This window comes from Mercurialis annua, linkage group LG6 (genome assembly GCF_937616625.2).
Source record: "Mercurialis annua linkage group LG6, ddMerAnnu1.2, whole genome shotgun sequence".
NCBI lineage: Eukaryota > Viridiplantae > Streptophyta > Magnoliopsida > Malpighiales > Euphorbiaceae > Mercurialis > Mercurialis annua.
Window position 1 is genome coordinate 40362871 of NC_065575.1, and position 140431 is coordinate 40503301.

General features: G+C 33.5%; 19 protein-coding genes, 1 long non-coding RNA gene and 1 other non-coding gene across 29 annotated transcripts in view; 9 read left to right on the plus strand and 12 right to left on the minus strand.

The window, feature by feature from the left end:
• Positions 1-5744: 5744 nt before the first annotated feature.
• LOC126685958 (uncharacterized) lies at positions 5745-7240 on the plus strand. The gene is made up of 2 exons (XR_007643758.2): positions 5745-6012; positions 6885-7240. It is a non-coding gene; the product is annotated as an uncharacterized LOC126685958 (long non-coding RNA).
• A 1605-nt stretch (positions 7241-8845) lies between these two features.
• LOC126653877 (translocase of chloroplast 159, chloroplastic) lies at positions 8846-13503 on the plus strand. The gene is made up of 2 exons (XM_050347867.2): positions 8846-9976; positions 10055-13503. The coding sequence occupies exons 1-2, from the start codon at positions 8995-8997 to the stop codon at positions 13276-13278; spliced, it is 4206 nt and encodes a 1401-aa protein (XP_050203824.1). The 5' UTR covers positions 8846-8994; the 3' UTR covers positions 13279-13503.
• Positions 13504-15990: 2487 nt separating this feature from the next.
• On the minus strand, positions 15991-17094 carry LOC126686074 (stress-related protein). The gene is made up of 3 exons (XM_050380097.2): positions 16960-17094; positions 16660-16884; positions 15991-16569 (listed from the first exon to the last, which is right to left on the minus strand). The coding sequence occupies exons 1-3, from the start codon at positions 16993-16995 to the stop codon at positions 16132-16134; spliced, it is 699 nt and encodes a 232-aa protein (XP_050236054.1). The 5' UTR covers positions 16996-17094; the 3' UTR covers positions 15991-16131.
• Positions 17095-18519: 1425 nt separating this feature from the next.
• On the plus strand, positions 18520-21147 carry LOC126653827 (uncharacterized protein P8A3.02c). Of its 2 annotated transcripts, none has more exons than XM_050347776.2 (4): positions 18520-18814; positions 18898-19112; positions 19359-19682; positions 20872-21147. In XM_050347776.2, the coding sequence occupies exons 1-3, from the start codon at positions 18571-18573 to the stop codon at positions 19665-19667; spliced, it is 768 nt and encodes a 255-aa protein (XP_050203733.1). In that variant the 5' UTR covers positions 18520-18570; the 3' UTR covers positions 19668-19682; positions 20872-21147. The 2 variants fall into 2 exon arrangements, with proteins under 2 accessions (XP_050203733.1, XP_050203734.1); XM_050347777.2 differs by having other exon boundaries at positions 19359-19677.
• Positions 20144-20878, minus strand: LOC126653828 (translocator protein homolog). Its single transcript, XM_050347779.1, has one exon. It carries the CDS (start codon positions 20876-20878, stop codon positions 20306-20308), a length of 573 nt encoding a protein of 190 aa, XP_050203736.1. The 3' UTR covers positions 20144-20305.
• A 9840-nt stretch (positions 21148-30987) lies between the features above and the next one.
• LOC126654113 (dol-P-Man:Man(5)GlcNAc(2)-PP-Dol alpha-1,3-mannosyltransferase) lies at positions 30988-35215 on the plus strand. The gene is made up of 13 exons (XM_050348180.2): positions 30988-31328; positions 31420-31454; positions 31531-31668; positions 31807-31875; positions 32385-32542; positions 32621-32687; positions 32791-32844; positions 33133-33221; positions 33733-33849; positions 34371-34480; positions 34619-34697; positions 34789-34845; positions 34923-35215. The coding sequence occupies exons 1-13, from the start codon at positions 31184-31186 to the stop codon at positions 35092-35094; spliced, it is 1290 nt and encodes a 429-aa protein (XP_050204137.1). The 5' UTR covers positions 30988-31183; the 3' UTR covers positions 35095-35215.
• Positions 35216-36484: 1269 nt separating this feature from the next.
• LOC126685853 (heat shock factor-binding protein-like) lies at positions 36485-38153 on the plus strand. The gene is made up of 5 exons (XM_050379830.1): positions 36485-36660; positions 36998-37051; positions 37163-37186; positions 37266-37308; positions 37792-38153. Exons 1-5 carry the CDS (start codon positions 36658-36660, stop codon positions 37935-37937), a joined length of 270 nt encoding a protein of 89 aa, XP_050235787.1. The 5' UTR covers positions 36485-36657; the 3' UTR covers positions 37938-38153.
• Positions 38154-39126: 973 nt separating this feature from the next.
• LOC126688095 (protein RALF-like 33) lies at positions 39127-39587 on the minus strand. Its single transcript, XM_050382676.2, has one exon. It carries the CDS (start codon positions 39570-39572, stop codon positions 39234-39236), a length of 339 nt encoding a protein of 112 aa, XP_050238633.1. The 5' UTR covers positions 39573-39587; the 3' UTR covers positions 39127-39233.
• A 1795-nt stretch (positions 39588-41382) lies between these two features.
• On the minus strand, positions 41383-44820 carry LOC126688074 (protein LOW PSII ACCUMULATION 1, chloroplastic). The gene is made up of 9 exons (XM_050382647.2): positions 44531-44820; positions 44257-44360; positions 43592-43727; positions 43141-43372; positions 42794-42951; positions 42270-42458; positions 42053-42153; positions 41729-41825; positions 41383-41640 (listed from the first exon to the last, which is right to left on the minus strand). The coding sequence occupies exons 1-9, from the start codon at positions 44783-44785 to the stop codon at positions 41566-41568; spliced, it is 1347 nt and encodes a 448-aa protein (XP_050238604.1). The 5' UTR covers positions 44786-44820; the 3' UTR covers positions 41383-41565.
• A 478-nt stretch (positions 44821-45298) lies between these two features.
• LOC126687245 (putative indole-3-acetic acid-amido synthetase GH3.9) lies at positions 45299-51997 on the plus strand. Of its 4 annotated transcripts, none has more exons than XM_050381726.1 (6): positions 45299-45419; positions 47612-47810; positions 49212-49489; positions 49596-49697; positions 50230-51050; positions 51237-51997. In XM_050381726.1, exons 3-6 carry the CDS (start codon positions 49374-49376, stop codon positions 51812-51814), a joined length of 1617 nt encoding a protein of 538 aa, XP_050237683.1. In that variant the 5' UTR covers positions 45299-45419; positions 47612-47810; positions 49212-49373; the 3' UTR covers positions 51815-51997. The 4 variants fall into 4 exon arrangements, with proteins under 4 accessions (XP_050237683.1, XP_050237685.1, XP_050237684.1 ...); XM_050381728.1 differs by having other exon boundaries at positions 49215-49489; XM_050381727.2 differs by lacking the exon at positions 45299-45419 and adding an exon at positions 45946-46022.
• Positions 51998-57612: 5615 nt separating this feature from the next.
• Positions 57613-60351, minus strand: LOC126653480 (ferritin-like catalase Nec2). The gene is made up of 3 exons (XM_050347381.1): positions 60017-60351; positions 59046-59271; positions 57613-58134 (listed from the first exon to the last, which is right to left on the minus strand). The coding sequence occupies exons 1-3, from the start codon at positions 60331-60333 to the stop codon at positions 57751-57753; spliced, it is 927 nt and encodes a 308-aa protein (XP_050203338.1). The 5' UTR covers positions 60334-60351; the 3' UTR covers positions 57613-57750.
• A 2365-nt stretch (positions 60352-62716) lies between these two features.
• LOC126653457 (bifunctional protein FolD 2) lies at positions 62717-64828 on the minus strand. Its single transcript, XM_050347355.2, has 5 exons — positions 64587-64828; positions 64253-64436; positions 63717-63874; positions 63366-63578; positions 62717-63178 (listed from the first exon to the last, which is right to left on the minus strand). Exons 1-5 carry the CDS (start codon positions 64698-64700, stop codon positions 62948-62950), a joined length of 900 nt encoding a protein of 299 aa, XP_050203312.1. The 5' UTR covers positions 64701-64828; the 3' UTR covers positions 62717-62947.
• Positions 64829-74096: 9268 nt separating this feature from the next.
• Positions 74097-77357, minus strand: LOC126686901 (heavy metal-associated isoprenylated plant protein 36-like). 2 transcript variants are annotated; one of them, XM_056106175.1, is made up of 4 exons: positions 77268-77357; positions 76492-76543; positions 75170-75245; positions 74097-75077 (listed from the first exon to the last, which is right to left on the minus strand). In XM_056106175.1, exons 2-4 carry the CDS (start codon positions 76513-76515, stop codon positions 74260-74262), a joined length of 918 nt encoding a protein of 305 aa, XP_055962150.1. In that variant the 5' UTR covers positions 76516-76543; positions 77268-77357; the 3' UTR covers positions 74097-74259. The 2 variants fall into 2 exon arrangements, with proteins under 2 accessions (XP_055962150.1, XP_050237146.1); XM_050381189.2 differs by lacking the exon at positions 77268-77357 and having other exon boundaries at positions 75323-77176.
• Positions 77268-79853, minus strand: LOC126686903 (dephospho-CoA kinase). 4 transcript variants are annotated; one of them, XR_007644009.2, is made up of 5 exons: positions 79639-79853; positions 79383-79528; positions 78402-78896; positions 77876-77925; positions 77268-77323 (listed from the first exon to the last, which is right to left on the minus strand). XR_007644009.2 is itself a non-coding variant. In XM_050381191.2 (4 exons), the coding sequence occupies exons 1-3, from the start codon at positions 79846-79848 to the stop codon at positions 78446-78448; spliced, it is 807 nt and encodes a 268-aa protein (XP_050237148.2). In that variant the 5' UTR covers positions 79849-79853; the 3' UTR covers positions 77268-77323; positions 78402-78445. The 4 variants fall into 4 exon arrangements, 2 of the variants coding, with proteins under 2 accessions (XP_050237148.2, XP_050237149.2); XR_007644010.2 differs by having other exon boundaries at positions 77876-77963; XM_050381191.2 differs by lacking the exon at positions 77876-77925.
• Positions 79843-79913, plus strand: TRNAG-CCC (transfer RNA glycine (anticodon CCC)). Its single transcript has one exon. It is a non-coding gene; the product is annotated as a tRNA-Gly (tRNA).
• A 1331-nt stretch (positions 79914-81244) lies between these two features.
• LOC126687272 (pentatricopeptide repeat-containing protein At5g56310-like) lies at positions 81245-83977 on the plus strand. The gene has a single exon (XM_050381769.2). The coding sequence runs from the start codon at positions 81370-81372 to the stop codon at positions 82783-82785; it is 1416 nt and encodes a 471-aa protein (XP_050237726.1). The 5' UTR covers positions 81245-81369; the 3' UTR covers positions 82786-83977.
• LOC126687273 (glutathione S-transferase PARB-like) lies at positions 83382-84336 on the minus strand. Its single transcript, XM_050381770.1, has 3 exons — positions 84187-84336; positions 84059-84107; positions 83382-83976 (listed from the first exon to the last, which is right to left on the minus strand). The coding sequence occupies exons 1-3, from the start codon at positions 84334-84336 to the stop codon at positions 83537-83539; spliced, it is 639 nt and encodes a 212-aa protein (XP_050237727.1). The 3' UTR covers positions 83382-83536.
• Positions 84337-94577: 10241 nt separating this feature from the next.
• LOC126687990 (glutathione S-transferase F13) lies at positions 94578-95863 on the minus strand. The gene is made up of 3 exons (XM_050382545.2): positions 95661-95863; positions 95503-95551; positions 94578-95138 (listed from the first exon to the last, which is right to left on the minus strand). Exons 1-3 carry the CDS (start codon positions 95805-95807, stop codon positions 94678-94680), a joined length of 657 nt encoding a protein of 218 aa, XP_050238502.1. The 5' UTR covers positions 95808-95863; the 3' UTR covers positions 94578-94677.
• Positions 95864-97145: 1282 nt separating this feature from the next.
• LOC126688043 (autophagy-related protein 18a) lies at positions 97146-101149 on the minus strand. Its single transcript, XM_050382608.2, has 4 exons — positions 100107-101149; positions 98357-98564; positions 97656-97782; positions 97146-97492 (listed from the first exon to the last, which is right to left on the minus strand). The coding sequence occupies exons 1-4, from the start codon at positions 101007-101009 to the stop codon at positions 97396-97398; spliced, it is 1335 nt and encodes a 444-aa protein (XP_050238565.1). The 5' UTR covers positions 101010-101149; the 3' UTR covers positions 97146-97395.
• A 29429-nt stretch (positions 101150-130578) lies between these two features.
• Positions 130579-132916, plus strand: LOC126686162 (cytochrome P450 71A1-like). The gene is made up of 2 exons (XM_050380197.2): positions 130579-131659; positions 132222-132916. Exons 1-2 carry the CDS (start codon positions 130727-130729, stop codon positions 132819-132821), a joined length of 1533 nt encoding a protein of 510 aa, XP_050236154.1. The 5' UTR covers positions 130579-130726; the 3' UTR covers positions 132822-132916.
• Positions 132917-139456: 6540 nt separating this feature from the next.
• The window catches only part of LOC126688294 (uncharacterized), a 3703-nt gene continuing 2728 nt past the window's right edge, over positions 139457-140431 (minus strand). The window contains exons 3-4 of the mRNA XM_050382940.2: positions 140182-140324; positions 139457-139958 (exon numbers count right to left, since the gene is read on the minus strand). Of these exons, the coding sequence (XP_050238897.1) occupies positions 139725-139958; positions 140182-140301 (354 nt within the window). The 5' untranslated portion in view covers positions 140302-140324 and the 3' untranslated portion in view covers positions 139457-139724. The remainder of the gene's footprint in view (positions 139959-140181; positions 140325-140431) is intronic.

The following is a 140431-nucleotide window of genomic DNA, read 5'->3' on the forward strand; positions in this document are numbered from 1 at the left end:
ATTCCAGTCGTCGGTTCTTTGACATCGCCGCCGTTTGAGACCCAATTGTTCGTTCCGACGAACAATTTGAGAGTAACATACACAACAAACATACGATAGTGTTCATAATTCAAATATACACATATAAACAAAAAAATAATCACTGATTAGACTGCTTATTTAAAGGACGAGTGTAATTATTTTTTCATTTTTTTTCTTTAAAAAGTGAAGATCATTGTGGTGTAATCAATATATATCATGATGTTTATAAGCATAAATGTATATGTCATTTTACTCGGCATAGCCAAAAACTTACCTTAATTTACACATAACTATTTTATTTAAACCCAGTTATAACAATATCTCAACAACATTAAAAATACTAAATCAAGTTCAAAATCATCATGAACATTAAACCCTTTCACCAAATTTAATTCAATATTAATTCCTAAGTAATATATTAATTCATTTTTTTAATTACATATTGATTAAAATATATTATAATATAAATTTATTAGATTTAATTAGGTTTAATAAAAAATTAAAATTAATTTTAATTAGTATTAAATCAGAAATATTAATTATTTTTAAATATATATATAAATTTTATAAATGATATAATTAATTTATTAATTATCAAATTTAAAAATTGGCTTGAATTTAAAATTAGGTTTATTCACCGAAAAAATACCAAACCTATTCTTTTTGTGTCAGTTATAGCCAAACCTTATTTAAATATTTCAGCTGACATGTTAGCCAATTGCTTAGTTGGCGGTGACGTAGACGACACGGTGTCAGAAAAACCGGTTCGATTTAAAAATGGCTAAAAAAGAAACAGAACATATAAGGTTTTATAGAGAAAGGACAATAAACTTTCATAAAAAAAGGACAATCACCATAATAAAGTATCAAAACAAAACTAGTTTAACCTTTAAGCGATTTCATCTTCAATTTTGAACGGAATTTATCTATTTCCGATTTTTGATTCGTACATATGTGTTATTGATGTGCCTCGTCGTTAAATTTTTCAACAAAAATAAAAAAAGTAAATTAGTTGGCTATTTATTTTATTATATATAAATAAAATAATAAAAAAAATCCAGAAAATAATCGTATATAATAATTTATCAATATTATTTTGGACTTTAAAAATTACTGGTCAAAGTTACACCAATTAAGTGAATTATCTAAAAAATATTTACATACTGGAAATAATCTACTATTTTTGTTATTTTTATAGTATCTTTCAAAATACTTTAATTTCCATAGAAAATTAAATGAAAAATGAACCACATTTTCTAAATTTACTCAACTAGTATAAAAATTTAATTTTATAAGAAAGCTTCAAATGAAAGAAATTGTAGTAATCTTGATTGTATATTTTAAAAATAATGTAAGTAGGTTTATTTATTACTATATTACTTAACATTTTGTGGCACTTTCTCCGACACCAAATATGAATTTTAATTGCTTAAATAGAATTGACCATAGCTTTAGTATGGTTTGTCAGAGGTACTCTCCAAATTATGTAAAGACTAAAGTAATTATAAAATTAAATACTAAGTCAGCTTTTTATTTGTTGAAAGCCATGTCAGCTGGATAAAAGAGTAGTTAAGTGATGACTGTAGTGCGCACGTGGATTGTATGGTTTGAAATGAGTCGGCAGTTGCAGATAGCGGCGGAAGTGGCTAATTGGCTGCATGTTGTCTGTCGACGTGCATTATTTTTCTTAGGGAAAAGGTACAAATATGACCCTCAAGTATGTACCGCGGCTCTTGTTGGCACCTCATATATTTCGGATCTCAATTATAACCCTGACGTTTTTAAAAAGTATCAAAAAAACACACCAATTTCACGGTGTTACCCAGTTGACGTTAACTTGTTGTTGTGGCTAAAATTTAAGACACTTCAGCAATAATAGATTTGCCACATCACAACCTATCCATTTTTATTCTGGTTTCTTGGTTTTCTTTCAAAAATCCTTAAATATTCATCTTCCTCAAAATGACATCACCGTCTCCACCTCACCGCCTCCGCTGCCCTACAATTGCCCCACCGTTACTTCATCTTTTTCCTCAAATCTATAAACATAAATTCCAAAAAAATCACCATTAGCAACAATAATTTGAATTTCATAAACAAAACAACAAAATGATTTTTCAAATCTATAATCTAAAACTCCTAATACCTGTGGTCGGAGACGAACTGTAGAACGCGGCTGCTCCACCAATGGACGACCGGCAACACCCATCTCCTGTCCTCTCTCTTATCGCTAGTAACAAACAGAAAGAGATCTCTCATTTCCTTTCTCCACAGCTGCAACAAGCAGCAGCAAAAGAGGAGCAACGGGGGACGGAGAAAGCTCTGAACGGCAGCTGCTGGCGGAGATAGCTTTCATTTAACAATTCAAGCATTGAATTTATTGGCTACTGATGCTAAGCATAAAGTTTGGCTAAAACTCACATCAGAACCGTCTTTTTTGTATGGGAATCATGTTTTGAAAGGTGAGTTAGGGAGGATACTGATAATATTTCTAAAGATGATGGGGTTGTTATGCTGTTATGTTTCGAAATGTGGTGGCGTTGGTCTGTTGTGACATGATCTAATTCTTGAATTTGATGAGGTCTTGTGCTGTTAGTTTTTAATGGGAATTATAATGAATTGAGTTTTACGTGTGTAGTGGTGTTGCTGTTTTGAATTCTTAATTTACCTTAATGGCAATGGATAGGTGGTGATGTGGCAGATATATTAATTGCTTAAGTGTCACAAAATTTGGCCACAACAATAAGTTAACGGCAATTTAGTAACACCGTGAAATTGGTGTCTCTTTTTGATACTTTCTAAAAACGTCAGGGTCATAATTGAGATCCGAAAAACATGAGGTGCCAACAAGAGACACAGTGTATACTTAAGGGTCATATTTGCACCTTTTCCCTTTTTCTTATTTATGTTTGTATTTTGTTGGTCTCTAAAGCTAAAAAGTGCGGCGGTGGGCCAGTTGGGAGATGGAGGTTCAAAGATCCTCCGGGAAACACAATTGGTTGATGTCAGCTCTTACCCATGCATTTTCTCCACTTCCACCACTTGCCTAACTCATTCTTAAACATTCACAATCAACTTGACATTTTCTTATTTTGGTTTGAGAAGTGGGAAATGTTAGAACTTGGAACTATTTTATTAGTATATGGTTTTGAGTATTGTTCTTAGACCGGATTTGAGTCTGATTTCTAAAATTGGTTCAAAATTATAAAAGACTAAATTTAGGGATGTAAATCAATTGACCTATTTACGAGCGCTTTAACGGTCCACTTGATAAAAGTTCAGTTCGTGTTCGTTCGTATCGTAAATGGACCAAAATCAAATTTGATTTTATATACACTAGTTTTTTTAGCCACGTGCTACGCACGTTAACGATATCTATATGACCCGTTATTTAATATTATAATTGTATATTTCTTTAATAATATATTATTATTTAAATTTTATTAGACTTGTATTTATTTATTTGTTTTGTTTAATTATTTTATAAAATTTTACTTCTTTTATTGGAAATGTTAAAAAGTTAGAATTAAGCAATCGATTTAATTTTTGATATTGTCGTTATTAAAAAATAATAATATAATTGAAACAAATTTATATTATTTTTCATTGTAAATAAATAATAAATATCAAAGTTTTAATTAAAAAATGATAATATGATTGAAACAAATTTATATTATTTTTCATTGTAAATAACTAATAAATATTAAAAATATCAAAGTTTTAACACAAATATTGTAATATGATTATTTAATATTAATGAAACTCGTCATATTCTTTTATATATAGTGATATATCTGCGCAATTTCTATTAGAATTAGGAATTTAACACATAATGATAGTTATTGCACAATTCCTTTTAGGATTAGGAATTTAATACATAATGGTAGCTACTGCGATAATTATTTTTAATATGTTTCCTTTATGGATTAGGAATGTCTTTTTTTTTATTTGTTACAAATATGTAAAGGGTATTTTTGTCCGTGAATGGAAGTGTTCCCCCCTCGAATACACTTTTATATTTGTTATAAATTTATTCACAAACAACTTGTATATTAGTTGGTTTAATTGTTCGTGATCGGACTCATACATAAATTCGATTAAAATTCCATAAACCAATTGAATTAAAGTTTTATTAGGATTCAATTTTACCTTAATTTTTGTTTTGGCGATCCAAATCATATTAGGATTAAGATTCAGTATCCATCATGAATTATTCATATAATTATAGAATTTATTTGAACATAGAAAGACCAGAGTGGTACGGTCGAAGAGTGTGATTTTTGTGATACGTGTATTCCTTATTATTTAGAAATAACTACAAAACTAATCTAAAAAATCATTTAATTTACAAAAATACATATGTAGTCAAAAAAATTCAATTTTACCTAGAAATTAAAAAACTTTATATAATTTACGTACTTTTTTCCACTATAAAAAACATTCTTAATACATGCTTGATACATATTTGATATATTATCAATACATTTTTGATACATTACGTAAAAAGCGAAAGCCCATTTCGTATTTTTATAATTTTCTCCCTTTTTTTAGTTTTCCCTATTATTTACATAGCCAGTGGGCCTACAAAAGTGCTAAAAGTTTCTTAATGGGCCAATCCAAGCCCAAGCTGAAGCCCTGTCCATAAATTTCTGATATTCCATAACCCGAATCAAGTTAATTGGGGTTGGGTTTAACATATTTTAATGATGGAGTCAATGTCTATGAAACGATCGAACAAGTTGGAGAAAAAGTTAAGAATTGGCCATCACTAACGGATACTATTTTGAAATGTTTGGAGTTGTGAAGATAATTTGGGATAGATATGGGTTGGGTTAAGTTGAGATGAGATAAATTTTGGCCAACCATTTTAGATGACGAGGTAGAGGGAGTAAATGGTAACACGTAGTTCCCCATAACAAAACAAAAACAAACAAGCCCCAAATAAGGTAGTTTAAGCAAAGCAACTACTCCAAATAAGTTAGTAGTATATATATAAAAAAATAAAAAATAAAAAATTTTAAAATACAATTTAAAATAAATGACCAAATTAAAAACTAAAAATAGACTCGCGGAAGTAAAACACAAATGATAATAAATTAAATCTAAAAATGTGATTGATCGGTTAGAATGGTTGCTCATTATTATACCTTTCTTAATTTATTTTTTGTTTAAAATAATTACTTTATATATTTTTTACATTTTTCATGTAACTTTGATCTTGTTTAATTAACTGTGGAACACAGATTTTTTGAACACCGATCTGTGTTGATTTGTGTTCAACCAGAATTGTGGCGATACCAGACCGTCAGATTTTTTTGAGCGTTGCGTAGGTGGTGGAGATATTTGAGGTGGTTTTCCGACGGATGTGTGGCAGTGGTAAGTGGGTGTTAATATTAAATTTGGTTGGATGCTTTTAGGTTTAATCAGGTGAATTTTAGATTTGTTCTTTTTGGGTTGGACCGATTTTTTTTTTTTGGTTTTACACGTGTTTAATTCTATTTTAATAATTCTTCAGGTAAAAGGACATTCATAATTATGAAATCGAAATTCAGGAGGTTTTATGATCGAAAATTGAATTTTGGGACTTTTATGATTAGAGGCCCTAACATTAGGGATGGTGGCTGATTTTAAGCCCATACAAGAGGTATTTTAAAGAGAAAATTAGGAAATTACCTAAATAATAAAAAAAATAGCAATTACCTACCACAAATTGTGGACTTAACTTTCCTACCTACCCGTGTCAGCTAATTACTTTTATACCTTATCTTATTTGTTTTTATACCTAAAAATTACTCCATGTGTTTTCATTGTAACAACCTTCTTCTTCCTCATCAAAACTTTCAGCCCATCCTCTCTTTTTGTTAGATTCAAATTCTTTCAAATTTCACGAATTCTTTCTTCAATATTCTGTCAGATCCTCTCGAGTTACTACCTCATTATTCGAATTCATACATTACGATTAACAAAAACTGCGGATTCAGCAAAAAAACGGTAAACAATTGTTCAATTGAATATTTTACTGTTTTAGTATGTTTAATTAGGTTTCAAAGATTTTCGAGCTGTGTAAATAGTTTAAAACATAATAAAAATCATATATAAGAGTTGCAAACTGTTTTAATCGTTTATTTTTTATAGTTTTCATATTATCAGATTCAAATGTATTCTGTTGTATTTTATATGTGTTTATAATAGTTGATAACAGTTGCAATGATATGTTTCATGAAAATTGAATTAATGTGTGATTAAAAACGTATATATCTGTTGCAAACAGTAACAAACTAAATAAAACGGTTTATGAGTATATAAAATAAAGTATAGTACAGATTCTAACAGTGTCAAATTAATTAAAACAGTTTCAATGTGTATCAACATAAATTCTGAATAAAATTTAATTTTATATCTTCTATTTTGCAATATTTTAATGTTTAAAATAGTGGTATATGTGTTTACAAGAATTTACATTAGTTTAAATGTTATTTTACTTAAAAACATATATATTGTAAATTGCAAATATAGTATAGGTTATAGAAAGGTATAGTGTAGTTGCAAACAGTATCATAATAAAGAAAACAGTTTCAAAGTGTATCAAGAAAATGCTCAATAAATTTAGAGTTTATTTCTTATGATTTTTTATATGTTCATGTTTAAAACAGTTTTGTAGAAAGTTTATAACCATTGAATACATTTTCAAATTCAGTTTCATAGTTTTTTGAAAATTGTTATTTTACAGTTTTTTAAAGTTCAAAACAGTCACTAATAGTTTCAAATTTTATATACTTTTATAAACTGTTTTAAACCGTTTACAACACATGAATACAATTTCAAATGTTGTTTCATATACAGTTTCCAATGGTTTACAACAGGTAATGAAATCATGCACAATGCAATACAAGTTAAAATGCGTTGATGAAGAATGTCAACTGAATATATATGCTTCAAAGATAGGTCTCACAAAATCATTTGTGATCCGCAATTGCTTGAAATCCATACTTGCCGTTTGGAAAATAGGATGGGCAGTCAATGTCAAGTTAGTTCAACCGTCATTGCAAATATTATAAAACATAAGTTCATGGATGTGAAGACGAATTATACACCAAATGACATTAGGCAGGACATGAAAAATGATTACAGTGTTGGTATTGACTATTGGAAAGTTTGGATATGTAGAGGAAAAACTATAGATCTAGTAAGAGGAACATCACAAAAATCATATGCACAACTTCAGCTCATAATAATTAAATAGATTGATTTTTCTAATTTTATCATTACTTTCTGATAATTTATTGTGAGTTTCAAATTTAGTTTCCGATCCGCTCGGATTTTTTATTCGTAATCAAATTGCTTCAAATTTTACTTGGAATTCAAATCCAACAATCATAACTTTCTCCAAAAATAAAAAAAAATTGTAAATTTTTAATTTATTCGTTCTCATTAAAAATCTATTAAAACCCGTTTTAAACACAGTTTCAAATACAGTTTCAAACAATTTCTAAAACACATAGTTATTATCATTTTAAAACATTATACAATGGTTTCAAACAGTTTACAAGCGTTTCAATCAGTTTCAAAAAAAAAATCTTCAAACAATTTACAAAGGTTTCAAATTGTTTGTAAAGATTTCAAACAGTTTTATAAAACACAATTTGAAACCTTTATCTAAAATCAGTTTCAAACAATTTAAAAATATTTCAAACAGTTTACAAAAGTTTCAAACAGTTAAAAAAAAATTTCAAACAACTAATAAAAATTTCAAAAAACAGTTTATAAAAGTTTCAATCAGTTTACAAAGGTTTCAATCAGTTTCAAACGGATTCTAAAAGCAGTTTCAAACATTTCATAAAAAAATTAAATTAGTTATAAAAATAGTTTACAAAGTTTTTAACGGTTTATAAAGGTTTCAAACAAACAATTTAAAACTATTTTTAAAAACAGTTTCAAACGGTTTACAATAGTTTCAAACGTATGAATAAAAATTATTAATAAAAATTAATACATAAAAAAATAGAAAGAGGAAGAAGAAGATGCAGAATAAGAGGACATGGCGTTGGCAGTGGCAAATATAACCATTTTTCAAAGACAATTTATAAAAGAGTTTAAAACGATTTGAAAACATACTTTTCAGCCATATTTAAAGACATAAAGGTTTCAAACAACTTCAAATACATAATTTGCAATATTTATCTAAAACAGTTGAAAAACACAGTTTCATACAGTTTACAACAGTTTCAAACATATGAACAATATTGTCAATAAAAATTAACAGATAAAAAAATAGAAAGAATAAGAAGAAGATCCAGAATAAGACGATACAACAATGGCGATTGCAGAACGGTCAATTTTTTTGAGACGAATACGGATAATTTTTTCATCGGTGATTTCTTATTTGCTTCGTTATAGTTTGTGTTATATATCAGAGTTATTAGATGAAAAATAAAAAATTAGATTGAATTTGTTAAGAAATGCCATTAAAAGGAATAAAAGAAGAAGAACAAAATCACAGTGAAAGAAAGAAAGAAGAAGAAGAAGAAGAGGAAGAAGACGAAGAGAGAAGAAAAGGAAAGAGAAAAAGAAGAAAATATATATAGCTGTCACAATGAGGTATTTTTACAAATAAAAAAAAGTCTTAATTGAGGTAGGCATAAAAACAATACAGAATAAGAGTAAAAACATAAAAATTCAAAATTGAGGTATTTAAAACAAATAAATATATAAAAGGAGTATTTTGTGCAAATTCCTCTATTTTAAACAAGAAAAATGGAAAAACATTCAGATCCACCAAAGGCCCATATATCAAAAAAAACCAAAAAAACCCGGCTGCTAAAAAAAAGAGTTTGAAATTACATAAACTACCTTATCTTCCTACTTCATCTCTGTTGCTCTCTCCTCACACACACTCTCACAAAAACCCCATCCAAATTACCACCACTTCTCCTTCCCAAAACCCTAATAAACATCAACCCCATCTCGCTTCCCATGGACTCCAAGCCCTCCTCACCGGAAACCACCTCGCCTACCGTCAACACACCAGGTTCTCCGTCATCTTCTTCTTATTCCTCATCTTCTTTCACTTCTTCAACATCCTCTTCAAACGGTTTAATTAATGATAATTCAGCTAAGAATCATAGTATTGAAGCTAATGATATCGCTACTAATCAATTAAATAATACTGATGGTGGAGGGAGTAGTGACGGAGGGTTTGTTAGTGGAGAGGAGGAGTTTGAAATTGAGACGGGCAAGGCGTTTGTTGCTGCTGGTAGCGGCGGCGGTGTTGGCGGTGGTGGGGGTTCGACTTATGTTGACCCGGCGGAGTTTCCAGCATTGAAAGTATCGGCTGCTGCGAATTATGATGACGATGATGATACTGATGTTGATGATGATGAAAATGTTGTAGGAGAGGGTGAATTGAGTAGTAATACTCGTAATAAGGGTTTTAGAATGAGCTGGGCGGATATTGTGGGCAATACTAAAGGGAAAGATGTTCCTGTCGAAGTGGCTGATGTAGTAGACAGTGAGAAGGAGAAGCCTGAGGTTTCTGGTGGCAAGGAGATTGAAAAGGGTGAGACTGTTTTAGAACCCGAGATGGAAACTGATGCCCAGAAATTTAATAGTGGAGAGGACATAGTTGTTGAGGCTGTACAAGTTGATTTGCCGGGGTCGGAGATAGGGTCTGGAGTGGCTTATGTTGGAGGTGTGGAGGAAAGTAAGAGTTCTGTTGATATTATAGGAGATGATGAGGTTTTAGTTGATGATAGTGTGCCTCTTGATAATGGTTTTGATAAGATTAGTGGGGATGTAGAGGGAGCCATTGTTGATGATAGCGTGCGTCGTGATAATTGTTTTGATAAGATTAATGGGGATGTAGAAGGACCAGTTGATGCTGAGATTGAATCCGTTAAGAACATTCAAGCTGTAACTAGAGATGTAGAAGTACCAGTTGCTGTTGATGCTGAATCTGGTAAGAATGTTCCAGCTTTCCCTAATCATCCTATTAAATTTGCATCTATTGGTATTGATGATAATGTTTCTGGTGCAGGAGAGGGTGAAAACTCTGTTGCAGTTGTTAATGATAGTCCAGACGTTCATGAAAATAGTGCCGTAAAAATCGAAACTGCTGATGATACAGGTAATAATGAGAAAGAAGAGAAGGAATTTGTGCCAGAAACTGATGACGGGATTAAGCAGATTGAGTCTGCAGTTGAGACAGCTGCTAGTGCATCAGATATTGCAGCTGTTAATGGTGTAGATGGAGAGGATAATGATGAAGTTTTGGCAACAGAGCCTAGTGCAGAAATTTCTCATACACATGCTGGCGATACAAGTAGTAATGAGAAAGAATTGGGGCCCGAGACTGGTGACGGAACTAAGCCGGTTGAGTCAGCTGTTGAGACAGCTACCAATGCATCAGATATTGCGGCTAATGGTCCTGTAGATGGAGGAGATAGAGATGTAATTCTGGCAACAGATCCTAATGCAGAAATTTCACATGCAGATGTTGCTCATGATTTGAGTGATGTGATAAAAGAATTGGAAGATGAGATCTTGAGCGGACATGATGCACCTGAATCTGCTGAACTAGATGCTGCTTTTGGAAATGAGGAATTTGAAAATGAAAATGAAGACGAGAACTATGTGGGTGGAAACGGCGAGGATGAAGGGTCAGTTACAGATGGAGATGATGAGGGCATGATTTTTGGAAGCTCTGAAGCTGCTAAGCAGTTCTTGGAGGAGCTGGAGCGAGGATCAGCTGTTGGTGCTCCTTCTGGTGCAGAAAGTTCTCGTGATATTTCACAGATGATTGATGGTCAAGTCATGACGGACTCAGATGAAGAAGTGGACACTGATGAAGAAGGTGAGGGAAAGGAACTGTTTGATTCTGCTGCCTTGGCAGCTCTTCTGAAAGCAGCCACTAGCGCAGGCTCGGAGGGTGGCTCTGTGACTGTGACTGCTCAAGATGGTTCAAGACTCTTCTCTGTAGAGCGACCTGCAGGTTTGGGATCCTCTCTCAGACCTGTGAAACCTGCTGCAAGGTCAAATCGCCCTAATCTTTTTAGTTCTTCCATTCTCACATCCGGAGGCGACTCAGATAACAATTTGAGTGAAGAAGAGAAAAAGAAACTGGAAAAGTTGCAGCAATTAAGGGTGAAATTTTTGAGGCTGGTTTACAAGCTTGGCCATTCCCCAGAAGAATCGATTGCAGCGCAGGTACTGTACCGCTTGGCGCTTGTTGCTGGGAGGCAAACCAATCAACTCTTTAGTCTTGATGCTGCAAAAAAGACAGCTTTGCAGCTTGAAGAGGAGGGGAAAGAAGAGTTGGACTTTTCTCTGAACATACTGGTTCTGGGGAAAACAGGGGTGGGCAAAAGTGCGACAATTAATTCTATTTTTGGTGAACAGAAGTCCCCAATCAATGCATTTGAACCTGCTACAAATTCCGTTAGAGAAATAACTGGTGTGGTTGATGGGATTAAGATCCGGGTGATTGATAGTCCAGGTCTCAAGTCATCTGGTTCAGCACAAGGGGTAAACCGCAAGCTTCTGTCTTCCGTAAATAAACTCATGAAGAAATGTCCTCCAGATATTGTTCTATATGTTGATCGACTTGATTCTCAGACTAGGGATCTTAATGATCTGCCATTGTTGAGATCTATCACTAGTTCTCTCGGTTCATCAGTTTGGCGAAATGCTGTTGTTACCTTGACCCATGCTGCTTCAGCACCTCCTGATGGACCATCTGGTTCTCCTTTGAGCTATGAAGTGTTTGTTGCTCAACGTTCTCATGTTGTTCAACAGTCTATTGGTCAAGCCGTCGGTGATTTACGCTTGATGAATCCAAGTTTGATGAATCCTGTTTCTCTTGTAGAGAACCATCCCTCTTGTCGTAAAAACAGGGATGGCCAGAAGGTGCTTCCTAATGGTCAAACTTGGAGACCTCAGTTACTGATGCTGTGTTACTCTATGAAGATTTTATCCGAAGCAAGCTCTCTCTCAAAGCCTCAAGATCCATTTGATCATCGGAAATTATTTGGTTTCCGCTCCCGTGCACCTCCTCTTCCATATCTCTTGTCTTGGTTGCTGCAGTCCCGTACCCATCCTAAGCTCTCCACTGATCAGGGGGGTGATAGTGTTGATTCAGACGTTGACTTGGCTGACTTGTCGGATTCTGACGATGAAGAAGAAGAGGATGAGTATGATCAGCTCCCACCATTTAAACCTCTCAGGAAAAATCAGCTTGCCAAGCTTAGCAAGGAGCAGAAGAAAGCATATCTTGAGGAGTATGACTATCGTGTGAAGCTCCTCCAGAAAAAGCAATGGAGAGAAGAGTTGAGGAGAATGAAAGAGATGAAGAAGAAAGGAAAGACACCTACCGATGAATATGGCTATATTGGTGAAGATGGCGATCAAGAAAATGGAGCTCCAGCTGCTGTGCCTGTTCCATTACCTGATATGGCTTTGCCACCTTCATTTGATGGTGATAATCCTGCTTTCAGGTACCGGTTTTTGGAGCCAAATTCTCAGTTTCTCGCAAGGCCAGTTCTCGACACACATGGTTGGGATCATGACTGTGGCTATGATGGTGTCAACATTGAAAATAGTCTCGCTATTGCTAATCGATTTCCGGCTACCGTGGCTGTTCAAGTAACAAAAGACAAGAAAGAGTTCAGCATCCATTTGGATTCTTCAGTTGCTGCTAAGCATGGCGAGAGTGGATCAAGTATGGCAGGATTTGACATTCAAAACGTTGGGAAACAACTTGCCTACATCCTCAGAGGTGAGACCAAGTTCAAAAACTTCAAAATGAACAAGACAGCAGCTGGGGTGTCAGTTACATTCTTGGGCCAAAACGTAGCTGGCGGTTTCAAAGTCGAGGATCAGATTGCACTTGGGAAGCGCCTTGTGTTGGTTGGCAGCACCGGGACAGTCCGCTCTCAGGGTGATGCAGCATATGGAGCCAATTTGGAAGTGCGGTTGAGAGAAGCGGATTTTCCTATTGGCCAGGATCAGTCCACTCTGGGCTTGTCTTTAGTGAAGTGGAGAGGTGACTTGGCACTGGGGGCTAACCTTCAGTCCCAATTTTCTGTTGGACGAGGATCAAAAATAGCTGTTCGTGCAGGACTGAACAACAAGATGAGCGGACAAATTTCTGTTCGAACAAGCAGCTCTGATCAGCTTCAAATTGCACTTGTGGGTCTTCTTCCAATTGCAATGTCCATCTATAAAAGCCTTCGGCCAGGGGTTAGTGAGAACTATATGTACTAGTTCCTGCTCCATTTTTTCCCTTAATGCCATATTGTATTACTTTGTGCTGCGTAATAGATTAGATAATCTGTTGAGCTTTGTTTAGTTTTAAATAAAACTGAGTTTTCTTTCATGTATAACTTATTGCTCTTATGAGATTCATGTTCAATTGCGTGACTAAATGTATCAAAATATGAGATGGATTCATTAGGAGACTAAATAATAAGTCTGTCGTTGTTCAGCGCATCTATATTTGCAATTTTTTGCTTTTGCAATTATGGCTTGAGAGATCGAAATTTAATATTTATCTGTCTCTTTTTCCCTGATGCCACTCGTCACTTGAAAATCCTGTATGGTTAGGTTCCGCTGGTGTTGTAGAGGCGGTTAATTGAGATGATATATGGTCAATGAGCTTTGTTGTTCAGTCTTTCAATGTGATTGCGCGTAAGAAAATGATTAAGATGTTTGCTTCTTGATATGGTCTCATGACTGATAATATTGATACTTATAGACATAGTTTGTAACTGGTTAGTTTCTAGTTGAGAGAATATTCATTCTGGTCTATAAATATACATTGCGGAATCATATTGACTATACGAGTTTGTGGATTGAACTTGACCTTTCGTTTGTTTCTATTTTCAACCTGATGCAACTAATTTTCTTTTCCTGGCTAAGCTTCATTTAGTTTGTTTACTGCAAATTCATCCAATAGCCATTACAGAATATGCAGTAGATGAAAACCGCAGACCTTTGATGTTGTGGTAACTCATGATGCTGGTCCTTTTTGTTTTCAGTTGTTTTTCAGTGTTCCCAAGGATACAAATTTCTGACTGTAATTATGATAGATCTATCTTTTGCAAGCCTCAGTTTCCAGAAAGTCATGTTAGACTAGTTTGAATATTTTGTTCCGTGTTTAATAGACAATGCAGGAATTGCTCACTCAGGTTGATTAGATCTCTCCTGTCGTAGCCATAAACTCTAATATCTTCTACCCCTTTTTTTTTATTATTATTACAACAGGACTGATAATTGAATAGTGATTATTTATGCTGTACAGAAACTTATCGAGTCTTGTTCAGTTTTTCGTTTTCATTTTCAGCAACAGTTTGTAAATGTTATTTTGCCGTTTTCAATTTCAACGTTTTCCATTAAGTGTTTCAGTTTCCTTACGAATTTAACCAAATCAAGAGGAAGAAGGGATAAATAGAATTAGCAGCAGCAGAGAATAAAAAGAAAATGAATATGTAATATAATTAGAGAAGCAAATTCCAGAATCCTCATATTATAAGTAAAATACTTGCTCATATTACAAAGAACTATCAATCTTCGCACACCTTTCAAGCAAAAAGCTTCAACACAGAGGATATACACATAGGTGAATATGAGGATAACTTGTAGATTCAGCAATTTATTATAGTTAAGTTCTGAGAATTTTGAGGACATCACATGACCTAAATTTAACCAAAACTCTGAGCTTATACCAAACAACTGCATATATCCAGAAAATCTTCTCTCTAAGGTACAATTTTACAAAATGATACAAAGAAAAGTAAATGTATTATAACAAAATAGGTAGAACCATGATCTGCGTCCTCAACTGTCGAGGACACAGTACAATGTAGACATCTTCACAAGGAGTAACTCCTTCAGATATTTGCTGATTTCTTAAGTTCAATAATTTAGAAGTGAGGCTTAATATGTTGACATGTCTCCAGAACTTTACAAGTCAAAAGGAGAAACACATCATAGGGAACTCTGCGATCCTATAATTATTTGCGCATTCTGTCGATTAGAGTTTCTAAATTTTGAAAGCGTTTACAAGAATAGAAGTAAAATGCTGAAATGTTGGACTAGGTTGATATATATCAGTGTAACGTAACTGAAGATGCGAGATTTAGAGCCGCAGGCTGTTTGGAGCAAAAGTTGCAATGGAAAATGAAATATGTACATCTTTGAAGGGAAACTCATTAGCTTCAAGCATATGTACAACATGTCCCATGTTTGGTAGTTTCTGCGCATTTGGGTCTACACAACATAATCCTGTGAAGCCATTCAACTAAATTCACCTGAAAACTATTTTTTTCACAAATTATAATCTATATTGCACGAAAACTTGTAGAGCTAATAAAATTTTAGACAAACCTCTTGAGGTTTGCTGTAATCAAGTGAACCCCGGCAAGTATATTTATGTAAAAAAATATTTACATGTTCTGGTTTTGAATTTGAGAAACAGAGTAGATTCTGGTTTAGCGCCACAGCAGCTACAGCCTTTAGCCTCTTTGACCCGTTGTTCTCATTCAGTTCAGTGCTTTAGTTATGACCAACTTTTTCCCTCTTAAATTTCAATGTGCTTGCTACCTAACTTGTGGAAAATGATCTTGCCTCCGAATAAAGTTTTTTTTTTTTCTTGATAACTCTATATATGTTTCTTTCAACTATATATAGCAGCTAAATTTTGTTTTTGAGCAAAAAAAGTTTCAAATTTAAATATTTAGATTCTTTTATCAATTGCAACCAGATATTATTTTTTATAAGTATATTTTAATTTACAAGATCTGTGCAATTATAGTCGAGTTTTTAAATTTGAATTTTGTCTTTTATCAAGAGATCAAATTCTTATTTTAAAAATTAAATATTCTTTTGTCAAAGATGATAATCATCAGTCTGAATCTCAATTGTTTTGGTTTTGGTTAATCTCTGTACGGTGGAATCATTTTTCACAAAAAAACTTGGTTTGTTTATAAAAGGCTAGATTCGGGGTTACGTTCTTTGGAATTGCCTTAGGCTACAATTTGAACTATCAATCAAACATGAAGGCTGAAACTGAACTACAATTTTACTTAGCGTAAAAAAAAAGACAAAATATTGCAACATTCATTCCGTCCTCACAGCTTCTCCGTCACCGTTAGATACACCTTCATCAAACACCTTAGCAATTCTCTCAACAGGAATCAAAGGCAAATACGACGCCGCACAATATCCTCTATCAGCAGAATAGCAAACCACCTGATTATACTTCTCAGACCAATAAGCAGCAGTCGGCACAGCAATCTGAGCCGCCTGTGGAAACAACGGAACTCGATTCAATATCCGCCACATCGCCACCGCGTGATGCTCCGCCACCGGCTCATACTTATTATACAACTCCAAAGCCGTCGGCTCATACTTCTCATACACCGTCTTCGCTATATTCTTCGCCGCATCCACCACGCCAGCTCGCTGAACTTCACAGGCCACCGCTCTAGCTTGGCATGATGCCTGCTTCACTAACGACGGCACGTGCCTCTCAATCTCTTCCAAAGAGTTGTCAACCTGCATTAATCACGTGACCACCATATAATAATATTCTACTAGTGTAACATACAGAGAGCGTGTAAGCGCGTGGTGGAAGTGAAAACGAACCTTGCGATCTACGTATTTGAGAAGCTCAAAAGGAACGTCGCGAAACTTCTCGTAGACGGGACTGATAACGGTTTTGACGGTTCCTTCGACGGTCTGAACGCCGGTTTTCAGCGGACCGGAGTTTTCTTTAGCATATTCGTAAATGCTTGAGAAACATACGAAAACGTAGATAACCGCTACTTGAACGAAATCCAAATATTTCAATTTTTTATCGTTATCTTGCACCTTCAAAACAATCACATAATTAAAAATACTATTAAGAAAATTAAGCAAATGAAGCTATTTAGTTCATAATCATACCATTTGAGTTTGTTCTTTCACTTCAGATTCCGCCATGACTGGACCTGGATGCAAATTTCAGAATAAATTGCAGAATTTGGAAATAGAATTTAAAATGAAGGAGTGGACTGAGGTTGAGAAACTGTTGAACCACTTACTATTTTATAGAAGTAATTTGAATTTTAACCTAATTCCATATCTACCGTAACGACAGCAAATCTTTTTGACAGATGGCAATTTTTGAATCGTGGATAAGGTCAAAATGGTCAGCTTAATTGATCCAATGGCAATTCTGGTTTCACCAGCGTTGAGGTAACGGGATGTTTTATCATGCAATATGTTTGACACGTGGAGGAATAATCTGATGTGGCGAGGAATGTAGAAAACACATGGCGTAAGATGGTGAAGATAGGGTGATGGAGAAAAGTGAAAAGCAATGTAACAGTAGAGATATGGGATGGCACGGATCTCTATGCAGTGCTGCTCGATCTGTTGGCACAGGGAACGAGGGGGTTGGTTGGCTGACTGCACATGGTGGGCTGGGCAAGATGAGCCAGCAGAGTAAAATAACTTGGATTTGTGTTAGCATTTTTCTCTTTAGCTTGCGCAATGCATTGATTTCTATGCCCTAGTTTTGGCCCAATTACGGGAGCATGAAATGATTTAATTTAGCAAACCGTCAACTACCATTTTCTCAACCATTCTGTTCGTCGTTGTACTACTTGAAACTTTGATGTTACGTTGAGTCTGAAATGCTATAAACCAATATGTTGATTATAGCATTTACCACTTGCGGCAACACGACCAATTTCATGCCAATTAGAATTGAGGTAAACGAATCAAACTAAATTGGGTCGAAATTTGAAATGTTTTGTTCAGTTTGCTATATGAATAACGTGTTTATACTGGGTTCGAATTTCGGACCACTAAATATTGAACTCAAATTTCTTTTTAAAATAATAAACTCATAAATTCAGCTAATATTTATTCGATTGGATGCTTTATAAGTCGAATTCGAGCTTCTTTAACATCTAAATGAATGAATATAGTCCAGACTCATTTAATTAACTAAATTTTATGTAATTTTAATTAAAATTATATTCGTTTTACTTTTATACGAGTAGGTTTACAGATCTTAATCAAATTCATATATAAATCAACTCATAAACTCGTGACTGAACCCATTTACTAGCTCATATGAACTGTTTGTGGACATTAATGAAGTATAAAACACCAAATACAGACTCAACTCGTTTATATATGAACATAAATGAGAATATAAATTTATTCATTTGAAAAGAAAAAAAAAACTAATGAAGAAGCTCGAGTTGAACTCTTATGAACCCTGAGTGGCTGCTTTCGTTTACAATTACAGCCCTATCGTTGCACTGACTAACTATAGAGAATTGCCCTGACAAACTAAGATCTCACAATAATTTTAGGATATCTTGTTGCATTATTATTGGCTATTTGGCTGTGTGTTTGGGCCAAGTAGATTGAGATTCTTGTTAGAGCCTTATTATAACTAACAGAAATGATCCATTTCATAGGCCCCAGCTCTAAGGCTATCTCATATATGGCCCAAGAGCTGTACAACAGTTTGAACTTGCATCTGCGGTGGCTCTTCTGAAAATGGAAGACCAAGAAAGGCTTCTGAAACAAGTGTTCGGCGACTCATCAGAAAGCGACGCCGACGAAGAACATCAACCACCATCACCCTACAACTCAGAAGTAAACGACGACGAATGCCATTCAACCGTCGATCAAGCTACAAACCCTACTTGGGAACCAATTAAGCAAATCAACGGTCTATGGCTTTGCAGAGACTTCCTATCATCCGAACAACAATTTACACTGCTTTCCCAAATTCAAAACGGTTGAGTTTTACTCCACTCCGTCATTCTTCTTTATTTTTTGTTCTCTAATTGTCGATTTTGAGTTAATTTTTGATACACACAGAAGGATGGTTCACCGAGTCTACAAACAATCAGGCTATGAGATTCGGAGATCTTCCCTCCTGGGCCATTCAGCTCTCCAATTCAATTCGTGAAATAATTCAGATCGGCGATCATATCTCCGGCGAAGGAAAAAACACTTGTCTCCTGCCGTCCAATTTATTTCGGAGAGAGCCTCCATTTGATCAACTAATTGTCAATCTATACCAACCAGGTGAGGTGCGACAGCTTTTAAATTGGATTCTTCACTCCGCCGGTGACAAATTAGGTAGCACGAACACGAAAAAAAGAGGTACTTGCTATTGCAAGATTTCTTATGTAAAAATTGAAATTTCACGTGTAAAATGCTAAGTGTCCGACACATTTTCGAAACAGAAAATGAAAATGTCGATTGCGTGAAGTGTCCGTGCTACCTATAACCCTTGCTCGAGGTCTTAGTTTTTATTTCTTGCATTGTGTTTACAGGGAATATGTGCACATGTTGATTTAATGCGATTTGAAGACGGAATTACCATCGTCTCCCTGGAATCATCATGTGTAATGCATTTTTCAAAAGTTGAAAATGCAACAATTGGGGAAGAAGATCACCAGCTCGTGGACAGAATTCCTGTTTACCTAACCCCTGGATCTCTGGTTCTATTATCGGGGGATGCTCGTTATCAATGGAAGCATGAAATTAATCGCAAGCCAGGATTCCAAATTTGGGAAGGCCAGGAATTAAATCAAAAGAGAAGAACCTCCATAACCCTAAGAAAACTTTGCCGTTCCATCTGAATTTCAAGGTGTAAGGTGCTGTATATCTTCGTCTTCAGCATTTTTTCATTTTGAAAAAAATCTCATCTCATATTCCAATCTCTTAAATTTTTTATCCTACAGTATGCTTTGCGTTTTATGCATTATTTTCCATAAAAATGATAGCCGTTTTAGCCGTTATAGAACACTTAGGCCATATATGATAGAAAATGAAAGATTGGAATGTACGGATTGCTTAGATCGAAAAGAAATACGAAAGAATGTACGGATTGCTTAGATCGAAAAGAAATACGAAAGAATGTACGGATTGCTTAGATCGAAAAGAAATACGAAAAGTGAGATATTTTATATCAGTAACTCTTTGATCGCAATGCAGTTTCTTTTGTCTAGTTTTAGCATTAAAACCATGAATTCTGCAAAAATTTAAAAGATTATAGTTTTTATTTTAAGGGTAATGTGAAAGATTATAAATTTGTTATGCATACAAAACAATACTATGAACATACAACTGTAAATCTTTCTGAAAATATATCTAAAAACTATGCTTTACAATAAGATGGCAAACAATGCCTTATCCACCATTTACATGGTCAAAATAAGAAGAAAAAACAAACAAACCAACCATAAGCTATATTAACATGATCACCTGTATATTATCTTCAAAGGAAGACGAGCTTAAGATTTACAATAGCTAAGAATGCAGCCCAAGCCAAAGAAGGCTTAACTAAATCCCCAGCAATAGGACTCATCATTTTAAACTGACGAAAACACCCCACCAGAGCTCCAAACATAGCCAAGCACACCACTAAACCAACCCAAGTGGCACCTATACGTAACACAATTGGCTCCCAAATTAAACCCAAACCAAACTGAGCCAAGTAAAGAGAAAGAGCCGACGGTTTCTTATGAAACCCTCCTTCAGCCCAAACGAGCCATGCAGAGAGACTCATCATAAAACATGAAGCCAAACATGTCAAATGTAGAGCCCACATGTGGGGGAACCAGAACGGTTTGCTCGAAACGACGGCGCCGTAGCCGTTACTGGAGCTGAAGAAATAGATGGTGAGAAGGGTAATAGAGAGAGGAAAAGCTAAAGCTATAGCTAATGATTTGACTCCTTGTTTGGCCATGGCCATTCTCTTGTCCCGTCTAGAATAAGTTGTTCTCATGTCTGCGTTCTTGCGAGTGTCTGAGTCTTTGACTCGGTGTTTTATGTTTTCTTCAGAATTCATGTTGAAAGTTTGGTGATGATGTTTATGAATTGTGGAGATTGGAAGTGTGCGTTGCTGAGGATTTTTAGGGGAGAAGGGTGGGTTTAAATTAAGAGGATGTGATCGGTGGATGGGGTTGACAGATGGCCGGAGAAGATGGAGAGCAAATGTAGAGTAAGATAACACGTGGATGGCTTACAGTGATAAGAAAAAAATGAACTTAAATTATTTGTAGGTGTTTAATGAAGTTGTAATTATCATCCAATATACTTATTTATTATGCTCTTCTATTTCGATTGAGTTTTGGTTTTTAAGGGAAGTGTCCAGCGGCGACACTTGGATTTGTTTTCATGATATCTGACACCTGGTTCAGTAATGTCAACTTGATAAGCTCTTCCATCTTCAACTTCATAGTATCTTTTTTAATCGTAAGTTTAAGTTTTTATGTTTTTAGGAGATTCGTATGTTAAGCACAGTTTGTTTCATTATCGAATGTGAGGATCATGGTGTTTAAATAAACAGTTTAAGTTATTCGTGATTTATTCAAAGATCGATGGATTAAGGTAAAAAATAACACTAATGTTTACTCTGTGGCTCACATAACCCCCTAATATTTTTCGAGTCTTAAAAATGACTTTAACATTACCAAAATGGAATAAATACTCTCTGTCTAACAGTAGCGTGTTTGGACGTTAACTCGGCTGACAGTGACGGAGCCACGTTGTGGATAAAAAGGGCATTTGCCCCTCTTATTTTTCCAAAATTACAAATTTCTCAAGTAACTCTTTTAAAATTTAACGTGTTATAATTAATACATATTGACCCCCTTTAATTATATATAAAAAAATTAGATTATATATATCATATGAAATTCTTTTCTATTTTGCCCCTCTTAGTTTCGATTTCTGGCTAGGCCACTGTCGGCTGATGTGGTATACAATTAGATGTCGCCCTAAAGTTTTTCGAGTTTTAAAAATGACCCTAACGTTACCAAAGTGGAACAAATATAACCCTAATATTACCAAAGTTAAACAAATATACCCCGTCTAACAGTGGAGGGTATATTTGTTCCATTTTGATAAAACTGGGATCATTTTTGAGACTCGAAATAAACATTAGGGGGTCAGATTAGCCACAGAGTAAACATTAGGGTCATTTTTGTACCTTATTTAAAGATTGATTTGAAAAAAAATCAAAATTAACTTGAAATTTTCAGCCGAGTTTGAACTCTAACTATTTAAGTTCCGTTTCATCTATTAATTATTGAGGCTCGTGAGATCTGCTAGTAAAAAAATATCTTACTCTTTTTTATATATTTTAGTTTTTGGCATGTGTGATATTAATTGGTAATGTTATACATTTTATAATAAAAAATTATAGAGAATATCACAAAAATGGTTCAACATTTCATACATTATCACTTAACTCTATTATTTATCATTCCTATCAAAAAAGCACAAAAGTTTATAACAAACACCATTCCATTAAATAGGTGACACATGGCAAAAATGACACTATCTTAATAAAAAAGAATAAAAATAGCTAGCACATGTGATTTGTAACACGTCAGAGCGCGTCAGCCTATAACACGCAAGCATCAACATATTATAGACACAGTTTTGTAATATCATCTGATACATCGTTGAGATATCATTGATACATTCTAAAAAAAATGATATTTATTTTTAAAAAAATATATAATGATTATATATCTTATTTTATTATTTATGTATATTTACAAATGTATAAAACATCCACAAAATTATTCAAAGTAATACTTACAAAAATTAGAAAGCTAGTTTAATTAACTATAATTAATAATGATGTATCAAACAAATATATGTAAAATATTTCAAACACGTATCAAAAAAAATAAAATGTTTGATATATAATTTAGATGTGTTGATTATAATATATATCTAAAATGTATTTCTAACGCATTTGGAAAACTAAAATTAATATTAATATTAATCTTAATTTTAAAAATATTAATACATTAAATTTTAAAAATATAAAAATACACAAATAATACAATTTAAAAAAAATTAATTTTATGAATTATGGATATATTATAAATATACGCCGAACACGGTTCTGATGCATAAGTAATATATATTATGTATAAATTAGTGTATCATAAATTTATTTATTAAAAATATTAAAAATATATACATATATATTATATATAAATACGTATTAACGATGTATATATTTAAATACATTTTAAAAAATGTATCTAACATGTATAAATTATGTATCACCTATTGTTAGCAAAAAGCCAACTCGTAGTAATCCGGAAGTCTGATATCGATCCTACGGGGTTTTTAGGCACCCAAATTTCCATTGTTGTGCCTCTTTCGGAAATAATTCCGAAAGAGTGGCTGGACCCACATGTTCCGCATTCTAGAAATGCGAAATATGTGGGGTTCCGCATTCCTAGAATGCGGAACACCGCTAATTTGGGTCAAAATTAGTGGTGTTCCGCATTCTAGGAATGCGGAACCCCACATGTTCCGCATTTCTATAATGCGGAACATGTGGGTCCAGATACTCTTTTGGAATTAATTCCAAAAGAGGCACTGATCCGGAAATTTGGGTGCCTTTGAGGCATCCAAATATCAAAAACCCGATCCTACGAGGAGTGAATCTAGAGCGATTGACGAGAATGAACTTTAGTTGCTATTCAATTCGTTTAGTAAATCGAACAAATGGATTTAGCCATTATCACTACAACGAACTAGATTAAACTACCAACAATCAACACAAATTGCAATTAACAAACTAGATTAACAATTATAAATGACTAAATGATTAATAACTTAACGGGAATTCAAATGATAAACGAGGTTTGGAGGTCAACAATCCACCTAGGTCATGCATTCACGAGTTTCGGGTTTAGAGTTATTAAACAAGGGCCGAGCGTTTCTAAATCGTAACTCCCGCTCTCTCGAGTCTTAAAGAGCTACAATATCACAATTAATCAAGCTTAACCTACTCTCGTAGCACTAAACATAATTAGGGTAATTACAATAAATCACAACCCAAAGGCAACTTAATTATTAACCCACTCTCATGGTGTCACTAATTAAGCATCTAATCAATTCTTTCCAATTAACAAACCCTCTCTCAAGGTGAGTCTTAATCTAACAACAATACTTAGATAGCTAATTTAAGCAAGCCTTAAGAATATTAATTAGAACATCAACACAAACCCTAACCCTAATCATGCCTTAACTAGGATTCATATCAACCCCCAAACAAAGGGGGTTTAGTCACTCATGCTTAAAGCAACACAAGAAAATAATGAATAAGAACAATAAAGCATTAGAAAGTAAAGAGGGGTTACCTTAATTAAATGAGTAGAGCAATAAACTATAAGAGATAATGAAGATCCAATAATAATTAAGCTTGCAATAATAATGAAGACCTTATTCTTACAAAGCAATAAAAGCTTTCAAAGCACCAACAATGGTGGAAGCTATGAAACACTAATCTCTAAAAAGATTCAATCTATTCTAAGAAAAGCAACTTTTTAAAAGGAATAAAAATCTGAGTATTAATTGCTTTATCTAAAATAGAGATAAAGTTATATTTATAGTCTTTACAAATGAGGAAATAAAATCATCCTAGTACAAGTTGTGTCTAGCCAAATGGGAAAGTGGGCCTTGAGCCTTTGATCTATTGAAAAAAAGCTGAGATCCTTCATCTAGTACATGTCTCGGATCGAGACACCTAAGTTGAGAGAGTGTCTAGGTCCGAGACAATAGTTTATGGGCATTCTGCCCATCATTTCCTTGTGTCTCGGACCGAGACACATATGTAAAGCGGGTGTCTCGATCCGAGACAAGGCAAAATGCCTTGTTTCCTTGATCGTTTCGCTTCTCGGCTTCCCTCTGCTTTCGTCGATTCTTCCCATATTTGATGCCAAAATGCTCTGCAATGCTCTCAAACACCTACACATGCAATAAAATATACAAAATACTAGAAAAAGCACGGTGAAACATAGCAAAAGCATGCGGAAAACAACTCAATACATAGGAGTATTTTACTCCTATCACCTATGTATCTATTAAGTACATTTAAAAAAATGTATCTATCATGTATAAATTATGTATCTGCGATGTATCTATTAAGTAAACCTAAAAATATATCTATTGTGTATAATTATATAATAAAAATGTATTTATCATATATAAATTACGTATCAAAGACATATCAAATATGTATTGAATTTTTTGTAATAAAACTAAAAAGAAATGTAAAAAATGTGTCTATTATGTATTATTGATCAATGATGTATCTATTAGATACATTTAAATAATGTATTTATCATATTTAATATTTTTTTGATAAATATCACGTATAAATCATGTATTGGAGATAAAAGTTGGTTGGCTTAGTTCTAATTCTCTTATAGATATCTTTTATAAGCAGCACTATCTCTTTCATTTCTATTCATTTATTTATTTTATCAGCTCAGTTTATAAGCACACTTTGTTCTTCTTTAGTATCTCTGTTTTCATTTAAAAGAAATATCAAAATTAATTTCGAAATTTGTGAACCTTAAAAAAAATGGACGATATATTAAATATATATCGGGGATGTATCAAATATATATCGAAAATGTATTTTGAAAATATAATTTTTAATAAATTTTACACAGTTATTTTAATTTGAAAATAATTTTATTATACATAATGGAAAGCAAAAGTATTGAGTTATTATTATTCATTAAAACATGTGCAATGTGAAGCAAACTCTCTTTTTTACATCGATGTTTTTTTCATAAATCAAACTTCTCTGTTGACAAAAATGGAAAGCAAAAACTGTAAAAAATTAATAAATTAGCAAAAATACAAAATAACAAATTAGCAAAAAATGGAGAAGCAGGACAGATAGAAAAAATAGTTAATGTCGTAAAAATTCACCAACTTTACACGTTTTCTCATTTTAATCACGTAATTTAATTGTTTTCATTTTCATGCACGAACTATCACTTTTTTTCAAATTCATGCACTTGCTGAGGTGTCACGGCTTCCATTGGTGTAATTCGCTGAGGTGGATGTCATTTTACACCAATGAATGAGTGTCAGCTCAGCACCGTGTATAAATTTGAAAAAAAGTGGTAGTTCGTGCATAAAGATGAGAAAAATTAAATTACATGATTAAAATGAGAAAACGTGTAAAGTTCGTGAATTTTTATGACATTAACCCTAAAAAAATTGCATAGATAAATTATGAAGAGAATAATAAAATAGCAAAAGCACAAAATAGCACGACAATATCATATTAAATCCTTTTAAAAGGAATATATAATTTGAAAAAGTGTAGCTAAGCTAGTGTGGTTGCTCGCACCGAATTTTGCTCCTTTGTCCCTCAATCTGTCACATGTAGCCTTAGATAGGACATGATTCTGATGAAAAGTATTAAGAAAAATTGGTAAGATTGTAATAAGCATGGTAACAAATGTAAACAAAATAGTTTAATTTGTGTTTAACGAAAAAAGCAATAAAATAGTTGGTTTTTTTTATTATTTTCTAAAAATTATAATATATCGAGTATGTTTATTTTTTATAATTTTTTTTATTGAATTTGAGTTGTTCGGATATTATTCGAATTCGAATTTGAGTTTAAGAATTTAATCTCATTTGAGTTTGAACTCAAATTTGGTATATTTCAGACTTGGCTTAGTATGTTTATACTCCCGGTTAGGATCGTACTTTTTTAGTTTCATGTAACATTATATTATATTTTGATAGAAAATACTTTTTAAAATTTTTTATTCTCATTTTCTTTTAACTGTTCAAATCTTAATATTTATAGAAAATTATACGCATCCAAATAATATTTTTTTCGAAAATACTAGCATGAACAGAAATTTAAATTACATTTAAATTTCATATGTTCAAATAATAGTGCTGAAACTTTTAATTTGTGACAGAATAACTTTGTTTTTATGCGTAATATAATTACTTTATTTTTTGTGCGTGTAATATCTAATTTTAGGCTTCTGTGCATATAAAATATTAATTTTTTTATTAAGCTTCAAAATAAGAGAATATTTTGGTAAATTTTAACTTTAGTCCTAAAGTTTGATTTATCACTCTTTTCAAGCATAATGCAAACGTATTATCATAGTTGATCGAGTAAAATTATGGTACACAAAATTTTATTTATGCCTTGACTGTTGATATTGATACGATTTATGTTATAATTGAACTAAAAAATATCAAATTAGAATAACAATTGGAAAGGATTCCTCTCAAATTTAAACTTCCTCCATTTATTTCAAATCCACATAAATAAATGACATCTAAATAATTTTAATATAATATTATAATTTTTTTATTAATTTGTTTAGATGTCATCCATCTAAGTAAATTTGAGAAAAACAAAAAAAAATTGAATTTGAGGAGAACCACTTCCGCAAAAATTAGATTGTAAAATTACTTGGGTATCAAATGGAACGATGCACGAAAACTTGATGGGCAAATTGAACTTTTGTTCAGAATATAAATAGAAGAAAAATTTAGATCCACTGCTCTAATTCACATATGATGCAAATCGCAAAATAATTTTTTTTCAGAAACGCTAACGAATGAAGGATGGTTTCACTCTTTTAATTTGGATGAAATTATTGTTTTCTATAACTTTTTAGAAAACCATATAATGTAAGAAGGCTTACTGATTTTTCATTCATATAGCTTGTGAATTTATACATGAAAGAAGCTATTCTATTTAAGGTAAGTGGTAATCAATTATAACACAACATTCTAAATAAGGTAAACTATAAACTAATTATTATACAATTTTCTAAGTAAGGCATACAAATATTTGATTAGCTTGATTGAAGATGATCAGCTGTTGAAACTATGAAATGCAAGAAAACGATAAAAGTGTCAATATTGTAATTTTATACAATTTTTTAGCCCGACTAATAATGTCAAAACAAGATGGACAAGCTATATTTTTACTCCTTATATATATATATATATTACTACTTAATTTATGAAATTATGACATTGTGAGCTGAGCGGGGGTTTGGGGGCCGCCCCCCAAGACTTATGGCTAACTTTTCGATATGAAAATGACTTGAAAAATGGAGTCGGCACATAGTATAATACTAATATATTTATATTTGGTCAACAAAAATCAACTGTTTTTCTAACAGGTAATATATTAAATATGACAATCATTAATTATGTCATTGAGTTTAATTATGTTATAATTCAAATAGAACAATAAACCTTAATTTATCCACCCATAAACCCCTAAAACCCCATTTTTAATCTAAGTATCTCTCTCGGAAAACAAATCCCTAAATCCAGAATGGAAAATGCTATGCAACAAGATAAACATAAAATAGGCGAGTTCACTTATGAAAAAGAAGGCATTCATGGCGACAGTGAATTGATGAAGCAGCTTCAGAGTTCCCATAACAATTTTTACATAGGGCAGATTGCTATAAGCGGAAGGAACTACAAGATTCTTCAACTACAATATCCTCAATCGCGTTTGAGTAAAGATGTGTTGAGTTTTAATGAACAAATTGATGACAGCGGTAGGAGGGGGTCGATGCCATTCTTGCGAGACGCTCCTAGCTACTCTGTCATTACTCTTAAAAACTCCATAAAAAGAAAGATAGTATGGTTGGAATCAAAATTATGGCAGATAGTTTATATATAATTGCATTTATAGTTTTTTATGAAGGAAAATGGACTGATTGGATTGAAATTAGGGGTTGGAATGAGGGTTATAAACACTGTAAATTTTAGGATGTGGATGGTATAATAGTATTTGCATCTTGTGACTACAAATCATTAAACGATGTCGATTTTGTTGTGTCTTTAAATGTTTTGGAAGAAGACTTTTTTAACCTAATTGATTATAGTTTGGATAGGATAGCAGCTAAAGAGAGATCCATTGTTGTGATGACCATGCTTTTCAGGGAAGTGTTGGATTAATTCATTAATTCAATATATGGCCCATGTAACTTATAGTTAATTCTAACAGTACGAGCCCAATGTGATGATTGTTGGACTTAAGGGTTAGAATTAGAGTTTCATCCCTTCACTCCTCCCTTCTATAAATGTTACCTTAAAGTGAAAAGAAAAGAACGACATAAAAATTACAGCGCTTTTTAATCATCAAGGAAGCAAGAACAGTTGAAGGAAGAGAGACGAGAACTCATCTATTAATTGAACAAGAAAGGTTTCCGCATAAAGATTGTATTGGTCATATTTATTAAGGTTTGAATGCATGGATCAAGGTACGTATTTATGGCTGAATTTATTTGCGTTATATATCTAGCAAATCATTATGTTTGTATCAAAGTATTATTTTTCTTACAGTTGGTATCAGAGCGATTATAACACTTTTGATTCGTCATGAAAAGTTTCAAACATATCTACCATTAATGGGTGTTTAGGGTTTTTGATTTTCTAAACACATTAAAGTTTTGATTATACAGATTACATAGATTTGATTTTGTAATTTATAGTAATTGTTTTGGTGGTGATTGTTAGAATTGGAATTGATTAAACGAAGAACGGAGTGCAAAAATCATTTATCGAAGGCTAAAACCTAAGGGAATAGATGGAAAACGAGTAAATTAGATGGTATGGCCGTTCTAGAATTTTTAGAAAATTGTAAAATCAATTAGGTCGAGTTAAGGGGTCTATTTAAAAACCCCACGCAAAAACTTCCAGTAGGGCGCGATGGCAGGCGCGTCGTAAGGCGCGACGAGCCATCGCGCCCCCTTAACAAACAGACAGGCTCGCGACGCGCCAGCCTTATCGCGCCCTACAGGCACAAGCTCAACTTGGGTCAGAAACTTGACCCGAGCCCAGCGATGATAGGGGACCGAAACTCGACTTCAAAGATGGACCTAAACGAGCCCAAACACGCCAAAAACGAAATAACAAAACAATTGAATGATCAACAGGAAACAACGGAAAACACGGGGTATTATAAATTTTTAATCGGATTTTTTTTCGGTGGTGGATGGGTGGCGATGGCAGAAAATTATTGGCGGTGATGGGTGGCGTTTTCCGGTTGAGTGGTATTATTTAATTAGGTTTATTGATGATTTTGTTTTGATTTGGTTGAATGAAAGGGTCATATTTGATTTGGTTGGATGAGTGATTTTAAGCTAAATTAGATTGGGTTGATCTGATTTGTTTGTTGAATGGATGAGTTATCTTTGATTGGATGAGTAACTTTAAATTTGATTAGATTGGATTGGTCTGATTTGTTTGTATTTTTTTATAGATTTTGAGGGTATTTTGGTCATTTTGGGGCAAAAGAGCTTTAGTTGATTATTAAGTAAAGTTTAGGGGTTTAGCAGACCAAAATTTAAGAGAAATTTACACCTTACACCATAAACAAGTAAAATATTTATGAAATACTACCTTATATATTTATGTTTACAAACAATACAAACTTTAACTTATTAATGTACAAAAACGCTACTTTTCTCTAGTCTTTATCTTCTTCATCTCATATCTTAAAACCCTATTTTTTTCTTATTTTCTTCCATTAATACCAACACTAACATCAATCTTCATCTTCCAAAATCAGTAAATCACCACCATCCTCCACTCGCACCCTTTCTATGCCGCTGCTATGCTTGTCGCCGCCGATCCTGTTACACTCGCCGCCCTCGCCGCTCATCAACTTCTCCATGCCGCCGCCGATCATGGGGCTGTCGCCACTCACCATTTCTTCCCGCTTGTCAGATATGAGAATATTAAATCTATTTTTTTAAAAAAAAGTTTATAAGACGTATATAATACAAACATACAGATTATATAAAATAACATTGTCTTCACTAAAAAGAATTGTATACATATGTTATATGTTTATATACGAAATTTGTACTAAGTGTATATAAAATCGTATTTTTATATATAAAAAGATAGTATTTTTATAAATATTTTTTAAAAAATTATATTGTTTGTAAAGAAACTTTTGAGGTAGTATTTTTATAAATATTTTTTATTTTTCCCGGTATTATGTAAAAATCCCAAAATTTAATTCAGAGAATTTGGTGATAGAGAGATCTAAGTTGGAGTACCATAGGTGATTATTAGCCCAAAACGAAGCACAAGTGGTGAGAAAAAAGAGTAATTTTCATAAGAGAGGACGGAAGAGGTATAATTTTGTCTATAGGATTGGAAAGATATGTACAATTCCAATTTGTTTGCTCTTAAATTGAATACAAAAATGGATGCAACTCAAAATGTAACTCGACGCCCATCATAGCGCTTACCGTCGCAATCGCTATCATCTATAATTCTTTCGACAGAGACAAAATCAAAATATAAAATGGCAGTTAAATCTGGGAGGAAGATGAAACCAGCACCAGCACCAGCACCCGCCAATTTTTTGAAAAATCCAAAAATAGCCTTTGCTTCAGCTTTAATTTTCATGGATGCCATCCTCGTCGCCCTTATCATCGCCTTTGTTCCTTGTAAGATCAACAATTATTCCCTTTTACACTAACCCCTTTTCTTATCATTAAAATTCAGCCATTCTAATACATTTGTTTTGTTAATTTTCAGATACAAAGATTGATTGGGACGCTTATATGTCACAGGTGAAACTAATTTGAATTCTGGTGTTAGTTTAAAAGAATGGGATAAACAGAATTGACCTAGTGAATTGATGGACAGGTGACAGGGTTTCTTGAAGGAGAAAGAGACTACAGTAACTTGAAAGGGGATACAGGTCCGTTAGTATACCCGGCTGGCTTTCTCTACGTCTATTCCGCTATTCAATATGTTACTGGAGGAGAGGTCTATCCTGCTCAGGTAGCTTTAATTTGCTCTAATTTCAGTTGTTTCTTTGACAATTTGGTGTTTTTTAAGAGTTTATTTCGAATTATGGTTCTTTGGTAAGGTTGCATTGAGTTATTATCTAATAAATTCTACTTGCTTTGTGGTTTGCAGATCTTATTTGGCATGTTATACATTATCAATCTTGCAATCATCTTGTTTATCTATGTGAAGACTGATGCGGTATGTTCGTTTTTCCCCTGTTTTGTGAAAATGGTGCCTAATCTACCCATGAATAGTACCGAACTTTTACTCTATAGTCAAATTTCTCTAATTCTACATGAAGGATAACTTCTCTTGCCTTTATGTGATAGGCGTAAGTTTTTAACTGGATTCGAAAGGTGGACTTGGTATAGTGGGGGAAGGGTAGCTAGGAAAGTCAAATTGTCAGTAACACCAAGTTAGAACGCGCATATTTTGTTGCTCAAATCTTCCACAATTTCGATACTTTATTGTGAATGTCTACCAGCAGAGTGAGCCTAGAGAACTAAGACCTGTGGATTGATGGGACTTTAAAATCTTAGCAATGTAGTTGAGATAAGAACCTTGATACGGTGAAAACTAGGAACTTAGAGTCAGAAGGTGACAAATTTAGATGAAGAAGTGACTACTTATTCTTTTGAGCCTCTGTGTTCACTGATCATTCTGTATGAATATTGATAGGATCTTGTTTTCTATGGAATAATTTGCAGCTTCCATGGTGGGCTCTTGTCTTGCTTTGTCTCTCAAAAAGAGTGCATTCAATTTTTGTACTGCGTCTTTTTAATGACTGTTTCGCAATGACTCTTCTCCATGCTGCCTTGGCCTTACTTCTTTACCATAAGTGGCATCTTGGGCTGATTCTTTTCAGGTAATTTTACATTCTTAATCTTTGTGGTGAGCTTTTGGTATACTGAAGTTAGTATAATTTTCGTCTCTATTTGTATAGTGGGGCTGTTTCCATAAAGATGAATGTGCTTCTTTATGCTCCCTCTTTATTGCTCCTTTTGTTGAAGGTGCGTAAACATCATTTTATTTGAATTTCTATAACATTTGCCATCAGTTGTTTATTATATCCTCAAGCTGAAATTTATTGTCTTGCAAACATTTGTTTTACAGGCTATGGATATTACTGGGGTGATTTTGGCCTTAGCTGGTGCAGCACTAGTGCAGGTGTTTGTCACTTTTTCTTCCCATGACTTCTTATATAGGCATAAAATGTATGTTGAAGTAACATGCAAAATTCTGTGTATTTATCTGTTTGTGTTTTTTTCTTTCTGTCGTAGGTTTCTTTCTTAGCACTTTTAATGCCAAAAACAAAGTAGACACTAGTCACGTCTCTTTAATTTCTTCCTCATTTTGTTAGGTGAGTTGAACTGGTACGGATATTGATGCCATGAAGAGGGCGTTGTCTTATCAGTAGTTCATTTAAATCCACATGCTTGGTGAATGGTTCTGCAGATTTTGTTGGGGCTACCCTTTTTACTCTCCTATCCCATTGCATATATATCAGGAGCATTCAACCTTGGGCGCGTCTTCATCCACTTTTGGTACTTCTTATTTAACTTGGTCGTGCATGATATTCTTGATACATTTTCTCTAAATTTACTAATGATAATTTAGTTATGTATATAAAAGCACAATAATATATTTCTAAGTAAACAGCAAAATAGTAGAATCTCTTTCTGAAATATAGTGGTATAATGATAACCAGATTGGAATTTAGATTTTGCTGAAGCTTAGGGGTATTATCTTTCGTATTTTTTCTTTTTCTTTCATTTTTCTTCTTCCGACCTTCCAGCACCAGGCAGGTGTCAGGGTTTACTAATCCTTTTCATTGAAATCGAAAATCGTTTTTAATGTTAATAAATTCGAAATATCTGAATATATTGTTGAGCATAAAATCCAGTTAATGTATTTTTTTTATCATCTCATGATGTGTTGCCAGGATGCATTGTAACTCAATATTGCAGTTAGAGCAATTGTTTGAAGATGTACCAGTGACTATTCATTTTGGTTACCGGATTTTTTGAAACATTTTCTTTTTCTGTTTTCCATCAGGTCTGTTAACTTTAAGTTCGTTCCAGAACCTGTTTTTGTATCAAAGCAATTTGCTATTTCCTTGTTGCTTGCTCACCTTGGATTGCTTGCAGCTTTTGCCCATTTTAAATGGTGCAAGTAAGTTTATCATTTCTCATTCTCAGCTGTGTTTATGACTAGAATTGTGGTAACATGTTCTCAATTGAATGATTTGTTGTATTTCATGATGACTATTCTTTGCGAATGTAAAGAAAAAGGTGCTAACTTTCTAAACTTTATTTATCTACGGAATGCTTACTCATATTCTAAAATGGTGCATGCTGTGTTTCGACCACCTTTCCCATTATAGCTTCTTGTCTTATAAGTTATAACTGCTTGCTGAATATGTATTCCTACAGATATTGGTAGTAGAATCTTGTCAGTAGATTATGTCTCTGCCTGATCTATAAGGCTAAAATACTTATCATCCATAGTCTTTTGTTACTTGATATACTCAAATATCTGTAGAAGTATCTATCCCTATATGGAGAATGAATTCTTGTGTTTGCGATAGTTTTTACTTTTTAGGCTTACAGCTGCAGCTCTGCTTCTAGAACCCTCATGCCCATAAATATCCAATTCTGCATGAAACTTCCTACATATTATATTCTTCTTTGCAGGCATGAAGGAGGACTTTTGAACTTTTTGCACTCGAGAGTTGGATTGATATACCGGTCATCTGCTTTAACACGTAGCAGCAGTTCAGTCTCTAAGATTCTCAAGGAACAACGTGAGTTTGATCTTTTTGGTTTAGTAGGGTGAACCATAAACCATTCTTCATTCCTCGGTTTATCTTTGACCTACTTTCTTCCTTCTCTCGTTCTTCTTTATCTGCTCGTATGCTGAATCTTAGTCAGATTTTTTTCAGACATTTTGACAATTATGTTTACCGGGAACTTCATTGGAATTTTATGCGCTCGCTCACTCCATTATCAGTTCTACTCATGGTAAGACATTTTGACAATTGTTGCATTTCCATGTCCATTTCTGTATTCATCTGAATTTCCATTTAAGCCTCACGGAAATCTGGTAATGCAGGTACTTCTATAGCTTGCCCTATCTATTGTGGAGAACCTCGTTCCCTACATTGCTACGGTAACATTTGTACCTTCTGAAATACTCATCGCTTAACGTGAACAGATGTGATTAATATTTGTGTTTGTGCCGTGTAGTTTGGTTGTGTTTGTAGGAGTGGAGTTTTGCTGGAATGTTTATCCATCCAACATTTATTCATCTGCAGTGCTTCTGTGTCTCCATTTAGTTATTCTCTGGGGTTTATGGTCAGCTCCATCTGAATATCCGTATGCCGAGCATGAACTTTCGACCACGCGGAAAGAGCGGTGAAGAGCCTTTTTTTTATGGTTTTCCTTTTGAAAAATTCCTTGCTCTTTCAATTGTTGAATTTTGTTTAAGTGTATTTACACAAATGATAGAAATGTAATTTTATTTCTATTCTGATTTTTTTTTATGACTTGCAAAGTTTCTAGTTTCTCACATTATGAAAACTTAGGCTTGATTACTGTACTCCTCTATAGTGCTGAGAATCAGTCGGTTCGGTTCCGAATCGACTATAACCAAGAGTGCGAAGTTTTCTAAATGGTCAACCGAACAACAATTTTTTTTAACCAAACACCGGCATTTTTTTGACTGAATTTTTCGGCCGATTCAGTTTGGTTTCGGTTTTTAAATTCGGTTTGGACTTATATATCTAAAATTAAATAAAAGCCTTAACAATTTAAGCAAAATTAAAAAAGCTCTGAAATTTAGATACATAGTCAAAAAAACTCATTTATTTTGAAAAGTTCGGGTTCTTATGATTTTTCGGTTTTTTTGGTTTTACAAAATTAAGAAGAATTTTTTTCTTTTGATTTTGGTGGGCGCATTTGAAATTTGAATAAACATCGGTGCTCTTTTATTCATGAATCATAATTGTGGTGGGCGCATTTGATTTTTTAAAGAAAAGTTTATTATTAATTTTTGGCAAAAGGTAAAGAAACCCTCAAAGTTTTTCAAAAGGTATAAATTAGTCCTTAAACTTCTTTTGGAATAAAAAAAATTCGTTGTTTTAAAATTGAACAAAAATAATCTTCCGTCCATGACTTTGTGACTGCTGTTAACTTGCCGACATGACAATAGAAAAAAAGTTTAAAAATATTATTTACCAATTTTATATTTATAAGTCTTTTAGCATTATTTTACCCTCTTCTTCCTAGTTGATTCTGATTTTTTAAATTAAAATTAATTAAAATATAATTAAACCAACCAACAAATTAAATTTAATCATCAAAACCTATTTGATAATATCAAAACTTAAATTAACCTCTCAAAACTCAATTAAATCTAATTAAACTATTAATCTAATTAAAACCTAATTATATTTTAATTTAAAAATTAAACTACTGTCACCCGACCTTTCCGGAACAAACGACCACCGACACACCTAACTTTTTTCTTTTCAATTAAAAAAAATTAAAAATTAAATAAAAAGAAAACAATTTCCGAAGGTTGTGGGCTGTTCTCACCTGAGGGTCTTTCTTATATTATAGGGAAACTTCGAGAGTCTTTTTATACCTTTTGCCTTAATTTTTATATTAATAAAATAATAATTAAAAATATAATAAAAATCATTTTAAAACAATAAAAATATATATTAACTTTTCAAGTTAACTATTCAAATTAAAATAATAAATATATATTAATATTTTATTAGAAAAAAAAGACGTCCCCACAAATTTTGAATTTTGTCCTAACGATGGTATATTGGTAAATACCGGAGACATAAATTCGCCTGTATTTGAGATCCTCTCTAATATTTTTGAACTGATAATTGAGATCCTTTCATTTCCACTCCACCACCACCAAATCGCCGATAAGAGCACCACCAAATCGACCATCAGCTACCCAACAATGGTGCGACTATTTTTCTGCTCATCCTCTTACTACTACTACTACTGAAACGTCCCGTTTCGTTGCGAGATAATTTTTTATTATTTTACTTTAATTTTTTTATATTATTTTGTTTTCAAATGGGCTAGGGTAGTTTCTTCAATTCGAGTGAGCTTAGAAATTTTAATTTGAAAATGCGCATGCTCAAGCTTATCTCATAAGCTTTTCCTCAATAACGGATTATTTTTATGTGGCGCCAGAATTTTATCCTACATTTTAATGTTTTTGATTTTTTCAGTTTGATACCTAATTTTGCTGATGTTTTTAAAAATAGTTAAGTTTTGTGATGGTTTTGTTTTAGGATGGACATGATTCAGAAGATCCCAAGCAGAGCACTGCGGACATGACTGTTTTTGTGAGTTTCCTTACTAATTACTCATTGTTAATTATAACTTTTAATTCTGCATCGTGTCGAGATTGCTCGTAAAAATCTGGTTGTGATGGCTTATCTGTATCAATTTTTCAGGTGCAAAATCTTCTTCAGCAGATGGTTAGTTATTTTCATTCAGATTAGACCCATTGTTTGTTGTTTGTGTTACTATTTTTGACTAACAAATGTTCATTTGCAGCAATCAAGGTTTCAAACAATGTCCGACTCCATTGTTACAAAGAATATCCTTTCCAGTTTCCATACTTGTGTTGTGTGTTGTTGAAACTTATTTAAAGCAGCTATTCATTTTGCATATCTTAGACATGTTGATTTGTTAGTAAAGTTTTACGGAAGCGTCTAATTCTTTTCGTCTTAGTTCTTTAGGTCGATAAGGAGGTTTCTTACTTGTCCATAACCAACAAGTAAATATTCAACAGATTTTAGTTGATTAATTTAGTAAATAGGACTCAATTAATTTGCATTTGGTTGGTTACTAGCTATGTAACATGGGAATGAAAACTGTAAAATGGAAATCACCAAGTCAGAAAACAACGGAACAATATTTTATATAAGAATAGATCTTTGATATTGAGTTCCAGAGTTTAAATTTATCTGGAAACAAAACGAAACACCGGAACATAGGATTTGAAAAGTTTTCGTGCAATATAGTTTAGCAGTATTATTCATTCAAATGTACATTCCTTGTTTCCTTAACTTCTGTTCACTTGATGAGATGGGAAATCGCATAAATGATTTGGAGCAAAGCATAAATGACCTCAGATCAGAGATGGGAGTGGAGGGCTCTCCATCCCCTTTGGCCCAATCTAAGCAACAGTCGGGTGAAGAGAAGCAAGATGAAGGTTCAGCATAGATTAGTCTGTGACTGACTAGTTAAATTTCATGCAAACTTTTGTTTTTGCAATTATGGCTTGAGATATGAGAAGTTAATGTTTGCCTGTGTGTCCTTTTCCCTATTGGTACTTGTCACTTTAGAATCCTGTATGGTGGCAGCTTCTGCTGCTATTGTAGAAAATACTTGGTAAATTGAAATGATATATGGTGATTGACCTTTGTTCAGTCTTTTCAATTTGATTGTTTCTAAGGAAATGAGTAAGATGTTTGCTTTTGATATCATGTTATGATTGATATATTGGTACCTGGTATAGTTTCAACTGGTTGATATAGTTTCTATTTCAACCCAACGCAAAGGAATTTCATCTTTTTCTGGCTAAGCTGCAATGCAGTATGCTGAAAAATCAAAGATATGAATGCATTCGCGGTGGTAGACATAAAGTCTATGCTGTTATTTTAAATCCAGTTCTAGTAAATGCTTCATGTTGATTGCTCGCTCTTTTTCAAAAAGTGTTTGTATCTTCAAAAGGATTCAAGTTGAGAGCTTCGAGTATACTATCATATTTTTGGCAGTGTATTAACTGTAGTGTTTAGGGCTGACATCCTTTGAATGCAGAGAACATCACAGGGCATGACAATTTATATTTACGTATTTTCGTTTACTGCATATTCAACCAATAGCCATTACAGGATTTGTAGTTGTTGAGAAACCAACAAACTTTTGATATTGTGGTCTGCCAATGAACATGTCCTAATTCATGATTCCCGTCCTTTTTGTTTCTCACAATTCCTAAGGATAGCAATTCTTGACTATGTTATGAGACCTATCTTTTGCAAACTTTAATTTTCTGGGAATCGTGCCGGAATTTTACAACAGAGAGTTGATCATTGAATGGCGATTATCTATGTCGTTCGGAAATTTATTGAGTTTTCAGTTTTGCTTTTACGTTTTCATTTTCAGAAACAGTTTATAAATGCTGTTTTGCCGTTTTCTATTTCAACACTTCTTATAAAAGATATCTGCTTCTGTAGAAATGCTTCTGGACAACTTATAATCATACAAAGTCAAAATTTTCCAAGGCGGAAAACAAATTGCGAATTTAATCAAACAAAGACGAAGATGGGATAGATAAAGATAGCAGCAGCAGAGAAGAAAAAGAAAATGATTATCTAATACTATAATTTAGAGAAGCAAATTCCTTAAATCGTAAATAGAATAATCATCAATGTTTTATTTCAAAAACTCGTATGTTTATCTTACAAAACACAATCAATCTTCACACCTTTCAAACCAAAAGCCTTTAACATCAACCTCTTAGCTCCGGCAGCGAGTTATGGCACTGCAACCGCGATTATAGGGGTTAGCCTCAGCACCTGGTTGACAGTTATAGTACGAAGCACCTCTCTGTGAACAAGGTATTGTGTTTCTCTGCAATGCTCCATAGCTTATGTACTGAGTAGTCGCCAATATCCGCCTGTTGATCTCAGAATCCATCTCAAATTCATCTCCGGACATGCACTCTGCTAACGAGCCTTGACAACGGGTCGTCGGGACCCAGTTGAGGCTGTGATCGGAGAATGCAGTGACTGTAGAAAAGAAGATGAAAGTTGATAACATGAATAGTAAGCAGAATGTTGATGAGGAATTTGCCATTGTTTTTTTTTTTGGTTTGATTTGTTGTCTTGACTAATGTTTAATTTGTTCTCTATATAGTTATAGATTATAGTATTTAATTTATTAATTAAAGAGCGGACCAGCAATTTGATTATAGATTATTAATTTAGTAGTAGTAGTTAATTGAAAATGACAATGAAAGGGGCTCTCAATTTTTGTTAGTGTTTTACTTATAAGGTGACATTCACACTTGACAATATTGACACTTTCAAAAAAAGTTGCAAATTAAAAATACTCAAAATCCTATCAATAACAGTCAGCATATTTTCGGGAAATTCATCTGTGGACATATTCAATAAAATTAAATGAATTCTCGAATTAATAATTCGGTGAATAGAGTTTATATAACAATTTTTTCACACAATAGGTTAATATGAGGATAACTTGTGAATTTATCAAACAGATAATAGTGTGAAAACTCAATGAGTTTTTAGAATGTTGGTTCAAGTGACATATATTGAAATATGTAAACTTTTAAGATGCATTTGAACTTTTGATTATTAATTTTTACTGATTAGAATTAGTGTTGGGGTAATTTTAGAAACTATATAGAAATAGTATATAGCATTAATAATATATCTCTTAATTCATGCACAATTCAAAAAATGTCAACAAATTTTATATTTATGGGATGGAAGAAATATCTTTACCGTGTTAGAATTCAATTTTTAAAAATTCATTAGTATTAGATAAGAAAACTAAGGTTTTGTCCAACAACCTTCAAATTGCAGCTTAGTTGTCTTATTCAACGGAACATTGTGATAATACAGGTTTTGGTAATCAGAAAATAAATTATTTCAATGCAATTATGGAAGTAAAAGGATTAATTTAATAATATGATGAATTTATTTTATTTTTTATTCAAACTTCAACTCATGCCAATTGCTTTCAAGAAAGGTTTGGATTTTTAATGACCTGTTCAAAACCTACCACAAGACAAAATAAATATGCGATAATCAGAAGATGAAAATGCAACCAAACAAAGAAAAATGGTATTTTAAATAAAATAAAAGATTGTATTGTAGTGAAGAGTAAATGCCAAATATAGGATCCATTAGAAGCTCGGATCGCAAGAAGTCAATATCCATTGCCGTTATCTAAGCTTAAGAAAATGTGAAATTTTGTGAATTTATGCTTTTGATAAAGGTGTATAGTCTTCCAAGACCAACTTCCTTTAGATCTCATCCTCATTGGCCACTGCACCTTCTTTCTTGGATCCTAAGTAACTAACAAGCAATCCCCTTTCATTTTTTTAAAAATGTGGTAATTGATCAAATCGCAATCGAGCTCGACATATTCAAGAATGGAATAGGCGTGTCAAAATGGATCGGTGCACGATTCACCCAGCACTAAAAAAGTAAAAGTTTAAATTATGGTTAAATGTGCTCATGTTCAATCCATTTATGATACGACTTAGCGCACGCGGCACATTGATTTGCACACCAATTATGATATGACTGAAAATGTCATGTCGTGTCAACATATTTAACATAATACCAATTGTGTTATGTTGCTAGGGCACATTTAAATAAATGAATTAAACATATCATATTAGTGTTTATCCATATTCAACTCATTTATAAAAAAGAAAAAAAGCAAATTAAACGAAACGTATTAGTAGTATGATCCATAATTGACCCAATATATTAAACGAATTATACGGGTGTTAATATGTATAATATGTTTAATTTTTGTGTGGCGTTTGTATTGCTCCTAATCGCATCAATAGGATGGACACGAACACTACTTGTCAACCCACTGTGCCACCCCTAGTAAATATACAAGAATCCAAAAGAAAGGTTTGAGAAAGCACGTCAGCGTGGCGTTTTGGGACATCATGACTTAAAACTGAGCTTATACCAGACAACTGCATAAACAGAGTGTCCAGAAGATCTTCTCTCTTGATATTTGCGAGGTAAAAAATTTACAGGATCGATTACTAATAGAATAGGCAGAACAGTAGCAAGAAGTTCTATCTTTCCAGCTTACTTAACAATGCTTCCATTGGGGGCAGCTCTCTTGCAATTTCTTCCCAGTCCGGGATGCCCTGCAGCGATAGATATATTAGTCTTGATGAAATTTCGGCATTTTAACCTAGGCAGTAATGTTGATAAATTTTACATTTTTGTACTTACTCTTCCTGATCTTCGAACTCGACCATCAAGACGCAGTATTATGTAGACATCTTCCCCAGGAGTAACTCCTTCAGACTTTTGTTGATCTCTTATCCACCTATATAAGTTTCAAAACTTTATCAGCTAGATAGCACTACAACAAGACAACCAATAATCAGCCACTGACAGCTTTGTGATTATAATGGATTACCAGAGAAAATATTATAGTGCAACTTAATAGCATGAGGTTATAGAATGAATAAGTTACAGTTACCACTAAAGTTTTCGTAGTGAATTTGAAAGCTTAGGTAAAAAAAGAAAAAGAAAAACCGAGTAGAAACCCACCTTTCCCATTCAGCTGGAGATACAACCTCTGCTTTAAAGCGAACTTCAGCTTTCAACTTTGATTTTGCAGTAACAGACTGCGTTCGTTTGTCAAAGTCTTCCTGCCATGTGTCATAATATCTAATGTCAAAGACCGGAATAAAACTTTCTACAAATCCTATCAAGATGTGAGGCTTAATATTAAGAGAAACACATAGTTGGGAACTCTGCGTGTTACCCCTAGAGACGGAAGAGCAGCAGCTGCCTTTTCAGAAACACCAAAGCCTTTCTTCTGCATTTCTGGTTCTCTACCTGAACCCAAGATAACAGGAACTAAAAGAACACCACGATTGAGGAGGTCTGTTCGGAATCTCTCCGCCTTCCGCATAGCCAAGGAAACAGTCTCCTTTTTCCCTGCTAAAATTACCTAATTCCAGTCCATAATTAGTGTACTAAATAGATAGTCTTTCCAGTGACCTCAAACATGATGAGTTGCTTCATAATGCCACAGAAGTTAGTTAGCTTATTGATAAAACCTATTTCATTATAGCGTTTCTTGTTCCTTAATTTCTGCTAACTGAGTTAACCAAAACAAAAAGTTCTGCACTAAAATAATTAGAACTTCATGTTTATGAATTATGGTAATACTTTGATTCAGTAATGCAGGCAAGGCAATATTAATGCGTCATTTAACAATTGCAAGACAAGGAATTCGTGATACGAATAACTTGAAAAGGAGAGGAATTTTTTATTTATACTGACAGGCCTAGCAGTATCCCGAAGCTGCACAAGCTCAACTATCCGATTAGTAGAAAGGCGCAAAGGCAGCCTTGATAGAGTTTCATCTCTGGTTATCTGTGCAATTTGTTCCTCCTCTTTCTTATTGTCCCAGATAAATAAGGCCACAAGAACAATGATGCCTGTGGATTGCTGATTCAAAACCTTAGTCATTTTAAGAAGCAAGCCAAAAAGCCTCTGCCAATAATCATATTTAGTGCACAAATGAGAAAGCAGAAATTAATTGCAAATACTAGCAGCCCACAGATGACTAAATACGTCAAATACAACTTGTTTTACTTTATGCAGCAGAGAACAATTCCAGTACATACCTCCAATATTTATGGCAGTATTTCCAGCAGTATTCCAAAGATCTGGAGCACCATCCCCGCCTTTAATTGCAAGAATGAGTCTTGGAATTGTTAAGAACAATGAAATTCCAGCAGCTGCAGAAAATGCAACATAAAAGAATCTTCTAACCCCACGAAATGGTGCTTGAACCTCACTAATAAGTTTGAGATCCCTACGGAAACCATAGCCTATATCTTCCCCTCCTAGCTTAGCCTGTAAGCATAACACTATTATGAGAATGAGACTTAAAGCTTTCTACCCTTGATTTCCAAGAGTTGACGGAAACCACTACCCGTTGCCCTTGAATTCAACAGCTGTGATGGAATGATAATTATAGGAGTGGAACAGCAAAACAGTACACATGCATATAATTTCATGGAGGTAAAACAGCAGCTAAGCATATATAAGAAAGAGCCAAAAGAGAGCATAAACCTCTTCTTGTAATTCCTTGAACTCAGGCAACGCTCTGAAGGAAGCCAAGTCAGGATCATTCAAAATGGTGGCAAATTTAAGATTATATTCCCGCAAGGCAGTACGTAGGCAATCAGCAGCTTTCCTTCCTTCACCACTTCCTCAAGATAAGAACAATATAAAGGGCCAATCAGCTCAGCAGAAAAATGCTAGAGATATATTTATTGTTAAGAGATGCATTTATCGACACTGAAAAAGGAAAAAAGAAAAACTTTGGCAGGAACCAAAGTCTTTTAGCAGCTTGTTGTTGAGGTTGTAATTTGCATAGAAAGGGATACAAGTTAGTTGAGAATTATATTTCCAGTTTAAGTAGTAAAGTAAATAAGTACACTTAGGCAACAGCAGTATTAACTGATCAAAAGCTCTCTCCTATAGTAGAAATCCTGAGGTTGAGTTGTAAATAGCACATTGATGACTAATTCACTTCACTTATTACATGATCGATTAGATGACACTCAAACAACAAGCAATCTAATTGCCATGAATCATCAAAAACATTGGATTTCTTTTACAAGACTCGATTAATCAGCTTACTATGTTAACAATTCATTGCAAATTGAAAAAATCTTGCATTAAACAAGATAAAACAATTGAATCCAGCAAGTAATCAGAAATAGAAACCGTACCGATAAGCATGGCAGCAGGCTTTGTTATAGAGAGCTGCTTGGGACTCAATAGGAGTGGGATCTAAAGTAAGTGCTGTTTCAAACTGGACTAAAGCATCTTTAACCTGAAAATTTCATTTGTTAACAAAAACATATATTCAGTTTCAGGCTATACTCCTCAAATTCAATCATTTCAATAGCAAAAACATTGGACAAAAGCTCAATTTACTAATCTAACATAATCAATTTATCCGTGAGAATGAAAAATGAACACATATAGCAAAATGTGACATACCCGTCCTTTGGAGAAGAGGGAAAGACCTAAATTGACGCAAGATTCTGCCGTCTGTGTATCAGTTTCAGGCGACTCGGAAGTTGAAGAAGAAGAAGAGCAACAAGTTGAACCGAACTTTTGCTTTCTTTGAAGATTCGTGAAGAAGCTTGTTTTGTCGAATAACAATGAACACGATGATGTTCTTATTCTGGTTCTGGTTCTTGAATTTGAGAAGCAGAATAGTTTCTGGTTTAGCGCCACAGCAGCTACAGCCATTAGCTTCGTTCACACGTTGCTCTCTTTCAGTTCAGTGTTTTAGATATCACTAATATTTTTCCATCTTATTTCTAAATTTCAATTTGCTCCTCAGCTTGTAGAAAATGATCAAATAGATCCAAAGACAAATTTTCTTATTTAGTGTCCATTTTCTATTTCTAAATTATCACGTAGTTTGATGAAAGTGTTTGCTATCATACTATACCTTCAATCAAAACTATATAAAAAATTAAACTATACAGCAGCTGAATGTATAACTTCTAAGAGTTCAGGGAGTAGATTGTTATTAATCATTTTCCAATTAAGCAGCACAGGGAAATGTCAGAGACAAAATGTAACTTCTAAGAGTTCAGGGAGTAGATTGTTATTTAAGCCTCTACTCATGTATTCAATCCTTTTTCTACTGGCTCCCGTACTCGCTATAAAATTCATGTATTTTCTTAACGACGCCGTTTCTTCGTCCAAAAAAAAAATGCACGCCCACCCAAACACTGTTTGCCCGTTTAAGCTTTTCCGTTCACGGATTAAAACTCAAAATAAATTTCCCGGCGTTTTTTTGTCATAAAAAAAAAATCTCCGGCGTCTTCCTTCTTTACTGCAGCATGCGCTTACTGAGATTTTGTTGCACATTTATGTAAGTATACGTATTTTTGTATGTACAATGTATATCGTGCACTATAAGTTTAGTGTGTGTATATTTTAATTTCAATTTCAACTATATAGCAGCTGAATCATTTTCTTTTTGGTTTAATCTCTGGGGCTGGTATAATCATTTCTTTCACAAAAACGGCAGCGTTCTATGGACTCAGTTATAGTGCAGACTGCACAGCATTGGTCTACAAAGATGAACATTAGAAATCACCAAATTGCTGTTTACTTAGGGTCTGTTTGGATCAATTCTAGTGTAGAATTTATTTCATTTCATTTTAAAAATGAAATCTTTTTGAAAATCATTTGAAAATGAAATTTTGTGTTTGGTTTTTCGAATTGTAAATATGAAATTAATTTTAAATAAATTGAATATTGTGTTTCGAGTGTAAGTGCAAATTTAAATTGTGAAAATTCATTTTAACCATACACATATCTTGTAGGAATCCAATTGAATTTTTTAAAAATTGTGAAATTCATTTAAACCAAAAAGACGCTTAATGAATGATGGATTTGAGGTGTCATATAAACCATAGCAAATCGAAATTTATAGACCTGTTGCAGTGAGCTGAAATATATCTTTTGAACTGTAAGTCTGGCTTGTTTACATTCCATTCTAAATTTCTTTTACTCTTTGAATTGTGAATTTATTAATTTACTGATGTTTGAGCCATAAACTTGTGTTGTGCTGGGCATAACTGTAGTATAATTGCCTTTAAGAATTGCTATATATTCAACACATTGGTTTACCCAACTCTAACTGCAAATGCTAATCAAAAGTGAAATTGTTTTTTGATGAAGAATAATGAAGTGTCCATTTCTTTAGCTTTAAATTGCTTTTGCTTTTTGTTTTTATGCAAAGAGAAGCAAAAGCAAAAGAGAGACAGAAACATTACAAAGTTAACCAACAAAGCCTAAGTTGCTCTAGCTTCTTTATAGATCAATAAGAAATTTACCTCTATGCTGGAATAATTGTCCTTGTTGTAGGTAAATCCATCCAAAGTTAGATAATGTAAGAAGACAGTGAAAATTTTAAGGCCATTCAAATTTTGTACAAAAGACAATTCCTGTATGTCTATCTCATTGTCTGATTCAGGAATGTGACTGGAATTGAGTGATCTCCTACATGGCTAAATCATGTCCAGTGGGATATATTAATTGAGTGACGAGTAGTCTATGTCATTGCATCACGCTTCCTAAAGAAAACAAACCTACTTTATATGTGAAAGTTTGTTGTACATCTAATTTGGCACCTTTTCTTTTTCCACCTCACTATGTTCAAAAGGCTGCCTCCATTGTGTTTGGTGCTAGAAGAATGCTCTTTCTTTTTATTTTTCTTCCTTGTCTTAAGTGCTGGTATTCAACAAATTTTTTTCCGTGGCTTACATCATATGGTTGTTGAGTGTTTGATCTGTTAATCACATGGACCCGTGTAAAACCCCATCCTCATAGATGTTATATGGGAGCAGTGCGATATTGGACTATTGTACTTCGGTGATTGGTATTGCATGTAAACACCAGAACTATCAAGTTTGATTCAGTTTGATTATATCATATGCTGCTAGTAAATGTACTTACAATATCCTTAGCTGGAGAATTTCATGCCTAGACCGAGTACTCCATAGACCCCTCTCACGAGAATTTCACCACCACTGAATTATAGAGTTCACTCGTGTGAGAGTGGTTCATCATGAATAAAGTTTATGAAATAACTTTTCATCTTGGAAATACTTTTTCCTTGTTCATAATCGTGTTCAATGAATTTTTTAATAAGTGTGATTCAAAGTAAAGAAAATGTTAGTCCTGGAGAATTTTGTGCCTAGACCGAGTACTCCATAGACCCCTATTACAAGAATTTTGCCACCACTGAATTGCAGAGTTCACTCGTGTGAGAGTGTTTCATCATGAATCAAGTCTATGAAATAATTTTTCATCTTGGCAGTACTCTTTAGTCTTTTCTTGTCCATAATATCGTGCTCGACGAATTTTTAATGTGTGATTGAAAGAAAATAAAAAGTTAGTCCTGGGTGGTTTCCCCTATGCTGTTTAAATATTTTATTTCCAGGCTTGCCTTCTATTTTTCTAAACTTCTGATGACATATATGCAACTAATAGTAGCAGGTGATCAAAGTAAAGAGGGCATATCCTAATTGTTGATATGAACAAATCTTTTTGCAGTACATACGGAAATGTGAAATGATTCTATTATGAGGTGCTTGATGAGTGCTGTAACACTTTTAGTACGGAGAATACTTTCAATGGACGGTATTGGAGGACATCATTATTCGAGTGACTGCACGCGGTGTGTTCTAACTAGTCATGGAAAAACGAGGGCAAGTAAAGTTCGCTTTCGCTTGCAATATCACAAGTTTTCCAGGTATGGAAAAAGATTTCTTTTACATTGGCACTACTGTCCTGCTAAAATAGCTGTGGTGGAGAAGAAATAGCGTCAGCAGAGGCCCACTCTGTCTTCTACGCTTTTGAGAAAACAGGAAAAATAAACAAAATAAAAGAAAGATAATAATCAGTAGACGCGGCGGGCATCAACCTTGTTTAATTGTACATATTCCAAAGATGTTTATCATGACATTGCAACATATCCATTTGGATAAGGATATTTACTGCCATGCAGGCCCCTTTGATTAAGCATATTGAAAGGCTGAGATGGTTTCATCCTTTTTCACTGCTAGACTTTTGATAAAATTTTATTCTCAAAAAGGAGGCTAAAGATTTCCCTAATCCATTATATTTCCTTAAAAATGTTGCTTAGGAATAATCTTTTATCAATGGAGGTTGTTGAATGACATTTTTATACATGAACCTTATTTGTATCGTGTGCTCTATCTACTGAACCTATTAAAAGGACTGAAGTAGGTTATCTTTTTTGTGTTTTATGCATCATATTCTTCTTTCTTTGAAGGAATGAAAATATTTCTTTAAAGAAAGATTTGATTTCTTTAGCTTTCTCATGCTTTTCTTGACATGATATACAAATACAAGCAATGAGTTGCTATCTGTGGACGATATGTGGAACCAGATGCTGTAATCTGCGTCTTGTCTAGATGAGATAACATCGTAAAAAATTAGATTAGGTCTCACTTTTCCTGGAATCGAAATTATACGTGCACAGAAATTGAAACCTTTACTAACAGGTTGCCATAATCTTGAATCATGTTTATTATTGAACTGCTGGTTGCAATGGCATAAAATTTAGCTGATATTATTATTTTCTTAGGTGTGACTCAATCTGATTAAACAACAGTTTATCATTAGGAAGATTTCATAAAGTCTGAAATTTTCATATAAAAGAAATCGCATTGTCTTCTGATATAAAGCAGAATATCCAATGAAATCTGTGGTATGATATTAACATGCATGATGCTTACAGGAAATCGTGGGTTAACCAGGTATTATGGTTTTCCTAATGATAAATAAGGAAAGGAAATAAAATCCATGCTTTTCGATGTTGTGTCACAAATGTCTTATAGCTTGATGAAACGGGTGTTGAAACGTATTTCATCCATTATATATGTATACACAAATATCAGTGTCATCGTACACCGTACTCTAAACTAGTTCTAATGCCATGTAAAGCTAGTGAGGGACCACATCATAGATGGAATCTGTCCGAATTATTTTTAGCAATCAACTTGAAATGATGACGATAAAAAAAAAAGAACATATACACTAAGCATATGCATAGCTCATTTTGTTATATATACCCTTTCCTTGTTCTACTTCCTGCACATTAATTCCTGTGTTTAACATGGATGGAAAGAAGTTGGAGTACAAAGGTGAGGCTGCACTGAAGGAGATTGAGAAGCTTACAGAAGGCGCTGATGAAGTTCAGGAAAGCATATTGAAAGAGATCTTAATCCAAAATGGGCAAACTGAGTATTTGAGCAAGTATCTTAAGGGATCAAACGATGTAAAAGAATTTATGTATCGTGTACCTGTCACAACTTACAAGGATATGTTTCCCTATATCCAAAGAATTGCTAATGGAGAAGACTCCTCCCTTATTACTGGTCATCCTATAACAGAGATGTTATGCAGGTCTCTCTCTGTACAAATCTTACTACTTGAAATTCTTTTCCATGGCTTGGATATACTAAAAAAAAATTCCATGTAATGTTTTTAACTTGTCTTCCTACATTTGCAGTTCAGGGACTTCTGCTGGAGAGCCTAAGTTAATGCCGTCAATAAATGAAGATCTAGACCGCCGCACTTTTATATATAATCTCATCATGCCAATCATGAACAAGTTAGTTGCATCTCCTATATATTCTACACCACATCTGCATTTAGTTATATATATGGATCCTAATTTTATTTCTAGATTTTTCAACACCTGTGTATATCAGTTGCACCAATACATCTATATTTAATCTCCCTAGTCCATTCTTTCTTGCTTCGGGAATAATTAATTTACTTGTATGAATATATGGACTTGAAATTGGAGAGTATGGATACCATGCAATAGTGGGTAGAAGTTATTAGAGGTTAACTCTTCTTGATAGCAAGAGTATAACAAACAACGTAATAACTAATGGGGTGCATTACTTTTGCATTTGCCAAGTATAGGGATTTGAACTTTTTCAATACTCATGCAGTTGCTGGTAGCATATACGGAAAGTTAATAGCTAGCAAAGAAGCCGACTCTAGTTATTTTGATTGCAAACTTTACATGAATAGGCACCAGCATCATTTCTTATCTTATGAGCAAAAATGTGCTATAAAAAGTCTAGTGGTCCATTTAAGCTGATTCTGTGAGGTTATTGTTATATTATTTTCAGGTACATCTCTGGTTTGGATGAAGGTAAGGCCATGCTCCTGAACTTTGTCAAGGCAGAAATGTCCACCCCTTGCGGCATACCAGCTCGAACTGTGCTAACTAGTTACTACAAGAGTAAGCACTTCAAGTGCCGAACACGTGACTCATTCAATGATTTCACTAGCCCAGATCAAGCCATATTATGCAAAGATAGTGATCAGAGCATGTATTGCCAATTGCTATCCGGTCTAGTTCACCGTCATCAAGTCCTAAGGATAGGGGCTGTGTTTGCATCAGCTTTGCTTCGAGCCATTTCATTCCTGGAACGCAACTGGGTTTGCCTGTGCAATGATATACGCAGCGGTGGTCTAGACCCCATGATCACAGATCCTGAATGCCGCTCATGTATGTCAACGATTCTATCATCACCTAATCCTACGCTCGCAGATGAAATTCAAGAGATTTGCAGCCGCCAGTCATGGAAGGGTATCTTGTGTCTCCTCTGGCCTAAGACTAAGTACATTGAAGCAGTAGTAACAGGCTCTATGGCACAATATATACCATCTCTTGAGTATTACAGTGACAAGTTACCTTTGGTGTCTACCATGTATGCATCGTCTGAGTGTTACTTTGGTGTCAATCTGAAGCCCTTGAGTGATCCTGCTAATGTGGTATTTACCCTTATGCCTAACATGTGTTATTTTGAGTTTATACCTCTGGGAGAGAATGGAACACTGTTTATGGAATTCGATGAGGAAGATGAGGTGTCCAATGATAAGCTTGTTGATTTGGTTCATGTTCGACATGGCTGTTATTATGAGTTGGTGGTCACTACCTTTGCTGGTAAATTTGAACCTTTGAATTTATTTTTTAATCTTTTTTTTTTGTCCGGAAGAAACTTGTTTAATCCAATAAGTGTTTGCTTTTATGCGTCCCAGAAATCTTTTATCTGATCTGCTTTTTGTGGGACAATGATATGGTACCACTAAAACTCCCTCTGATTGCTAAAACTTTCAATTAATGATGCAGGGCTTTATCGTTATCGTATCGGTGATGTGCTTCAAGTGACTGGATTCCACAATCGTGCCCCACAATTTCGATTCATTTGCAGGAGAAATGTGGTTCTCAGCGTCGACAACGACAAAACCAACGAGGAAGATCTACACAAAAGCATCTCAACAGCAAAAAAGTTACTCGAACCCTACAATGCGATACTCGTGGAATACACTAGCTATGCAGAAACATCATCTGTACCGGGGCATTACGTATTTTATTGGGAAATCCTACAAGATGAATCAGCCTTTAAGCACAAGCCGACCCCAGTTGATGCAGAGGTGCTCCAAGAATGTTGCATTGCAGTGGAAGAAGAACTAGATTATACGTATAGGCGATGCCGGGCCCACGACAAGTCTGTAGGACCGCTGGAGATTCGTGTTGTGGAGAGTGGCACTTTTGAGGCACTGATGGATTTGTTCATCCGGCAAGGAGGATCAATCAATCAGTATAAAACGCCGAGGTGCATTAAGTCGAACGCGGCGCTTATGCTGCTGAATTCTCATGTGAAAGCGTCAATTTTCAGTCCTAGAGATCCTACTTGGATCCCTTAACTCTATCTATATTTGAAATTAAGGGCAAATTAGAATCTTCTAATTTGCTAGGACTGTCATAGTCCAACTTTGTTGGAAGCTTATGATTAATAAGATTGGAAGTGTATGGAACCAGATCTAACACAAATTATGTAGTAAAAGTAAAGGTTAATGGATGATATATAGCTGAGTTATTCTATTGTATTCAGATATTTTATGATTCAGCTTATCAGAAATTATTATATATGATTGTTGAAAAACACTAGCCACAGGATTGAAATATGAAAAAAAAAACAAGTAAAATGTGAGGAAATAGAATAAAAGAACGAATATTAGGCAATTATATGATTTGATATGATATGCTTTTCATCAATCATCATCTATTGTTTTTGTAGCTTTAGGATTAGGACAACATGTAGGGATGAGCAAAATGTCTGGCCGACCGAACCGATGACTTTCGGTTGGTTCAGTTTGGTGAAAATTTGAATTTGGTCGGTTCAGTTTTAATATTTAAAAGTTTCAATTTTTGTTTATTGGTTCTTTTTAAGATTTAATTTATTCAAATTAATCAGACCGGATAAATTATTCAAATATTTCTTTTCATTTTTTTTATTATTACTTGTCTTTTTTCCAGGTTTAACCGAACCAACCGAATTGTCGACTTAATTGGTTTGGTTCGGTTTTGAATTTTATTTTATTTTTTTGTTCAATTCGGTTTTGATTAATATTTGGTTAGTTTGATTTTATACAATCGATCAATTAGTTCAGTTTTGAAAACGAATGAACAAATGCTCACCTATACCTGACAATTTTATACATGACACGATTAAATAATATGACAATGAGTTTGGATTTGATGTAAATGAGTTTGGATCATAAATAGGTCAACCCGTTTATGACACGATTAGTTTTGTGTCTAAATGGGTTATACACGCTTAACCCAGTTAAACATTTTTAAACACGGTTACCTAGTTTTAATTAAATATAATTTATTTTTATAATTTAAATTTTATTAAATTCTTAGTTTAACTTAAATTTTTTATATTATATATAATTAAAATAATATTTATCTTAAAATATAATAATAATTCTTTTAGTATTATGTTAAATAAATTTAAATTATATTTAAATAATTAAATGAGTTTAAACGTATCATTTTAAACGGGTTAATTCATTAACACGTTTACATAAACATATTTATACGTATCGTGTCATGTCATGTAATATTCGTGTTGTATTTGAATTTTGTATATGAAATCTGATTAATAATCATGTCGTGTTTGTGTTTAGAGTAATAATGTTTGTGTTTAAACGGATGTAATCCGTTTATAACTTGCAGACACGAATTGCCAGGCAGAGTCCGTAGTCACCCATATTAACTGAACCACTTTCTGTAAGACAACCCCAATCAATAAAAACTTTTTTATCCATAAACTTTTGATCAACTGCCGGACCGGCACCCATTTTAAACATTTGGCTCAGTCAACGACCAAATTATAATAAGCTATGCAGCACTCACTGGAGCCATGTTCAAGCGTGCCCAACTGCCTCATGCATTTTTCAGGACATTTCTTTTTCAAACTTTAGTCATCCCCTACCCATGAATAATTTTAGGAGCAAATTCTTTTAAAGCCCTCACATTATAATTCACACTTCTCACTTTCTTATTTAAATATCAAAAAATTTACTTCTTCATTTTTAATTTTGACAATAATTTAATCCCTATGTCTATTTTTAATGTTATTCAATCAAGTTAAAAGATTTAGTGATAAATTAATTTTAAACTTAAAGGACAAAATTATAGACAAAAAATAAAAGTAGAGGACCAAATTGTTTTTTTAATTTAGTCCTTTAACTTGGTTGACTAACACAAAAAAATGAACAGAAAGACTAAATCGTTGACGAAAACAAAAATGTGATCGTTTAATTTTCAAATAAAAGGGACTAAAATGTGAATTATGATATATGTAGAGGGTTGTAGAGTAATTTGCTCTAATTTTAAAAGGATAAATTTAAAAATTTAATTTTTTTTAAAATAAAGTAATTAATATATATTAAAAATTAACCACCATTTTCAATAGTAGCTTAGCCACTCCTTGTCCCTGCGCAATTGTTATTTTTCCTTAATTTTTTTTATTAAAATGATTTTGTATCATTAGTTCATATATTTAGTATCACTAATGAATCATTAACTTTTTATATTTCTTTTATCCCTACAAAATTATTGATTTTATCATAAATGATGACGAATACATTTGATTTTATAGGCCTAATTACTTAGAAACAATCCAAGTTGAAATTTTTTTCCCGTTTACATACCTTGACGCTGGAAAAAAAAACATTTGGACCTTTTTTTGGGTGTTCATGTTTCACCAATTAACGATTTAATTTATCTAAGAATGAAAATATTAAAAACAATTAAATAGAATAATTATATCATATTTTTTCTATTTGAAAAAAATATAAAAAAGTCTTTCAACTTTAAAATTATTCAAATAAGTGTTAATAATTTTTTTATTTTTTAAATGTCATAAGTTGATCATCATTATTATTATCAATTTCTTGACCTTCAACTTCATCAGTTTGAAACTGGGGAAGTTCAGAATAAAAGCACAAAAAAGAAGTTTAAAAGAACACCTTAAAAAAATCTATCTGTGCCATAAAAGTTAAAGTGAATATGTGTGGAGGGCAGAAGATATCTAAAAGTGCTAAGTTTTACATTTTTGTAGTCTTTTTCTCTATACATACATAATTTTTTAAGTCCTAATCGTCCGAAATACTCACTTTTTCGATTTTTTTATTTATGTTCTGAACTTTCAAAATCTTTTATTATATGCCATTTTCCAATTATCTGTTTCAATTATACTCATTTCTTAAAATTGGATTTTTTTATCTTGGAAAAAGTTCAAATATGTCCTATATATTTGACACGTAGTCTAAATAAGTCCTTAACATATTAAAAAGTACTAAAAATCTAGACTACACGTCAAATATGAATGACATATTTATATTTTTTTTAAAGTGGAAAAACTCTAAATTGAAAAATTAGTATAATAGAAATTGAGAATTAAAAAATAAGGTAAAATTGACGATCTTAAAAGTATGAAATATAAATTAAAAAAATTCAAAGAGATGAGATACTTTTAGTGATTAAGTCATTTTTTTAAATTAAAAAATGAAAAGTATAACAATTTCTATGATTAATTATTAACATAATTAAAATATTATACTAATACTAGAACTATTAAAATAATTATAAAATGTTTTAAATTAGGTTTAATCATCAAAAAGTATTTCATCCTTTTTATTTTTATTATAGTCTCACCTTTTAAGATTCTTTTAGTCCATTTCTCAATTGTTAGTTTCAATTGTACCTATTTGTTCAAATTAGAATGAGAAAAAGTTTAAAATATTTTTTATATTACTTCATATTATTTTATTTTGTATTTTTATCATAAAAACTTTTAAATATGAAGGATGTATTTAAAAAAATTTCCACTCCAATTTAAACAAATGACTATAATTAAAATTGAAAATTGAAAAGTGTGCCAAAATTAAATTTTTTTAAAGATGAGGCCATAAATAAAAAAAAATCAAAAAGGTGAAATGTTTTTAAATGAATAAGCCATTAAATTATATTCTAAAGAAATAATAATTATAAACATATCAAATTATATTAATAGTTTTACAAAAATACTAACAATAAATTTAAAAATCAAATAAATAATATTTATATATAGCATGCAGATAAAAATTAAAATAATTACTATTCATCGGTTTAGATCCGATATATTACTATCTTCATCACTTTTAAAAAGTCAATTGTTAGTTCAAATTTATTATTTCCCCTTAATTAGTTGACTTATTCAAAAGGGTCGTCAATGGTTAGAGATTAAGTTCAATTTAACCCATGAATTTATTTTTCTTTCAATAAAATTCCTAAAATTATTATAAAAAAGATCAATAAATTTTAAAATAATTTATTAAACAATAATATATTTTACATTTTATATTTTTCTTTGATAAAAAAGTCAACGTTGAATTTAAATTAGAAAGAATCACATTTAATATATTTTAATTTGGTTTACTTTTAAAATTAAAATATTAGTACAAAGTACAATTCCGTTTTAAATCAAATTAAACTAAGTAGAAATACATTGAAATTTATATTATTTTTGAATCTAAACATATTAAATTTTATTAATTTTCAATAAATTCAATTTTTTTTAAGAGAGACTATCATTAAAATTATTATAAATAAAATTAAAAAATAGTTATAAATTCTTATAGTTTACTAATAATTATAAATTATTTTTGACATTTATTGAATTTTTAATGATTTTATAAAAAAAGTTGAAGTTTAATTAAACTTAATATTTCAACCAGAACCAGATCAACTAAAGAACTTACATGACGGAAGGAATAGATAATGAATCTGATCAAACTTCACGTAGAAAATAGTTACCGAAATTGAAGGCGTAATAGTAATGACTTTTTAAAACTAATATAATTACATATAATTTTTTTTTTAGGATAACACTGTGCATGAAATATTGGTATTTTCTATCCTCACTTTATTTATCAATCTGTTTTTTTTTTTGGACATAGATAGGATTCCAAGTATTAAAGTCTCACTCCATTAAATTGTTAGTTATAGAGGCAGGGTTTGAAATCACAACCTCCAAATATACTTGGAGACGCTTTAATTGTTTAAGTTAAAATCCACACTCGCATTGATCTGATTGATATTCAAACATTTGTGAGAAGTAGTGAAGCCCCGAGTTCGAATCTTTACACACCATAAACGACGGTCCTCGACCTTTGCTCTAAACTTCCGTAAACCCCCGAACCTTTCAAAAGCTTCCCTAAACCCCCCAACCTTTATGGCGGCGCTCATTCACGGTCCTTATGGACGAAAATACCCCTAAGCGCCGTCTTTTTTTTGCGGCTACAATTCTAAAAAAAAAAAAAAGACGGCGCCACGTGTCATCTGACATGTGGCAAAATATCTAAAAAAAATTGAAAAACCCAAAACACCCTTACAACTATTAAAATTTAATTAAAACAAAAATAAAAAATCAAAGCAAATCAACCCATTCAAACCACTGAATTATTGAAACCGAACCGCCACAACCGAACCCGCCTCCGGTCATCTTCTCAGGTGAGAAAACGACCAAGCTCGTCGTCTTCTCACCTGAGAAGACGACCGTCTTCTCAGGGGAAGACGAGCTGCTGCTCGTCTTCTCCGGTTGTGAGAAGACGAGCAGCAGCTCGTCTTCTCCGTTTTTCAGAAGACGAGCAGCAGCTCGTCTTCTCTGAGAAGACGAGCTGCTGCTCGTCTTCTGCACATCTGTTCTTGGAGAACAGATCTGAATCTGTTCTCCAAGAACAGATCTGAATCTGTTCTTGGAGAACAGATTCAGATCTGCTCTCCAAGAGCAGATTCCGATGGGTCGGCGGCGGGCGGCGGGTGGTGGTCGGCGGCGGGTGCGGTGAGTGGTTCGGGTTGGCGGGCGGATTGACCGTGGGTTGGGTTTGATTAAGTAAATTTGATTTGGTTTAAATTTTTAGGGGGTATTTTGGGTGTTTCAATTTTGTTTTGACATTAAATGACGTGTCAATTAACATGTGGCGCCACTATTTGGTTTTTTCCAAAAAAAAGGACAGCCGCCAAAACCAAAAGGGTAGTTTCGTCTATAAGGGCCGTGAATGGCGCCGCCACAAAGGTTGGGGGGTTTAGGGAAGCTTTTGAAAGGTTGAGGGGTTTACGAAAGGTTAGGGTAAAAGTCGAGGACCGCCGGTGATTATTAGCCTAGCATTTATGAAAATTATACATCATTAGATATTAATGAATGGATATTCTCACTTTATTTTTAATACGAAGGCATGAACACATTATCTTTATTTCGGATAACCACACTCGTATAGCATATTTCTGATTCATAAACAAAAATTCATTATCCTTTGAACTTGAACAGAAGCGACTTTGCAATCCTTCCATTTGCACCTTTAGGAAAAAAACCGCCGGGCTGGCTATAATTCCCGGTAGCATGCATTATACTTAAGATCTCAGGTGGCGTACGAGCATACGACAGTGAGTTTGGATCAGCTGATAATATATTACTGTTTGTTCTATTCTCAGCTCCCAGTTCTTTAGGAACAATCACACCTTCATCTTTAATTCCACACATCGCAAGCTCATTCCGTCGCCTTGATAAGGCGTTTGTAAACTCCGCAACTGTTATGTCGTAAGGCTCCACTTTTTCACCAGCTTTCTCGTATAGCATTGTTCTTATTACTGCATCTTGCCCTGCCTCAACGCCCAGCAATGATGCAGCCAGCTACAAAGAAAACACAGATTGGAAATATAAATTGTGAAAAATAACACCAAAAGTCGAAGATTGGTCATTTTTCTATCATCTGTGTGCTAAAAGATAAAAATAAATTTCATTTTTAGTTAAATTCATGCGTTTTAGTAAAAAAAAAAAGGGGGTAATGTCATAAAAATTCACGAACTTTACACGTTTTCTCATTTTAATCATGCACTTTAAATTTTTTCATTTTCATGCACGAACTGCCACTTTTTTTCAAATTCAAGCACGGTGCTGAGGTGTCACGGCTCCATTGATATAATTCGTTGAGGTTGAGGTCATTTTACACCAATGAATGAGTGCCACCTCAGCACCGTGTATGAATTTGGGAAAAAGTGGTAGTTTATGTATGAAAATGAGAAAATTTAAACTTCGTGATTAAAATGAGAAAACGTGTAAAGTTTGTGATTGTTTTAATATTAACCAAAAAAAATGACAATTAATTTTGGTCTTTTTAATAGTCTCGTGATCGAGCAGTGACTAAAAATACTCAGATTCTATTATCTGTACTACATAAATTATGCAGTACAGATAATAGAATCTGAGTATTTTATGGCTATAACTATTTGAAGAAGTTATGTCATTGGTGTCTAATCTTTCCTTAATCTACTATATTCAAATGTGTAAACTTTCATTTCTTTGTTTTTTTAGTATCAAAGAAGTACTTTTAACTGTTTTCGGATCGCAATAACTAAGTTTTATATTTATATTAATTATTCCTAACAGTAGTCAATATAATTGAAAATTAATTTTTCGTTTTATCAGTTATCTGGTGATTGAAAAATGTCTAAAATAACACATTTAGAAAAGTTTTGACATAAATAGTATTAAATTTTCCAATTAAGTTTAATTTGGTGTATTAATTAAGTTATAATACTTACTCTTTTAGTAGTGTAGTTGTATAGTTGTGGAATGGTACCAACATAGCCTACCAGACCTACGTAAGGCAGAAGATAAGCTGCTAATAGATAGTGGCTTGTGGTGGCGTAAGGGTCAAATGGAGGATCCAATTTCATTTCTAGTGCCTCATCAAAAAAATTTGCGAAATTTTCAGCCCTTAGATCATATAGAGGCCTTGGAAATCCACCAACCGTTCTCCAAATAGACCTGCAAAATAATCAAAGAAATAAAACCAACTCTTACCTATAATAAAAGAGTATTTGATTATGGAATTACTCTACTTTTCCCTTTCTATAGTTTAATTGTCGATTTAAAACGTTACAAATTGATTACCGTATTATATTTTAAATGACTCCAACATGTTTTTAATAAAATTAAGTTAATTTATGTGTGTGTGACAATTGGTTTGTGTTTTAGCTTTTTTCATTCTCACTTAATCAGAAAACACTTCATATTTTTTTTTATATTTTTTCCACTCTTCTAATTTTAAAATGTTTGACCAATAAATTATAGTTTAAATGATATAAGCGGTTGAGAGCAATCTGCTAGGTCGTGGGCTCAATTTTCCTGTAAAATATTAAAAATATGTTTGATGCTACGTAAGTATAAATTGGCAAAAATTCATTTAAAAACTTGTCGGAATCACTATAAAAACATAGCACGGTAACCAATATATAATATTATGAAGTTCGGTAACCAAACTGCAGAAAAGGGAAAGTACGGCAACCCCCAAATTAATAACCCTATAATCAAAATTATTTTAATTTTTTTCTGAAAATTGAAAATTGATTTTTTCCATAAATGTCTTAATTTTATTTAATTAAAATATAAATGTTTAGTTATTTAATATCCAAAAATCAGAAGAAAAAACATTGAATTGTTTAAAATTAAGAGAAAACCTAATTGTTTAAAATTTGCTTTTAATGAGTTAAAAAATAAAAATCTTAATTACCTGACATGTCCAATTTCTTGATAACAAAACTCCTCCATGGATTTACAAACAAGAGGATTAAGATTGGCCTTTTGAGCACCAATTGGAGGAGGGCCACCGTGGGATAAACCGGGTTCAATAAAATCAATCCCATGGCCAAGCGAACCGTAGCAGAAGAATTCCGCTTCCAAGTATTCCAAGTTGAGAGCAAACTGAAGCCGATCCTTGTCGTTGGCCTTGATCGGCGGTCCGCAATTCCGATCAGAACCTTTTGAAAAAGCAGAAGCCAAAACAACAAGATTAACAAAGGTAAAGAATAAACAGTATTTATAATCCATTTTCGCTATTAAGTCAGAGCAATGCAATGGAGTGGTACGTGCATGGGGAGGTAGGTATATTTATACATATAATTACATTATACAGTACCATCCGACTGAAAGAGCCAAAAATATTAAATTGATTGACTTTTGAGTGCATCTTACGAATACAATATTGTTATTGAAGTTATCTAATCAATTTGGAAATCAATTATCAGTTGAACTATTCTTAACTAGTAAATGAAAACCGAGTGATTGTTACATGCAAACGGTTGTTTCGCGTTATTTATGTAATAAATTCATAATTGTTTGCAACATTAGAATACTTAATCATTATTTATTTTTTATCATTAATATCCTAACTTAGAGGTAGATGGAAATAAATTGCATAGGGAATAATTAAGCATGCCCTTCAATTTATCCACATTTTGGATGATCAAGCAACCACTTCCATATGCATTGTTTGTTTTGTGCAGAATTACAATAGACGCCTCATTTACGCATTCTTTTATATATAGAACACTTGATAAGTACACACAGCTAACATTTTGATTTTAGTTTTCAGCTAATTAATGGTGTGATATATAATATGTTATCATCGGAAATTACAGTAACGGAGGCCAACACTGCCTCATCTGATCAAAATTAACTTTGACGTAGTCTTTAATTTCAATGACCGTATATATGATTTATATGTTCTATACAATTTCGGGACTTTAAACCATTCTTATTATTTTTCAATTAGAATTATGTAAAGTACTCGTCCATCCAAAGAGATTGTTTGAAGTGTGAGGTCTGCAGCACAAGACAACACTGGATCGTCAACTGCATCTGAATCGATTATCATCGTTCTTCAATTCTAATTTCTTTTCACATGTTAAGTACTGAATATGCACTTGAACAGTATATGAAGTGGTTAAGAAATTCTTAGATAATTTTTTATTGGCTGTTAGCGTGACTTAAAAACTAATTGTTGTAACATTATGATAAAAATAAGAAACTCATTGTTGTATTTTTTGATATATTGATATAAATTTCTATTTTGGCAAAAGGAAAAATGTATTAGGCTTTTAAAAGATTAATCTGAAGATAGCGTCTATAGGATTTTAGTTGTGCTTTAGATCAAGGTTGGTGCCATTTGATGGAGCAAGTAATTCCCCAAATATATAAAGAAGTAAATAACATATATCCCATAAAGTAAAATTTTCTTTTTCTTTTCTTCTTACTACCATTTGCGTTTTGCACTGCATAAGCCAAGAGTCAAAATACTGAAACAGGCAAAAGATGATCTCTTTGAACTAATTTTCTTGAATTTGTTCTCTTCTATTTTTATTTTTTTAGAAAATGATGTCTTAATTAGATTCATTTTTCATTTATTTTTTAAGTTTGCTATATCATAGTCATTTGATATATTATTTGTTGGGAGACCATATAACAAATGATGCCAGTGTGGGCCTAGCCTAGATGGTTAAGGCGTCTCCAAATACATCAAGAGGTCATGGGTTCGATTCCTATCTCCGTAACTAACAACTAACAAACTGAGACTCTAAGAGTCGTACTCTATCTTTGAAAAAAAAAAATAACAAAGGATTATTTTACGGATATTAAACTCTCTGGGTCACTCAAGTCTCAGAAAATTTCAAAAAGGTCACTAAAGACAATTTTCTTACAAAGTGGTCACTGAACTATACCTTTTATTACAAAAATATTTCTATTGTTACGAAAAGAACACTAAACTTTTTGTGAACTACAAAAAAATCATTGGATTATTCCTTTAATTACAAAAAGATTACTGAACTATGTTACTTTTTGTAATTTTGGCATGTCACGTAAGCCAAAATGTTAAGTTTTTACGTCGTTTTATATGGATGAACCCTTTTGTAATAAAAGAAATAGAGTTCAGTGACCATTTTATAAAAAAATTGACTTTAATGACCTTTTTGAGATTTTCTAAGACTTGAGTGACTCAGAGAGTTTGATATCCGTTATTTTACACTTCATAATTTCAAAAGGAGAAAAATTGAAAAACAAAACTTTTACATGAGTGAAATCATTCCTTCTACATATAACATAATTTCTTTTAATACATTACTGAAACTGTAGATCCCATTAAAATTTCACTTAGTAATCTTGAAATTAAAGCTCATATAAGCTTTAACTTTATTGAACCTTTTCTATAAACAACTATATAATCATTTAATAAAACAAAATTTTAATTCCAACTTTCAAATCCTCGAGAATGAGCTTCTCATATTGTGCAGCTAACATGGTCCACTAGATCACTGATGTATTGAAAGAAATAGTTACATATGAGTTTCTCTTGTTCTAGATGTTTCCTATTTTTCAGATGCAGTGACTGTCAACTGCTATCATCTAGAATAAAAAATATTGACGAATCGTCAGATACTTATCACATCAAACTCCCTATGCATATTCGAAATTCAGTTACAAAGTTTTCGGAATGATTGGATTCACAATTTATCTAAACAGAATGAAGCTGTAGAGAGAACAAAGCTTGTTTATGCAAAACACCAAGGGTCAGACTATTCAAAGCCGATTAAGAGGTGACAATAAAACACATGGATTCTTTATGTCGAATAACAGTAATATCATTAAAAATAAAAAGTAAGGAGTATTACTGCATGAACACGCGCTTTGCACCATCCAAGGTGTTCTTAAGCAGCATAGCAACGGTCATGGGACCTACACCACCTGGAACCGGAGTTACCCATCCAGCTACTTTACATGCTTCCTCGTAATCTACATCTCCCACTAGCCTGTAACCCGACTTTTTACTGGGGTCATCAATAGCATTCGTCCCAACATCAAGAACAGCAGCACCAGGTTTAATCCAACTACCCTTGATCTGAAATTTAGGAGAACAGACAGCATTTAGACAGATATCGGCAACAAAGCAATTCCAATATATATGCAGTTCATTTTGTTCACTTTCAACGGATATCAACCATTACTTGAAAGAAACAATCACACAACAAGAAAACTTTAAGTGCAATAGTGCAGGTAACTAAGCAAGAATAACAATCTCAAATTACCATCATTGCTTGCCCTGCTGCTGCAATTATGATATCAGCTTCACGAATGATCGTTTCTGGATCTTCAGTGCGAGAATGTACAACAGTGACAGTGGCATCTGCTTTCAGAAGCAGCAGTGACACGGGCAACCCAACTATGTTACTACGACCCACAACAACTGCCTTTTTCCCTTTTACACTGATGCCACTGCGTGATAGAAGTTCCAAACAACCCTGTTGAGTTAATTTAAATAGCAATTCTTTCAGAAAATACTCTTCTGTAGATTAATCACACATGTCGGACAAGATAAAAAAAAATTGAAGTGTATAAACGCATTAAAAGTGAAAGAAGACTAAGACAAACTAGATTGCCTTAGGGGTACATGGAAGGAAAAGAGGTTCTCTGCCTTTCATAGCAAGCTTGCCGATGTTCAAAGGATGAAAACCATCCACATCCTTTTCGATACTGATTTCAGTCAACACTTTCTCTTCATTTATATGCTTGGGCAGTGGAAGCTGAACCAAAATTCCTGTTAAACTTTAGTTAAGAATACTATAATAAATAAACCCTTATTGGAGAAAATTATAATTTATATGCATCAAACTAGATATTAAAATGCAAACTCTGCTAATATTTACAATGTGATCCTAACTAAGTAGAACCGGCATTTCATCCATTCAACATAACCCATTTCCGAAATGTGCTGGAAACTTAGCATTGTGGACACGAAATTTCATTTTTAACATAGTAAACCGTAAGATAAGACCATTCGCCATGTCCGTATCCAAGTGTCCACTTTTCCCGTATCCGTGTCTATGCTACATTTATAATTATAAAATCAAAGAATAAAAGCTATAAGTTACGAAAATGCACCAACAATTGATAGCAATTAACCAAGCAGTTTTACCATGCACATCAGGATTATCATTTAACTCGTCGACTTTGGCGATCACTTCAGCTTCAGAAATTTGTTCAGGTAAGTTTATATCAAAAGACTTGATCCCAACTTCAGCACAAGCTTTTCTTTTCATGCTCACGTAGCTTTGAGAATCCTTTCTGTTCCCTACAATCACAACCGCTAATCCTGGAACCTAACCAAATTAAAGTAATTACACACAGTTTAATTGTCATCAATTTAAACATACAAAATAAACAACACTGATTGGAAACTTGAACTTGCCCTAGCTAATTGCCTAATAAATTAGGGGGAAGTGAAATTAAATATCTGAAGAAGCTAATACCTTGCCGTATTTCTCGGAGAGTTGACGGACTTCATCGGCGATTTCAGATCGGATGGTTTGGGCGATGGCCTTGCCGTCAATTATTTTAGCTTTATGATCTGACGGTGATGCCATCTTTTGGAGAATCCCGGTGGTTGTTTACTGAGAGTGTAGTAGATTAGGAATCGCGCGGCTTAACTCAGCACTAGAGAGTCGTGAGTAAATTCTGGTCAGCTTGGTGACTCGCTGACTTGACTCTGGTTTACCGCTTAAGCCAATGGATATGGCCACGTCGATAAAAAATTTCATTTCACGGTTATACACGGTAAAAGCGCTAAGAAAAACAACCGTACTTATTTTTATAGACGTTTAAAATTTAGGATTAGAATTTGTTCTCCCGTAAGGGACCTACTTAATTCGAATGAGAATTAGTCTGAACATGGAAAATTTAAAAGTGTCATTTCATAATTAAAATCTGTTCAGAACACCTCACAGTCTTATCAAAAAAAATATATATAATTAATCAGATTAAGAATTTAGATTTAGATTTGAATTTTTAAAATTTTATAACTAATAATTTAGATTTAGAATCTGAAATTTTATCCGACTAACCGATTTAAAGTTATATATATATATATATATATATATATTAAAATATTAAAATATTTTTCTATTTTAATTCTTATTAGAAAAGGAATAGAACTGTATGGTCGTATTTAGGGGTGAGCATGGTTCGGTTCGGTTCGGTTTGGTTTAGTAAACTCTAAAACCAAACCATATTTTAAGGGAAAATATAAAAACCAAACCACGCCAAATATTTACGTAAAATTTTGGTTCGGTTAACCAAACTTTAGCATCGGTTTCGGTTTGGTTTGGTTCGGTTTGGTTAATATGTATTTAGATAAATATTATATATAATTATACGTAAAAATTAAAATTATACGTAATAAGTTTTACTTATATGTGTATTAGTTTATATATTTTATTTTCATATATGTATCTATACACACATATTATATTTATATATAAATATTTCAATAAATAAATTTTATATTTATTTATACATATATAAATATTAATAAAAATAATATTATTGTAAACTTCGGTTTTTCGGTCGGTTCGGTTAACCACTAGTTGAAACCAAACCAAAACCAAAAACCATACTTTTTTATAATTTGAAACCAAACCAATCCATTTTAACCATTTTAACCAAACCAAAATTAATTTCGGGTTGGTTTGGATCGGATTAATGGTTTGGTTCGGTTTTTGCTCACCCCTAGTCGTATTATTCTCTACTTTTTTTTTATTCTATACAATTATTTTTTTCTTTTTAATTTTACTGGTTATATGTTAAAAACCATAAAATTAAAATTATTCTAAATAATTAACCAGCTAAATGATTAACCATTTTTAATTTTAGATTTAAATTTTTAATTTTAAAAATTTGAATATCATGATTCAGTTTAAAAATAATGTTGTCAATCTATGCCCGCCCATTATTTAGTAGTATTTTTATTATTTTTACAAGGATAGCTGGCTACGGCTAAAAAACTAAAAATTTCTAGTCATGCGAGGGATGGAAACCTAACAAGTACGGAAACTTCGATGAAGTTGCATGTCCCATTTGAGAAACGTTTTGAAAACCAGAAACTCTTAACTCTCAGAAATTTGTAAGGAAACGTTTCAGGTCGTTCTTGTAAATAAAAAATACTATATAGCTACAAGAAAATCTAAAAAGTTCTCAATTAATAATTATTTTGAATCAATTACCCACAATTTTTGTTGTTTAGTTTATCAACAATAAAACTTATCTTCTTATTTTTATTGTATTTAATTATATTTAATTTATTTTATTAATTGGCATAAATATATAAATAAAATTTAATATATATAATATTTCATAATTTCTAATATTATAAATATATCCATTTTTTTTTATTAATTACACATCTTCTCCACGTTTCGTGACCTTCATTTTAAAAATTTGTCGCTTTTCCGTGTCTGTTTCGTGTCGTTTTTGTTTTTCGTTTCCGTATTACCTAGATGGAAACCCAAGCAGATCATCTATGTCCATCCGCTATTTAGCATTTATTTAGCTGTTAAACAATTCTACCTAAAATAGAATTAGAATGCTGGTTTGTATTTTTGAAATTTTGCATTTGTTTAGCATTTGTTTTCCGTTTCCGTATTACTTAGTTTAGAAGTAGAATTAACATTAATCTCATTTGGATCTCTGGATTTCCAATTAGTTAAATTGAACGGCGGTATTGTACAATTTGGATCATGTCATTCAGATTCGGGTTATGTTACTTGAATCAGAGTTACAGAGTTACATCATTCAGATCATGTTCACCTCATTCAGAATCACTCCAGTTATAGCATCAGTACCTAAAGTTAACTAATTATAAATCCAAAAAATTGAGTGTCGGTGAAAACCCCGCGAACACTTAGATATCTGACCAATAAGATGAGCTATATTTACAAACTATATTTTTTTTTTCAAAAAAAAAAAACTAACAATCATTTTTTAAAATTATCTTCTTTATTTAATTTTTTAATTTATCTTTGTCAAATTAGTTGATACAAGTAGTATTCAGTAGTATAGTTGTATTATACAATGCAGTTTCTAAAACTATTTTAATGCTATAAATATAAAATTATGCTACTCCCAATAAATGAATCACTGGTTCTTTTTTATATATAATTAACGTTAGTTTTTATCCTCATCTTATGATCAGTGCTCCAGTGATAATATCATGTCCATAATTTAATTTCTCACATCTTATTTTAGCTTTATACAAACAACAATTTTTTTGTCTTTCTTTAAGCTTGTACTTAATTATTTTCAGATGATGATCCTTGTGAAAGTATATGAACATTTCTCAAGATTAAAAAAAAAAAAAGTTTCTCAATATTTCAAGTGATTATAATTTAATCCAGTAAAGTTCAGAAGTGAAACAAGAATGAAACCAAGCTGAAACTACATATAAGTGTAGATTCAGCAGATATATATTATTCAATTTACAATAATTAGTATATTACATGACTTGTTTTAAACATTTCTCAAATTCAAAGCTTTCTTTCAACTAAATTCTTCGACAGTCCATCAATTGTTTCAGTTGATTTCATTTCTTGGAATTTGAAAAATCAATGATATTTAGATCCAACTTGAAGAATGAATTTCTACAAGCACAATCAAAATTAATTAAGTTTAAGTATGTCCCCAAGAACCCAAGAAAATCATTGTTCTAATAGGCTCATCTGCACACCATTTTCGTCTTTCGTTAGAGAACCAAATACCATCAACAGAAGAAGAAGAAGAAGAAGTTGCGGACTCGTAAACCTTCTTCAGCTTCTCTCCGAAAGTTCTCTTCGATTCGTGATTCGTAAGAGAACCATCGTTGGAGAGGCAGTTGCTATGAGGTTTCATAATGGTATCACTTTTAATTTTGGACTAAATAAAGAAGAAAAAGAGATGAAGTGTTTAAGTGGTTATTAGGGTAAGATATTAGAAGTGAAGAAGAGGTTATGCATGTTTATATAGAGCATGAAAAGGGCATAATTAAGATAGTGGTGGTGGTGTGCAGTGTTCTGTAGTGTAATGGGGTCTTTTCATTTATGTCTTTTTCTTGGTTTGATTTTGATAGAGGTAAAGATTCCAATTTTTGGCTGTGGATTACAGATCAGCTACCAAATTTTTGATACTATTATGACCTAACTAATTAATTGCTACTGCTGTTTTTCATCTAAAAAAAATTGCTGTTTGGTTACAAGCTATGTTGTACGGAAATGGAAACAAAAAATAATACCGACATGAAATGGATATGGAAATAATATTTTTTTTTTCAAAATAAAGAATATGAAATCTGGGAAAAACTTATAAATATAATAAAATATAAGAATATATAATATATTTCTAAGAGTTAAATGTATACATATTCAATTTTATTTATATATTTATAATAATTAATAAAATAAATCATTTAAATATATTCAAAATTTAAATTCATAATAATTATAAGATTATCTACAATTTTATAATTATAATTGAAATTAATATTCTAAATTTTACACTTTTCATAAAAATATAATATAATTCAATAAAAATCAGAAAATTGATGTATTGTAGATAACGTGAAAAATAAAATAAATGGACAGCTGAATTTTTATTATATATGTACAATTTTTACAACTATTCAATTTTTATTATTTATCAATATAGCCCATAACATTTTGTAAGGGTTTTCGAGAATTTCCGGTTTTTAAAATGGAAAATGCAACTTTGTCGAACATTTCGTGTTTCTAAGTTGCAAGCAAATAAAACATAGTATTAGAGATTAATAAATTTTAGATTTTGTTGTTTTTTTCTAAAAAGAATAGTTGCTTTTAAGTATGTTTACATTAATCTTTATATTTTAATCATTATTCTAACGTATATCTTTTTTCTTCTTAATTATTTTTTTTATTTTAATTGGATTTTTGTCCTAAAAGTTCGCATTGGTCGATTCAGTCACCGAACTGAATTAACTGTAATCGAATTTTTCCAATTTTCATTACCCTGTATACCATAAGAGAATTTTATAATCGAATTGTAACCGAACCGTAATAATTATTTGAATCATATGGTTATTTCGGTTAGCCAAATAATTAAATTTCATTAATACCAATTATTAAAATAATAAAATAAAGTAAATTAATTTTTGTGTTAATTTTTAATTATATGTAAATTTAGAGGCCAAATTTATATTAAATATATATGTAATTCGGTTGATTGGTTCAATTAATTTAAAAATTTCTCTAAATATAGAGCCAAACAGGTTAACTGAAAATTTAAAATTATTAATCATAATTGAACCAAATTATCCGAAGCCGAATCAAATTAAAATTTCAATTTGATTCGGAAATCGTTTATCTCATGCAACGATTGTGTCATGTCATATTTATAACAAACCAATCATAATTTGCTTAGAGAAATTGGCTACATCTCATTGGTTTGTTACACGAATGAGATGACACAACCGTTGCATCATATAATTTTTTTGATTCGGCAGGTCAATCGATTATACCCGAATAATGCACACTCGTGCCTACAAACACAACCAAGTGGAATATAAGAATTTTGTGATATCTTTTTCAAGGGAAAAAGTAGATTGAGGTTGAAAAAAATAACACAGATGAATTGTTATCGGATATAGTATGGGAATCAAAGTTAGATGGTGCATATTTATGTATTGTCTTGAAAAATAAAGTGGTGAATGCCCATTTAAGAAAATATACCAAATAATCTTGCTAAAATTTATTTCCTTAAAAAAGAAGCTAAATTAATTCATCCAGTGGTAAAATCTACAATTCATATCTTATGCATCAAACGAGACATACTGGAGAATAAATAAACTAGTGTATAGGTTTAATTTAAAAGATATTATTCTTTAGAATATGATAAATTTGTGAAAGATATTATCATGTCAGGAATTCGAATATAAAATTTTAAACTATTGTATTCCCTTTTACATGTATTTGGCAATTTTCCAGGAACAATTCTGGAATCCCAATTTGTTGAGTAGATGAAGCTTGAATTCCAAATGTTAAACTTTTTATGCCTTAACATGAGTAGGGCTCACGATTCATATGTCATTGATAATATTATGTATCTATTTAATTATAACATGTATCAATAAATTTGAACTTATAATTCGGTATTAAATGACTTACTACCTCCGTTCTTTTTTAGTTGTCCATTTAACCAATATTGCACATAACAAGATAGTGCTTCTTTTGTCTTAATTTATAAAGAAAAATACTAATATAGCCCTATTAGTTAATAAATGCCTTTTAAATTAAAACATAGGGTCATTTATTAGGGATGGGTAAACTTGGAAGATAAGTAGCTAATATCACATGGAATTATTAAATGGACAACTATTTGTAGACAAATAAAATTGGCTAAATGAACAACTAAAAAAGAACGGAGGGAGTAGTATTTATGGTTATAAAATTTATCCATAATTTAATTATTCTAAAATCCTTAATTTATTAAAATGGTTGGGCGTGAGTTATTTAACTCTGAGTTAGAAGTTCAAGAACCGAAGTGATCCTTTACTCATTTGTTAATCAATATTCCATATAGAATATTGTTTATACGAAAATATATTTAGTCCGTTTAAGCTAAAATATATTACAATTATATATTAGATCTATTAAATAATATACATTAATTAAATTTAATATATAAAAATAATAAAATATATATCAAACATGTCCATATGAATATATTTGAGTCAGTTGTAATAAGTAGCATTATTAGTTAAACAAATATAAACATGTTATTTATAAGTTAGACAAGTCAAATGTAATTTATTTATTTATTTCATATTGTTTATTGTTTACAGATAAATCAATTTAGTATTAGCTTAACTTGATGCCGTATCCTTTAAACCGTTTGTATCAAAAATTGAGAGGCCTAGACATGGGTCAATTATGATGCCATTTCGTGCAGCAACATCACAGCATTGGCAAATGAAGGGTCGTATGAAAATTAAAAGTGACTCTTCTCTATTTTGAATGGTCAATCGCCCCCTTCTAAACTGACCTCAGCTTTTTTGTAGAGGCTTTTCCAATTCTTAAATGAAAAGCCCATTGATGTATAATTGGCGGCCCAATTTATATTAGAGCGAGCCAGTATGTTTGAGCAACTTTTGGTTCAAAGTAACGATTATGGGCTGAGACTCTATTATTGTCTTATAAAAAGCACAAATATATCCTAAAACATTCTCTACGTTACTAGCCGCAAATATCATACTCATACCAAACAACGGAAAAATGTTGTATTTTTGCTCTACCAATAAACCGATGACACATCATTTCGCGTTAAAATATGTGTCTGAATGCGTCATGTCAATCCATTTTATTTACATAACTTTAAAAATAGCTTTAGATACATTTTTTTTTAAATATATTATTTTATATAATATTTGTAATGTATTTATAGCAAATCATAAATTATAATATATATATCATATATTCTAAATATGTATAAATTATATATTAAGAATGCATCTATTATATATTATATATTAAAAAAAAATATAAATCATATACCAATGATATATCTATCAAATACATCTAGAAATACATATCAGATACGTCTCATGAATTAAATATATTTAAAAGAGAATGCATCTGAGCTATTTTTAATATATATTCAAAATGTGTCATCGATGTATAAAATTTTAGGTTAATTTCATGAAAGGTCACGATCTTTATACGACTTTTTATTTTAATCACGATTTTTTTTTAGTTGCATATAAAATTACGACTTTTTTTTAAATCAATCATCAAGTCATATTTTGGTGTATTTTTATTGACGTGGCCAACGTAGTCCGGGAGATTTGAAAAAAAGAAAAAGGTAAAATTCACCGTAAAAATATTCAATGATAGATTTGAAAATAAAATAAAAAGTCATGGTCTTATATGATAATTTTTAAAAGTTGTGGTTATTTTTTATGAAATTAATCTAAAATTTATATCTAATTTATATCTCTAACGCATTTAACAAATAGAATTATAGTTAGTTTTTATAAAATATTTTTATAAATATTCCTTTGTTTTGTCTCTCCAATCAAAACACCACATTTCATAAAGATGGATGAAACTTGCCTCATTTGAAGTCTATGTACAATATAGTTCAAAAAGAAAGAAAAATACGTCTATGTACAATCTGATATATTCAAGTCATTTTCTTATTTTTAAGGAACGAAAATAGCCACTCTTTTTTTCTAAAATTTGGTCACTTTTCTGGTCCAAGGCAGGATTGAACTTCTAAAAAAAATCTATTTCATGGCTCAAAAACTATAACTTATTTAATAAAATAAATAAATTTATTTATATATATTTAGATAAACTGCTATTTAAATTCCGTTCGACAATTATTATACTAGCAGCTATATTGCTAATCAAATTTTGATGCAAACTAGTTTGTACTACGTAGTTATGTTTTATATATTTTTTGTGAATTAAAGTAAATTCATTAAATAAACATCAATTCTTTTTCTCCTTCAATTTTTTTTTGTGCGTGTAAATATGTAATATTTTATGAATCAAAAACAAGTCTCAAATTGATTATTTTCCAACATACTGAACATATTAATTATGAGATGCATTTGCTTTTGGAGAATGTATAAACGAATATTTCTTTATAATATAGTATTTTTTATTTATCATGTATAGTCCAACAATTATCGTCCTCGTTCATTTCATCACTTTTTCACATCAGAAATCTTGCAATATCTTTTAATTTTCTCAATTCCATAATCTATAATCATTCTATCAAATGCATGGCTGGGTTTTATTCTCTCCTTTGCTTCGAAATTAGAATCTTCATTTTTATTTTTAACTGTTTAAATTATCTGTTTTTCTCTTAATTTCTGAAATAAAATGATTACTAGTGAATAATCAGAATTATTGATTTGACTCCAAATCTAGTTGGAATGATGATGAGCAAATAAAAATCTTCTTTTTGACTGGGCAGAGTACTCAGTACTGCAATGGATTCGAAATAATAATAGAGCTTTCTAGATTCCTGAAAAGGAGAAACATCAAATAAAAAATATGAAAACTTTATAGTAAAATAGTAAATACTGAAATTATACAAGATTTTTCTAGGAAGAATGATCCATTGTGAATATTCTGCTATCAACGTATAAAAAAAAGGGCCAGGCATATAGGATAGGAAGATCCTTTCTAGGTTGAGAAGTGACCATATTAATTCAAGGTTCTTCATCTCATAGATATTATTGAAATAATAATTTTGTATTTTACAATAATTATCTTATAAGTTGTTAAAATCATTGATTACAAGGAACGGTAATCGTCAATCGTCATAATTAATAAATACTTTTTACAACGATAGAAAAACTTTAGTAAATATGAATTTCGTAAAATGTTTGTGCATTTTACTGACAATTAGTTTGCATAACTAAAATTTGACCGTTATTCTCTATATGTTTTGTGAAAAAAATTAGCAACTACATTTTGAGTTTTAGTAAGGAGTCTAAGGATATATATATATATATCATTACTGAAACTCTAGTGTTATTGTAATTACATCCTAGCTAAAAATGAAAAGATTTAGTCATGATCTATTGCATTGTGGACCTAAAAGAAAAGAGCAAAAACCTATAAATTGCTTTTTTACTATTAAAGTTTGATCCAATTGATATCACTTGCATTGAAAGTAAAAGATATGCATGTATAAAGATGTTTTTACCAAAGGAAAGCATTGCTTTCTATAAAGATAAATTTAAGCAGTAACACAAGTGATTTATTTAATTTCACACACCTTATTGGATTGTTATACTGATTAATTTGTTGCACGTATGACACAATAATTGGGTGGAAGAATAAATGATGATTTGCATTATTTGATAAGAAGATCAGCATCAATTAATGTTGGAATTTCGGTCACAAATTTTACAAAACTCCTTCGATATATATTTTTACGAATTTAAAATACTAAAAAATTAAGAAATAATCTAAGAAAAATCAAAATTTATGATTAGTACTCGTACACTTTGAACATCTTAGTTATTATTAATGGAAATGCTTTCTTATGATCATCTCACTCCATTCCATACACTTAATTAATTATACACATAAATATTACTTGGGTACATAATCATGTATAATTAAATTTTTCTCACATGATTGAGCATTCACTCTGATGATCATAATCATAATCGTCATGATCGTTATATATAGGTTCGAACGGTGGAGCTGGTGGCTGGTATCTCTCAGGATGATGAGAATAGACATGAGCATGCATAGCCATGGAAGGTGCATAGTAAGATGCAGTAGAATTAGGATATGTTGTGTTGTAGCTTATTACTCCATATGCTGCTGCTGATAGAGGCGGTACGCAGTATTCCGGCGGTGGCGGATACGAATCATATGCATGATGATAATGTGGATGATTGTTGTTCAGTGGCAGAGTAAATGGAGTAGCTGTGTCCGGAGCTACAGCATTAGGAGGCACGGTAGCTTCAACAGCTGCGCCGCCACCGCCGCCGCCACCATTATTAGGATTACTACCATTTTGTCCTTTCTTCTTCTTCTTTTTCTTCTTCTTACCTCCATTCCCGGTACTCCCGGAATTAGCAGCAGCAGCAGCAGCGTTCAACTCTCCACCCGACTCCGGGCTTTCATCATCTGCTGATTGGTCATCATCACCACCACCATTGTCAAGTCCAGTTTTAGCAGTCTCCGGTGGATTCCTTTTATCATCAGTGTCGCCTTCCTTACCAGCACCGACTTCTTGAACATCTTTATTACTAGACTTCTGTTTTCCAGCACTGTTCTTGGACTTTCCCGACTTGTTATCACCTGTTTCGGGCTTTTCAGGCCAGAGCTCTGCATGTTTCCCTGATCGTGCAAGTTTCTTAAGTAACGTCACAGCGTCAACATTTCCCGTCACCGTAGCTTTATGCAGCTGAGAATCAATATCTGTAATAAAAACACCTGCTCGAAAACAAAGGATGTATACATATCAAGTGAAAAGATTAACAGGATATAATATATGAATATATAAATATACAAATACAGTGTATTACCATCAATTCCTTGAAGAATTTTCTTCACTTTCTTCTTACAGCCTTCACAATGGATTGAGACTTTCAAGACCCAAGTCTGAGAAAAACAGTATAGAGAAAGTAAATCAAAAACAGTCAAAAATATTATAGTCCAGTCAAGAAATTATAAATTACCTGGTATTTCAGCTGCTCTGGCACAGTTTCATTTGGCTTTGTTGCCATATGAGAGAGAGAGTTGAAAGAGGGTAGAGGGAAGAAGGAAAGTGAGGCTTAAGAAGAAGGAATTTGGAGGAATTTGGTAGGAATATAAAGGGAGGAATAAAAGCTAAAAAGAGTGAAAGAATGAGCTCATTCATTCATTCACAGGGTGACGATTCCATGTCACTATTGCAATACTCCATCCAATGAACAATTTTCTTTTTATTTTACAATGCATTTAAGGTCACATTTAATTTTACATGTCATGATTACCATATCCAAGGTGGTATATTCATTAAACCCATTATTATTTTATATGGCCTTAACTATTTTAGGCTTGGAAAGATTTAGCCATAAAGCATTTTTAGGTCCCTGCGCTTGTCTTGTTTTTGCCATTGAATCCCTGCCCTTCTAATTGTCAATATTCAGTCCCTCCGTCACAAAAAGTATTGACAGTGCTAATTTAGACCGAGAGAAGAATTTAGGGACTTAATGTCGACAAAATAAAAGTGCGCGAACTAAATTTCAATGAAGTCACTGTAAACAAAACAAATAAAAACACACGCACTTCATTTTTGTGACAGAGGGACCTAATATCTTCAAAATTAGAAGTGCATGGACTCAATGTTGACAAATAAAAGTGCAGTGCCTCAGATAACAAGTAAGCTCCTTTTGATTGTTTTCGTTTCAATCATACTCTCAAAACTTTATAAACGATTCAGTTATGCCCTCCTGTGTAATAGTGTTCATGCTCCATTTATGCAGAACTATACAATATTATGATCGTGAATAGAAAAAGCATATAGTCACATGATACAGTCCTATCCCAGTCTACTGCCCTTTCCAATTATGCAGAAGCAACTTGCATGGATGTACTCTCATGCCTTGCTCTTTTATGCAATGATAAAGTAACTAGAATTTTTTTCTCAGCCTAGTAGTGGAACTGATTTTCTCAGAGCAAAGTACTAGTATTACTTCACTTTCTCTCTCAGAAGGACAATGGCATGATGAATACTCAATTTTTATTTTACTTAGTTGAATAGTCCTCCTTTCTACCAATTAATGGATGAATTCAGTTACGTAATTATTATTATGCCCATCATTAATCGTTAGACTAAAGAATCCGCATAAGAAAAAAAACGTACCGTATGTTCCTCCTTCACCAACATCTCAATAAAAGAGTACCCTTTTCTTTTGCTAGAAAAAAAAAGTGAAAATTTAGTAAGCCAAGAAGGCTTTCAAAGTAGGCAAACACAAAGACTAGCTCAGGCCTCCATTATGGTACATTTAAAAACTATTTCTTTCCCAGTAAGCTTCCTGTAAACTCCAGAAAGTATCTCAAGCTTGTTAGTACATCTACCAAATTCTACACTTTTTTAATAATGAAAGCCTCTAGATTAGGTGCTAATTGTTTTATTTTTTAACGGAAAGGTGCTAAATATTTATAATGTAGAACCAAAACGCATTATATTCCCCATCTATTTATAATCGGATTATCATTCTCCAATGGAACTTTTATAATTGCAATCAAAAGTCCTATAATTGCAATACCAAATAGCATTTCAATTTTCAATTTAGTTGCGATGTAAAGTTCAGAGTAACAACAACCTGAGTTTTAGCAACAAGAAGGGACTTTCATGAAAGTCTAAAATGTAGAACAATCTAAACTCATCACTTTCAGTTCTAATTTCAGAAAATGTAAAGCATAAGTTATTTCTAATACTAATCTAGGAGCTAGAGGTGCACATCTTACTGAATCGGACAACAACAATTCATTCACAAAGCAAGCAACGTGTATAACTGTATATAGTTCAACGAGGACCATTTGCTCCATAACTTTTTTTCCTTTTCTTTTCGTTTTAATTTATTTCTGCCCTTTCATTTTCAGTTCCCTACTTCAAATATAGATCACAAAGCAAACCTGTGAAGAAACCACTATGAAGGCAAACTCTGGAAGGACCTGCTTGCTTTCAGTATCTGGAAAAAGAATTTAGAAAGTTAACAGCCAAAAACAAAAAATTAAAGGTAAAGAAAAAACATTTGTAATATCATATAGATTGACAAATGATAAATTGATAGGCCTCATTATGTACAATAAGATATTAAAGTCATCCAATACTTGCCAACTTTAGTCTTAAATAGGACAAACAGACTTTTATACTGCATTATCTGTTTGATTACAGACTTCACTTTCCAGAAAAAATATCGTCTTTTTTCACTGTTTTGCAATTATCTTAGCTTTGCAAATACAATTCTGAAAAGATGACAAAATAATAGAGACATATCTAAAAGCAAATGCTATAATAAAGCTAATACTACTTATATCCCACTTTGCAAAATCCAATAGTTAAGAAAGTAAAGCTAGTGTGAGCAATGACAACACTTGACACTCACATTTGCTCTTGTATTTTATGTTCTTGATAGCCAATAAAAATGTCAAATACTGCTAAAAATACCAGTATATATACAAATCTATATAAGTGTTTAAGAAAATGACATGTCCATAAGAATCTTAATGTGGTACACAACCTGAAAGGATCACCAGTAGAAGGCTAAAATATCCCTATGGTGCCTCAATCCTGTCGAATTTATAAGTATGAGCTTAATCAGCTTTGTCCTGCAGCAAGAGTAAGTAAATATGCATGTCTACACCAGATTTTAGAACATCTTCCAGGATCAATAATGATCCATATTGATCCTTTAAAGAGGTCTATAAAGAAATTTTCAGAGTTTGAACCTCCAAATAAACTAGTCATGAAACCCCTATAAGAAAGCAAAAGTCCACCTTAATAATAATCTATGGAAACGTATGAATTTAAACTTCTATAGTTCAAATCTATCATTAAGTTTGTAAATCGATTTACGTTTCACTTTTATTTTCAAAAAGAGAAGAAACTTCTGAAGTTTCCGTTCAAAATGGATAGAAACACATTACATCAGTGTATATCATATTCTAAGAATAACAACTGTGTATATCATGTTCTAAGAATAACTCAAATTCTAAATTGGCATGAAGTACAAATAGCTAAAGTGCCAACACAGACAAAAGCCTCACGATATGCATGACAGTGCGAGAGCGAAGCACTACAAATTTGAGGTTCAGCTTTGTGAGGTTCCATAAACTTTTTTGCCCAAAAGAACTCCAATCGTAATGGAAATCAGAGCCGTGAAGGCCCCTTTTCTCGAAAGCCAGAATTCATTCCATGTCAATGGTCTCGTAACCTGAAAGAGTACCTTCCGGAACTGGATTTCCAACTCCTCCAATGAGCTAGTGTTATCAATAACAATGTCAGCTTTAGTTCGTTTTAAATCCAAATCCATCTGAGCATTTATCCTATTTCTAGCATCCTCCTCGCTGCTGTTGTCTCTTTCCATGAGTCGCCGAAGCTGCGTTTCAGTGTCAACCCACACAACAATAATCGGCTTTGTCCATTTATCCATCTTGGCCTCGAACAACAATGGGATATCAAGGACAATTACTTGACAACCCTTCAACCATAGCTTCATAATCTCATAAAAGATACCAGTGGAAATGTAAGGAGCCAACAGCCTGCAAGTATGTAACAGAACTTCAAAAGCTGTGCACCGTGTAATATCATGACAATCCTGCTTTGCATTTCCAGGAATACCTTCACCTATTTAAGCAAAGCCAATATGTAGCACAGACACAGATACGGGAAAACGGGACACTTGGACAGGGACACGGTGAAACGGTGTAAATTTAATATTTCCTATATTAATTCGTGCCTGAAACACCAGTTTCTGGCACGTCTTTGAAATCGGAAATGTTGACTGAATAAAGTGTCTGTGCTATGTGTTTTAAACATAATATTAGATCAAAAGGAAATTATTTCAATTTCTAGGGTATATTTCAATTTGCACTAGGTCATGATTGAAGCATAAATGCAGCTATATCATATTCAGAGCCAGTAATTAAGCATCAAAATAGCTAATAAAATTGTTGAAATGAAAATTTAATCAACATAATTAAATCTGAATCTCCGATCACAAACATAAATTTGAATGCTGTAAATACCGATTAAGAAGTTGCCGTTTAGCAGGATCAGAGAACACAATGCGGCCAAGTTTTGCCCTATCAACTTCTCCATTAGCTTGCAAAATTTCACCTCCAAATGCAGCAACAACCTTACTATAACCACCGGTACCTTTCTTCAAAACGTCCTGCAAACAGTTGCAGATATGCATTAGCAGAAAGTTAAATAACAGTGTAAAACTGTAAATTCAGAGCAGTAACTAAGTCAAAAGTTGAATTAGTAGCAGATTAAACATACACGAGCGACAAGATCAGCGTCGACGACGGATATACCGTGGGATTTGAAAAGATTAGAGACCGTAGTCTTCCCTGACGCTATGCCGCCGGTCAATCCTACGATCCTCATTCTTTCTTCACTCTCACTTTCACCGACTCCATTCCTTAATAGATTTTCGAGTATATGTGATTTATTTATTTTAACAGGAAAATAGTTGACACAGAAGCGCATCTGGTGTAGTGGTATCATAGTACCCTCCCACGGTACTGACCAGGGTTCGATTCCCTGGATGCGCATTTTTTACTTTCAGTCAAATAAATTATTTTATTTTTTTTTTAATTAACGAGATCTCAAAACTCGTTTGTCTGCTTGAAATAACTCACCCGTTTTGCATTTCATGTAACCGGGTTGTATAGTTTAGAAATACGGGTGTCTGATCTTTATATGGACTAACAAAAAAGTACACCGTATACATTCAGCGGGGGATGTGAAAAGTTTTGATCCTTATCATATTGCAGTAGGTGCATTGAGTATATTAACGGGACTATTTTATTTTAGTGTGTGTCAGCCCCAACTTTTATACAAAGAATTATGTATGGAAAATATTGAAACTGTACTTTTTTATTAGTAATGATATATCTTTTGTTGTTGGTAGAATTATGTGGTATGTATAGTTCGGTAACTACTGCAATTGAATTTGTTCCACTTGTTATCGATGGGTTATCAAGGAAACTTTCCGTAAAAAATATTTCAAAAGGTTAGTAGCAAAGTTTGGTCTAAAATATCAGAAGAAACTAGGAGTTATTTGACTGTGAAATAAATAACTTATTTAATTCTGAAATACAAATTCTAATCTACTAACTATATCAGGAATGATCTATACAAATAATTAAAAACCTCTCTTTTCTCTTAAAGCAAACCCTAGCCATCTAGAGTTCTTTTATTGTTTCTTCTCCGGCAGCCGTCAATGGTTTGATTTTGCTATTGACGGTAGCCATCCCTTTATATATGTTAATTTAATTTCATAGATATAATAAATAGCCAATTCTTTTCCATTTTTTCTTGATGGATTAAGATTTATCAACGAAGCGCAATTCAATTACCAAAAAGCGGAGATAAATTGAAGATCATCAACAACAAAATGAAATCGTTTATGAGCTATATTAGATTTATTTATTTTTCATTGTTTTGTTTTTTTCTGAATGTTTTATTTTGTCCTTTTTTGTGAAAGGTTTGTTGTCCTTCCTCTGCGGAAGGTTTGCTGTCTCTTTTTTATGAAGGAGTTATCAAGTGGTGGTTGAACCGGATGATGTGAGTTTGCGGATGATGGGTGATGGATGAAGTTTGATCGAAGATTGATTGAAAACTGCACTTAATTAGCGAAACAGTTAATAATTTATTTTTATTTTCGTAAGTAAGATCTGCGAATCAGACAGCATGTTGTCTGTTCCATGTCAGGTCATCGGGTTTCGTTTTCGAATTATCCCGAATTTCTTACAAATGTAACTGTTTCATATTCGATTTAATGAGATTTGATGAATTCAAAAAAAAAAAATACAAATTCTAAAATATAATTGATAAAATTAAAATAATATATAAAATTTTAAAATACAAGTTTGATGGCCGGATTTGCTCCTTTTTTTCCTCTGTGTTTTCAGTTTCTGTCTTTCTGGAAACCTGTCGGACTATGCAACAGAATTGTATACAGGTTCTGTTTTTTCTTTTTCTTCCAAAACTATACTACACTCAGTGATGATACTGATATCTCCTCCCCAGCTCAATGCTACAGCAAACAAAATCATTCATCTTCTTCAAAACCGCATTTCTCAGACCCAAATTCACCAAATCAAGACCCAACTCATCCTCCTCAATCTCCACTCCAACTCAACTATTGCTCACCATTTCATCACCGCCTGCCAAACCCCATCTCTTCTACACTCAACTCTCCCGCTTTTCCTCACCCACCTCTCTAACCCCCACGTTTTCACTTGCAACACTCTTTTAAAAGCCTTCTCTCACTCACAAATCGCCAATATCCCATACTCAATATACTCCCACATGCACCATAACTCTATTTCTCCCAATAACTACACGTTTCCTTTAGTTTTCAAGTCATTGTCCGACTTTAAGGATTTTAAACAAGGACAATGTGTGCAAACCCATGTCATAAAGATGGGTTATTCGTGTGATATTTATGTTTTGAATTCGTTGTTGGATTTATATGCTTCTTGTGGTTTTATGGATGAGTGTCGTAAAGTGTTCGATGAAATGCCTCTGAGAGATGTTGTTTCGTGGACTATTTTGATTGTAGGATATAGGAATGATGAACATTATGGTGATGCATTGATTGCTTTTGAGCAGATGCAGTATGCTGGTGTGTTGCCTAATCGTGTTACTATGGTGAATGTGTTGGGTGCTTGTGCGAGTTTTGGGGCGATTGAGATGGGGTGTTGGATTCATGATTTTGTAAGGAGGAACGGTTGGGAGGTGGATGTGATTTTGGGGACGTCTTTGATTGATATGTATGCGAAATGCGGGAGAATTGATGAGGGTTTGAATGTGTTTAGGAGCATGAAAGAGAATAACATTTTTACGTGGAATGCGGTTATTAGAGGGTTAGCTTTCGCTAGATGTGGGAAGGAGGCTGTTAGGTGGTTTAATTATATGGAGCAAGAAGGGGTAAAGCCGGATGAAGTTACTTTAGTAAATGTACTTAGTGCCTGCAGCCACTCTGGATTGATTGATATCGGTAAGCAGATTTTTGATTTGCTGATTATCGGGAAGTATGGATGTTTACCTAATGCAAAGCATTATGCGTGTATGATTGATCTCTATGCACGTTTAGGATACGTTGACGAGGCTTTCAAATTCATCAGAGATATGCCTTTTGAGCCTACAAAGGCTATGTGGGGTTCGTTGCTTGCTTGTTGTAAGACTAATAAAAACTTGGAGTTAAGTGAATATGCAGCTAGGAAACTTGTCGAATTGGAACCAGATAATAGTGCTTATTATGTTGTTTTGTCAAACTTGTATTCAGAGATAGGAAGGTGGACTGATGCTGCAAAAGTAAGGGAATTCATGAGGGATAAAGGGCTTAAGAAGGATATGGGCAGTAGTTCTGCACAATCTTTGATGCAGAAATATGATAAGAAATTATTAGTACTCTAACCTTTTGTTCGGTTTTGATATGTACTGCTCGCCAAGATCCTTTCAAGTATTGGATATTGATGGCTCCAGGAATTATACAGCTATTGGAATCCATTACTCCTATATCTTGTGGTCGGTTCTTCTGATCGCAGAAGAACATTGCATCGAGGATTTGATTTCATTATCTCACACTGCAATATTGGCCCTACAATTGCTTTGAATAATCTGATGATGTGTGCCTCAAAATAATATCCTATTTGGACATTCTACCTTATATCAGCAGCACACTCGGATTTATCAAAGGTGAAGTCTTTTCCATGAGTTCCTCTTCGACTTTTAAATTCCTTGATTCGTCACTTTATTTAGCTTGTTGCAAATATATTTGATGCTTAGTTATGTGTACCAATTTCTTTAATTAAAAATCAGATTTAGAGTCGACTACAAGTTGTCCTAGGAATCAGAATTTCTTAATGGTATGAGTAGTGGGTTCTATTATTGACTCTGACTTTTATCATATTGACAGAAATAGAGCATTATTTTGGTAGAAGCATACATTTTGAATCCATTTCATCTTTTGCAGACACTTTCTTTTTCTATCAACCAACTGGATACAAAGGTGTCACAAACACAAACTAGTACATAATTTATTTGAAAAGAGAGATACCAATACAATCAATCTTCGCAGAGAAAATTGATGATCAAAACACATCAGAAGATATAAAAAGGAACAAGACTCGACATTTGTTTATTTGGAGCAGAAATGACCATACTCTCACTTCTTTTGCAGAGCAACAACCTTAGCCCAAGCTGGTCGTGCAGTGATATCAGCTGCCCATGCGCTAACATGGGGGCGTGCGTCGATCAATTTCTTGCATTGTGTCCCCAATAGCAACTGCAAATTAGGCAAATGGTGCAGATCTACTAAGGTGAAGCAGCCACATGCCAAATACTTGGATTGAGCCAACCGTGACTCGTAGACATCAAGAACCTGAGCTAGCTTAGTTTCATTTGCTTCTACTGCTGCTGGATCCGTGGTCATCCCGAAAAGTGGCTTGTAAATGATTTCCCAGTTAAGAGTTGAAGCTGGTTGCTCAAATTTGTGAGCCTCTACCTCCTTCCACACCAACACTGCCGCCTTGACGCTGGGGCATAAAAGCTCCGTTCCTTTGCTGGTGTTTTCCTCAGCGAGGTATTGGGTTATCGCCCTCGATTCTGCATACCAAAAGATTCAAGTTAAACACAGAAACACAAGCAATCTTCATTATAAGCAAGCAGAGTAGCAAAAAGAATGTACCAAAGAGCTTGATGTCCCCATGTTCAAGAGCTGGAACTTGACCGAATGGCTGCACGAAGAATTTTACGTTATATGAGGAAAATTAAGCTTTTGTAATAAAAGAAAAGTTAAGAGGGAGTAATACTTACATTGAGAGAAATGAGAGGCTCCTTCTTGTGTTCTCCTTCACTCATATTGACATTAATAAACTCGAATTCGATTTCTTTCTCATAAAGGCAAGCTAGAACTCTCTGTGTAGCTGTTGAGATTGGACTTCCATGGATTTTAATGGCTGCCATGATGGTTTGATGAAGATTGAAGAGTTAAACAAGTGATTTGGTTGTAATTATGAAAACTTGGGATTGCTCTGATTTTAAAGGCGTTGAGGTAGGAGAAAAGTAAAAGACTTTTTCCCTACCAATCAATAAAAAATACTGGAAAATTGTTTAGTCTTTTTTTATTCCCACCAAACATGCTAACAATTCACTAAATTTATCAAAAATGAACTCCTATTTTTGTTCTCTTTTGTTATTTTGTTTTGAAACTTTTCTTTACTATTAGTTCCTTTTATTTTCATGTCCTTTTTCTTTTTAATTTATTTTTATCAAGTTCCCAAATTTCAATGATAGTTTTTGTTATTATTGATAATGATATTATAATGCTAGAGATGCTTTATGTTTATATTTAAAAGTTAAAAAATGAACATTTTTCTCCCTAAGAAATACTAGTTATTTAACTTTTCAAATGACTTAATCTATGAAGTGTTACTATTTTATTTGCATTAAGTCAAAAAAAATCCTAATATGTTACTTTTAAATTCTAGAAAACATACAGATATAATAATTGTTTGGTTTAGAACACCTATAGCTAATCCATGACATAAGAAATTAATTAGGAAAAATTATAGAAATGGCTTAAAACCGGTCAAAATTGTCAAAAATACGTTCTTTTTTTAAATCATTTTTATAAGCTTCATGTTTTCACTTTATATCTTAAAAAATTTACTTTGTACGCTCCATATCAAAGATGTATAAACGATATATATATATTTGAGATATCCGATATGTATTCGAGATGTATCTTCTTTAGAAAAAAAAAATAAAAAAAAATTAAACTTTTTTTTTTTTAAGATAAGATGAAATTTCTAAACTTGAGTTTTTTTTCCTTATATATAGTTTTATGGGTTTTTTATTCAATAAAGCTTCAAATTGGACAGAATTAAATTTTGCAAATTAGCGTTTGTGTAAAGAATAAATTGGAATAGATAAGAAAATTTAGACGTGAGAGTATGATTTTGCGACCACGTTCCCACCAACAATTATAATTACATTTACACATTCTTTAATGTTATCCCAATTATTTATACATTGAAAAAGAAGCAGTAGAGGCTAATGAGAGTTTAATTCAAAATATGTGCTTGTTCCTGGTAATGGTCTTGGTAGGTAACCAAACCCCAATTATTGAACTTATATTCCCATGGAATGATTAGCAAACCAAACCCATAATCCAGTGCAAATTCTGGTCGGAAAATGCTTGTTTTCTACAACTAGTGGAGTTTCTGCGTGTTTTTTTTTCTCATAGGTCATAACACAGTCATCAGTTCTCTAATTGAAATTCTCTAACCCAATAAAAAATAGGCCTAATTGAGAAAAAAAAGTAATCTTTACGACTATTTATAATTTTATTTAATCAAATTTAATAATTTCATCGCAAGTATATTCAGTTTTCTTCACCCACGAGCAGTGACGGATGCAGAAATATTACAGAGGGGGGCCCACTTTTAAGTAACGATATTGGCATATCAAATTTCAACATATAATATTTATAGCGATCAAATTTTTAAATTTAAAACTTTCGTGTTTTTGCTTTTTATCGTCTAAATGTCTTTTTCGGCAAAAAAATTTCATACGTGGTGTACAACCATTTGATCATGCAGTTGTCTTCGGTATTGCCACGTATGAAATTGCCGAAAAAGACATTGGAACCACAAAATATTATAATGTAAAAAGTTAGAATTTGGTGTATAACGTTTTAAACGCTAAGATTAAATCGCTACAAACATCATATGTTGGAATTTAATATACTAATTTTCTTTTAATTATTATATTATGTAAAAATAATAATAATAAATCACCGATCCGTATATCATATATTAACATTTCTCTCTTATATTTTATGAAATAGTTACATAATTTTTTCGTTGGTGATGCCTGCAAATGTTTTTTTTCAATATAGTTACATAATTCATTTTATATTTGGTTGCACAATAATATACAAAAAACTCAATTGTAGCATCATCACTCAAAAATATTTTTCCAATCATCATATATACTAGAGAAATTCTCATTATTTTTGTTAAGATTACAAAATATTCTTACAATTTTTAAAATTAAAACATCTAATTAAACCAAACCTTTCAAATAAATAAATAACTAAGCACATTATACACGTAGACAAGTTTACCGATTTGAATGAAATTGTATCGTTGAAAAATAATTAGATAATTTATATTGGACTTGATTGATAAAACAATTTATTATATGCACAAATAACTAAATTTCCTTATAACAGAAGTCTAAACTTTTACTTATGTAATACCCCAAAATAATTAATTAGCTAATTGGACCACGTGTCCAGTTTTGAGTCGCGGAAGTGGCGATATTGGAAAGTTTTCCGATAAATAAGTTTTAGCAGGTCGGTTTTAGAAAGGATTATTACGGAGAAATTTATATTATGTTTCAATTATAAAATTAGAATTGGAATTAAATGGGAAAATGGCGAGAAAAGTCCAAAATAAGAGATAGGGACCAAACTGGTAATTTAGCCACTTTGTGTCGAAAATAGAAATATTGGATTTTGACGGAAAAGTGTTATTATCGGGCTTTGTATTATTTATAGGATATAAATAATACGTATAAGTCGTAATAAAAGAGTTTAACGATTTAGCTATGGACTAAATCGTACGATTGAAAAGTTTAAAAGATAAATGATAAGAAATAAAAAGAACAAGGACCAAAGTGAACCTTTAACCAAGAAATATAAGAAACCAAATTCAAAGGAAGAGGATCAGAGAAGGATCGAGAGGAAACAGAAGCCATCGCCGATTTCCGTCGTTTCGCCGCCGTTTCTCCGTTTGACGTTTGATTCGAGCGATTCAAGCGGCGATTTCTTCAGAATTGAAAGCTCTATCATCTCCGGCCATCAAATTAAGGTAAGGGGTCGGGTTTTGGCATGAAAACGATGGTTTATTGGCTGTTTTGAGTTAGGATTAAGTTTAGGTTGAAGTTTGACGTTTTCGAGGTTGTTATGGCGTTTTCGAAGAAACCGAAATATGGGTATTGAGCGTGGGTATGTTTAGCACGTCGGGACTGTGGCGAAACCCCGGAAAATCTGATTTCCGGGGCTGTGCACGTGGTACACGACCGTGTACCACGGGTGCACGAACGTGTACTTGAAGTACACGAACGTGCACCTAGCAAGGTACACGATCGTGTACTGAAGTACACGAACGTGCACCTTTCATGGTGCACGAACGTGTACAATGAGTACACGAACGTGTACCCTTGAGGTGCACGAACGTGTACTCAGTTGCACGATCGTGCACCCACCAAAACGCACACCCGTGCACCCCAACTCGCCCCCACGCGTATACAACTGTAATTGACCTAGGCATTCAACGTTTTGAGTAATTTGACTCTAAAGGACGGGTTTCGGACTTTGAGAATCATTAATCTCGAGATTAGCTCGACGTTTTAAATGAATTATAATAATGGAAAACGTCAAGGACGTTAAGCAATTCTCAATTATGAGAAATACTATTTGCTAAATCGTTTATACGACTAAAGTGATTGAATACGTAAGCAAGTATAAAAATGTAACTAAATCATAAAACTTAAAAGTATTATACGTATAAGAATGCGAGAATCACGTCTAACTATTAACGATTTATCAGACGTGTCAGCAAGTAGTGAAGTCAATAGAGGCGGACTAGCGAGAGCGTATTATCAGATCGATCATATCATTTCTTGGATTGCGGTCACTGTGAGTTGTACTTTTATTTTCATGTATTAAAACTATTTGGTATATAAATACTGTTCTCACGCATTGCATTATATATAATTGTTTGAAGTGTTATATGTTTATTTAATTTCTATATATGAGAACTAGTATGCGATCCGAAGAAACTAGCTACCTATTGGGTGTCAATAGGCTGTGTGATCACCAGTATCGAGTCAGTCTAGTATGTTTGCATTGAGAAATGACTTGACACAGCTGGGAGCTGTTGATGAATATGAAATTTACGATTGGGTATATGATTTCGATACGAGAGTGAACTCGGCTACGGTGTAGCCTGGAAGTCCCCGTATCTAGTGGCTGGGCCACCAGCGAGTTGGACTCGCAATTGATATTTACGATTGGGTTGAATGATATATGATTATTCGAGAGATGTGTCGCATGCTAGGATATTAGTTTCACACGGATCAAATACATGTTTATATGTTTTATATTAATATTTTCTTGAGATGCGATGCTATGTTTTTATATTAATACTGTTAGTAAATGTCAACTCACTCAGTATTTCCCCAAATACTGACCCCTCACCTTTGATGTCTTTCAGGTACTTAGCTTATGGACTTAGCTAGAGGCCAATTTTGAAGTCCAGAAGTCAGCTGTATATGTTAGTTTCTGACTTCTGTGAGTGCTGCAGTAGTGGTCCTGTGTCGATAGTATAATAGCCTAGACAGCAGTTCATTTTGATTGTATATATTAACTGCTGTTATTTTTTTATATGCATTTTGATAGGCTACGTGTTTAGTATATGATCCACGGCCCCAGGTGCCGGTGAGATGTTTGAAACACTAACTGATGTATATAGCACCGCGAGGCCAGTTCGTACAGGGTACGGTAACTAGTGCCCGCGAGGTTTCGAAACAGTTAGTGTATATGATTGATTATATGATATACATATAAAAGTGTTGCTTTCGTTGTTTAAATGTTAAATGTTAAATGTATTCATTTATTAATTGCGAAAAATTAATTATGATTTTAGGCTTGCTACGGGTTCCGGAGCTACCACTCCCGTTCCCTAGCGCCGGTTGCGGCTCAAATATTTTGGGTCGTGACAATATTGGTATCAGAGCAGTTTGGTCCAGTTACCACTGCAAGTTTGTTTCAATGCTTGTTTGAGAGCAGTTTGGTCCAGATACCACTGCTAGAGTTGTCAGATTGCTTGTTTGACTGGGAGTATTTGTCAGTAAGTATACCTAGGGACTACTGCAGCAAGAGTCAGACCGTGGTTGTCTGTAATTGTGTTATGTGTGCATTAGTAGTACGTGGCATTACGCGCGCGGACCAGGACTATTAAGTTAGTAAGTGAATAGTATCTGTTTATACAGACGACTAAGGCAATTAAATATGTGTTGTTTGTGCTAAGATATAGAAGGTGGTTACATGTTTGCAAATTATGATCGATTGAGAGGGTTAAGTATTTGTTACTCGCGCTGAGATTGTTAAGTGATTATCTGCTTGTGAATTACGTGCGACTGGATTAAATGCTAATTGTTTACAGCATTTATAAGCTGATTTTGGAATTGCGTGTGAAATGGGCTCAGATGGTCGCTTACGTTCGAAATTGTTTCTTTTCAGCATGTCTGGGCAAAACGGAGCTCAGTCGCATGCTGATGAAGAACGGGAGGAAGCGCCTCCTATATTTCAAAACGGGTTTCATAATGAAGTGCGCGAACCATCTGGGGTCCATCAGAATGGATTCCACGCAAATAATGGAGCATCGCCAGAAATATATCAAAATGGTTTTATGTCTGTGTCAGAGATAGGTAGTTCTTCTGAAAACCGAGTTAGAATGCATTCACCGGAGATAGAATACAGTGAAGAAGAGGAAGAGGAACCGGAGGAAGATCCGGAAGAGGATCCTGAAGAAGACCCTGAGGAGGATCCTGAGGAGGATCCAGAAGAAGAATTAGAAGAAGAAGCAGAAGAGGAAAATCCTCAGAAAGAAGAGTACGAAGAAGAAGAAGAGTTAGATGAATTAGACGTCGAGGAATACAGAGGTGACTATTTCTGGTCAAGTGTGCGGAGATACCGCAATTTGAGGGAAGATGCAGACATAGCTAACGGTCAGGCGCAAATAGCTTTAAATCAAGTTAGAAGGCAGATGCGTTCTTTTTCTAGAGGGATGTTGACTGTAGGAGCGTATTCTACTGACTTTCTACGGATGGCTGAAGGAGTCCCTAATCTGAACGAAAGTAATAGGACCATTAATCGTAGATATGTCAGGGGCTTAGGACCTCAGTTTGATGAGCTGTATGAGCACGTAGACGAACATTTCAGCACGCTTACTACAATGGCCCGTAGGATTGAAACAGAGCATGAGTGGGCAGGTGATCCGGTACGACCTTTTTACTTTAGACGTGAGTACCACCCAGATTATGTCAGTACGTCCTCCAGAACTACAACCAACCCCTATTTCGTACAAAGAGGTGGAAGAAACTCTGGTAGAACAGTTAGGGGCCGGCATACAGGCATAGTTATTAGGGAACCTAACGTTCCGCGTCAGGCACCCCCAGGTATTAGCAATTTATATGCTTTAAGTATTGTGTTTATGTGTTTGCATTATTATGTTTATATAATTGCTGCATTACATGATAGAATGTTAGTAATAGGTTATGCCTATAAGATAAAGCCTCGAAAAGCGAGAACCTATAGGAAGCGTTGTAGTTAAACACGCGCCTAATAAAAGAACATATAAACTTAACACACAAAAACAATAATACAATAAACATCACAACATATAATTATCGCAAACGTAATTCCTATATTACGTTTTAGAATTTGAAGAAAGAAATGGATTGCTTACCGGAAGTCGATATGAAACATCGGTATCTGCGTCTGTATATGACGTAGAAGAGAATGTTGCAGAAGTGGATATGATGATTACAGCAATATAGAATTTTGAACTTAATTGAGTGATCAGAGACATGGAAAAAGAAGTGATGTGACAGACGAACAGTCTGTAAATGACAGAAGGTGACAGCAATACAAAAATTTGAAATGTACCCAATAATAAAGAAAGCCGTTAATAGTCGCAGAGTGTACAGTCTGGAGTAAACTTATGTTTTATGAAAAGTATGAAGAATTCTTAAGATTTTTCAAAGTACGATTGTGCTCAGACATCGCATATGACATTGCATAATCACGATAGGAATGCATAAGAAAATGATTTTCGAAATGTAGATCATGCATCATATCTTTACAATGATAAAGAAAAATGCGATTTGAACAACTCTTTGTTGATGAGAGGTGTCATCACTCTGAGCTACAATTGTACTAATGATTTCAAACGATTTATGAAAAGTGATTTAAAAGAGCTGGCCAGCCAAAGGATGTTTTGAAATCTTTTGTTTGATGAGTGAACTCAGATGCGAAACTCTGCGACGAATAATAAAAGATTCTTAATAAATAAGAATAAGACTTGTAAAATAAATCCCAATAACCAAATAAAGCCATGTTAACAATTATTACGACAAGGCTAACAAGACTAGAGTAAAGTTCGAATAAAGGATGAAATGACAGGGAGTCATATTAAACGAAAGAAATACAACGAAAACGCAAGAATAAAGGATATAATGATTATCCTTAAGTTGAGATAAGTAACATAGCAATCGAGAGACATATCGGAAGAAAGAAATTGAAAGTACTAGAATGAGGAAACTCATATACCCTCAAGATTTAGTAAGATAACTAGAGAAGTGGAAAGTTTTAGAGATATGTCAGAAGGATTATCAGAATAGAACAACAATAATGGAGCTATTATAAACGAAGGAAAGACGTAGCGGATACAGTAAGTAAAGGATAAGATGATACTTCATTGCTATTGGGCAGATAGGAGTGAACTGTATCTAAGAAGCCACAATGGCATAAGAATGAGAGGTAGTATCAGTATAAAGAGATCAAGGTATTTAAGACAATTAGAATCAGGATATAAGTGTTAAGGAAACACTTCGAGAAGAAGATGAAAGACAGAATAAGGACAAACTAAGAAATGATCATGACTAGTACTAAGATGACACCTTGAAAAGTAAGAATAAAGTCGTAAACTTATTTGAAAGTAAGAAACAGAAATGTGAGACGAAAGAGAAAGTTGTTCATACAGTAAAAAGGAATGACGATAAAAGAAGTAAATAAATTATTAAGGATCTACTGAATCCGTTAAGAATTAAAGGTAAGGATGAATAAGTGAAAATTGGTCACTAAGATGAATTCTTAAGAAATTTAAATGTTGAGAAACATTCTTGAGACAGTTAAGTATTAAAGAGGCATATAAGATTCTTATGAGGTCAACATGAATAGGAAATTGTGACGTAAAGGAAAGACAATTTTAACTGAAAAGCCAATAAGAGATTCGAGATGAATCTCAAAGGAGCAACTAGAGGGAAGTAAAGAGGATAAGAATACGAGTAATACTAGTAAATAAGGGCAACTGTACAAGCTATATAACCGAAAGTAACGTGAAAGGAAACGTTTAAGACAATGGTAAAGGACGAAGGATCACGACCAACAGAACGACGTGAAGTTCACGATAGTTTAAAAAGAGCAAGGGGAAACAGAGATTGAAGATAGTAAAAGATGTAGTAGGCTCAACTACGTTAAGAAACAAGTGAATGTGTTAGACTTGGAGCAAGATGAAAGAAATTGGTTGATTAGGAATGAAGTGCCAGATAATGATAGAAAAGAGTAAGAAATGACGAGGACCCGCTAGGAAAGGAAAGTGACAACTACAGACGATAGTAAAGATCATAATTGTAAATTATGATTACAAGAGAAAATACTCATAGGGAGTATGAATAAGGTAAGTACGTTATTAAGATGAAATTGGCACGTCGTGACCATTCACGTATAAAGGAGACGAGTAGCAACCCTATGGCTACTAAGAATGAAATGATGAAACGATAAAACATTAGATTATGATTAGTGACAACTAGGTGGCAATGATGTAAGGACTATGACATCCAGAATACGTCCAAGGACTATTCTATATCGGAAAAGATAACAGATGAGACGAAGGTGCCAGTAAGAGAATTCTCAACGACGTAACAGCAAGCAACCATTAAGAGTTGAATAGACAATCGATTAGCAACAAGTATGAAGTTATAGCTGTGCATGGAAAACTAAGAGTTAAGTAAAAGGAAAAGCTGTGACCAGAATGTATTAATGGATGTCAAGGAAACTGTAAGGATAAGTTAAAATCCCAACAAGATTTATGAAAATTCGAGGACGAATTTTTACAAGGGGGGAAGAATGTAATACCCCAAAATAATTAATTAGCTAATTGGACCACGTGTCCAATTTTGAGTCGCGGAAGTGGCGATATTGGAAAGTTTTCCGATAAATAAGTTTTAGCAGGTCGGTTTTAGAAAGGATTATTACGGAGAAATTTATATTATGTTTCAATTATAAAATTAGAATTGGAATTAAATGGGAAAATGGCGAGAAAAGTCCAAAATAAGAGATAGGGACCAAACTGGTAATTTAGCCACTTTGTGTCGAAAATAGAAATATTGGCGAGAAAAGTCCAAAATAAGAGATAGGGACCAAAATGGGTTTATTTGTTGCTGCACTTGAACCTGGGCAATCTAAACTCTAGCTGTAAACTTTGCAATCCGTGGAGACACGAACACGATCAGTTTAAACACATATACGCAAATGATATACAAAATTCAAACACAACACGAATATTATACGGGTTACATGATACAACACGTACTTGTTAACCAATCAACCCGTTTTGGGTGACACGTATAAACTCATATAATTATTTGAATACTTTTTTTAATTTATTTAATAAAATACTAAAGTATTAGTATAGTTTGAGTTAAATACTGTTGTAATTATATATGCTATAAAAAAATAAAAAAGTTAAAAATGTAATAGCATTTAAATTTTAAAAATAAATAATATTTAATTAAAACTAGTTAATCGTGTTTGAACGGGTTAGGCGCGTATAACCATTTAGACACGAAATTAATCGTGTTATAAATAAACGGGTTGACCCCTTTATAACACAAACCTGTTTAACTTTGTGTTATATCGTATCATTTAATCGTGTTGTGTCTAAAATTGTCAGGTCTACCTAGCGGCACCGATTCCGTCGTTCGTCCACATGTCATTCAATTCCTTGTTAAATCTTATCAGTCAAATCTCTTTCGTTCATCATATTCGTTCATCTACCATTCGTATCCCCAAATTTGTATTTTGAAAGTCAAACAAATTCGCGTTTGAGGTATACAGCTTAAGAGTTATTTGAGTTAAATTAAGAGAGTTTGAGAATCTAATTGACTAAAGAAGTTAAAAGAATTTATTTGACTCTGAAATACAACTATAAAAATTTAATTGATTAAAAAAATTAAAAACGACTTATTTAACTTCGAGACACAAATTCAAATGCCGTATTCACACTTTGTTGAAATATATTTAGCGTTTATATTACATAAAGAAATAATACTATAAGAGAAAACAAGAAAAGTAAAACATGGAAAACAACATCATTTTATTAATAAATTATTCCAAACAAGAAAACCAACATTTTCTAAACTCCACCAAAAACAATCACTCAACAAAATGCTCTATAATTTCTCACCAAAAGTCATTCCTTCAGCAGCTTTAACAAAAGCAACTCTAGAAGAAATATCCTCCCACCAAGCCTTAACATGAGGACGATCATTAACAACAGAAGCCACATCAGTTTTCATCAGATAATAAGTGTAAGGAAGATGATGAAGATCAGCCAAGCTATAAAATTCTCCGGCCAAGTACTTGTTGCTGCTCAGCCTAGCTTCGTAAATATCAAGGATGTTCCCTAGCTTTTCTAAGTTGGTTTTGATGATCTCTTGATCGGGTGCAACTCCTTTTAGAGGATTAGCGTAAAGCTGGTAAATAATTGGTGATATTGCGGGATAATATTGCTGAGATTCTACTTGTGTCCAGACTTTTACCATTGCTGCTTCTTTTAGGTCTTTGTATCTTATTAGGTCATACCCTGTCTCTTTGTATTTTTCTGCTATGTATGCTGTGATTGCTCTCGACTCTGGTTGTAGAAAATTCATATGGGAAAATTATAAAAATTGCCTAAAACCATTTAAATTTTTTAAGAATATATACCTCTATTCACTTTATAAATTTTCCTTAAAAAATGTTGATATAAACACTAAAATATACATTTGTTCCGGCGGCCATATTAGTGTTTCTCAAATGAAAATTGGTGATTGATTTTGCTCAATTTTAAAGTTCGTATTGTAATTGTAAAATACGCTAAAACTTTGTGTGTTATTCAATTTTCATCTCTCCTTTCTTCTCTCTTTATTTTCTAATTTGCTACTAGCCTACTTAATATTAATCAAATACTTAGATTATAATTTTTTTTTTAAGAAAGACATGAGTAGAAGTTTTACCAAATAAGGTGAGATCGTCATCTTCAAGAACTGGAACCTGACCAAAGGGCTGCATGAACAACACAACATAAATATAGTCGCAAGCATAAAACACCATCTTTTTGGGAGAAATTTAAACGCATATAAATCGCTGCAATATTTAAGTTAATGATACACACATTTTTGGCAACAAAATGAGGGTGCTTATGCTCCCCGGAGAACAGATCAACAGGAACCAGCTCAAACTCTACTTCTTTCTCGTGGAGACAAGTTATCACAAGCGAAGTGCAGGTTGACATAGTTACTCCATGCAGCTTAAGCGCCATTTTTAAGTTTTTTTTTTCTGCTGAAACTAATGAAACCTTATTGCTTCTTTTATAGTATATCTTTTTTTTTTTGGTTACACTTTTATAGTAATATCTTTAGTGTCGTATATAGCAAGAAAAATTCAACTGTGCACCATAAGTTTCCCACATGGGTCCTTCGAGTTAACAACAGCTAGTAAATTTGCTTTTGATTTACAATACCAATGCATGCAGAAAAGAAAGAATCCAAAGGTACCGCTTTGTCTCCTGCCATACATTATTTATCAACTGCTCTGCCTCTGCATCATGTAAGTCAATCTGTAAATCCAATAGTTTTTACTTTTTACCCAAGCCATTGATTAATGAATAGTATACAGAATCAGATTTATGATCATTGATTATTATCATTAAGTAAGAACATTACTGGTGTGAAAAAGATGATATGTTATGATGTCACCCACATGATCATAGAGGCGGATCATTGACAATGGTCTTGTCTTGTAAATCACATGGGCGCTATGGAACCGATAAATTATATCAGAAACAGCAAATATATAAGTAATGTTAGCATTGCGGGGATTATTATAATTACTTGTTCTTCAAGGTTTATTTGATCCAGTCAAACCACAATTCCCAAGTGCATTTTTAATGAAATTGTTAGGTTTATTTCACCTAGAGATTTGTATCACCTCACTGATTTCCTAGTAAACAAAGAGAAATTGTGAGTTGTAAACTTGTGATCTTCTGTTTCTCTTAAATCTTGTCTAGTATTTTGAAAAGGAAAATGGTTAATGTTCTGTAAAGCCCGCAAAATTTGCATGAGAAATTACATACTCAAAGAATAGTGACTGTTCACAAACATTCTACTTGAAAATTCTCTAACCAATTACAAATGATATTAACAAATAGTCTCTCCGTCCCATTTTTATCTTTTATTTAGTCATTTTAAAAAAACTCTATGGAAAATCTATTATAAAAGCAAAACATGAAAAAAATATATGAAAATACAGATAATAAATATTTTTAAAATTTTTATTTTAAAATAAATAAACCTTTTAAAATAGGACGGAAGAAATATATCTTAAGTTATTAGTAAATGTAAGGCAAAATCCATTCCAAAGCAATGTACTTAACAAAAGTACGTTTAGAAAGCTCATGTCAGAATTATTTTCTTCCAATCTTTCTATTTATCTTTCTATTAAGATTGGAAGAAAACACTTTTATAAATAAAGGAACTAAAACAAATTAAATAAAGACATAAAAATTGAAAATTTAGTAAACAGAGAGACTGGAAAGTAGAGGCTTCCTGAACAAAAAATAGAAAAACACAGGAATTTTGAAATGAGTTTAGCCCAAATGTAAATGATAGAACAGTCATGGTTTCAAATAGATACTATTTAATTACAGTATAAACAGAGAAATTAAACACCTTTTTGTTGTTGTTTTTTTCTCTCTTGAAACATACTGTACAGATCCATAATTACATATTCACAATAGAGATACAGGATCTAAATAAAATTAATTAGTATAATGCCCCAAAAGAAAAACTGAAAAATACTTTATATAAACACATCTCCTTCTCAAGGCACTAAAACATGTCGATGTCTTTTTAGAAGGCTGCTGCTTCCGGCGGCTTCAAGAAATTGTGGTATTCCAATTGAGTCATCTCTCCGCCATTCACCGGGTCAAATTGACATCTATAGAAGCTGCAATCACAATGTTTAACATTTAACACTCAATTTCAAAAACCTTAATCCTTCTAGAGATAATATTCCAGCAAGCAGACCTAAGATTCTGTTGACACACTAGTGAAGACACAACTGAAACTAAACGATAGCAACAATATTTCCAACACCAATATTTTCTTACCTCCCATCTAATCCAAGTATTACCACTGTATTCTTTTGGTGACCAAAAGCAACAATGTACTGTGATCCCTCAACCAAGCGAAACTGAGCCACTGACCACTCTGAGCTGAAATACTTGGGTAAAACACCTGCAAATGGACAACAAGTTCAATCAACGATTCCAACAGGAAAACACTAACATTGATTGCATCTAGCCTATACCAAGCTAATGTAAACCCACAATCACAAAGATGTATACCAGAGTCTAGAATAATAGATGTTATATCCTATTGGTCCAGCAAAACCAGGTATTAAACATTGCACAATGTAAATGTATAAGATTCCCTTATCCCTTATACGTCGAAAAACTTCTGAAAGTAATGTCCCCACTTGTTTGATAAAATTATCTGCAGTATAAAAAAATACTAACTTTTATCTATCTATACTTAAAAATTGACATGATCCCATTTGCTGCCAATGACATAAAAAAGTTGGTTTCAATACATACATAAATTAATCGTATCTTTTATAGATAAATATTTTCAATTTGTATCAGCAATTATTGCAGACATCAATAAATATTTAGACCTTCAGGCTCCACCCTTACGTATGCGCAGTGGTGGTGCTAAAAAAGAGGCCAGCACATACGAAATAAACACCCAACAATTTTGTTGCCAGTAACATTCATCCTTCATAACAAACACTGTAGAAACATCACCTTACCTTTAAAGAAAGATAAGGATGAAGTGGGCGTTGAAACACCACCGTTAGGGTCAGTAGTGTTCCGTGACCTATCAGTCCCTAGGGATCCAGGAGTTGTCTTAAGGTTGAAAACATGGACAGTGCCCTTGTCACTTGAGACTGCTAGCCACTGGGCAGTTGAAGAGAATGCCAGACTATATATTTCTGCTCTATCTGCACCCCTCCTTACCTGCAGCTCAACATTCATGAAAGTTTGAAATGAAGATAGATATTCAATAAATGGTATTTATCATTCAGAAACTACCAAGTGAAAATAATCCTCTAAAGAATAGTGTCCATAATTTGAGGTACTTCGTATGTAATAGGAAAAAATGTCAAATCGTAGCAGAAATGCCTACCATGTACATTTGTGATAATTTATTAATGAAAAAAGGACAGGAGCAAAGCAAATATAAAGACAGAATATCATGAAGTAGAGAGCTATTAAAGGGTGTTACTTAAACCAAAACCGGGTACTCTGCTTTTAAAAGATATAATGATAATGATAATTTAAACCAAAGACCATTGACCAAGAGGAGCAATCACAAAATAACATACACAAACTGCTTCATGTTCCCATACGAGTATAGTGACACAAGGAACAATAAAAGTTAACAAGTACTTTCACATTTTAACTGGACAAACAGACTACACTTCGATCTTCATAGCATCATACCTAATTTTATCTAGATTACAAAGAAAGAAAAAGGAGAGAACAGGCAGAGCTAAATTTACGACAAACCAACAGACACATTCATCTACAACAAGCTAATGAATTAATTGATTACCGACCATATTAATAAAAATCAGAGTCTTCATAAGAAGAGAGTTCAGTATTGAATAGGAGATACAAATGGGTCTTTAGAAGATTCAAGCATTTAGCAATTACCAACCTTTTGAATTAGGTCACGTTTTATTCACAGATTCCATCAATTACCAGATGTTGAAGAAATCAATCCCACTTTAACAGAAGCAGAGGCACATATATATAAATATATATTATTATTCTAGATTACAAAACTATCCAGTATGCTATAGTAAGTTTGATAATATCAAAATTGTATTAATACCTACGTATGGATGTTAAAAAAGCTCAAGAGAGGATATTAGTTAAAATTGTTTGCAAAGATTACAGTAGCTACAACATTAAAATACAATTATACAAACATAGATGCTAAACCTATTTTCAGAAAGCAGCATCCATATATAATTACATATTGCTTCGATAATTTTGACCATAACAAAACACTAAACCTCAAGTATAAACTTAATAGTATGCTCTAGAATGATTTAACATCAAACAATATTTCAGCTATTCTCACTAACAACCACCTCACAAGTTTGAAAAACTGTATTCATACGTATCTATAGCTGTTAAAAAATAAAGAGAGGATAGAAGTTATAATCCTTTGCACTCTCGAAGATTAAAGTAGCTACAACATTAAAATACACTAAAACACTAACATAGATGCTAAACCTAGTTTCACAAAGCAGCATTCATATACAAATACATATTGCTTGCGTAATTTTGACACTAACAAAACACTTGACCTCAAGTATAAACTTAATAATCAGCTCTAGATTGACTTAACATCAAACAAAACTTCAACTATTCTCACTAACAATAACCTCAATCAATGGCCAATTCGGTTTCTAAAAGAGTAAAACAAGACACCACTACCAATATAAAATAGTTTATTCAATCAACTTAACTTAAGGAAACAAAGTTTACCTCCTGCAAGAGAGACCCATCAGCAGTATTAAAAACTCTAACAAGAGTACCCTTGGTGCTAGAAGTAGCCAACAGCTGCCCATCCTGAGTAAGAGCAAAACACGAAATCCTCGAATCATGAGCCATTATAAACTTAGTCCTTTTCGACGCATAATGTTCAACCCTAACTTGCCCTTTCTGCAGTCCAGGGCAAACCAAAACCAAAGAACTCGCACCGTGTGAAACAGCACAAAGACCTTTAGGGTTCGCAATGGTCTCAATCTGATGTAACAATTTCAAATCTGCAAAATTATAAACAAAAATTTTCTGTTCGAGAATCACAATAATCCTATCCCTTCTTAATTTCACTGATCGAACCTCAGACCTAAACGACAGCTCCCCAATGCATCGACTCTGATGATCGTCCCAAATCATCACCTTATTAGGCGGATATTGCGGGTCGGAACCTCCGCCAACGACAGCTAAGATATTACAACGGAACAGCATCTCAACAACACCGACTCCACCGCCACCGCCGTTCACCCCTTGATCAAAGTCACGACGGAAAATCTCTCTAAAAGGATCGCAGTTATAAATTCGAAATCCATGGTCCGTACCGGCAGCAAAACAGCCGAAATCCTGATTGAAGGATAGATGAAGTAGGTTAATCGGCGGCAAAGAAGGCGCGGTGGTCGGAGATGAGTCGTGGTGGTGGTGAGGGTGGAAATTAGGGTTAGGGTTAGAGTGATCGGGGAGGCAGTGATCTTGAGGCATGATTGAAGAAAGTGAATCGTAGGAGGATTGCGAGTTAGGTGGCGGCGAGTCGAGTCCTTCGACGACGTCGTCTGGATTAACGAGATTGGTTTCAGGGTTAGTATCGGGATTTGGCCACGGTGGCGATGAGTAAGCAGAGAGAGTTGCCATTATTGGATGTAAAAGGAACTGGGATAGATTTGCTTTGATGATAAACAAAGAACCGAATAAAAAAAATTAAAAAAGGGAAGAGACAGAGATAGAGCTTAAAGCTGCAATTTAATTAGAACAATGTTGTCGTGTAACTGTGTAAGTTCCCTTTAATTTCGACTTACATTTAATAAACAGAGTTAATAATATAATTAAAAAAGGAAAATATAATACTACCTCCCTTCTTTTTTAGTTGTCCATTTAGCCAATATTGCACATAGATAGTGCTTCTTTTGTCTCAATTTATAAAGAAAAATACTAATATAGCCCTATTAGTTAATAAATGCCTTTTAAATTAAAACATAGGGTCATTTATTAGGGATGGATAAACTTGGAAGATAAGTAGCTAATATCACATGAAATTACTAAATGGACAACTATTTGTAGACAAATAAAATTGGCTAAATGGACAACTAAAAAAGAACGAAAGGAGTACTTTATTACTTTTATCCTGATACATAAATAAATTTAATATTTTTCTTTTCCAATTATTATAATATTTAATTCAGGATTTAATTGGAATTGCTCTCCTCGAGTTCAAAATCCTTCAATTTTCCTCAAGTATACTTAAATGAATGACAAATAAACAAATTTTGATTTAATGTAATATTTTTATCATTTTACTTATCTGTCATCCATTTAAGTGGACTTGAGAAAAATGAAGAGGATTTTGAACTTGAGAGGAGCTATTCCCAATTTAATTAACTTCATTTTATGTTGTTCATTGGATAAAATCATTTTGAGTTGAATATTTATCTATAAATAAATATAATAATAAAAAATTTATAAATAAAATTAATTAATTTTTATATATTACAAAATTGAGCTTTTTAACCGCTCCTACAAGAAACAAAACACGGTTTGCATTCCGTAACTAGAACTTGTAGGTTCGGTTTTAACCGCTCATACAAGAAACAAACTACCCCCTAGCATTTGCAGCGGCGGTTATAACCTCCCCTATATTAAAAAGACGCCTCTATACCTATATTTTTTAAAATTTTCTCCGGCGAGGAGGGTCTTAGACTTTGGTTCATAACATGATGTTTCTCCTTTGCTTCATCCTGCTCATTAACATATGAAATATCCCATTCAAACAAATAAGAAGCTGGTTTATTTGTTGTGCCATGGATCAAACAATTATGTTATTCCATATTAGCCATAAGAGGACAACAAAGATCATGAACTCTTCCTTATCAAATTTTTGAAAGGCCTGAATCATTAGCGTAGACATATTTTATTTTCCTGTCAGGATTCAAAACCCTTTTCATGCTTTAGGTTTTCCTGACTTATTTTGTATTCTTACATAACCAAAGAGCACGAATGATATTTTCATAATCCAAATAACATTTTAGAAAATTTTTCATCAATACACATATCTCTCTTTATTAAGTTTGCTCTGACTAGAAGCCAACCATGTAAGCATTTTCAAAGTTAAATTTTAATTTTGGAGGGTAAGGACAATCGCCATAGGAACTTCATGTTGTGTTTTTAAGTGTTTTGCAAAGGTTATTTTCAAAAGTGTAAATCCCACATGAAAAGTTTAACCAATCCTTTTTGTGTTTATGTATGAATATACACTATGGGCTCATAAGTGTATTGATGGGAAAGTAATGGGCTCCCTCCCCCCTCTCCCCCTTTCTTCTTTGGAGTGGGTTTGGGTGTTGAGGTGGATGATGGATTTCGAGTGGGTTTAGACTGAGAATCAGTTAAAAATTTTCTACCTGTAATAATTTTTTTATAATTAATATTGTTTTTTATGGCTTACTTGAGAAGTACAAATTTTACCTAGTGTAAAATTAATTAGTCAATCCCGAAAATGTCTCTAACAGTTTTGAGTCTTTTGACTAATTGTAATTTACACATGTTTATATGAATTATTTAACCATTACGTAAATATCTCTCACACGTAATTTGTTAGCTCATATCTCTCCCACATTTTCAATAACTAATTTCTTATATTTTATTTAAAACTCAAATGCTGGATTGATTTAGATACAATCGTATCAAATATTTGATTGCTACTTCTTGCTCCTAGTTCGTATTAGAAGAGTTTGTTGTATCCTAAGGTATACTGAAATATACTTTAGGGCAATAACATTTCTCACGCCTCGAGTTTTACTATACGTTTTGTTTACTTAATTTACATTCGGTTTGTTCAATTTTATACAACAATCTAAAGTATATTATGTCTACTGAAATTTTGAACACGGGTGTTATTGTTGGTGATGGTGAGAACACTGATGCTCCGCCGACTGCTACTGTTCATGGTGCCATTGCTGCGTCGACCATGCTTGCTGCTGTTCCATATGTGAACCCGTTTTCAGACTCTCAAAGATCCAGATCTTCGATGGGGAGAATTTCAAACGCTGGCATGAACGTCTTCACTATCTTTGACATGCACAGTGTCGTTTTTGCTCTGATTGATACGCTTAATTTGTATAGTACCTTTACTAAGTATATTATGCGCATTATATATTATTTTGAGGATATTATGCTTGTATATGTGTTATTTTGTAGGTGATTTATGCAAGAAAGTCATGAACCGGGAATCGAAGGATTTTGCAAAGAAACGAATAAATTATATCAAATTGATGAACTGGTTATTTTGTCCTTCTTCAAGACCTCAAATAAGAGAAATTTATTCATATGAATTATAGTAGACATCCTAACCTTTCCAAAACATCAAGAGTTACATCATTCGGAGTTGTCTAGCTCAGGTTATGAAGTTTTTAAGATTAACAAAATTGCACGTTGCATTAGTTTACTTACAGATTTGACCCTTCTGCCTTAATTGGATATTTCATAATATTTAGAGATTTCTGAGAATTTATGTTCTTCATATGAAATAAACTAGACATGTCAAGATTTCCAATGAATCAAGAATCAAGTCATTTGGATGTGTATGCAAAGAGTAATGTCTTTCCGAAGTTGGTGGTTGTGCAAAAATCCTGCCGGGCGGCAGGAATGAGTACCTCGGCAAGAATCACTTCTGGAAAGTGGTTTTGCCGAGGTGACCAGATCCTTCCGGGCGGCAGGAATGGTTTGCTCGGCAGGAATCACGACTGAACATAGAAAAAGTCGTCCGAATTGCAGTAAATTCATCGGGGATAAATGCTAATTCGACCCGGACTTATTTTGCAACATAAAAGGTGGAATCTTCTACTTCTAGAAGATTGAGAACATCAAAGATCAAAGTCCAAATTCGATTAGGAGTGTTTCTCTACACATTCAACATTTAATCTTAATCCTAAAAGGAGATTGACTTAGGGCAAAACTCAAGTTTCAAGACCTCTATAAATAAAACTCAGCTCAAGACTATTCAATCATTCAATTTATTATGTAAATAAATCATTCTATCCTTTGTTTATTAGTTTAGTTTAATTTTATTTTTTAGATTAGTTGTTCTTTAGCTTAACTTGTAAAATCATCCAAGCACAATTTGAATTTCAAGATTTCATTGAAGATGATTATTTTCAAGACAAATCAAGTTTGATTTCTTCTTCCTTCTCTTTAATTATACAACTCTTTATTGTTTGTTTGTTTTCTTTTATTATGTCTAGCTAAATTTATTGACTTGAAATATTATGAGTAGTATGAATGCTAGGTTTAAATTCTGAAAACTAAAGTTATATCTTTCTTTGTTAATGCAATCCTTCGTTATTGAGAGTAATGCTTGTGATTGAGTAGCTAACAATCACATGAACTTAGAATAAATTGTGAGGAGGGGACTTAAGCAATTTTTATTGGAAAGGGTAACCAAGGCGTAATTACAAAGTATTGTCTGACCACCATGTTTGCGTTATGTGGTCTATGTGGATAACTAATTGATAATGCGTTGATTATAAATTGTCGTTTATCTTCTATCGTTCTGTAAGCCGTGACAGTAAGGGTGATTCGGGGTAACGAGTTATAATCAATAGGCTAGCAACATTATAGGAATATTTAGCTAGTATTTTCGATTTATCCTTCATTGCATGTAACAATTAAAATTGATTGATATAAGTTAGATTTGTAAGGTATCAATAACACATACGAAAGTAATATTCTAGGTTGTTTCTTATCATTGTTAATTTCTTTGATTTAGTAATTTCTATTTTCATTAGTTTAATTCAAAACTAAAAAATATCCATATTTGATTGCTCAAATAATAGTTTAGCTAACTATTTTGGTATTAGATTCATTCCTCGTGGGTTCGACACTCTACTTACTCTTTATTACTTAATCACGATATTGTATACTTGCAATTTTATGTATCACTGGCTGATCCAAAACCTCATGAAAACAACAGTCAAAGAATCTGAAACATGACTTTATGCAAATAAGGTTTGCATACACTATTATTAGTACTTTATCTAATGAACTTTTTGACGTTTACTATGCGTACAAGGAAGCAAAGCAGATTTGGCATTCCATTAATAACAAGTACATTGCTGAGGCTGCTGGAAAATAGAAGTTCGTGGTTGTCACAACCCAAATCCATGGCCGCGACCGGCTCTAGAGAATGGGTGCGATAACTCCGAAATCCGTAGAAAGTTTAAAACCATAAAAACATTTCCGCGATACAAAACATATAATCATATAAATCCAATTTCAGAAAATGTCTTTTCATAAAATAGCAAAATCGTTAAAAACATTTTCCGAAAACCATTATTTATCACTTGGAAACCAGAGACTATTCAACATTGCATATCTCATGCATTGCCCTGTTTCACACAGATACCACATATTTCGATAAATCTAGTTCTTATATAATTGACTGGTAAACATACAAACGGTTATTGCAACGCAAATTTTAACTTAAAGTTTTATTAAAATAAATCATTATATCACAATATACAAAATACATAAACCATTTGCTACTAATTAGGTCTACTACCATTGACTACTGTAGCTCTATAAATAGACGGAAGCTTTCCGTGCATACATAATATTAGACTTCCAAAATAAGAAATGGAATCTCGACCACATTACGCCAATGCAGACCTGAAAGAAAAACCACTGTGGGGAGGTCAGACAACGCTGAGTGAGTTCACATTTACAAAAGGTATTATAAAAGACAAATCGCATATATATATAAAACATATATTAAAATAAACCAAATATTAGATCCAATCGAAATCCTGAACCGCAAACTCATATCGTTTCCTATTCGTATCATGATCGTATCAGATCACATCAGTTCGATTCGATCCATGTGTTACGGTTCCCAGATAGTTCAACCAAGACCATCGTTTAATCACAAAGTGTGAGCCCCGAGATAGTTCAACCGAGATAACTCACTAGATACGGGTCCCGAGATAATTCCACCTCGTATCTACCATATATATTTGTAATACCCCGTAAGTTCAGGTGCCGTTTAGTGCAACGTGTCCGGCAGAAAAGGACCGGAGTTGCAAAGATAAAGATATGGGATATTAAAGAAAAGGATAATATGGAGTAAGACGTATATGTTTGAAGATTAGAATAAGAAAATAAGGAAAAATATCAAGAAAAGTTACAAACTAGAGTTCAGGGACTAAAGTGGTAATTTAACCAGTTAAGTCCGAAAATGGAATTATTTCGCCAAGGTCCGCGAAATGTTTTATAGTATTGGTGGTAAAAGTTTCAGGTCAATCGGAGACCTTTTAAAATTTGGACGCGGATTCATTTTGGGCTAAATTGCCAATTTTGAAGAGTTCAAGGACCAAAGTGTAAATTAGCCAATTTAGCCTCGAGAATAGAAATTGGAAGATTATCGACGGAAATAATTATTTTTGGAGTAGTATTATTTATTGGGATATAAATAATACGTAGATAATCGAGTTAAAAGGATAATTAACCGTTTGGTTAAAAAAATTGAAAGTTTAAAAGAGAATTGGTTTAAGTTAAAGAAGTGAGGGATCAAAACAGACTTTTAGCCAATATATAGATATGAATGAAAGAAGAAGAAGAAGGAGCTGAGAGCAGAAGAAAAGAAATGGGAGGCGAGGGTTTCGGCGATAACTTCGATCCGTCGCCGCTTCGCCGTTTCTCGTCCGAATCGAGTGATTCTCGCGCCGATGGATTGAGAATTCAATTATCTATCTTCTACGAGCGTCAATCGAGGTAAGCTTGACGTTTTGGTTTAAGGTTTCGAGCGGCTTTATCGTTTTAACGATTTTGGATTCGAATTTGACGTTTTTGAAATTATTATGACGTTTTTGAAGAAACCGAGATATGGGTTTTGAGTATGGATGTGTGAAGCATGTCGGAATGGTGATAAAACCCCGGAAATCAACTTCCGAGGAGCTGTGCACGTGGTACACGACCGTGTACCACGGGTGCACGAACGTGTACTGAAAGTACACGAACGTGCACCTAGCAAGGTACACGATCGTGTACCTAAAGTACACGAACGTGTACCCCTGAGGTGCACGAACGTGCACTTGGTTGCACGATCGTGAACCCACCTCGGGGCACGCCCGTGTACCCCGGCTCGTATTCACGAGTGTATGACGTCTATTTGATCTAGAGATTTGATATTTTCGAGAAAATTGGATTAAAATATTATCGAAGTCAAGAGTCGTATCAGGAATACGATCATATCGAACTAAGTTTATAACTTAGAGTTTTAGTATTAAGTTTACGATGATGGATTAAACGTACATATGATTTGAATAGGAAGTGGATACATCGACGAGGTACGAGATCGACGAGCTGGAATAGTTAAAAGAGTGAATGACGTGTGGAGCTTACGTTTGGATATAAGGAATAGCGATCGTTGTGAGTTATACTTTACTTTGAGTATTATTACGCAATAGATAGTTTTTATATTATAAGTATAATATTAAACTACATCGCATGCTATAGTATTTTATCGATAGAAATGAATTTGTACATCGTATTATCGAATATATATAGATTGTGAAAACTAGTATATGATCCGGGGGAAACAAGCTACCTATTGGGTGTCAATAGGCTGTGTGATCACCAGCGTCCGGGTAAGTCATAGATAGAGATTTCATGGGTCGTCTATCATACTTGTTTGTGCATGCGATACAGAGCCTATCTGGTTGAACTATCCCGGGGCCTGTATCTGCGAGTCGGCTGGTTGAACTATCCCGGACTCATATCGATCGATCGTTAGATGTTGTGATAATGTTCATTAAGCATACTAAGGTATTAGGGTTTCGATCGGATCAAATGCTTGAAGTATAATATGTTTGTATATATGTGTTTTGTTTTAAATGCGATGTTATTTTCTATAATACCTTAGTAATGTGTTTTCTCACTCAGTATTTCCCCAAATACTGACCCCTCACATTGATGTTTTCAGGTGTTTAGAGTCGGATCAGACAGACCGTCTTTGGTGTGCTGGGTACAAAACCCCTTGGTGCTGCAGTAGTATACGTGTGACGAGTCTTAGCCTAGTATAGTTAGGTTTTATAGGTTGTGTACGTATTTAATGTTTGTTTGATGTGACGTCTTTTGGTTGTCAGTTTTGTATTGATCGATAGACGGGCTAGTACGTACAAGTTACGGAAGTGAGATGCCCACTATGGTTGTATCGATGATGTGATATATATGATGTACGTTATGATTGTAAACGTGTCTTCTTATTACATGTTTATAGGATAGTTGTGTTTGCGTTTCCGCGAAAAAGTTAGAGTGGTTTTAGGCTTGCTACGGGTTTCGGAGCTACCACTCCCATTCCCTAGCGCCGGTCTCGGCTCAATAATTTGGGTCGTGACAAAGTTGGTATCAGAGCAGTTGGTCCAGTTACCTCTGCTAATATGTGATTTGAGTGCAGTTGGTCCATGATACCACTGCGAGTCTGTGATTGGTGTTTGTTTGTTCCTAGGTATTATGTCATTAGACTAAGCTAGGAACTACTGCAGCTATAGAATTGAGCCATGTCTGATCCAAGTCGTTTGTATTATTTGTTTTGTGATCGAATTGATTGATTGTGAAATTCTTGTTTGTTCCATTATGACAAGTATGATCGATGGATTGTGAAACCTTTGTTTGTTTCTTTGCGAAATACGTATATGGCGTATAGATGGTATCGAAATCGAATTGTCGGAATCGATTGAAGGGTTAAGATGTGCATGAAGAAAAAGTATGAAGTTACAGAAGTGGAAGAACCTACCGTGTACAGAGTTTAAATGTCTAGAGAACTTACAAAACTCGAAGTTTAAAACTTTTTGAAAGTTGTTTGTGTAAACGATTTTGAAAACATAGTTGTGCCTAGACCCGCGATAGTCATCGATAAGTGCCACGACATTGATAGAAGTGCATCACTACATATATCTGTACATACATCAATAGGACATGCATCATATGCATTATGTTCGGACGAAAAGATGAGATGTGGCAACTCTTTGGGGATGAGAGACGTCATCACCCTAGTGCACAATTTTGTTAAAATGAAAATGAAATTTGATTTAAAGTTCAAAATGAATCGTTTTATCGAAAGAGTTTTGAAAGAGTTTTGTTTTCATGTAAGTATACCTAGACCAGAACTCTGTGACGGAAGTGAAGTGCTCGCGAGCCAGCTGCGATCAAGACCAAGAAGCGAATGAATACGTATAGTTGCGAAAACATAGACGTTATGCTTCTAGGATATGAACTTAGTTTCAAGTTAACGAGCTAGTATATAGTTAAGATCGTGAATACGTTGGACAGTGATATGTGCCTGATTAGTGATGTGTTAGAAAGTAAGTATTTCTTTGACGGGATGTCAAAGATCCTAAACAAGGATATAAGAGAAGAAGTGGATGTGAAGGATGAAGTTTGTATAAGAGAAGTAAATGATAGATGTACGTGAATAGCGGAATGAAAATGATTGGATGGTGAACTAGGACGTTCATATTGTATGATAGGAGTATGAAAAGAGGATAGTTGAGTATAGGAATCGATTTATAGTTCATGCTTTGAAGATAGAAGATTGCCCTTATGATAAGATGAGGTGGATATTGTGTGATATTAGAAAGACGTCGGATTTAATAAGGATATCGGCGATAAATGTACAAGGATAGGAGCGACGAGTCAAGAAAGCGTGTGATAGAATACAAAGTACATAGTATTGAATGTTAAACAAGGAACAAATGAAAAGGGTCAAGGGTTTAAGATAAGTAAAAAGGTTGTATGAAAATTCGAGGACGAATTTTTATAAGGGGGGAAGAATGTAATACCCCGTAAGTTCAGGTGCCGTTTAGTGCAACGTGTCCGGCAGAAAAGGACCGGAGTTGCAAAGATAAAGATATGGGATATTAAAGAAAAGGATAATATGGAGTAAGACGTATATGTTTGAAGATTAGAATAAGAAAATAAGGAAAAATATCAAGAAAAGTTACAAACTAGAGTTCAGGGACTAAAGTGGTAATTTAACCAGTTAAGTCCGAAAATGGAATTATTTCGCCAAGGTCCGCGAAATGTTTTATAGTATTGGTGGTAAAAGTTTCAGGTCAATCGGAGACCTTTTAAAATTTGGACGCGGATTCATTTTGGGCTAAATTGCCAATTTTGAAGAGTTCAAGGACCAAAGTGTAAATTAGCCAATTTAGCCTCGAGAATAGAAATTGGAAGATTATCGACGGAAATAATTATTTTTGGAGTAGTATTATTTATTGGGATATAAATAATACGTAGATAATCGAGTTAAAAGGATAATTAACCGTTTGGTTAAAAAAATTGAAAGTTTAAAAGAGAATTGGTTTAAGTTAAAGAAGTGAGGGATCAAAACAGACTTTTAGCCAATATATAGATATGAATGAAAGAAGAAGAAGAAGGAGCTGAGAGCAGAAGAAAAGAAATGGGAGGCGAGGGTTTCGGCGATAACTTCGATCCGTCGCCGCTTCGCCGTTTCTCGTCCGAATCGAGTGATTCTCGCGCCGATGGATTGAGAATTCAATTATCTATCTTCTACGAGCGTCAATCGAGGTAAGCTTGACGTTTTGGTTTAAGGTTTCGAGCGGCTTTATCGTTTTAACGATTTTGGATTCGAATTTGACGTTTTTGAAATTATTATGACGTTTTTGAAGAAACCGAGATATGGGTTTTGAGTATGGATGTGTGAAGCATGTCGGAATGGTGATAAAACCCCGGAAATCAACTTCCGAGGAGCTGTGCACGTGGTACACGACCGTGTACCACGGGTGCACGAACGTGTACTGAAAGTACACGAACGTGCACCTAGCAAGGTACACGATCGTGTACCTAAAGTACACGAACGTGTACCCCTGAGGTGCACGAACGTGCACTTGGTTGCACGATCGTGAACCCACCTCGGGGCACGCCCGTGTACCCCGGCTCGTATTCACGAGTGTATGACGTCTATTTGATCTAGAGATTTGATATTTTCGAGAAAATTGGATTAAAATATTATCGAAGTCAAGAGTCGTATCAGGAATACGATCATATCGAACTAAGTTTATAACTTAGAGTTTTAGTATTAAGTTTACGATGATGGATTAAACGTACATATGATTTGAATAGGAAGTGGATACATCGACGAGGTACGAGATCGACGAGCTGGAATAGTTAAAAGAGTGAATGACGTGTGGAGCTTACGTTTGGATATAAGGAATAGCGATCGTTGTGAGTTATACTTTACTTTGAGTATTATTACGCAATAGATAGTTTTTATATTATAAGTATAATATTAAACTACATCGCATGCTATAGTATTTTATCGATAGAAATGAATTTGTACATCGTATTATCGAATATATATAGATTGTGAAAACTAGTATATGATCCGGGGGAAACAAGCTACCTATTGGGTGTCAATAGGCTGTGTGATCACCAGCGTCCGGGTAAGTCATAGATAGAGATTTCATGGGTCGTCTATCATACTTGTTTGTGCATGCGATACAGAGCCTATCTGGTTGAACTATCCCGGGGCCTGTATCTGCGAGTCGGCTGGTTGAACTATCCCGGACTCATATCGATCGATCGTTAGATGTTGTGATAATGTTCATTAAGCATACTAAGGTATTAGGGTTTCGATCGGATCAAATGCTTGAAGTATAATATGTTTGTATATATGTGTTTTGTTTTAAATGCGATGTTATTTTCTATAATACCTTAGTAATGTGTTTTCTCACTCAGTATTTCCCCAAATACTGACCCCTCACATTGATGTTTTCAGGTGTTTAGAGTCGGATCAGACAGACCGTCTTTGGTGTGCTGGGTACAAAACCCCTTGGTGCTGCAGTAGTATACGTGTGACGAGTCTTAGCCTAGTATAGTTAGGTTTTATAGGTTGTGTACGTATTTAATGTTTGTTTGATGTGACGTCTTTTGGTTGTCAGTTTTGTATTGATCGATAGACGGGCTAGTACGTACAAGTTACGGAAGTGAGATGCCCACTATGGTTGTATCGATGATGTGATATATATGATGTACGTTATGATTGTAAACGTGTCTTCTTATTACATGTTTATAGGATAGTTGTGTTTGCGTTTCCGCGAAAAAGTTAGAGTGGTTTTAGGCTTGCTACGGGTTTCGGAGCTACCACTCCCATTCCCTAGCGCCGGTCTCGGCTCAATAATTTGGGTCGTGACAAAGTTGGTATCAGAGCAGTTGGTCCAGTTACCTCTGCTAATATGTGATTTGAGTGCAGTTGGTCCATGATACCACTGCGAGTCTGTGATTGGTGTTTGTTTGTTCCTAGGTATTATGTCATTAGACTAAGCTAGGAACTACTGCAGCTATAGAATTGAGCCATGTCTGATCCAAGTCGTTTGTATTATTTGTTTTGTGATCGAATTGATTGATTGTGAAATTCTTGTTTGTTCCATTATGACAAGTATGATCGATGGATTGTGAAACCTTTGTTTGTTTCTTTGCGAAATACGTATATGGCGTATAGATGGTATCGAAATCGAATTGTCGGAATCGATTGAAGGGTTAAGATGTGCATGAAGAAAAAGTATGAAGTTACAGAAGTGGAAGAACCTACCGTGTACAGAGTTTAAATGTCTAGAGAACTTACAAAACTCGAAGTTTAAAACTTTTTGAAAGTTGTTTGTGTAAACGATTTTGAAAACATAGTTGTGCCTAGACCCGCGATAGTCATCGATAAGTGCCACGACATTGATAGAAGTGCATCACTACATATATCTGTACATACATCAATAGGACATGCATCATATGCATTATGTTCGGACGAAAAGATGAGATGTGGCAACTCTTTGGGGATGAGAGACGTCATCACCCTAGTGCACAATTTTGTTAAAATGAAAATGAAATTTGATTTAAAGTTCAAAATGAATCGTTTTATCGAAAGAGTTTTGAAAGAGTTTTGTTTTCATGTAAGTATACCTAGACCAGAACTCTGTGACGGAAGTGAAGTGCTCGCGAGCCAGCTGCGATCAAGACCAAGAAGCGAATGAATACGTATAGTTGCGAAAACATAGACGTTATGCTTCTAGGATATGAACTTAGTTTCAAGTTAACGAGCTAGTATATAGTTAAGATCGTGAATACGTTGGACAGTGATATGTGCCTGATTAGTGATGTGTTAGAAAGTAAGTATTTCTTTGACGGGATGTCAAAGATCCTAAACAAGGATATAAGAGAAGAAGTGGATGTGAAGGATGAAGTTTGTATAAGAGAAGTAAATGATAGATGTACGTGAATAGCGGAATGAAAATGATTGGATGGTGAACTAGGACGTTCATATTGTATGATAGGAGTATGAAAAGAGGATAGTTGAGTATAGGAATCGATTTATAGTTCATGCTTTGAAGATAGAAGATTGCCCTTATGATAAGATGAGGTGGATATTGTGTGATATTAGAAAGACGTCGGATTTAATAAGGATATCGGCGATAAATGTACAAGGATAGGAGCGACGAGTCAAGAAAGCGTGTGATAGAATACAAAGTACATAGTATTGAATGTTAAACAAGGAACAAATGAAAAGGGTCAAGGGTTTAAGATAAGTAAAAAGGTTGTATGAAAATTCGAGGACGAATTTTTATAAGGGGGGAAGAATGTAATACCCCGTAAGTTCAGGTGCCGTTTAGTGCAACGTGTCCGGCAGAAAAGGACCGGAGTTGCAAAGATAAAGATATGGGATATTAAAGAAAAGGATAATATGGAGTAAGACGTATATGTTTGAAGATTAGAATAAGAAAATAAGGAAAAATATCAAGAAAAGTTACAAACTAGAGTTCAGGGACTAAAGTGGTAATTTAACCAGTTAAGTCCGAAAATGGAATTATTTCGCCAAGGTCCGCGAAATGTTTTATAGTATTGGTGGTAAAAGTTTCAGGTCAATCGGAGACCTTTTAAAATTTGGACGCGGATTCATTTTGGGCTAAATTGCCAATTTTGAAGAGTTCAAGGACCAAAGTGTAAATTAGCCAATTTAGCCTCGAGAATAGAAATTGGAAGATTATCGACGGAAATAATTATTTTTGGAGTAGTATTATTTATTGGGATATAAATAATACGTAGATAATCGAGTTAAAAGGATAATTAACCGTTTGGTTAAAAAAATTGAAAGTTTAAAAGAGAATTGGTTTAAGTTAAAGAAGTGAGGGATCAAAACAGACTTTTAGCCAATATATAGATATGAATGAAAGAAGAAGAAGAAGGAGCTGAGAGCAGAAGAAAAGAAATGGGAGGCGAGGGTTTCGGCGATAACTTCGATCCGTCGCCGCTTCGCCGTTTCTCGTCCGAATCGAGTGATTCTCGCGCCGATGGATTGAGAATTCAATTATCTATCTTCTACGAGCGTCAATCGAGGTAAGCTTGACGTTTTGGTTTAAGGTTTCGAGCGGCTTTATCGTTTTAACGATTTTGGATTCGAATTTGACGTTTTTGAAATTATTATGACGTTTTTGAAGAAACCGAGATATGGGTTTTGAGTATGGATGTGTGAAGCATGTCGGAATGGTGATAAAACCCCGGAAATCAACTTCCGAGGAGCTGTGCACGTGGTACACGACCGTGTACCACGGGTGCACGAACGTGTACTGAAAGTACACGAACGTGCACCTAGCAAGGTACACGATCGTGTACCTAAAGTACACGAACGTGTACCCCTGAGGTGCACGAACGTGCACTTGGTTGCACGATCGTGAACCCACCTCGGGGCACGCCCGTGTACCCCGGCTCGTATTCACGAGTGTATGACGTCTATTTGATCTAGAGATTTGATATTTTCGAGAAAATTGGATTAAAATATTATCGAAGTCAAGAGTCGTATCAGGAATACGATCATATCGAACTAAGTTTATAACTTAGAGTTTTAGTATTAAGTTTACGATGATGGATTAAACGTACATATGATTTGAATAGGAAGTGGATACATCGACGAGGTACGAGATCGACGAGCTGGAATAGTTAAAAGAGTGAATGACGTGTGGAGCTTACGTTTGGATATAAGGAATAGCGATCGTTGTGAGTTATACTTTACTTTGAGTATTATTACGCAATAGATAGTTTTTATATTATAAGTATAATATTAAACTACATCGCATGCTATAGTATTTTATCGATAGAAATGAATTTGTACATCGTATTATCGAATATATATAGATTGTGAAAACTAGTATATGATCCGGGGGAAACAAGCTACCTATTGGGTGTCAATAGGCTGTGTGATCACCAGCGTCCGGGTAAGTCATAGATAGAGATTTCATGGGTCGTCTATCATACTTGTTTGTGCATGCGATACAGAGCCTATCTGGTTGAACTATCCCGGGGCCTGTATCTGCGAGTCGGCTGGTTGAACTATCCCGGACTCATATCGATCGATCGTTAGATGTTGTGATAATGTTCATTAAGCATACTAAGGTATTAGGGTTTCGATCGGATCAAATGCTTGAAGTATAATATGTTTGTATATATGTGTTTTGTTTTAAATGCGATGTTATTTTCTATAATACCTTAGTAATGTGTTTTCTCACTCAGTATTTCCCCAAATACTGACCCCTCACATTGATGTTTTCAGGTGTTTAGAGTCGGATCAGACAGACCGTCTTTGGTGTGCTGGGTACAAAACCCCTTGGTGCTGCAGTAGTATACGTGTGACGAGTCTTAGCCTAGTATAGTTAGGTTTTATAGGTTGTGTACGTATTTAATGTTTGTTTGATGTGACGTCTTTTGGTTGTCAGTTTTGTATTGATCGATAGACGGGCTAGTACGTACAAGTTACGGAAGTGAGATGCCCACTATGGTTGTATCGATGATGTGATATATATGATGTACGTTATGATTGTAAACGTGTCTTCTTATTACATGTTTATAGGATAGTTGTGTTTGCGTTTCCGCGAAAAAGTTAGAGTGGTTTTAGGCTTGCTACGGGTTTCGGAGCTACCACTCCCATTCCCTAGCGCCGGTCTCGGCTCAATAATTTGGGTCGTGACAAAGTTGGTATCAGAGCAGTTGGTCCAGTTACCTCTGCTAATATGTGATTTGAGTGCAGTTGGTCCATGATACCACTGCGAGTCTGTGATTGGTGTTTGTTTGTTCCTAGGTATTATGTCATTAGACTAAGCTAGGAACTACTGCAGCTATAGAATTGAGCCATGTCTGATCCAAGTCGTTTGTATTATTTGTTTTGTGATCGAATTGATTGATTGTGAAATTCTTGTTTGTTCCATTATGACAAGTATGATCGATGGATTGTGAAACCTTTGTTTGTTTCTTTGCGAAATACGTATATGGCGTATAGATGGTATCGAAATCGAATTGTCGGAATCGATTGAAGGGTTAAGATGTGCATGAAGAAAAAGTATGAAGTTACAGAAGTGGAAGAACCTACCGTGTACAGAGTTTAAATGTCTAGAGAACTTACAAAACTCGAAGTTTAAAACTTTTTGAAAGTTGTTTGTGTAAACGATTTTGAAAACATAGTTGTGCCTAGACCCGCGATAGTCATCGATAAGTGCCACGACATTGATAGAAGTGCATCACTACATATATCTGTACATACATCAATAGGACATGCATCATATGCATTATGTTCGGACGAAAAGATGAGATGTGGCAACTCTTTGGGGATGAGAGACGTCATCACCCTAGTGCACAATTTTGTTAAAATGAAAATGAAATTTGATTTAAAGTTCAAAATGAATCGTTTTATCGAAAGAGTTTTGAAAGAGTTTTGTTTTCATGTAAGTATACCTAGACCAGAACTCTGTGACGGAAGTGAAGTGCTCGCGAGCCAGCTGCGATCAAGACCAAGAAGCGAATGAATACGTATAGTTGCGAAAACATAGACGTTATGCTTCTAGGATATGAACTTAGTTTCAAGTTAACGAGCTAGTATATAGTTAAGATCGTGAATACGTTGGACAGTGATATGTGCCTGATTAGTGATGTGTTAGAAAGTAAGTATTTCTTTGACGGGATGTCAAAGATCCTAAACAAGGATATAAGAGAAGAAGTGGATGTGAAGGATGAAGTTTGTATAAGAGAAGTAAATGATAGATGTACGTGAATAGCGGAATGAAAATGATTGGATGGTGAACTAGGACGTTCATATTGTATGATAGGAGTATGAAAAGAGGATAGTTGAGTATAGGAATCGATTTATAGTTCATGCTTTGAAGATAGAAGATTGCCCTTATGATAAGATGAGGTGGATATTGTGTGATATTAGAAAGACGTCGGATTTAATAAGGATATCGGCGATAAATGTACAAGGATAGGAGCGACGAGTCAAGAAAGCGTGTGATAGAATACAAAGTACATAGTATTGAATGTTAAACAAGGAACAAATGAAAAGGGTCAAGGGTTTAAGATAAGTAAAAAGGTTGTATGAAAATTCGAGGACGAATTTTTATAAGGGGGGAAGAATGTAATACCCCGTAAGTTCAGGTGCCGTTTAGTGCAACGTGTCCGGCAGAAAAGGACCGGAGTTGCAAAGATAAAGATATGGGATATTAAAGAAAAGGATAATATGGAGTAAGACGTATATGTTTGAAGATTAGAATAAGAAAATAAGGAAAAATATCAAGAAAAGTTACAAACTAGAGTTCAGGGACTAAAGTGGTAATTTAACCAGTTAAGTCCGAAAATGGAATTATTTCGCCAAGGTCCGCGAAATGTTTTATAGTATTGGTGGTAAAAGTTTCAGGTCAATCGGAGACCTTTTAAAATTTGGACGCGGATTCATTTTGGGCTAAATTGCCAATTTTGAAGAGTTCAAGGACCAAAGTGTAAATTAGCCAATTTAGCCTCGAGAATAGAAATTGGAAGATTATCGACGGAAATAATTATTTTTGGAGTAGTATTATTTATTGGGATATAAATAATACGTAGATAATCGAGTTAAAAGGATAATTAACCGTTTGGTTAAAAAAATTGAAAGTTTAAAAGAGAATTGGTTTAAGTTAAAGAAGTGAGGGATCAAAACAGACTTTTAGCCAATATATAGATATGAATGAAAGAAGAAGAAGAAGGAGCTGAGAGCAGAAGAAAAGAAATGGGAGGCGAGGGTTTCGGCGATAACTTCGATCCGTCGCCGCTTCGCCGTTTCTCGTCCGAATCGAGTGATTCTCGCGCCGATGGATTGAGAATTCAATTATCTATCTTCTACGAGCGTCAATCGAGGTAAGCTTGACGTTTTGGTTTAAGGTTTCGAGCGGCTTTATCGTTTTAACGATTTTGGATTCGAATTTGACGTTTTTGAAATTATTATGACGTTTTTGAAGAAACCGAGATATGGGTTTTGAGTATGGATGTGTGAAGCATGTCGGAATGGTGATAAAACCCCGGAAATCAACTTCCGAGGAGCTGTGCACGTGGTACACGACCGTGTACCACGGGTGCACGAACGTGTACTGAAAGTACACGAACGTGCACCTAGCAAGGTACACGATCGTGTACCTAAAGTACACGAACGTGTACCCCTGAGGTGCACGAACGTGCACTTGGTTGCACGATCGTGAACCCACCTCGGGGCACGCCCGTGTACCCCGGCTCGTATTCACGAGTGTATGACGTCTATTTGATCTAGAGATTTGATATTTTCGAGAAAATTGGATTAAAATATTATCGAAGTCAAGAGTCGTATCAGGAATACGATCATATCGAACTAAGTTTATAACTTAGAGTTTTAGTATTAAGTTTACGATGATGGATTAAACGTACATATGATTTGAATAGGAAGTGGATACATCGACGAGGTACGAGATCGACGAGCTGGAATAGTTAAAAGAGTGAATGACGTGTGGAGCTTACGTTTGGATATAAGGAATAGCGATCGTTGTGAGTTATACTTTACTTTGAGTATTATTACGCAATAGATAGTTTTTATATTATAAGTATAATATTAAACTACATCGCATGCTATAGTATTTTATCGATAGAAATGAATTTGTACATCGTATTATCGAATATATATAGATTGTGAAAACTAGTATATGATCCGGGGGAAACAAGCTACCTATTGGGTGTCAATAGGCTGTGTGATCACCAGCGTCCGGGTAAGTCATAGATAGAGATTTCATGGGTCGTCTATCATACTTGTTTGTGCATGCGATACAGAGCCTATCTGGTTGAACTATCCCGGGGCCTGTATCTGCGAGTCGGCTGGTTGAACTATCCCGGACTCATATCGATCGATCGTTAGATGTTGTGATAATGTTCATTAAGCATACTAAGGTATTAGGGTTTCGATCGGATCAAATGCTTGAAGTATAATATGTTTGTATATATGTGTTTTGTTTTAAATGCGATGTTATTTTCTATAATACCTTAGTAATGTGTTTTCTCACTCAGTATTTCCCCAAATACTGACCCCTCACATTGATGTTTTCAGGTGTTTAGAGTCGGATCAGACAGACCGTCTTTGGTGTGCTGGGTACAAAACCCCTTGGTGCTGCAGTAGTATACGTGTGACGAGTCTTAGCCTAGTATAGTTAGGTTTTATAGGTTGTGTACGTATTTAATGTTTGTTTGATGTGACGTCTTTTGGTTGTCAGTTTTGTATTGATCGATAGACGGGCTAGTACGTACAAGTTACGGAAGTGAGATGCCCACTATGGTTGTATCGATGATGTGATATATATGATGTACGTTATGATTGTAAACGTGTCTTCTTATTACATGTTTATAGGATAGTTGTGTTTGCGTTTCCGCGAAAAAGTTAGAGTGGTTTTAGGCTTGCTACGGGTTTCGGAGCTACCACTCCCATTCCCTAGCGCCGGTCTCGGCTCAATAATTTGGGTCGTGACAAAGTTGGTATCAGAGCAGTTGGTCCAGTTACCTCTGCTAATATGTGATTTGAGTGCAGTTGGTCCATGATACCACTGCGAGTCTGTGATTGGTGTTTGTTTGTTCCTAGGTATTATGTCATTAGACTAAGCTAGGAACTACTGCAGCTATAGAATTGAGCCATGTCTGATCCAAGTCGTTTGTATTATTTGTTTTGTGATCGAATTGATTGATTGTGAAATTCTTGTTTGTTCCATTATGACAAGTATGATCGATGGATTGTGAAACCTTTGTTTGTTTCTTTGCGAAATACGTATATGGCGTATAGATGGTATCGAAATCGAATTGTCGGAATCGATTGAAGGGTTAAGATGTGCATGAAGAAAAAGTATGAAGTTACAGAAGTGGAAGAACCTACCGTGTACAGAGTTTAAATGTCTAGAGAACTTACAAAACTCGAAGTTTAAAACTTTTTGAAAGTTGTTTGTGTAAACGATTTTGAAAACATAGTTGTGCCTAGACCCGCGATAGTCATCGATAAGTGCCACGACATTGATAGAAGTGCATCACTACATATATCTGTACATACATCAATAGGACATGCATCATATGCATTATGTTCGGACGAAAAGATGAGATGTGGCAACTCTTTGGGGATGAGAGACGTCATCACCCTAGTGCACAATTTTGTTAAAATGAAAATGAAATTTGATTTAAAGTTCAAAATGAATCGTTTTATCGAAAGAGTTTTGAAAGAGTTTTGTTTTCATGTAAGTATACCTAGACCAGAACTCTGTGACGGAAGTGAAGTGCTCGCGAGCCAGCTGCGATCAAGACCAAGAAGCGAATGAATACGTATAGTTGCGAAAACATAGACGTTATGCTTCTAGGATATGAACTTAGTTTCAAGTTAACGAGCTAGTATATAGTTAAGATCGTGAATACGTTGGACAGTGATATGTGCCTGATTAGTGATGTGTTAGAAAGTAAGTATTTCTTTGACGGGATGTCAAAGATCCTAAACAAGGATATAAGAGAAGAAGTGGATGTGAAGGATGAAGTTTGTATAAGAGAAGTAAATGATAGATGTACGTGAATAGCGGAATGAAAATGATTGGATGGTGAACTAGGACGTTCATATTGTATGATAGGAGTATGAAAAGAGGATAGTTGAGTATAGGAATCGATTTATAGTTCATGCTTTGAAGATAGAAGATTGCCCTTATGATAAGATGAGGTGGATATTGTGTGATATTAGAAAGACGTCGGATTTAATAAGGATATCGGCGATAAATGTACAAGGATAGGAGCGACGAGTCAAGAAAGCGTGTGATAGAATACAAAGTACATAGTATTGAATGTTAAACAAGGAACAAATGAAAAGGGTCAAGGGTTTAAGATAAGTAAAAAGGTTGTATGAAAATTCGAGGACGAATTTTTATAAGGGGGGAAGAATGTAATACCCCGTAAGTTCAGGTGCCGTTTAGTGCAACGTGTCCGGCAGAAAAGGACCGGAGTTGCAAAGATAAAGATATGGGATATTAAAGAAAAGGATAATATGGAGTAAGACGTATATGTTTGAAGATTAGAATAAGAAAATAAGGAAAAATATCAAGAAAAGTTACAAACTAGAGTTCAGGGACTAAAGTGGTAATTTAACCAGTTAAGTCCGAAAATGGAATTATTTCGCCAAGGTCCGCGAAATGTTTTATAGTATTGGTGGTAAAAGTTTCAGGTCAATCGGAGACCTTTTAAAATTTGGACGCGGATTCATTTTGGGCTAAATTGCCAATTTTGAAGAGTTCAAGGACCAAAGTGTAAATTAGCCAATTTAGCCTCGAGAATAGAAATTGGAAGATTATCGACGGAAATAATTATTTTTGGAGTAGTATTATTTATTGGGATATAAATAATACGTAGATAATCGAGTTAAAAGGATAATTAACCGTTTGGTTAAAAAAATTGAAAGTTTAAAAGAGAATTGGTTTAAGTTAAAGAAGTGAGGGATCAAAACAGACTTTTAGCCAATATATAGATATGAATGAAAGAAGAAGAAGAAGGAGCTGAGAGCAGAAGAAAAGAAATGGGAGGCGAGGGTTTCGGCGATAACTTCGATCCGTCGCCGCTTCGCCGTTTCTCGTCCGAATCGAGTGATTCTCGCGCCGATGGATTGAGAATTCAATTATCTATCTTCTACGAGCGTCAATCGAGGTAAGCTTGACGTTTTGGTTTAAGGTTTCGAGCGGCTTTATCGTTTTAACGATTTTGGATTCGAATTTGACGTTTTTGAAATTATTATGACGTTTTTGAAGAAACCGAGATATGGGTTTTGAGTATGGATGTGTGAAGCATGTCGGAATGGTGATAAAACCCCGGAAATCAACTTCCGAGGAGCTGTGCACGTGGTACACGACCGTGTACCACGGGTGCACGAACGTGTACTGAAAGTACACGAACGTGCACCTAGCAAGGTACACGATCGTGTACCTAAAGTACACGAACGTGTACCCCTGAGGTGCACGAACGTGCACTTGGTTGCACGATCGTGAACCCACCTCGGGGCACGCCCGTGTACCCCGGCTCGTATTCACGAGTGTATGACGTCTATTTGATCTAGAGATTTGATATTTTCGAGAAAATTGGATTAAAATATTATCGAAGTCAAGAGTCGTATCAGGAATACGATCATATCGAACTAAGTTTATAACTTAGAGTTTTAGTATTAAGTTTACGATGATGGATTAAACGTACATATGATTTGAATAGGAAGTGGATACATCGACGAGGTACGAGATCGACGAGCTGGAATAGTTAAAAGAGTGAATGACGTGTGGAGCTTACGTTTGGATATAAGGAATAGCGATCGTTGTGAGTTATACTTTACTTTGAGTATTATTACGCAATAGATAGTTTTTATATTATAAGTATAATATTAAACTACATCGCATGCTATAGTATTTTATCGATAGAAATGAATTTGTACATCGTATTATCGAATATATATAGATTGTGAAAACTAGTATATGATCCGGGGGAAACAAGCTACCTATTGGGTGTCAATAGGCTGTGTGATCACCAGCGTCCGGGTAAGTCATAGATAGAGATTTCATGGGTCGTCTATCATACTTGTTTGTGCATGCGATACAGAGCCTATCTGGTTGAACTATCCCGGGGCCTGTATCTGCGAGTCGGCTGGTTGAACTATCCCGGACTCATATCGATCGATCGTTAGATGTTGTGATAATGTTCATTAAGCATACTAAGGTATTAGGGTTTCGATCGGATCAAATGCTTGAAGTATAATATGTTTGTATATATGTGTTTTGTTTTAAATGCGATGTTATTTTCTATAATACCTTAGTAATGTGTTTTCTCACTCAGTATTTCCCCAAATACTGACCCCTCACATTGATGTTTTCAGGTGTTTAGAGTCGGATCAGACAGACCGTCTTTGGTGTGCTGGGTACAAAACCCCTTGGTGCTGCAGTAGTATACGTGTGACGAGTCTTAGCCTAGTATAGTTAGGTTTTATAGGTTGTGTACGTATTTAATGTTTGTTTGATGTGACGTCTTTTGGTTGTCAGTTTTGTATTGATCGATAGACGGGCTAGTACGTACAAGTTACGGAAGTGAGATGCCCACTATGGTTGTATCGATGATGTGATATATATGATGTACGTTATGATTGTAAACGTGTCTTCTTATTACATGTTTATAGGATAGTTGTGTTTGCGTTTCCGCGAAAAAGTTAGAGTGGTTTTAGGCTTGCTACGGGTTTCGGAGCTACCACTCCCATTCCCTAGCGCCGGTCTCGGCTCAATAATTTGGGTCGTGACAAAGTTGGTATCAGAGCAGTTGGTCCAGTTACCTCTGCTAATATGTGATTTGAGTGTAGTTGGTCCATGATACCACTGCGAGTCTGTGATTGGTGTTTGTTTGTTCCTAGGTATTATGTCATTAGACTAAGCTAGGAACTACTGCAGCTATAGAATTGAGCCATGTCTGATCCAAGTCGTTTGTATTATTTGTTTTGTGATCGAATTGATTGATTGTGAAATTCTTGTTTGTTCCATTATGACAAGTATGATCGATGGATTGTGAAACCTTTGTTTGTTTCTTTGCGAAATACGTATATGGCGTATAGATGGTATCGAAATCGAATTGTCGGAATCGATTGAAGGGTTAAGATGTGCATGAAGAAAAAGTATGAAGTTACAGAAGTGGAAGAACCTACCGTGTACAGAGTTTAAATGTCTAGAGAACTTACAAAACTCGAAGTTTAAAACTTTTTGAAAGTTGTTTGTGTAAACGATTTTGAAAACATAGTTGTGCCTAGACCCGCGATAGTCATCGATAAGTGCCACGACATTGATAGAAGTGCATCACTACATATATCTGTACATACATCAATAGGACATGCATCATATGCATTATGTTCGGACGAAAAGATGAGATGTGGCAACTCTTTGGGGATGAGAGACGTCATCACCCTAGTGCACAATTTTGTTAAAATGAAAATGAAATTTGATTTAAAGTTCAAAATGAATCGTTTTATCGAAAGAGTTTTGAAAGAGTTTTGTTTTCATGTAAGTATACCTAGACCAGAACTCTGTGACGGAAGTGAAGTGCTCGCGAGCCAGCTGCGATCAAGACCAAGAAGCGAATGAATACGTATAGTTGCGAAAACATAGACGTTATGCTTCTAGGATATGAACTTAGTTTCAAGTTAACGAGCTAGTATATAGTTAAGATCGTGAATACGTTGGACAGTGATATGTGCCTGATTAGTGATGTGTTAGAAAGTAAGTATTTCTTTGACGGGATGTCAAAGATCCTAAACAAGGATATAAGAGAAGAAGTGGATGTGAAGGATGAAGTTTGTATAAGAGAAGTAAATGATAGATGTACGTGAATAGCGGAATGAAAATGATTGGATGGTGAACTAGGACGTTCATATTGTATGATAGGAGTATGAAAAGAGGATAGTTGAGTATAGGAATCGATTTATAGTTCATGCTTTGAAGATAGAAGATTGCCCTTATGATAAGATGAGGTGGATATTGTGTGATATTAGAAAGACGTCGGATTTAATAAGGATATCGGCGATAAATGTACAAGGATAGGAGCGACGAGTCAAGAAAGCGTGTGATAGAATACAAAGTACATAGTATTGAATGTTAAACAAGGAACAAATGAAAAGGGTCAAGGGTTTAAGATAAGTAAAAAGGTTGTATGAAAATTCGAGGACGAATTTTTATAAGGGGGGAAGAATGTAATACCCCGTAAGTTCAGGTGCCGTTTAGTGCAACGTGTCCGGCAGAAAAGGACCGGAGTTGCAAAGATAAAGATATGGGATATTAAAGAAAAGGATAATATGGAGTAAGACGTATATGTTTGAAGATTAGAATAAGAAAATAAGGAAAAATATCAAGAAAAGTTACAAACTAGAGTTCAGGGACTAAAGTGGTAATTTAACCAGTTAAGTCCGAAAATGGAATTATTTCGCCAAGGTCCGCGAAATGTTTTATAGTATTGGTGGTAAAAGTTTCAGGTCAATCGGAGACCTTTTAAAATTTGGACGCGGATTCATTTTGGGCTAAATTGCCAATTTTGAAGAGTTCAAGGACCAAAGTGTAAATTAGCCAATTTAGCCTCGAGAATAGAAATTGGAAGATTATCGACGGAAATAATTATTTTTGGAGTAGTATTATTTATTGGGATATAAATAATACGTAGATAATCGAGTTAAAAGGATAATTAACCGTTTGGTTAAAAAAATTGAAAGTTTAAAAGAGAATTGGTTTAAGTTAAAGAAGTGAGGGATCAAAACAGACTTTTAGCCAATATATAGATATGAATGAAAGAAGAAGAAGAAGGAGCTGAGAGCAGAAGAAAAGAAATGGGAGGCGAGGGTTTCGGCGATAACTTCGATCCGTCGCCGCTTCGCCGTTTCTCGTCCGAATCGAGTGATTCTCGCGCCGATGGATTGAGAATTCAATTATCTATCTTCTACGAGCGTCAATCGAGGTAAGCTTGACGTTTTGGTTTAAGGTTTCGAGCGGCTTTATCGTTTTAACGATTTTGGATTCGAATTTGACGTTTTTGAAATTATTATGACGTTTTTGAAGAAACCGAGATATGGGTTTTGAGTATGGATGTGTGAAGCATGTCGGAATGGTGATAAAACCCCGGAAATCAACTTCCGAGGAGCTGTGCACGTGGTACACGACCGTGTACCACGGGTGCACGAACGTGTACTGAAAGTACACGAACGTGCACCTAGCAAGGTACACGATCGTGTACCTAAAGTACACGAACGTGTACCCCTGAGGTGCACGAACGTGCACTTGGTTGCACGATCGTGAACCCACCTCGGGGCACGCCCGTGTACCCCGGCTCGTATTCACGAGTGTATGACGTCTATTTGATCTAGAGATTTGATATTTTCGAGAAAATTGGATTAAAATATTATCGAAGTCAAGAGTCGTATCAGGAATACGATCATATCGAACTAAGTTTATAACTTAGAGTTTTAGTATTAAGTTTACGATGATGGATTAAACGTACATATGATTTGAATAGGAAGTGGATACATCGACGAGGTACGAGATCGACGAGCTGGAATAGTTAAAAGAGTGAATGACGTGTGGAGCTTACGTTTGGATATAAGGAATAGCGATCGTTGTGAGTTATACTTTACTTTGAGTATTATTACGCAATAGATAGTTTTTATATTATAAGTATAATATTAAACTACATCGCATGCTATAGTATTTTATCGATAGAAATGAATTTGTACATCGTATTATCGAATATATATAGATTGTGAAAACTAGTATATGATCCGGGGGAAACAAGCTACCTATTGGGTGTCAATAGGCTGTGTGATCACCAGCGTCCGGGTAAGTCATAGATAGAGATTTCATGGGTCGTCTATCATACTTGTTTGTGCATGCGATACAGAGCCTATCTGGTTGAACTATCCCGGGGCCTGTATCTGCGAGTCGGCTGGTTGAACTATCCCGGACTCATATCGATCGATCGTTAGATGTTGTGATAATGTTCATTAAGCATACTAAGGTATTAGGGTTTCGATCGGATCAAATGCTTGAAGTATAATATGTTTGTATATATGTGTTTTGTTTTAAATGCGATGTTATTTTCTATAATACCTTAGTAATGTGTTTTCTCACTCAGTATTTCCCCAAATACTGACCCCTCACATTGATGTTTTCAGGTGTTTAGAGTCGGATCAGACAGACCGTCTTTGGTGTGCTGGGTACAAAACCCCTTGGTGCTGCAGTAGTATACGTGTGACGAGTCTTAGCCTAGTATAGTTAGGTTTTATAGGTTGTGTACGTATTTAATGTTTGTTTGATGTGACGTCTTTTGGTTGTCAGTTTTGTATTGATCGATAGACGGGCTAGTACGTACAAGTTACGGAAGTGAGATGCCCACTATGGTTGTATCGATGATGTGATATATATGATGTACGTTATGATTGTAAACGTGTCTTCTTATTACATGTTTATAGGATAGTTGTGTTTGCGTTTCCGCGAAAAAGTTAGAGTGGTTTTAGGCTTGCTACGGGTTTCGGAGCTACCACTCCCATTCCCTAGCGCCGGTCTCGGCTCAATAATTTGGGTCGTGACAATATTCCTCCTTCATTTCATACTCTTATCAAGAACAGTTTTTCACTTTTTATTTTTCTAATTTTTCTCTATTATTTTTTTTCTTTCAAAACTAACTATTTTCATGTGAGTAAAATTTTTTATTTTCATTTTCATTTTGTTTATATAAATTAATTACGTTTATATAATAATTATACTTTTTTTTAAATTTATGTAGAAATTACAAGCCATAAAAGTAAATTGACAAATCTAATTCAAATAAGTAATTTTTTACATTATTATCATTCTATTTTATTTTATTTTAGGTTTAGTTGCTTTAAAAATCACGAACTTAGTGTGTTTTAACACGAATTTTTATTTGGTAATTTTAAACACCAACTTTTGATTTTTTTACAATTTTAGATACCGAACTATTTTTCATTAAAAAAAATTTATGTGGATACTAGAACAGTGTTTAGTCCGGCATCCACATCAGTATTTTTATGACATAAAATTGTTAAATGTCTAAAATTATAAAAAAAAATGATAGTTTCTTTATTAAATTGCCAAAATAAAAAATTGTATTAAAATTACAAAACACGCTAAAAAAGTATGATTGTTTAAGCAATAAAATCTTTGTTTTATGAATTAAACCTCACCTCTCCTAAATCTAAATTATAACTCTGCCACTGTAATTAAGGACTATATAAATATAAAATATTTATAAAAAATAAAATAAAATAAAAGTTAATAGAAAAGACTTCAGAATGAATTTAGCCAATAAATATTCATATTTAATTCTAAGGGGCTGTTTGGATTAATTTCAGTGTAGAATTTATTTCAATTCATTTCATTTCTAAAGTGGACTACTATTTACCGCCCCAAATTACTACCCAAAGTTTTGACTGAAATGCCCCTATCATATTTTCAATTCAAAAACAAAAAAACAAAAATCCTCTCAACTCAAAAATCTCTCAAACTCAACCTAAAATCACGACGATAACCGGAGCCGATTTATGTCGCAATCGACGGGAGATAAAAGTCGGGAACCTCCGATAATTAATTTTTTTCGTTTTTAACTGTTTTAATAAAAAAAAAATTATTTTTAACTTTTTTAAAGGGCCATCGCCCGGCGATGGCGATGGCCCTGTGCACCATCGCTTGGCGATGGCGATGGTGCACAGGGACAATCGTCCCCGGGGGACGATTGTCCCAGTGGACCATCGCCAAACAAGGGCGATGGCGCCTATGGGCCATCGCCAGACGATGACGATGGCCCATAGGCGCCATCGCCATTGTTTGGCGATGGTCCACTAGGACGCTCGTCTCTCAGGATATTTTAGGTTGAGTTTGAGAGATTTTTGAGTTGAGAGGATTTTTGTGTTTTTGTTTTTGAATTGAAATTATGTTAGGGGCATTTCAGTCAAAACTTGGGCGGTGGGTAGTAATTTGGGGCGATGAATAGTAAACCCCTTTCTAAATGAATTCTACATGAAAATCTTTTGAAAAATGAATTTTTGTATTTGATTTTCCGAATTTTAAATATAAAATATATTAAATTAAGTGAAATAAATTGAATATTGTATTTTGAGTATAAATATAAATTTCAATTGTGAAAATTTATTTAAACTAAATACATATGTTGTAGAAATTCAATTGAATTTCATAAAAAAATATATTTATGAATTGCAAGCAGTAAGAAAGTTGAGAGATCGCGGCTGATCACTTTTCCAAATTCAATGTGAGTAATTCTTAAACGAATTGCTCATATTATTCCAAATGCATCTTTCACTTCCATAATTTTATAAAAAAATATATTTATGAATTGCAAGCAGTAAGAAAGTTGAGAGATCGCGGCTGATCACTTTTCCAAATTCAATGTGAGTAATTCTTAAACGAATTGCTCATATTATTCCAAATGCATCTTCCACTTCCATATTATGCCATCTATTAACAAATGATTATTGTTAATTAGCCTTAATAATTTACTAAAATTTGAAAATCAGATTTATTGTTAAAGGAGCCAGTATTATATCTTTTCAAGCCTCACAACCAAGATAATTAACGATCATGCCAGGCATAATGTATTGTATATTTTTTTGGCGAATTGTGAGAAAAGACAACAGAGCTTTTATCATTATTCGGCCTTAAAAATTTGTTTCCATACTTGAGATGGATTGATCTTGCAAAATAAATATTGCTAATTTGCTAGACACCATATATGCATCTGCTTGTTTAGAAAAATTATGAGAGGGCAAAAAGAGTATTAAAATATTAAAAATTTAATTCATATAGAGGTTAGATAGCAATTTATCTTTGATAAAAACAAGTCGCCCAAAGGGTAGGTTTTATTGAACTAATTGGATAGCAATTTAGGAATTTTAATATAAATTTAACTATTCGAAACATCAAATAATTGTTTAAAAATAATAATATCAACAATAAAATAGTATATATTATACTACCACAGTTCTAGTGCTCATTTTAATATTTTTTTCTTCATACAATTCAATCATCCAAAGTTAATATATCTAATCGGAGAAAACTATATGTCAATAGTACGTAACAACTAATAAAATAAGATTTAGATAATCGAGTTGCATAAAATTATAAAAATAAAATAAAAGATCATACATGACATTCCAAAAATAAAAAAGATACAGATAATTAAATTTTAAATTTTCTAAGAGTCATATGGATTGTTTAGCAATTAATTATCTCTTATAATATTATCTTTGCATCAACGTAATTTTGGTCTTTACTTCGTGTATAGATTCTGTTTAACGTTTCAGCATCTTTGGTTATCAATGAAGACAAACGAAATTTTGTAATAAGAAAAATTATGTTTTGTCTTTTCTTAACTAATGATCATAAGATTCAGTTCTTTAAAGAACAAGCTCAGTACCTAAATTCAGTACCTTCAAACTGAAAATGAAGCCACAAATTTTTCTCCATGAATGGACCCAATTGCAAGAAATTCTTTTAAATCCCTTAATCCTCAGTTTTCTTGTCATCTTTTCTCTTCTGTTTCTACTCAAATCCAAGAAAAACACCAGCAAACTGAATCTTCCTCCATCGCCGCCAAAACTACCCTTAATCGGAAACCTCCACCAGCTAAGCTCACTACCTTACAGATCATTCAGAACTCTTTCCAACAAATATGGACCGTTGATGCTCTTGCATCTTGGTCAAGTACCGACGGTTGTGGTTTCATCGGTAGAGATAGCTAGAGAAATCACTAAAAATCACGATGTTGCTTTTGCTGACAGACCTTCTTTGACAGGTGTCGGAATTGTATTCAGAGGATGCGCTGACATGGCATTTGGCCCTTACAGTGACCATTCTAGAGAAGCAAAAAAGCTGTGTGTTCTTCAATTGCTGAGTCAAAAACGAGTTCAGGAATTTCATTTCATCAGAGAAGAAGAAGTTTCGAAAGCTGTCGAGAAAATACGCGTTTCGAGCGGAGAAACGATTAATATAAGTGACATGTTTATGGGTCTTGCTCATAATATATTATCAAGAACAGCTTTTGGTTCTATTTATGATGATGAAAATAATGGAAAATATAAGAATTTCGGAGAATTGGCGCGGAGGAGTATGAAGCTTTTATCAGCTTATTGTTTTAAAGATTTGTTTCCATTTCTGGGATTTATCGATCATTTTAGCGGATTGATTGGAGATTTGGAAACTGTTTCGAAAGAATTAAGCGATTTCTTTAATCGTGTGATCGAAGATCGCGAGAGTTTGATGAATGATGATGAGAAAGCTGAAGATAAAAAGTATTTGATTGATATTCTTCTTTATCTCCGAAAGGAAGGGCTTGAACTTGATCTCTCCAAAGACAACCTTAAAGCTATTCTGATGGTAAGTGATTGAATCCTGTTAGACCAGTTGATCCTGAAACTGAAATAAGCGGATCACCAAGTCAAATCTATGACTTGGTCTGATTTTGTGTTGTAAGAAAATGGAAACTAAAACGTTAAAGGGAAAATGCCGAAATGAAAATTGGCGGAAAAATATTTCTTTACAAGTAGCTTATTGTTTAGGAAATTCAGAAAGGTTTCTGAAAACGGAAATAATAAGATCTACGGAGCACGGGAACTCTAAAACTCAAAACATATTTTTTTATAATAATAGATTATAAATAAGAGTTGTCGAGTTTGTAAAAGTGTTTCTAAACTGAAACAAAATACTAAGTAAAACATAAGATTTGAAAAGTTTACATCTTATCTTTTTGTTTCTTTTCAATCCTCTTTATTTATAAAGATGAGTTTCGGAGTTTTAAGTATTTCTAAAAATATAAATGAAATACCGAAAACATCAAACTCGAAAAGTTTTCGTACAATATATATCACAGTAGGACTCGAGAAACATTTATAATAGGCTTCTCTCTGTTGTGCTAAAAATAAGTTTTTTTTTGTGACAGGACATGTTTGTGGGAGGAATAGACTCAACAGCAGCACTAATGGAATGGATGATGGCAGAACTAATGAAAAATCCAAGAATCAGAAAGAAAGCACAAGAAGAAATAAGACGAGTGGTCGGGAAAAACTCGAAAATAACTCAAACAGACATAAACAAAATGGTCTACTTAAGATGTATAATGAAAGAGATTGTGAGGTTTCATGCATCAGCAATGATGCCAAAACAAACATCAGCAAGTGTTAAGCTTCAAGGCTATGACATACCTGCAAAAACAAGAGTGTTGATTAATACATGGCAAATCCAAAGAGACCCAAGTTTATGGGATGATGCAGAGGAATTTGCGCCGGAGAGGTTTTTAGAATGTTCCGATGAAACTAATAAGAAACTGCTGTTTTCATTCGGAAGTGGACGAAGGGGTTGTCCGGGACTGGCATATGCATATGCAGAAGTTGAGTATGTTTTGGCTAATTTATTGTATTTGTTTGATTGGGAGCTGCCTGATGGTGAAAATGCTGAGGATTTGGATATGAGTGAGGTTTATACATTTGTTATTTTTAAGAAAAAATCTCTTTGGGTTGTGGCACATCCCTATACTTCTTAGTTTTGCAATTTATATTATGCCTAAAATATGTAATATGTTGATTGTAATTTCACTTTTTATTTTGTTTGTTGAGTATGTTTGGCTAATTTGCTTTATTTGTTTGATTGGGAGCTGCCTGAAGCCTGATGGTGTTAGGGCAGAGGATCTGGATATAAGTGAGTTTTATACATTTGTTATTCTTTCAGAGAAAATCTTTTTGGGTAATGGCACATCCCTATTCTTCTTGATTTTCAAATCTATGTTATGCCTAAAATGTGAAATATGATGAATGTAATTCAACTTTTTGTTTTATTTTGGACTAATTCATTATAAGGTTCCTCAATTTTACGTTTTTAATTTATCAGATCCTTAAAATTCTATTTGGTCTTATCTGGTTCCTGAACTTTACATTTTTAATTTATTTGGTCCTTCAATTTTACATTTTTTAGTTTATCTATTCCATGAACTTTCATCCGTTTAAAACTCGAGAAAGCAAAAAAATTAAAGTACAAGGACCAAATAAGATCAAATAGAAGTTAAGGGACCATATAAAATTAAATAGAAGTTAAGGGATCGAATAAACTAAAAATATAAAATTTAAAGATCTTAAAATGGATTAATCTTTTTATTTTTGCTGTTTGCTTCTTGGAACTCTTTCCAGCAAAGTTTTTATATGTTTTTTTGAAATCTATCGTTTTGAGTTTGACGCCAGCTAATTTATGGATGGCATGTGTTTCTAAGCATTTTATGCTTTAAAATGAGTAATTTATACTTAGAGATTAGATAATTGATAGATATACTCTTTAAAATATTAGTTCTTGTTCCATTCAACTTTTGTATATATGATTATTTATAAAATTAGTATATGATTATTAGGGGTGAGCTCAGTTCGATTCAGTCGTTGTGAAAAATACTGAAAACCGAACTAAACTCTACTATTTGGAAAACCAAATTCCCCCTTCGGTTTTGTTCGGTCAGTTCTCACATAACAAAAAGTATATAAAATTTAAATTAAACTTAAAAAATTTATATGCATATATATAAGGTAAAAAAAATACACTGATAATAAGATTTAGATTAAATATTATAATGGTCAAAAAAAGATTATTGACAACAAAAAGATTAAAGATTAAATATTATAACGGCCCATTACACAAAAAATTAAAAATTATTGACAAAAAACCACTCATTTTTAATCTCTTTTTTATTTCACTCTAATGTTGCAATTTTATGAATTGCACTCAAATCCTTACTTTTGAATTTCAATTCCACCCCCAAGCCCTTAATTTTGATTTTCATCACCAAATTGTTTTTAAATCTTAAATTTAAATTACTAAACTAAGTACTCTTATATATATATTTAGTATACATAATGTATCACTTCATAATTCTCATAAAAATTAATTTCTAACCTGAAAATATTGAATTTCAGTATAAACTTCCGAAATTAAGTTTCAATGTATAATTTCCAAAATTTCTTAAGTAATTATCTTTTGATAAATTAATTAAGTTCCAAATAAAATTTTCTTATTCTAAATTTACTATTAACTTTTACCTTTTAAGTTATAGATACCTTTACACATGGCAGAACCGACATTTAATTTTATGGGATATGACAATACAATACAAATACAGATTAGTATACCTTCTTCTACCTATTCTAACTCCTCCAAAGTCTGCTCAACATAAACATGATTTGATGGATCTCTAAGCCAATTTTGAGTGCAAATCAAGGGCCCCACAATCTTAAAAGTTAACAACTCCTGAAGTCATCAAACACTCTTCCACCAGTGCTAAAAGTAGACTATGAAGAAACTATGAAGGCTGGTACTGAAAGTACATCACGAGCAAGTCTAGATAGGATTGGAAACCTTTGATAATTGAACTTCGGTCATCTCAAGATATCAAAATTTCCATCATTAGGAACTATTGCCTCACTTAAGTAGACATCAAGTTTAGATTTCTTGCTTAAACCCACACCACCAATCTCAAGCATTTGTGCATGAACCTTTTTTGCAACACAAAATTGGCTTGAGAGCATTGGCTAAGAGTTTCTGATTGGGAGATATCTAGCCAGCAAGAGCCAATTCTTTCTTGTATTGCAATCATAATTATTAAACAGGGTAATTGATTCTAGGGGTCACTGTACTTTTCAAGAATTGCAAAATGGTGACCGAACTTCAAAACGTAACAAAATGGTTACTAAACTTTCAAATATGTGAATTTGGAAGGTTTTTGAGTGTTTTACGGTCAATTATACATATGTAGTAATCAAATTTTGATTATTTATAACAAATAATATCTTATATTTCATATATACACACAATCAATAAAAAATCGACTCGAAATAATTTTCTTCGGTGACCAAAAATCCTTCTATCTTAACATAACCAAATAGTATAGTAACTAAAATGTTACGTTTTGAAGTTTGGTCACCATTTTGTAATTTTTGAAAAGTACAGTAACCTTCAAAATCAATTACCCTATTAAACAGCTCAAGCAAATAATCCATCATACAAGTAAACACGAATTTCCTTTAGTGAGATCCACACATCTGACTTCTTAAAAATACCACACCAGATGCTTCTTGCAAAGCTATAATGAATAAAAATATGTGCTTGCGTTTTCACAACACCATATAGCGAACACAAAGAATTATCCAGTATAACAATAGAGCGAATAGCCAAAAGAAAACAAAAAATGGAACTCTATTATGTAAAGCAAGCCAAATGATAAACTTAACTCGAGTTGGCGCTATAAATTTCCATACTTGCTTGAACAGTGAAACATATATCCTGAGCATCATCCATACGTTATCCTACATGTATAGATTCATTACTTACTGTTGCTGGAATAGAATGCACATGTGCTTCAGTAGGGAAACGATATGTTGCTGCCGAGCTGGATCTTCAGCAGCCAGTACACTGTTTGCACGTCCAATAGCAGCTATGACGTGAAGATGGTTGCAGTTCTAGCAGATGACCATCGATGTTGAACTACTGCAGTGACAACGGTCGGACCAGTGTGTTCTCTTCTATAACCACCAGCTCGGAGATAACAATAGGACATAGGTCTGAAGATTTTTGAGTTGGAATTCCATTCAACAACGTCCAAACGTGAAGAGATATTTGAGAAAATTGATTCTAAGTAACGAAGTAACAATGATTCAGCTCCTCTCAAGCGGCGCCTTCAATCTTTCCCGTTTTTGATCTGAAAGATTGTAAAGCCTAAGAAGTAACTTAGATGTTGCACCATTCCCTAGGAAATTGTCACTCTACAAGGATATATCCTTTCCTTCTCCCACAATAAAATTGATATTTGCGATAAAGAAATCTCAAGCTTCTGAATCTTTACAACAAGATTTTCTAATGCTGCGCCAAATAAATAACATTTTCTTTTGCCTCTCCATTATTCAATGAACCCCAACCATTATTAGACGAGGGACAAGAAAGAACATTGAACCAAAGTGAGTCACCATTATTGATCCGCAATGTCACGACCCAATTTCATGAATCGTGACCGGCGCTAGGGTATGGGTATGGTCGTACCAAAACCCGTAGCAAGCCTTGCGGACATCAAATAAATATTTAAACCTGCAAAAAAATGCTCGGGGGCAACCGAGACTCCAACCTAAGTCTAGTAATTTATATTACAGTTCTAATATAAATAATTTAAATATTCAAAATGCTCAACAGCATGCCTTAAATATAATATTGAAATAATCCAGTGTAAACATGCTAATAATAAATAATCGATCTAATCGACAATTTCAAGTGCAATAACAAATGTAATATATAAACTAGTTCTACTGCGGTCTAAGAGTTCGAAAACAGTAACTAGTTTAAATAACATAAAAACCTCCGATGAATCAAAAGAATCGGAGTGGACCAGCTTTTAAATCATAAACCTGGAAAATTTGGGAAAACAACGGGGTCAGATATACTAAGATGAGTTCGCAATACTATTTACATTTATTAAGTTTAAAACCCTTAAATCAAAACATTTTATACTAATATAATATGATTATGGAAAACAGTATTGAAATGATCCCAGCGTAAGTATGACATAGCATACTGATAAACCCAGAGTGGACGGGAATAAATCCTCGTCATATATATATACCAGCGTGAGCAAGACTTTAGTGTGCCGATTCCCAGAGTACTTACCGGTGCACACAGTCTCGATACAAGCCTATCGAGCAACTCGTTTCAATCCAGATCCATAATCCGTAAAAACAGTTCAAAAAACATTTATAATATTAAAATATGATGCGGTACTTAATAAAGCGGTAAATAGCACTACAAACTCACTGCTTGCTAATCGACGTGAAAACCTGGCAAGTGACAAAACCTGAATCGACTCCGAAACACACACATTCGACGAGTCTAAGAACAGAGTAAACTCAATGTTAAAATCAACCCCTAATTCTAGAGAGTACTAGACACCACATAGGACTAACACAATACCGAGTCAAGTACAAACATAGTCAGAACAGAATGAACAAATAATCATGTAATGATCCGAGTCAAAAACGAACCACATCGAGTAACACAATACTCAAACAAATAAATAAGACAGGTCTATTGGGTTCCCGCTTTAAAATCCGTTCCAGAAAATATTACTTAAATAATATTTAAATAATAAATTAAATCCATTTCCTCAAATATTGGGTTAGCCGAGTTACCAATACCTACTAAGCTACCTCACATGTCGGGTGACCCAAGTCTAACCCGACCCAAATATTTTATCAAAATATAAACCAAAGTTTATAATTTCCAAAAATAACTTGATAAAATAAATATGATCATATCCAATTATAAACCATAATTTATAATTATAGAATCCACTTTGATAAAATAATAAATCAATATTTAAAACGGAACCCAATAGCTTTAACTTCAAGTAACCCAAGTTACAACCAAAACTCAATCAAATAAGTTCTAAAAACGTTCAAGGACTAAATTATAATTTAGCCAAAAAGACATACCAAAAATATATTTTAAATCAAATATAATTATCCGAGTAATTATATTAATTTAGATTATAAAATAATTATTGTTTTCAATTTGACAATCTATAACTCGAAACGAAATTCAAAAGTTAGAAATATAAATTTAATTATATTGGCACGCTAAGCCAAAATCTCAAAATCTAAATTTAAAAAAAAATAGATTTGCATAAAATAAATAAATTTTAAATTTATATTAAAGTAGATCAATTGTTCAACCTAAATTATTTAAAATAAATAAATTAATCAATTGATTTATAATATAGATTAATATTATTTTAATAAAGTATACTTTTGATAAAAAATAATTATTGTCCAATGGAACAATATAACCTATGTATTAGTTTTACGAAATAGGGAGCATAATGAATAAAAGAAATAATTAGACTACACTTTCAAACATAAATTAGTACTATAGCTGGGCAAGTATTAGAATGAGAAAAATTGACAATTGCACAACTTAAGCATAAATAATCCCATAATTACGCCCAACATTTTCTATTTAGACAATTAACTTTTTCTTATTTTTTCTTGCAAAATTAACTTTCTTAAATTAGAGAAATACGATTAACAATTGATTAAGGTAACAATCAACTCTTATTAAAGATTCTCCTAAAATTACTCTCAACTTTTGATTCACACAAATCTTTTTTAATTAGAAAAATCTTTAATTCCATAAAATCTGTTGATATTCAGTTCTTCAAAAGTGAAAGATTACAGAGAATTGCGTCAAATAATAGAGAGCAAAAGCAAGAAATTTCCGTTAATACAAAAGCAAGAAATTTCAGAGAATCCAATCAATTGAAGAGAAAAAGGTTGAAGATTCAGCGGCGGACGTGGAGGTCGCTATGGTGGAGGCTGCGATGGTCGATTTGGATTCCGTGATGAAGGTTATCATTCTTTTCAGCGATGTTATCTTTTCCATTTCGTCGTCGTTCTTCCCACCATCAACAGTGGCACCACCAGTAGAGGCGGCAGCTATTTTGCTTTAATGATCCTCTTTTTTTCTCATTTAATTTCTTTGTGATTTGAAGAGATTATCTAATTTGATGGTTGTGGATGACGGTGGTTGTCGATGGTGGTCTGATTTTGATGCTGCACTCTTGGTGTTTGAAGAAATGCTTATGAGTGTTTGTATTTGTTCCGGGTGTTGGTTAACCAATGGTTAATTTTGGGTAAATTGTTGGTTAACTTGTAATAAATTTTATTTGGAATATATTGTTAATAAATCGTTCATAAATTGCTCGTAAACTTGAATTATGCATTTTAAACAAATTATATAAAAAAATTATTAATTTTACTTTTAGTATACTATTAGATATTAGTAAATTATGAGTAAAACGCTGATAAATTTATAATCTATTAATTAGTTAGCCAATGGTCAACCAAACGATAACCAATTATATACTGAATTAAACCAGTTTATTAGGTTTTAAAAGTTAACTAAAAGCTGACCAAATATTATAAGACAAATTTAATAATAATTGACGTGTGTATTATATAGAAGATAATTAACAAAAAATGCGCAAGTATATATTGATTTAAATTGATGTTGCTGGTCTACCATTATAAGACCAACTATATACCTAACCATATAAACAATATAATGTAATTTAATAACATATCCAGTATTAAGAAAACCTTAGTATGCCAAATAGTACCCAAATGTATATCAACTGGTACCTAATTGTATGCCAACAGGTACCCAAAATGTAAAAACATACTAACTATTACCAAAATGTACTACTGCTAATAAAGTACTAAAATAACAAGAAAAAAGTATTCCAAACTGATATCATAAAATTCAAAGTAAACAAACTATTCTATGATATGTTGAGGAATTTTCTTTGGTCTTCCAGACTTCAGTTTCGGTTTCGGTTCAACCACCTCGTCGCTTTGAATGTCCCTTTCAAGCTTCATCCGTCCATACCGATACAATAGGTAACCAAGACGTTCCCAATACAATTAGAGTCATCTTCAGGTTTCTTATCACCATCTTGTCCATCATTTTGAACATGATCCTCCTTTGCTGTACCAGATTCAAAAACATCTTTAGATGTCTCCACAGCATCATGGTCTCCGTCATCAGATTTCTTGGATAGCATACTTTGGGTAGCTTCTAAGGATGAAACATCTCCAGCAACATCTTCCTAAAAAAATATAACATGAATTAAAAACAAATAACAAAATAATAGTGTGCCTATGGTTAACCAGATAGTAACCAATTGATAGCCAATAAAATTTGAATAATAGTTAACCAAATAGTTACTAACGGTTAACCAGACAGTAACTAACAGTAACAAAAATTTAACTAAAATTTAATTAACACATATCAAAAATAACTAGTAGAGTAGTTGTGATTCAGAGGTTTACCGTCACATGATCGTGATGATCATTCAAACACACAGCACTCTTCAAATCAGACAATACACTTAAAACTTCAAAAAACTGCTTCTCAACGTAGGTCTTGAATAACGAAAACTCGCTATACATCTTGGTTTGATCAGATGGGTAACCTTAATAGGAAAATGGTTAGAAGTTTGTATGAAATAATCCCAATTCTACATAAAAATCATTTAAATAGCAAAATAGTAAATACACACAGTCAAATATATTCACTAAA

Excerpts from the sequence above, each read along its gene's own strand:
- LOC126687245 (XM_050381725.1), top strand. The coding sequence starts at position 49,200 with ATGGATGGAAAGAAGTTGGAGTACAAAGGTGAGGCTGCACTGAAGGAG. Across the intron at positions 49,490-49,595 it reads ATAACAGAGATGTTATGCAG|TTCAGGGACTTCTGCTGGAG; the intron begins GTCTCTCTCTGT and ends CTACATTTGCAG. Across the intron at positions 49,698-50,229 it reads ATCATGCCAATCATGAACAA|GTACATCTCTGGTTTGGATG; the intron begins GTTAGTTGCATC and ends TATTATTTTCAG.
- LOC126688043 (XM_050382608.2), bottom strand. The coding sequence starts at position 101,009 with ATGGCAACTCTCTCTGCTTACTCATCGCCACCGTGGCCAAATCCCGAT. Across the intron at positions 98,565-100,106 it reads ATGGGTCTCTCTTGCAGGAG|GTAAGGAGGGGTGCAGATAG; the intron begins GTAAACTTTGTT and ends GTTGAGCTGCAG. Across the intron at positions 97,783-98,356 it reads ATCCTTATCTTTCTTTAAAG|GTGTTTTACCCAAGTATTTC; the intron begins GTAAGGTGATGT and ends GTCCATTTGCAG.
- LOC126653480 (XM_050347381.1), bottom strand. The coding sequence starts at position 60,333 with ATGGATTATAAATACTGTTTATTCTTTACCTTTGTTAATCTTGTTGTT. Across the intron at positions 59,272-60,016 it reads CAAGAAATTGGACATGTCAG|GTCTATTTGGAGAACGGTTG; the intron begins GTAATTAAGATT and ends ATTATTTTGCAG. Across the intron at positions 58,135-59,045 it reads ACAACTACACTACTAAAAGA|CTGGCTGCATCATTGCTGGG; the intron begins GTAAGTATTATA and ends TTTTCTTTGTAG.
- LOC126687990 (XM_050382545.2), bottom strand. The coding sequence starts at position 95,807 with ATGGCGCTTAAGCTGCATGGAGTAACTATGTCAACCTGCACTTCGCTT. Across the intron at positions 95,552-95,660 it reads CTCATTTTGTTGCCAAAAAT|CCCTTTGGTCAGGTTCCAGT; the intron begins GTGTGTATCATT and ends TTGTTCATGCAG. Across the intron at positions 95,139-95,502 it reads TGACGATCTCACCTTATTTG|AGTCGAGAGCAATCACAGCA; the intron begins GTAAAACTTCTA and ends TTCTACAACCAG.
- LOC126685853 (XM_050379830.1), top strand. Across the intron at positions 37,052-37,162 it reads CTGCGGACATGACTGTTTTT|GTGCAAAATCTTCTTCAGCA; the intron begins GTGAGTTTCCTT and ends TCAATTTTTCAG. Across the intron at positions 37,309-37,791 it reads CGACTCCATTGTTACAAAGA|TTGATGAGATGGGAAATCGC; the intron begins ATATCCTTTCCA and ends ACTTCTGTTCAC.
- LOC126688095 (XM_050382676.2), bottom strand. The coding sequence starts at position 39,572 with ATGGCAAATTCCTCATCAACATTCTGCTTACTATTCATGTTATCAACT.
- LOC126686901 (XM_050381189.2), bottom strand. The coding sequence starts at position 75,370 with ATGGCAACAAAGCCAAATGAAACTGTGCCAGAGCAGCTGAAATACCAG. Across the intron at positions 75,246-75,322 it reads CAGAGCAGCTGAAATACCAG|ACTTGGGTCTTGAAAGTCTC; the intron begins GTAATTTATAAT and ends TGTTTTTCTCAG. Across the intron at positions 75,078-75,169 it reads AATTCTTCAAGGAATTGATG|GTGTTTTTATTACAGATATT; the intron begins GTAATACACTGT and ends GTTTTCGAGCAG.
- LOC126686903 (XM_050381191.2), bottom strand. The coding sequence starts at position 79,848 with ATGCGCTTCTGTGTCAACTATTTTCCTGTTAAAATAAATAAATCACAT. Across the intron at positions 79,529-79,638 it reads ACGCTGATCTTGTCGCTCGT|GACGTTTTGAAGAAAGGTAC; the intron begins GTATGTTTAATC and ends AACTGTTTGCAG. Across the intron at positions 78,897-79,382 it reads AAACGGCAACTTCTTAATCG|GCTGTTGGCTCCTTACATTT; the intron begins GTATTTACAGCA and ends ACATACTTGCAG.
- LOC126653828 (XM_050347779.1), bottom strand. The coding sequence starts at position 20,878 with ATGAATTCTGAAGAAAACATAAAACACCGAGTCAAAGACTCAGACACT.
- LOC126654113 (XM_050348180.2), top strand. The coding sequence starts at position 31,184 with ATGGCAGTTAAATCTGGGAGGAAGATGAAACCAGCACCAGCACCAGCA. Across the intron at positions 32,688-32,790 it reads TATTGCTCCTTTTGTTGAAG|GCTATGGATATTACTGGGGT; the intron begins GTGCGTAAACAT and ends TTTGTTTTACAG. Across the intron at positions 34,481-34,618 it reads TAAGATTCTCAAGGAACAAC|ACATTTTGACAATTATGTTT; the intron begins GTGAGTTTGATC and ends GATTTTTTTCAG.
- LOC126686074 (XM_050380097.2), bottom strand. The coding sequence starts at position 16,995 with ATGGCGGAATCTGAAGTGAAAGAACAAACTCAAATG. Across the intron at positions 16,885-16,959 it reads TGAAAGAACAAACTCAAATG|GTGCAAGATAACGATAAAAA; the intron begins GTATGATTATGA and ends ATTGTTTTGAAG. Across the intron at positions 16,570-16,659 it reads TCAAATACGTAGATCGCAAG|GTTGACAACTCTTTGGAAGA; the intron begins GTTCGTTTTCAC and ends TGATTAATGCAG.
- LOC126687273 (XM_050381770.1), bottom strand. The coding sequence starts at position 84,336 with ATGGCAGCCATTAAAATCCATGGAAGTCCAATCTCAACAGCTACACAG. Across the intron at positions 84,108-84,186 it reads AGCCTCTCATTTCTCTCAAT|CCATTCGGTCAAGTTCCAGC; the intron begins GTAAGTATTACT and ends TTCTTCGTGCAG. Across the intron at positions 83,977-84,058 it reads TGGGGACATCAAGCTCTTTG|AATCGAGGGCGATAACCCAA; the intron begins GTACATTCTTTT and ends TTTGGTATGCAG.
- LOC126653827 (XM_050347776.2), top strand. The coding sequence starts at position 18,571 with ATGGAAGACCAAGAAAGGCTTCTGAAACAAGTGTTCGGCGACTCATCA. Across the intron at positions 18,815-18,897 it reads GCTTTCCCAAATTCAAAACG|AAGGATGGTTCACCGAGTCT; the intron begins GTTGAGTTTTAC and ends TGATACACACAG. Across the intron at positions 19,113-19,358 it reads ATCTATACCAACCAGGTGAG|GGAATATGTGCACATGTTGA; the intron begins GTGCGACAGCTT and ends TTGTGTTTACAG.
- LOC126653457 (XM_050347355.2), bottom strand. The coding sequence starts at position 64,700 with ATGGCATCACCGTCAGATCATAAAGCTAAAATAATTGACGGCAAGGCC. Across the intron at positions 64,437-64,586 it reads TCTCCGAGAAATACGGCAAG|GTTCCAGGATTAGCGGTTGT; the intron begins GTATTAGCTTCT and ends TAATTTGGTTAG. Across the intron at positions 63,179-63,365 it reads CAGCAGGGCAAGCAATGATG|ATCAAGGGTAGTTGGATTAA; the intron begins GTAATTTGAGAT and ends CCTAAATTTCAG.
- LOC126686162 (XM_050380197.2), top strand. The coding sequence starts at position 130,727 with ATGAAGCCACAAATTTTTCTCCATGAATGGACCCAATTGCAAGAAATT. Across the intron at positions 131,660-132,221 it reads ACCTTAAAGCTATTCTGATG|GACATGTTTGTGGGAGGAAT; the intron begins GTAAGTGATTGA and ends TTTTTGTGACAG.
- LOC126688074 (XM_050382647.2), bottom strand. The coding sequence starts at position 44,785 with ATGGCTGTAGCTGCTGTGGCGCTAAACCAGAAACTATTCTGCTTCTCA. Across the intron at positions 42,459-42,793 it reads TTCGGGATACTGCTAGGCCT|GTAATTTTAGCAGGGAAAAA; the intron begins GTCAGTATAAAT and ends GACTGGAATTAG. Across the intron at positions 42,154-42,269 it reads CTGCTCTTCCGTCTCTAGGG|GAAGACTTTGACAAACGAAC; the intron begins GTAACACGCAGA and ends GACACATGGCAG.
- LOC126653877 (XM_050347867.2), top strand. The coding sequence starts at position 8,995 with ATGGACTCCAAGCCCTCCTCACCGGAAACCACCTCGCCTACCGTCAAC. Across the intron at positions 9,977-10,054 it reads TGCTGTTGATGCTGAATCTG|GAGAGGGTGAAAACTCTGTT; the intron begins GTAAGAATGTTC and ends TTTCTGGTGCAG.
- LOC126687272 (XM_050381769.2), top strand. The coding sequence starts at position 81,370 with ATGATACTGATATCTCCTCCCCAGCTCAATGCTACAGCAAACAAAATC.